This window comes from Lissotriton vulgaris, unplaced genomic scaffold (assembly GCF_964263255.1).
Source record: "Lissotriton vulgaris unplaced genomic scaffold, aLisVul1.2 SCAFFOLD_221, whole genome shotgun sequence".
Lineage (NCBI taxonomy): Eukaryota > Metazoa > Chordata > Amphibia > Caudata > Salamandridae > Lissotriton > Lissotriton vulgaris.
Genome location: NW_028243022.1, coordinates 922,337 through 1,066,515, shown reverse-complemented (window position 1 = coordinate 1,066,515; position 144,179 = coordinate 922,337).

Sequence of the window (144,179 nt, the reverse complement as noted above, 5' to 3'; positions counted from 1 at the left end):
TATTAAAACATGTATTTAAAAATTAGAAAAAAGAAGGGAAAAGGTTCAAGAAGAAACAGTTTTTAAACAACTTTGACACTTACAGAAGCCTCAGCTTCTCTACGCCCCGTACACAATCCTAAAGATATTTATTTTAAACAAACAGTATCTTCATGCTGATGAAATGAGGCCTATTTTGGAACATGGTGCTTCTTTTGCATTGCTGATGTCTCACAATAGTGATGCAATAGCAGCGCAAAAGAGATGTAAAGCCATCATAAAATTGTGTCTAACATTTTAAATGATTGTTTCAGGATGCAAATAAGATTTGTGCTTTCAAGAGCTTTCTTTGAGGTGAGGCCTATTTCTTTTTTTAAAAAAAAACAGTACCCAGAAGTACAGCACTGTAAGCATTAAAATTGACACTTACAGAAGACTCAGTTTCGCCATATCTACCTCACATTTCTAAATGTATATCATAAGTACAAAAAGCAGAACATTAATTATACATGTTAAATGGTTTATTTTTGCTGTTCTCAGAATGTATCAAATTTCACTTAAATCAGTGACTTGAAGGTATTCATCATGTAACAGCGGGGAAAAAAAACACAATCAAAATGATTGTGTTTAAAAAACCCATTCAACCTAAGAAATCTGAATTCAAAACTCCTTAAAATTAACTTACTTTCAATGACGTCGAAGGATCTCCTATGAACAGCTTCCACTCTGTTGTGCTTTAAATATTTTCAGCCCGCCACTTTCTGAAAGAAAACCTCCATCGATTCGAAAAATATGTTACATACAAGAAAAGACTTCTCACATTCTACCACATGTTTCCACTAGGCCAAATCATGTTGCAGCGATTCGCAAGTCTTGTAATTCTTCCAATCAAATTCCGACATTTTCTATTTTCGCAACTTTCAAAAAGAATACATTTAAGATTATTTTCACATTCCTGGACTACTAATATCTTACCCTTCTTTGTCACTCATGTTCTCCTTTTCCTATGACACTGATACTGCTTACTATGAAGCAGACTTACTTGCATCAGGTTTATATAGTTGGATTTTTAAATTGACATTATGATTAAAAGTTTTGGACCAATAATCTAGACAGCATTGCAGACTTACATTCCCTCTACTTGATGAACCTTTTGCAATTCTTCACAGGAAATCCCGAGATTCTTTCTTTAAAATTTTGGTTTTAAAAACACCAGGTAAGAATTTTTAAGGTCAAACGGCAATTTTTTTTTGAAAGTTACAACGGAATCATTGCAGAATGACCAGCCGTTTCGAGACTTTAAATAAGCTGTATAATGTCCTGATGTTGTTGAAGGACCATCGTGATAGATAATTGCTACAGTTACAAAAGTCCTTCCTGATATTGACAGCTGAGAAGCCACAAATTTTTTTATTAAAGTTGACAATTTTGATCCATCAGGCCTACATCGTTGGATCATTAAAATGACATACTGTCCATATCTACGTATAAGTAATGTTGACATCATTTCAGATTTATATTGGCTACACTCCATGTTGTGATCCGCTGCATTTACTAGCTTATTAAAGGAGACTGATTTACTGTCTGGCAAAGTTAAATATATAAATCTTTCTGAGTCTACACTAGTAGTACTTGATACCCTACAATTCTCGCAGTCATGCTGCCATTGATAAGAAAGCCCAAACAGGTGATCTACATCTACACCCTCATCTTGCAATACATCAAGCATATACATTAAAAACTCCTGACAATCTTGCTGATTATTTTCAGAGAAGTCTGTTTGACCTGAACATTCATCTAACAGATAACGAACTTCAGACACACTTTCTACTTTTGTTCGATCAGTGCTACATTTCTCGAAAACAGAATTCAACAAACAGCATAAACTTTGTTCCGAATTCAACAGAATCTGTTCTTTTAAACTCTCTAGTGAAAAGAGAACATTAACCACTACATTTGCATAGCAGTTGACACCAGAACTGTTTTCAAATTGAAAACCGACAACATCTTCAACAGAATCCACTTTCTTTCTGCTAACAATTTTCGGTTCATTGACTTTTGGTCTTTTTGCTACCACCTCCCTACTATTACTGATATTTCTACGTTTCCGGCCTACCACACGTTTCTCAAACAAAGGATATTGAGGCAAATGTGGCGCATACTCTCTTCTTAACCTATTGTATTCCTTAACACAATCTAGATCCGCACAAATGTTTGTGACATCACAGTCAATCAAGTACAATCCCGATAAAGTTCTAACTCGTGACAATGCCACATATGCCATACCCTCCTTGAACACAGAACTGCCAATATTCACCAATGCACTGTCTACACTTAAACCTTGCGATTTATGGATTGTCACCGCATATGCCAAGCAAACAGGAAACTGTTTACGGCGAACATATAAGTCTTTAACAAGCAAAAATCTAGCAGAACAACGACCAATTAGCTGTACTTCCTCAATGCCATCAAATTTAATTTTTAAAAATTCTATTCCATCTCTATTTCTGTATTTCTCAAAATCAACAACATTACCCATTGATCCATTTACCAGACCTCTTTCAACATGTAAATTCCTTCTCAAAATGATTCGGCAATTTAAGCACACATTCAGAGTCTTTTCAAAACCCGCAGTTTTAGATATAGTCTTCTCTAATGAATCCAATTTTGTTTTCAAATTCTCTGACAAAATAATTGTTGATCCCATATGCTCTATTTTGTCAATAGCTTCAAGTTTCACAATCTCTTGCTTTTCTAAATTCAACATTTTGTTGTTGAAGATGGCACATTCTGCAAGAGTTGGCATCAAACATATTCCGGATTTCTTCTCAGTAATTTTCTGAAAAATATTCTCAGGCGCAATCTCTTGTTCGGGATATAAATTTGACAGTAATCGTGCATTTAAAGCTTCTTTCCCATGCTCGGTCACTTTTCCAATTCTAATATCTTGTAGAATATTCTTGTAATCTTCATCCTTTGCCTGACGCATATTTTCATGCAGTTCAGCATAATGGAGAAGTGTGGCTCACTGGTTAGAGCAGGCAGACCCGGAAGCAGAGGTCAGACCCGGGACCAGGGTTCAATTCCCGACGCGGCAGGGTCTTGAGCTCAAATGTCCATGGACTCGATAATTCTCGCTTCGGTGCCTGACCTAATCATGGGTTCACACTCTGCAACTCTGGGCATTAAGCTTGCTTAATCTCCACAATGGCCCCCCTGCGGCGGGATGCCTGGCTTGCACCCTGGGGATGCCCTGTAGGGGCTATCTCACAGGGAAAAGCCAGGACGGGTTCCCAAGGCAAGCGCGGAGATACCCCTTCGGGGGTCGATTCAGGCGCTATATAAGAAACATAATAATAATAATAATAATAATTGAAGTTTAACCATATATTGACGTTGCCAATGCTCCCTAGGCACTTCCTGGTATCTTCATGCGTGAGTATTTTGAACACAGGTTGACCTTTTACTGGTGTCAGCTGCAGAAGATCTCCGAAAACAATGATGTGTTTCCCACCAAATAACACATCATATTCAGTTTTAAGTACTTCTTGCATTCTCAAATGCACAAAGGCAAGCATGACATTGGAAACCATGCTTACTTCGTCAATGATAAGTAGTTTCATTTTCCTCAAGACTCTTGAAACTTCACAGCAAGCATCCCCAGATAACTTGTGGTATTGTAATTTGTTGTCATGCTCCACTGGCAGCATCAGTAGACGATGCAAAGTAATACCTTTAATGTTATGTGCTGCCAGTCCAGTAGGAGCGGTGACAACACAAGACAGCGATGACTCAGTCCTTTCCTGCAAATAACAAGAAATTGCTTTAATGAGGAAACTTTTTCCAGTTCCCGCTTCTCCACTCACGTACAGTCGGACAGGCTTCAACGATGTACATGAGCACTCTTTCTTCTCATGACTTAATCCGTGCTCAATTTGCTTGGTAACTTCATCATATATTTTCCTCTGCTCAACGTTGAGTTGTTTTTCCAAGTCTTCTAAGTTAACTGAATCCTCCTGAGCATGTGCCATGGCTCTTTCCACTTCATTCATAGCAGTGGCAGCTTCATTTTCGATAATAGGTCCTCCAAGTGGATCTTGACTCAATGAAACAGAACTCTGACTGTCCTGAGAACTGTCTCTGGCAATCTCGGCTGCAATCGTTGCTTCCTGCTCAATTTCCAAAGTTAGCATTTCTTGATATTTGGGAAAAGCAGGACATTTTATGGTCTCCTTAGCAGCAGTGAAAGAGTCTTCGTAACAGAAGAAATCTCCAAGCAGTTCCTCTTCTGCACGCCAAGGCTTGAAAAGTTGCAAAAGTGCTAAATACAAAAACTCCTTTTTTTCTGGAGATTCGCCACTCAATTTTCGATGGTTTACTAATTGGCATTTTCTTTGCTTGACCAGGCATCCCTCACTTCCAATTACAGCATACACTCCTTTCTCAATATCTTCTTTGATGTTCCTCTTGAATATATAATTTTGTAGAACCTCATAGAGACAAACATTCTCAAGGTGACTGCTTCGATTTGGATAATATGTATCCAACATGTTGGTCTTCAAAATGTCGGTACTGTTTGGTTCCTTTTCTGCCAAATACTCAATTTCCCGGACAGGTTTTAGAACTCGATTTCGCGTTGCAGCAAGACCAAGACTCGCCCAAACGATACTCCTGGATTTGGCATAGAGACTTGCTGAAGACAATCGATCAGAACATTCGTAAGCTCCGATTTCTCGATGCGACAACATCTTCAGACTGAAACTGTACAACTTCTTGCTGAGGCTCTTTTCATGGGAAATGTCCTCCCACATTTCCTTCAGTTCTGTCTTTTCTTTTTTGGTGATGTAAGATGTCACATACCGAGCCACAGCCATATAGTTGTTAGCCACAAACTGTATATCCATGTTAGCATTCCACATGGACAAAATCACTGGGTTGTAGTCATTGATGTACTTGGACTCTTCGTTCCTTTTCAAATTGTATGTATTTTTGGGTGATTTCCTCGTCACATTATGTCGCAGTGAAGACATCAAACTGTTCACTCTTCCTTTAGAAATCACCGGTCGTGGAAAGTTGAAACGACATTTGGTGTAGAACTTGTCCTTGTTTCTGAATTTACGACGACAGTACTTTCCACAACGATGGCTTTGGAAACGTAAAACTTGTTCTCTTAGGCTTTTCTTCTCCGTTGCGTTTGGAACAGCACACGTAGAATACTGTTCTATGAAATTCATCACTAAGTCATCCGGATCTGTTCCAAATTTAGGTGCATCCTTGATCCACAACAACATATGTATATGAGGAGCACCTCTTGCTTGGTACTCCTTTCTCCAGAAGAAATCCAACACCTCTCCAAGAGGTGGATTCTTCTTATTTGTGATGAAAGACATCATAGCTTCAAATCTATGATTGAAGTACCTGCATACATTCACTGGATCCAAAGAACACAGTTCTCCAGGTGTCTTGAAATCAATGTTTTCAATATTTCCATTTGCCTCTCGTAGAAATTCAATAAGTCTTCCCAGCCATACTCGGCACAGCTCAGAGTAAGGAACCATGTTGGAGTTCCTAAGTTCCTCAACATACATTTTAAATCACCATGACGACGGTACCAGTACTCATTAGTACCACGCTGACACGCCATGAGATTAATTAAGTGAGAATCCAAAATACTGTCTTGGACATTGACTTTATGCATAAAATCACTTGCCGAGATGTTTCGCATCTGTATACCACTTTTTAAGATGTGGTTCACTGCATATGACAGTCCAGACAGATCGCTTTCAAACAGGAGATGAAACAAATACGGAATGCATTGACGAAACCTAGGATCTTCTGCATACAATCGTAAAGTCGGTATTCAGACGCAGGAATTTGATGAGGTCGCTCATCATATCTTCCTCCTCGACCTGTGGGAAATAGCTGTGGGAAACACCGAGCTTCCAAACTTTCCTCCCAAACACTAATGGGACTCCCTTTGGCTTGTTTCATTTGAAACAACTCAATAGCATTCCCCATGACTTCCTTGGAATGCAAAGGATGAACACTATAATGTTCATATATTTCTTCACTATTAGACGCCTCTACTTTCTCAATTTGGCCTGCACACAAAACGCTATCCTCTTCATCACTTACTTCCTCTTCTGCAACATATACATTCTTATAGTACTTATTATTTTTCTTCAAATACAAAGTTGCATTTTTGACTTTCCTAACATCCACTAAATCTTGCCATCTTTTCTTATTCTTTGTCGGAACCCCATTAACCAAGATAACCAGAGGTTCCTCTTCCACTTTTTCTACTCCAATTGTGTTAATGCTTTTGTTCAAATCTAGAGGCAAATAAACAACTCTTCCCTTTAATCCTCTCTGTAAATCTGTGGGAGGCAACTTCCCTGTCTTTGGTTCCATTCTTACAATAGCCTGGAAGGGATGGACACTTTGAATCAAAATAGATTCATAAGTATTTAAATCCTTCAATTCTGAAGGAATCTCAACCAATTCAAGATTATTATGAACTGCCCTAGCAGGCATCTGGTTTTGCTTTAATTTATTATAACAATAAGTACACACACACATTGGTCCACTCCCAAATCAAAACAATTTTCTACCATCAAGTATGTGGCTAAATCCTTCCATTCACTATTATTTTCCCTTTCAGTTTTTGCATATAAATCCACTAACTTAGTCTGATTCTTATAATAAGTGCGTCGACAACATACACAAGTGAAATTAGGCCTCTCACTTGATTTCATCTGAAACATGGCAATTTCCTTCTGAAAATTATCTGTACTAGAAACCTGTATATTATCTTCAACATAACCCTCTACTTCTGGGTCAATTTGAACATTCTCATCTCTACTACCAAAGTAACAAAACTCAATTTCTTCACAAATATTCTTCACATCTATTTCAGAACCATGCAAAAGAGCAGCACATAATTTTTTAAGCATAATTGCTGGACTCTTAGCATAATACAACATTCTCACTAATTTTCTCACTTTATTATGATGCACTGCTAGCATCCTGAAATGATGAAAAACACTCTGGCATACTCTCCTGGAAAGACAAGCCAGTGAATGACCACGCAAACCTGTCATTTGTCTCACTCTGCAAGGATCTAAATCTTGCAACAACTTCATTTTCTGCTTCAAACTTTTCTTATTAAATGTCCGTATAAAATCACAAAGCAAATTGATGGAAACCTGTTGCACACTGCAAATAGAACTACACTTCCAAATGTACACAGGACCCTTAGGACGTCTTCCTAAAACCTCATCACTTAGCGCCTCTTCTGTCTCTGTTGTCACAAGTTGTTCTTTTTCAACTGGACAACCATCCTTCACTTCATAAGCTCGACCACTGGTGTCAACTGCAAACAGCAAATCATTATCCTGAAAATAACTCTCCTCATTAAAAAATGCCTCACAACTTGAACTATGCATCCATTCTCCGGAAAAAACTTCACAAAAGTTAGTACGATTTACTACTCTCTTCCATCTACTTTTTGTTTTGAAATCAGAAATTACCTTGCTTAGTTTCCTAATTCTATTGATTACCAAAATAAACAACTTTCGCTTAATTTCAAAAGCATGATCAATAATTTTCTCTACATTTTTCTTCTTCTTATAAAATGCCGCTTTCTGTTGGCATTTCTTAATATTTTTTAATAAATTAACTATTATCCTGTTACGGAACATTCGATTTCGAATGTCCCTAAACTGTTGTTTCCTTCTACTATCATGCACAGAGTTATCTCTTCCTCTACCAGTAACATTTTTGATGGGTCTTTCCTTTCCATTTAAATTACTTTTCTTTTTCTGAACTGAAACATTTTTAGGATAAATACTTTTTTTTCTAAAAATATTTCTTAAGAATGATTTTGTGCTCTTACCCGGAGCTTTCTTGGTGTTTTGAAAAGTATTTGGGGAAGAGGACTGCTGCAATAAAACATCATCCTGCTGTCTTTGACGTTTTCTAGCCTTTCTAATACGATTTTTCGTTGGCATTTTTCGAATTAAAAAAAGATCTGCAGTTGAATCTGTGGAAAAATATAATAAAAAATGTTATTAACCACTATTACCAAACAATAAATGAATAACAGTCATCTAAAACTTAATGCCCTACTTATTATTTAACATAGCAACTGCATCACAATAATGACACACAAAGGTACAAAACAGGCATACAACAATCATAAATCACTCCCTAATATTTTAAATGATTAATTCAGAATGACGATAAGGTGTGGCCTATCTAAAGGTTTGTTTAGGCCCAGATCTTTGGACTGGGGTGAATGTGTGTCATTGATCCACATTCGGTCTATCACCTGTTTTGTTAATTTGAGGTGAGGCCAACACATGGTTGCAGATAAGATTTTCACTGAAGAAAACAAAGGAGAAAATACATGTCAAGGCCTACCAATGAAGTAAGTCATTATTTGAAATAAATTACATTTCTGGATATGTACTGGTAGAGCTTCATAGGTTGTTTTGGGTCATATTTATAAGGCATTTGAGTGTCTATTATGCTATTTTACCCTTTTTAAATGGAAAGCGTTCTTTATGGTGCAAATTTCTTGTAAATACGCTCCCACCTGCGGTTGGCAAATTTAAATTTTGATTATGCCCTTACACCATTTTTGGGAAATTATTAACATGGCTATGTAACTCCCATAATCAAAATCTAAATTTGCCAAGCGCAAGTGGGAGCGTATTTACAAGACACTTGCCCCATGAGGAACGCTTTCCATTTAAAAAGGAAAACATAACATCAAAGACACTCAAATGCCTTATAAATATGACCCAAAACAACCTATGAAGCACTAGCAGTACATATCCAAAAATGTAATTGATTTCAAAAATCGTTTTTAAACACAGCATATAAATCAATTGTATACCTGTAATCAAGAGGAAATGACTGAAAATGTCCTTGAGACACATGAAAGCGTTTTCTTGAATGCCCTAGCACCATTGTTTGGACATTATTAACATGGATATGTAACTCCCATAATCAAAATCTAAATTTGCCAAGCGCAAGTGGGAGCGTATTTACAAGACACTTGCAAACACAACAAGTGATGGACAGAATGTGGATCAATGTCACACACTCACCCCAGTCCAAGGATCTGGGCCTAAATCCATCGTTATTTTGCACTCCACACCACCCTGGGTCACATTCGGTCCATCACCTGGTTTGTTTACAAGACACTTGCCCCATGAGGAACACTTTCCATTTAAAAAGGAAAAAATAACATCAAAGACACTCAAATGCCTTATAAATATGACCCCTAACAACCTATGAAGCTCTAGTAGTACATATTCAGAAATGTAATTGATTTCAAAATTCGTTTTTAAACACAGCATATAAATCAATTGTATACCTGCATTCAAGAGGAAATGACTGAAAATGTCCTAGAGACACATGAAAGCGTTTTCTTGAATGCCCTACCACCATTGTTTGGACATTATTAACATGGCTATGTAACTCCCATAATCAAAATCTAAATTTGCAAAACACAAGTGGGAGCGTATTTACAAGACACTTGCCCCATGAGGAACACTTTCCATTTAAAAAGGAAAAAATAACATCAAAGACACTCAAATGCCTTATAAATATAACCCAAAACAACCTATGAAGCTCTAGCAGTACATATCCAGAAATGTAATTGATTTCTAAAATCGTTTTTAAAAACAACATATCTGTTTCTGCTTACATAAGAGACCATGGAATGGGCTTCATATACAACAATAACTTGTGTTACTGCATGCCAGAATGCTACACCGAATATGCAATTACAATTTCTCAAAGAAACAAATTCTATTTGTATATCACTAGAGACAAAACCACATTTTAAAAACACAGCTTTCTTCATCATTTTCTCCTTAAATCATACTATTCTCTATCTAAATTAAATAAATCTTTTCTCACCTTAGCAAATATTTTTTGAGTTTTGAAAACAGTCTCAGAAATACACCAAATTGTCTTCAGCAGAAGAAAAACGATGCACTCCAGAGGCTGCAGCTATTGAAAGCACAGAAATACAGATATTCATTTCACATATCTCTCATATTAGCCAATCATAACTCTTCCCTCACTTTTTTCAAATCAAAACCCTTCCCCCCTCTGCCCTCTCTGCCTTTTTTCCATAGCAACCACCTCCTGGAAGACCTCTCATGTTTGCAAATTCACACAACAATGTTTCAATTGAACTCTGAACTCTCAGTGCACCTGCGTATCCAGTGCAATCTTTCATTAAATGTTTCTTCCTTGACCGTTCAAATTACATCTTTCAAAGAACACATCCATGCACCCTAACTTTCTGTTTTCAGAAATGGAAATGCACCAATCACTGCTAATGATTCATTAGCATTGGAAATCCACAGTTTTTTTTCTTTACAAACTCCTACTGTTTCAACTGCCCTTTCATTACCACACTTCATCTAACTACAGAACAACCTTCTCCCACCATGTTTAAGGTCTGGATTGTTGGACATAGTTACATCCACTGGGCTCAAAGGTATGCTGAGAACAGAAATTTACCTAACCTCAATTTACAAGATGTGGAAATTAAGTGGTTGGGCCAAAGAGGATTAAAATGTCACCAATTGATACCATTGGTGAAAACCTTTATGCATTTGCCAAAACCTGACCTGTTAATAGTGCACCGTGGAGGTAATGATTTGGGCACTTTGACAGGGGTAGGTCTGGAAATGCTTTTAAAGGACACCTTTGAGCAATTAATGGCACTTTTTCCACAAACTGCCTTGGTATATTCCAATATATGCCAAAGACAGAAATGGAGGTGGTCCAACCAATTTTCTCCACAAATTGAGAAAGCGAGGAAGCATGTAAACAAATCTGTTTCAGCTTTCATGAGAGACCATGGAATGGGCTTCCTCTACAACAATAACTTGCGTTACTACATGCAAGATATCTACAGAGGAGATGGAGTTCACTTCTCAGATGAGGGCAACAGAATTTTCATTCTGAATTTAAGACTGTGCATTGGTACCTACTTATAAGTACCTAAATGTACCATAAACCCAAAAGCTCTTCTCAGAGCTACCCTTCATCTGATCACACACTTTTATTATTTTTTTTCTAACTTTTTCTGTAATTTTCAACAAACTACGCTCAAAGAGCGCTATCCGGTACGCGAACTGGAAGCTAACCGCGCAAAATTTCAAAAAAAAGTTTTTTCTTCGCACATATGGTCCTCCTCAGCCACCCTCAGAAAACCTAGGGGGTCAAAATACTTGTACCATGCCCCCTTCTACCCATTCAGAACATTATTTACCCTCCATTTTATACCTTGATTCAACCGAAACACAAAATGGTGGACTCCCGTTACGCTCCTAGTTCGCGGACCGGACCGCTTCCCGGGAAGCGGTCCCAAAAAAAGGTGGGAAAGTAATTTACAGAAAAACGACTAGAGACACTCTCACCAAATATAGAATAGCTCATACTACATAACAATCCCTTTCATTCTCACAAATTTGATTGAAATTTCATTTAGCCATTTAGCCTGTAGACCTCTCTAAGTACCGTGAGGTAAATTACTTCACAAAACACATCTGAAGTGTTGGAATTGACAACCAATGAAAATGTTACTTTCATTTTCTACTTTTATTACCTGACATTTGATTGGTTATATACCTGAATATATATAAAGGAAGAGAAGAAAACACCGCCATTTTGACTGCTACTTCTTGTTGTACATCACATTTGAATAGCTACCAAATACCTCAACTTGTTTCTAAAGGTAAGTTGTTATTTTTAAAACTGAAGTATATTGTGCACTATAACTTAATATGGTAGACTTTTTCTGATAGATATATACTATCCCTCTGTAGTAGTAATGTATTTAGATAGACTTCTCTGTTATAGTTATGAATGGACTTAGGCTTGTCTTGGTTAAATTACATACACTTTTTTATAGTCCTATTTCCACTCTGATACTATACACTGGCAAAATAAAAATTCACTGATAAAAACTGCCTATCTAAAATTAATCCCAACAGTACCCTATCTCTACTAATATATATTTTTTTAATCATAATTTCAGGCAAAATGGATGGCGAGCAACAAGTTACATTTTCAATTGAACTGAAGGAGAGCAGCCAAGACAAACTTGATGATTTTATGGATCAAAGTAGAGACCACGAACTTCTACAATGTGTTGAAGCAGTGGATAACCTGCTTCAAAATGAGAAAATGTTACACCCTATATTCAATTTTGACATTTCTGACACTGAAATGTTACAAAGTATAATGAAGTATGAAACACAATCAAAATAAAAAAAAAATTTAAAAACAAAGAAAACAAAAAAAAAACAACAAAAACAACAAATAATTAACATACAGTATTAGAAAAGTCTATCATTGTTTTATCCTTATAGTACGCTGCCCAGAACGCTTTCCGGTTCGCGTACTAGGCGCTCACCACGCAAAAATAAATTTTTTTTTTTTTTGACCCTGCTGGGCCCTTTTAAAACCTCCACATAAAACCTAGGGGGTCAACGAGGATCTACTATGCCCCCTTATGGTAATTTCCCCCTTTGTTTTGGCCTCCTCTTGTCTCTCGATCCTACCGAGAGACAAGATGGCGGCCGCTCCGGACTGTTTAGAATGTTGACAGACACAGGAGAGCCAATCAGCTTTCTGCGCGCAAAGTTCCGTTACGCGAAAAGTACGCGAACCGGATCGCTGCCCGGAGCGCTGTTACAGATATATATCTTACTTTGAACGTTAATTTCTCAAAATCCACTGAAGCACATATATTGAGACCTAGCAAAGGCACATCGGGCTAACAGTCCCTACAATTTTGCCAAGTTTCGTGCAAATCCATTCAGCCGTTCGAGCTAAAAGTGAGTCCAACCGCCCTATGGAAATTAACATGGGAAAAACGCGTTTTGGGACCCCCCTTTTATCTCAGCCGCCCCTTGCCGAACCCCCCCCAAATTTCCAGAAGCTGCTCAGAAACAAAATGTGCCATTTTCCAGAAAATTGCAGCCAATTCCGTCCACAAACACCAAAGTTATTAGACATAGAATTTTCAGAAATCCCATAGGGAAAAAATCCTAACTATATATACCTACTGGCGACCGCCAGTAGGTAATATATATATATATATATATATATATATATATATGTATATATATATTCACTGAAAAAACCATAGGTTATAGACCATATATAGTTAGGAATTTGCATTTACAAAACCTTGAAAATTCACTGAAAAACCATAGGTTAGAGACCATATATAGTTAGCTGGACATTTTATTGACATAAAACCAATGAAATTCCATATATAGTTAGTTGCACTAACTATATATCGCGCACCCGCAATCCACTGCTGATGATGTCACATATTACATCATTCATGACATGGTCAGTGACATCACTGATGACATCACTGATGACATCTCAAATGACATCACTGATGACATCACTGATGACATCACTGATGACATCTCAAATGACATCATCTAGTGTCTGTGTGTTTTTGTAAAGTTTAAATATGTTTTACATATTGAAGAATGAGTGGATGTATGGAAGACTGAGTGTGTGTGTGGCTGGCTGGGAGGTGTGTGACTCTGTGCATATCAATGTGTACTTGTATCAGTGATTGTATAAGAGAGTAAGTATGTGTTAGTATATGTGTGAAAAGTATGGTGTTCTGTGTTTAACTGTATAGATGAGGAAATCGAAGTGTGATTGATTCTTCACAGGACTGACTAGGTGTATGAGTGCATATGATAGTGTTGTAATAATGAGTGACTGTATGTATGAGTGATTGTATGGGTGAATGAGTGAATGTGTGTGTAGACGTAGGAATCAGTGAGTGCGTATGTAGTAACTGGTATTGGTGTGTCATGATGTCATCAGTGATGTCATTTGAGATGTCATCAGTGATGTCATTTGAGATGTCATCAGTGATGTCATCAGTGATGTCATCAGTGATGTCACTGAAGTATGGTGTTCTGTGTTTAACTGTATAGATGAGGAAATGGAAGTGTGATTGATTCTTTACAGGACTGACTAGGTGTGTGAGTAACTCCATGGATGAGTGGCAGTGTGTGAGTGTCTGCATAGGTGTATGAGTGCATATGATAGTGTTGTAATAATGAGTGACTGTATGTATGAGTGATTGTATGGGTGAATGAGTGAATGTGTGTGTAGACGTAGGAATCAGTGAGTGCGTATGTAGTAACTGGTATTGGTGTGTCATGATGTCATCAGTGATGTCATTTGAGATGTCATCAGTGATGTCATCAGTGATGTCATCAGTGATGTCATTTGAGATGTCATCAGTGATGTCATCAGTGATGTCACTGACCATGTCATGAATGATGTAATATGTGACATCATCAGCAGTGGATTGCGGGTGCGCGATATATAGTTAGTGCAACTAACTATATATGGAATTTCATTGGTTTTATGTCAATAAAATGTCCAGCTAACTATATATGGTCTCTAACCTATGGTTTTTCAGTGAATTTTCAAGGTTTTGTAAATGCAAATTCCTAACTATATATGGTCTATAACCTATGGTTTTTTCAGTGAATTTCATTGGTTTTTTAAAAGCTAATATCTATAGCTGTAAAATATATTCTTTATTACGTGACGTATCACGTAGCCACGTGAGACGCCTCATGGCGCGTCGCATAACCATGACGTATCGGCTCTGCAGCGCAAATAAAACCCGTAACGTAAGCGTGCCGGAGCACGCTTACAGATATATATATATTTTTTAACCTTAATTAGACAAAATCCACACGTGCACATATCTTGAGGCCTTGCAAAGGCACATCAAACAAACAGTCCCTACAATTTTGCCAAGTTTGCTGGAAATCTATTCCCTTAATTTTTTTTTTACTGTTTCTCTTGGTTTTCCCCTTGTTACGCTTACCGGGACGCTACCCGGTACGCGAACCGGACGCTCCAAAAACACAAGATGGCGGACTCCCGTTACGCTGCCGGTTAGCTGCCCGGTTCGCGTACCGGGAAGCGCCTCTACCGCGAAAAATCGCGGGGGACTTTAATATCCCCCTCATCAATCCTAGGGGGTCAGGAGTGGTCTACCTTGCCCCCTTTCCTTCATTTCCCCCTTCGTTTTTCACCACATCTTGTCTCTCGATCGTACCGAGAGACAAGATGGCGGCCGCTCCGGACTGTTTAGAATGTTGACAGACACCGGAGAGCCAATCAGCTTCGCTTCGCGAAGTTCCGTTACGCGTCAGGTACGCGAACCGGGGCGCTAACCGGACCGCTGTCACAGATATATTTTTTTAAACGTTCATTTCTCAAAATCCACTGGAGCACATATATTGAGACATAGCAAAGGCACGTCGGGCAAACCATATCTACAATTTTGCCAAGTTTCATGTAAATCTATTCAGCCGTTCGAGCTAAAAGTGAGTCCAACCGCCCTATGGAAAAATGAATGGGAAAAACGCGTTTTGGGACCCCCCTTTTTTCTCGGCCCCCCTTGACGAACCCCCCCCCCAAATTTTCAGGGGCTGCTCAGAAACAGAATGTGCCATTTTCCTGAAAATTTCAGCCAATTCCGTCCACAAACGCCAAAGTTATTAGACATAGAATTTTCAGAAATCCCATAGAGAAAAAATCCTAACTATATATACCCACTGGCTATCTCCAGTAGGTAATATACATATATAAACATATATAATCTGCATATCTATATAAATATAAATGCATGCATACATATACATATATGCATACATATGCATGTTATTTACATGAAAGTTTTAAAAACACTAATAAAAGCAAAGCTAAAAAGCCACCTCATTACAAACAGAATGGCTTTAACTTAAACGAGGGCGAGATCTATTGCATTTTCAATGCTTGTTTACTTTGGTTCTACCAAGAAGGCATTCAGATGTGTCACACATTTGCCATAAATTCTGAATGTTAGCACTCTAGTTGCTCATTAGATCACTGTAGTAAAGCTAGTGCTCACCAGGGAAGTCTGCTGCTAATCATGGTTTGCAGCCATTTTCCCGCATTTTTTATCCCGCAGACTTTCAGTCCGCATACCATTATCCCGCAAGGTCATTGACCTCGCATACCATTATCCCGCATTGTTTCAAAACGCATGTGCATTTATCGCGCATGCCTTTACAAAGAATTACGTTTTAAAGGCATGTATGGTAAATGCATTTGCGTTGTGAAAACCACGATGACGAGAGAGGTAAGTGGGTTTGTGTTAATTTTTTCGTGGGTTAGTGATTGTGTAGTGTAGTGTAGTGTTGTGTAGTGTAGTGTTGTGTTAGTGTAGTGTAGAGTTGTGGTGGTTGTTTAGTGTAGGGTCATGCTGGGGGTAGTGTTTTAGGGTTTAGGGTTGTGTTGTAGTGTTTGCGTAGTGTAGGGTCATGCTGGGGGTAGTGTTTTAGGGTTTAGGGTAGTGTTGTAGTGTTTGCATAGTGTAGGGTCATGCTGGGGGTAGTGTTTTAGGGTTTAGGGTTGTGTTGTAGTGTTTGCGTAGTGTAGGGTCATGCTGGGGCTAGTGTTTTAGGGTTTAGGGTAGTGTTGTAGTGTTTGCGTAGTGTAGGGTCATGCTGGGCGTAGTGTTTTAGGGTTTAGGATAGTGTTGTAGTGTTTGCGTAGTGTAGGGTCATGCTGGGGGTAGTGTTTTAGGGTTTTGGGTAGTGTTGTAGTGTTTGCGTAGTGTAGGGTCATGCTGGGGTGTAGTATTTTAGGGTTTAGGGTAGTGTTGTAGTGTTTGCGTAGTGTAGGGTCATGCTGGGGGTAGTATTTTAGGGTTTTGGGTAGTGTTGTAGTGTTTGCGTAGTGTAGGGTCATGCTGGGGGTAGTGTTTTAGGGTTTTGGGTAGTGTTGTAGTGTTTGCGTAGTGTAGGGTCATGCTGGGGTGTAGTGTTTTAGGGTTTTGGGTAGTGTTGTAGTGTTTGCGTAGTGTAGGGTCATGCTGGGGTGTAGTGTTTTGGGGTTTTGGGTAGTGTTGTAGTGTTTGCGTAGTGTAGGGTCATGCTGGGGGTAGTGTTTTAGGGTTTTGGGTAGTGTTGTAGTGTTTGCGTAGTGTAGTATCATGCTGGGGCTAGTGTTTTAGGGTTTAGGGTAGTGTTGTAGTGTTTGCATAGTGTAGGGTCATGCTGGGGGTAGTGTTTTAGGGTTTAGGGTTGTGTTGTAGTGTTTGCGTAGTGTAGGGTCATGCTGGGGCTAGTGTTTTAGGGTTTAGGGTAGTGTTGTAGTGTTTGCGTAGTGTAGGGTCATGCTGGGCGTAGTGTTTTAGGGTTTAGGATAGTGTTGTAGTGTTTGCGTAGTGTAGGGTCATGCTGGGGGTAGTGTTTTAGGGTTTTGGGTAGTGTTGTAGTGTTTGCGTAGTGTAGGGTCATGCTGGGGTGTAGTATTTTAGGGTTTAGGGTAGTGTTGTAGTGTTTGCGTAGTGTAGGGTCATGCTGGGGGTAGTATTTTAGGGTTTTGGGTAGTGTTGTAGTGTTTGCGTAGTGTAGGGTCATGCTGGGGGTAGTGTTTTAGGGTTTTGGGTAGTGTTGTAGTGTTTGCGTAGTGTAGGGTCATGCTGGGGTGTAGTGTTTTAGGGTTTTGGGTAGTGTTGTAGTGTTTGCGTAGTGTAGGGTCATGCTGGGGTGTAGTGTTTTGGGGTTTTGGGTAGTGTTGTAGTGTTTGCGTAGTGTAGGGTCATGCTGGGGGTAGTGTTTTAGGGTTTTGGGTAGTGTTGTAGTGTTTGCGTAGTGTAGTATCATGCTGGGGCTAGTGTTTTAGGGTTTTGGGTTGTGTTGTAGTGTTTGCGTAGTGTAGGGTCATGCTGGGGGGTAGTGTTTTAGGGTTTTGGGTAGTGTTGTAGTGTTTGCGTAGTGTAGGGTCATGCTGGGGGTAGTGTTTTAGGGTTTTGGGTAGTGTTGTAGTGTTTGCGTAGTGTAGGGTCATGCCGGGGGTAGTGTTTTAGGGTTTACAGTAGTGTTGTAGTGTTTGCGTAGTGTAGGGTCATGCTGGGGGTAGTGTTTTAGGGTTTAGGGTAGTGTTGTAGTGTTTGCGTAGTGTAGGGTCATGCTGGGGTGTAGTGTTTTAGGGTTTTGGGTAGTGTTGTAGTGTTTGCGTAGCGTAGGGTCATGCTGGGGGTAGTGTTTTAGGGTTTACGGTAGTGTTGTAGTGTTTGCGTAGTGTAGGGTCATGCTGGGGGTAGTGTTTTAGGGTTTAGGGTTGTGTTGTAGTGTTTGCGTAGCGTAGGTTCATGCTGGGGGTAGTGTTTTAGGGTTTAGGGTTGTGTTGTAGTGTTTGTGTAGTGTAGGGTCATGCTGGGGGTAGGGTTTTAGGGTTTAGGGTAGTGTTGTAGTGTTTGCGTAGTGTAGGGTCATGCTGGGGTGTAGTGTTTTAGGGTTTTGGGTAGTGTTGTAGTGTTTGCGTAGTGTAGGGTCATGCTGGGGTAGTGTTTTAGGGTTTAGGGTAGTGTTGTAGTGTTTGTGTAGTGTAGGGTCATGCTGGGGGTAGTGTTTTAGGGTTTAAGGGTAGTGTTGTACTGTTTGTGTAGTGTAGGGTCATGCTGGGGGTAGTGTTTTAGGGTTTAGGGTAGTGTTGTAGTGTTTGCGTAGTGTAGGGTCATGCTGGGGTGTAGTGTTTTAGGGTTTTGGGTAGTGTTGTAGTGTTTGCGTAGCGTAGGGTCATGCTGGGGGTAGTGTTTTAGGGTTTACGGTAGTGTTGTAGTGTTTGCGTAGTGTAGGGTCATGCTGGGGGTAGTGTTTTAGGGTTTAGGGTTGTGTTGTAGTGTTTGCGTAGTGTAGGGTCATGCTGGGGGTAGTGTTTTAGGGTTTAGGGTTGTGTTGTAGTGTTTGTGTAGTGTAGGGTCATGCTGGGGGTAGGGTTTTAGGGTTTAGGGTAGTGTTGTAGTGTTTGCGTAGTGTAGGGTCATGCTGGGGTGTAGTGTTTTAGGGTTTTGGGTAGTGTTGTAGTGTTTGCGTAGTGTAGGGTCATGCTGGGGGTAGTGTTTTAGGGTTTAGGGTTGTGTTGTAGTGTTTGCGTAGTGTATGGTCATGCTGGGGGTAGTGTTTTAGGGTTTAGGGTAGTGTTGTAGTGTTTGCGTAGTGTAGGGTCATGCTAGGGGTAGTGTTTTAGGGTTTAGGGTTGTGTTGTAGTGTTTGCGTAGTGTAGGGTCATGCTGGGGCTAGTGTTTTAGGGTTTAGGGTAGTGTTGTAGTGTTTGCGTAGTGTAGGGTCATGCTGGGCGTAGTGTTTTAGGGTTTAGGATAGTGTTGTAGTGTTTGCGTAGTGTAGGGTCATGCTGGGGGTAGTGTTTTAGGGTTTTGGGTAGTGTTGTAGTGTTTGCGTAGTGTAGGGTCATGCTGGGGTGTAGTATTTTAGGGTTTAGGGTAGTGTTGTAGTGTTTGCGTAGTGTAGGGTCATGCTGGGGGTAGTGTTTTAGGGTTTTGGGTAGTGTTGTAGTGTTTGCGTAGTGTAGGGTCATGCTGGGGTGTAGTGTTTTGGGGTTTTGGGTAGTGTTGTAGTGTTTGCGTAGTGTAGGGTCATGCTGGGGTAGTGTTTTAGGGTTTTGGGTAGTGTTGTAGTGTTTGCGTAGTGTAGTATCATGCTGGGGCTAGTGTTTTAGGGTTTTGGGTAGTGTTGTAGTGTTTGCGTAGTGTAGGGTCATGCTGGGGGGTAGTGTTTTAGGGTTTTGGGTAGTGTTGTAGTGTTTGCGTAGTGTAGGGTCATGCTGGGGGTGGTGTTTTAGGGTTTTGGGTAGTGTTGTAGTGTTTGCGTAGTGTAGGGTCATGCTGGGGGTAGTGTTTTAGGGTTTACGGTAGTGTTGTAGTGTTTGCGTAGTGTAGGGTCATGCTGGGGGTAGTGTTTTAGGGTTTAGGGTAGTGTTGTAGTGTTTGCGTAGTGTAGGGTCATGCTGGGGTGTAGTGTTTTAGGGTTTTGGGTAGTGTTGTAGTGTTTGCGTAGCGTAGGGTCATGCTGGGGGTAGTGTTTTAGGGTTTACGGTAGTGTTGTAGTGTTTGCGTAGTGTAGGGTCATGATGGGGGTAGTGTTTTAGGGTTTAGGGTTGTGTTGTAGTGTTTGCGTAGTGTAGGGTCATGCTGGGGGTAGTGTTTTAGGGTTTAGGGTTGTGTTGTAGTGTTTGTGTAGTGTAGGGTCATGCTGGGGGTAGGGTTTTAGGGTTTAGGGTAGTGTTGTAGTGTTTGCGTAGTGTAGGGTCATGCTGGGGGTAGTGTTTTAGGGTTTAGGGTAGTGTTGTAGTGTAGGGTCATTCTGGGGGTAGTGTTTTAGGGTTTAGGGTAGTGTTGTACTGTTTGTGTAGTGTAGGGTCATGCTGGGGGTAGTGTTTTAGGGTTTAGGGTAGTTTAGTTGTTTAGTGTATGCTAAAGGCATATTCGTTCTAAAAGTTTTCGTTATTTTAATTTGCGGCCTAATAGTACATGCAGGATTTCATCATATATTCGCTAATCATACTTTCTATGGCAAAATGAACCCCCTCATTTTGTTCCTTTTTAAATTAAATGTTTTAAGAGTTACCACTTTATTCCAATCAAGATGGCTTCAGGTGTGCCATACCTTTGTAATAAGTAGGACTGTTAGCACTCTAGTTGTTCTTTAGAACACTCTGGGACATTCTGTCATTGGGCTATAGTTGGGCTACATCTGGCTGATATTTGGGCTACATTTGTTTTTTTGTCTCTGGTGGCCATCTTTGGGCTACATTGGGCTACATTGGGCTACATTGGGCTACATTTGGGCTCCAACATATATATAGCCCAATGTAGCCCAATATATATTTTTCAAAGTTAATTTTTGTGAAAACCACTGGAGCCTATATCTTGAGACATAGCAAAGGCACATCGGGCTACCAGTCCCTACAATTTTGCCAAGTTTGGTGTAAATCCATTCAGCCGTTCAGGCTAAAAGTGAGGCCAACCGCCCCTATGGAAAATTGCATGGGAAAAACACGTTTTGGGACCCCCCTTTTTTCTCGGCCCCCCCTTGACGAAACCCCCCCAAATTTTCAGGGGCTGCTCAGAAACAAAATGTTCCATTTTCATGAAAATTTCAGCCAATTCTGTCCTTAAACGCCAAAATTATTCGACATAGAATTTTCAAAAATCCCATAGGAAAAAAATCCTAACTATATATACCTACTGGCTATCGCCAGTAGGTAATATATATATATATATATATATTCACTGAAAAAACCATAGGTTTTAGGGGTGTTATAGTTAGCTGGACATTTCACTCGTGCAAAACCATTGAAATTCCTCTGTTATAGTTAGTTCTGCTAACTATAATTATCGCGCCCGCAATGCACTGCTGATGATGTCACATATTACATCATTCATGACATGGTCAGTGACATCACTGATGACATTGCTGATGACATCTCAAATGACATCACTGATGACATCACTGATGACATCATCCAGTGAATGCGGTTTGGTTCGTTATTTAAATATGTATTATATATATAGCAATCTGCATTGAAGAATGAGTGGATATATAAATATAAATATCTGGATGGAGGATTTAGTAGCAGTGTGATTGACTGTTTACTTGACTAATTCATAGTGTCTCACTAAATATATTGGATAGGGACTAAACTGTGCAAATATCTGCATCACTTTGTCAGTTGTTGTGTATACTGCTGCACAAGTGGGTTACGAGCTATGTGAAAGTCTATATTAGTTCTTGATTAGTGAACAGAGTATTTGTATGGGAGAGTGAATGTGTGTGTGGCTCGGTGGGGGGGGTGGCTGCCCAAAGATGTGTGAATAGTTGATTCAGTAGGTATATGAGGTTAAGACTACATGTTATAACAGTTGTTTGGGTGAGTGAATATCTTTATGGGTGTGGTGATGAGCAAATATATCTCTCAATGGTACAGGTTCAACAAACTAGAAAAATAAAAGGTAGTGTATGTGACAGTTGTTGTATATAAATAAGTATACATAAGACTCAGTGATTGTATGAGTGACTGTATGGATAACTGTATACTTGTAATAGTGATTTAATAACACACTAAGTATGAGTTACTATCTATATGAATAAATAAAGTGGTGTTTGTATAAGTGTGTAGCTGAGTAAATGTAAGTATGATCCATTGTTTGCATAAGTGAGTAGTATGACTTCATAAGTGAATAGGATGTGTGCTGGTGTGTAATGTCGATATAGGTGTGTAAGTATATTTGATAGTGTTCTATTGATCATTGACAGCATGCATGAGTGAATCTATAGGTAAGTGATTAGATGTGTAAGTACATCTAGGATTTACTGAGTGGGTTTTTAGAAACGTGTATTGTATGTCAATGGATTCAAATATGGTACTCTGTATTTTACAATGAGTTATGAAAGGTTATATTGGGCGTATGATGAGGTGTATCTGATTGTCACGTGGATGATGTCATCAGTGATGTCATCAGTGATGTCACTGACCATGTCATGAATGATGTAATATGTGACATCATCAGCAGTGGATTGCGGGCGTGCAAGTTATAGTTAGCAGAATTAACTATAACAGAAGAATTTCAATGTTTTTGTACAAGTGAAATGTCCAGCTAACTATAACACCCCTAAAACCTATGTTTTTTTCGGTGAATTTCTAAGGTTTTTTAAATGCTAATTCCTAACTATAACATGTCTGAAACCTATGTTTTTTTCAGTGAATTTTTAAAAGGTTTTTTAAATGCTATTTCCTAACTATAACATGTCTGAAACCTATGTTTTTTTCATTGAATTTCAAAGGTTTTGTAAATGACAATTTTTAAATGTATTCATTGTTATAATTATTTTTTGATACTGATTTACTACATTTTTTTAAACTATTTATTTTTAGATATTTTATTTTTTAAATTACATTATAATTACATTATACATTACATTATAAAATATACTTTCTCAGAATGAATTACTTTAGTTTAAATACTTTGCAAATAGGCAATAAACTTTTAAGTACAGTAGTTACAGTTGTTGCAATGGGCAACACAATTTCAAACACAATGCAACATTGAGCTCAATGGGGATTTCTAGTTAAATGCAATTAGTTACTTTATGGATTACTTTTCTTATCCCAGGACTGAATCATAGATTCAGTCCTGTGACATCTCCTGTAAACAGTTGAGTAAAAGCGTTTTGGTTACAGTAGTGATTTTTAAGGAATATTATTGTATTTTAAAAGTTGACACAAAAACTTTTTCACATAGAATCACCAATGTTATCCTATGGGAAGAAATTCACTTAGCAGGTAAGTAGTGTTATCGTTACTTTTTCTTACTCAGTGGTGGATCCTGGATCCAGCACTGGTGCATCTCCTGTAAACAGTTGAAAGAATGCATTTAAGTCATGCAGGCGATTTTTAAGGAATATTTGTAGTTTGTGAAAATCGACACTAGAAACTTTTCTGGTGAAACCCACACAATAGATTCCTATGGATGGAAATACAGGTTACTGGTAAGTACGGTTAGAATTACTTTTCAGGGTCAGTGCTAGGCTAAAAGATGCAGCACTAGATTCTCTCCTGATAACAGGTGAGTAAATCGGAATTAGTTGTTCAGATGATTTTAGGTGAATATTTTAAAGTTCCAAAACTCCACACTTTGAAGAATTTCCAAGTGAAACCATTCAATGTTAGCCTATGGAAGGAAATTCAAGTTACTGGTAAGTACGGTTAGAATTACTTTTCAGGATCAGTACTGGCTCAAAGATGCAGCACTGAGGTCTCTCCTGATAACAGGTGAGTAAATCGGAATTCGTAGGTCGGCTGATTTTACTTTAGTCCACTATATATAGAGCCACTTTCCTACACTATTCCCTCCCCTGTGTAAACGTGCCCTGTGTCTGTTTTAAGTTGGGAGATGATGTCCCCTTGAATCCTGAGGGTCCCTAGGGCCTAACTAGCCCACTAGGTACCTCCAGTAAGCGCCACAGAGCTGCATTGCAGAGAGGTGTAAAATGGGGCTTGGCCTCTGAACACCTCTCTGCAACGCAGCTCCCTGGTGCATACTGGAGGTACCTGGAGGGCTATTTGGCCCCCAGGGACCCTCAATATTGAAGAGAAATTAATTCCTCAACTTAAAACGCACCACAGGGCACGTTTGCACAATGGTGAAGGAAGGGGGCAGGGCCTGAGGGGACATGTATGCAAACACGCCCTGTGGCGCGTTTTAGGTTGGGGAATTAATTCCTCTTCAATCCTGAGGTCCCAGGGGGGCAAACTATATATATCAGTAGACAAAAGGGGATGGCCAGTTATTGAGTACATCAATGGGGCCTATTCACAAAGGTAATTTACTGGTGTAAATGTAATCATGTGAAAGTCTACTCCTGCCCTAAGGTGTAAATCTCTGACACTAAGGAGTTAGGTCCTTAACCATGAAGTCAGCTGGACCATCAATTGTATAAATGTGTACAAAAAAAATGCCATCTTCACCTTACTTGACACCTCCCAATTGAGGAAAACAAACCAGTATTACTATATGGTCTGTTTGGTATATTTACTTAATACCTTTCTGCTTTTTATTTCATTATATTCAAAAAAGTTTAGGTACAAAAAAGACACTTAAATACATTCAACAATTCCAACATAAATTTTCAAAACAAATTGCATTCCACATTGCATATATAAACACCACATAAATTACCTTACATATATAGACACCATATTCATATTCATTTTGATCAACAATTAGACTCACATAAATGATATCTAACTAAACAAAGGAAAAAGTGAACATTTAGATACTATTATTCAACAAGTAGCAAATTAGTGCATATTAACTTTGTCAAAGTCATTAAATGTACTGCAAATTAATGCATTCCTGATTCAAAAGCCGACAGGTTTCGAACCCATTCCTGTCACTTTATGGGTTCTCATCAGGGATCTGTCTCTTTTATTTATCTACAGGATATATGTAAAAAAAGAAAAAATGAGATTCTATTTTAGTATTTGGATAGAATTCTTGTCAATCACCTCTCTACCATTCGCGGAATGACGAAACCAGTACCTGAATCGTTGCTGGTCGTATGCTCTAGTATTCACTTTCTAGATCGTGTGTTTCTTTATCTATAATGTAAAGTACCTTTTGTCTGCATAAAGAACTTGTCATCAAATTTAAAATAGTTTCTTTTCAGGTGTATGCCTTTAAAATCGCCTTTATGGGAGAACTAGTAGACAAACAAATCCAATGGAAAAACTTATATTAAATTAAATGTTTCCATTTCTTCACAGTAATCGTAAACATTACGAAATAAAAAAATCGATAAGGGTGCAAACACGAAGACAAAGATCGTAAAAGGTAGGCTGTGATCACATTTCCTTCACGTGTGATCAAGGCAATAGTTATTGCCGAAACGCTTAGCGTGTAAATCTGGACAAATAAATCCTCATTGCTGCAGTACTCCTGAGTGCGTCTTTTTTGCTTTGCAAGCAACCTGCTGTTTATTGACTTTTTCGGCCGGAGCGGTCCGCCGAATGTGAGACGCCACCTGACTGGGGAGGAAGCATCCCGGAAGGACCCCGTTGTTGTTTTTGATATAGATATATATATATATATGAAACCAAAACGGCGTGCCAGGCGCGCACTCAGGTACAGAAATCCACACCAGACAGCAGGTTAGTCAACTTGAGTAGGGTTTATTCACGCCATAAGCCCTACAAGCACTCATGGAGTGCGAAACGCGTCACGTAGGGCTTATGGCGTGAATAAACCCTACTCAAGTTGACGTGTGAACAAGCACTCATGGAGTGCGAAACGCGTCACGTAGGGCTTATGGCGTGAATAAACCCTACTCAAGTTGACTAACCTGCTGTCTGGTGTGGATTTCTGTACCTGAGTGCGCGCCTGGCACGCCGTTTTGGTTTCATATTGTTACCGGTTACCTCACCGGCAGCGCGCCACCCCCACGAGACGAGGGATACCCCACAGAGGTGCTCTTTGGATTATATATATATATATATATATATATATATATATATATATATATATATATATATCTTACTAATGGGAAGTACTGTCATACTGTCAATAAAGTTAGATTAAGAATTCAGCAACATCTTCTGGCCATCAAGAATTGACATTACTCTTACCCAATTGCAAAACATTTTTGGGAGGCACATCAAGGAGAGACCAGGAACCTTCAGTATTTTGGTATTAAGTATATAAAGACAAATGGGGGAGGAGGGGATAGAGAACATTATTGAAAAAAATTGAATCAAGATTGATAATTTTAATGGTAACTGAAAATCAGATGATACATAACTTGGTTACAGAATTACATGTACATCTGTAAGATAGCTCCCATCTACAGTAGCTAAAACATTGAATTTATCTGGATTTCTGGGAGTGCTCAGGGACCCCATGTTTTAAGAATTGTTAAACATTTGTTGTTGATGAATTTACACTTCTAAATACGTTTATTTCATTATAATGAGCTTGAGGGAAATGCTAGCTAGAATATGCACTTTATGAACTGAAGCTGCTAATAGTTATTGAAGCATTAGCACTTTATAAACAGATTAACTCCTCTGATTATAATGATACTGAAGCACATCTCAAGAGAAATGTGAAACAGTATGTTTGTGCACTTAATAAAATGATGCTGGTAACAGCCAGTTAAGCACTGACGCTTTAAATCAGGATTCATCGCTGCTAATCTTGAATCAAATGGAGTACTACTTAAGTATCTCGGAATATATGATATCATTATATAATTTATAATTTGCATAAATGATCTGCTACCACATATGCACCATACAAAGATTGCTCAATTTGCCCTTTAATCACATTATATTTGCACTTTATAGGAACTTACTTGAACTGTAACTTGATTCTTAACGTCAACAATGTCCCCCTCCTCTATCTTCTTCAAAACTAAACATTCTCTTCTTCCTTTTCTTCCTTCCAGTCCCACTTCATCTTTTTGTATTTATATGGATAGGAGGAGCTCCCCTATTTTTGACCTGCTAGTCAACAAATAACAAAGTAACTGCACTGTATAAAAACAAAACAAAAATTATTCAATTGTATTACTTTATCGTGATAACGAATTGAGAAAAATTAGAAGAGTTAATCAAGATGTGAAAAATGAAAAAACATATGCATTTGTAGACCTTTCTGCAGGAAAAAAGGATAAACACCCAGAGGACTGTGGTTCATATAGGAATATATATTGCTGCTCAATCTGGAAGTCAAGGTGCTGGCAAAGGCCTTAGCAACTAAATTGAAGTCAGTCATTGCCAAATTGATTCTCCCCGATCAGGCCAGCTTTATGCCATCCAGGAGCACTCATTTAAACTTGAGATGGTTGCATGGCTTGTTACATATAACCAGGGACCCACACTCCAAAACGGCCATGCGCCTATCTCTGGATGCCTGCATGACCTTTGACAGCGTTGAGTGGAATTAAATATTCGCAACCCTCTAGAGATTTGGCCCAGGGTATTGCAGATGAGTGAGACTCCTATATCAGGACCCTTTGGCATAGGTGAGGATCAACGCCAAGTTCTCCAGATCGTTTCACTGTAGGCGGGGCACGCAATATGGCTGCCCTTTGACCCCCATGATGTTTGTGCTGGCTCTTGAGCTGTTTGCAAAGTGAGTCTGACAGGACCCTTTTATTTGGGGCATCAATGTTTATGGGGCATGGGATGAATATAATTCCGTTTATGCCAACAACATATTGGTATATGTCACCAGACCCCTCTGGTTTATTACCAGGATTCTCCAGAACTTCAGAATCTTCAGAGATCATTCTGGGTATCAAATTAACTGGGGCAAGTTTTTAGTCTTCCCCTTGGCTGAGGGGGAGGCAACATTTCTCTCGGGCTCTGCTACTCAGATTGCCCAGGAGGGCTCTGTGTATCTGGGCATCTATGTCACCCAGGGACCAGAACAATTCCTGAAAATGAATTTGAATCCACTGGTCAACAGACTCCACTAAGATGTGGAAAAATGGGGAACCCGCCCCCTATCCCTGCTGGGTAGGGCTGCCCTTTTAATAATGATGGCCTTGCCACACCTGCTGATACCCCTCACAAGGTACCTCCAGAGGTTTTAAAAAAATGGATTCAGAAGTCTGTTGTGGAATAGAGGGATCTCCGCACAGCATTGAGTTTACTCGGAGGTGTGTATGCGAGGGGGTATTGGTGGTACCAGATGTCCTCAAGTATTACTGGGCTGAGCAGATCATGACAGTCAATGACTGGGTCTTCGAGGGAAGGCAGGAACCAGCATTTAGCATTGGACAGAGAGGCCATGGAGAAGGTAGGGTTTGGAATTAGTCTATACAACAGGTGACTTGTGAACACACTCCCAGGCAGTTGTCCGGTTATGGAGGGAGGCGTCAAGGTATTTAGGCTGGGAGGCCACATTGACGGCCTTGTGCTGGCTGTGATGTAGTGACAACCTGAGTGAGGTGGGGACCCTCAGGGGCTTTACAAAATGAGATCTAATAGGTATTTCTCACTTGGGTGATAATTGGAGATGACAAACAATAGTGTCCTTCACCACCTTTTGACAGGAATACGACATGGCAGAGACCGAAATCTATAAAGACATGCCCTTCGCAGGCCCATAGTGGAGGGGTATCAAGTACCGGAGGCAGCCCCACTGGAGGATCTTGTTATTTTATCACAGTTGGAGACTAAGGCAGTTTCCATGTCCTATAGGAAGATAATAACTCTCCCGAATTCTTGGCAACTCTGAGGGTGTCCTGGGAGAAAGATGTGTGGTCCTTAGATGATGAGGACTGGACGGAAGCCATTTAAAACCCCAGAGATGTAGCCATATGGGCATAATTTAGATTAATCAAACTCAGGATACTCCATGGGGGATACTATTCTAGAGATCTCCTACAAAGAATGCACTGGGGAGACACACATTTCTGTCTGTGAGGTTGTGGCCAGGAGGGCACCTTCTTCCATATACTGTGGGAGTACCCATTGATTTAACTCTTCTGGAAAGCGGTCCTGCAAGTCATGACTGAGGTACTGGGACAGGAGGTCCCCGCAGATGCCAAACTCCTCCTGTTGAATGCCTCTGGGGAAGAGGTGTGACCCAGGTACCAGAAGATCTGCTTGGCGACTGCGGCAATAAAGGCCAAGTGCAACATAGCTTGCTCCTGGGGGTCAGGGGTCCCTCCTCGACTGGTGGAATGGAAGCTGATCTGGTGTTAGAGGGTGGAATGTATAGTCTGTCAAAGTAGAGGCCGCCCCAAAAAATGGGACAAAGTTTGCGGTAAATGGTGTGCCTATCTGGGCGAAAGACTGTGGGAGGGCAGGTGAGGGAGGTGAAGTGGTTTGGGAAGGTATCCATTGACAGATACTGAGGAGCTATAGCACTCAGATGTCCATGACTTTTGTTGCCTTGATTTTGTATATCTTACCGCCGATTCGGTCGCTGTTTGTATCTTACCTGTGAATAAAGAAAGTTGCATTAACACCTGTATCCACTGTATTTTGCATTATTGTATGCTTGTTTTCAAAATAAAAATATATTTAGTAAATTGCCTAGAATTTTTACATTTACATCATGTTATATTCATAATATTCATTGTGAATGTAACAATTAGAAGATTAACATGAAAGCACAATATACAAAACATTTAGCTGAACCAAATATTTTTCAGTACTCATGCTCCCTGTAATAATTTCAAAGGGGTCGCATTAATGCTAGTAATTGAGCCCAAGTGGGCATTACTGAGAATATATTAGCTCTTTTCCTTTTTCTTCCTTTATGTTTTCAACAAGGTGTCAGAGTTCATTTAGTATAGCTCTAACAATACCATGTTTAATGTGGAATGTAGTAATGAATCACACATCCCATAGGGTTATTTGTTGATGTTCCAAAATAATGCATCTTTCCTTTTGACCATTGGAACTCTACCTTTGGAAGTCTCAAGTGTTTTGCTACTTTATTTCGTCACCTCCAATCTCTTGATTATAACTTCTTGAGTTTTCTCAAATTCATCTGCAGTACTGCAAATCTTTTTGCCTTTCCACTTAGGGTATACTCTCTTTGGATTTGGGTGAAAGCTATTAACATTCAAAGTGCTATTACCTACACTCGGTTTTCCGAAAAGTGTGGAAGTCAACTTATTTTGATAGACAATTAATTTCTCGTCGAAAATTCCACTTCGGTGTCACTAACTGTACTAGTAAATTTCAGGTTTAAATCACCCTCATTCATTTCAAACACAACATAGTTAGCTCACATTCTGTCCCCTTTAAAAAAAAATAATCTATAAAGCAGACACATAGTATGAGGTTATCCATCCACTTTTCAATTGACGGTCATTGGGAACCTGCTCCACCCATCAGCCCAAATGCAAATTTGATGAGCTGGGGGCGAAATATGTTCCCATAGCTGCCTCACGCTGTTGCTCAAATATTTCATTGTTGAAGAAAAAAATATTATTTTTTAAACACCATTCAATCATATTTCAAATCATCATAGAGATAGGTGCACTCCTGAGAAATCATAGGAAGGCGATGATAACATCATTGCTGAACATGGAAACGAAATATTGGTGAAGGCTCCAGTAAACCGGCTGACTCAGGTGGCAGACTACATGGTGGCTCTGGACCAATTGGGTTTCATTCCCTACAGGGCAACAAGGAACACTCTGAGTTGGTTGGCAGGATGTCTGGCGTGCAGGAATTGTTTAGGCAAACCAGCTATCCTGCTAGCTCAAGATAATGAAATGCATTTGATTCCCTGAAATGACCTTACATGCTTGCCATCATACAAAAGATGGGTTTTGGCCTGAGTTTTCTGTTCTGGGTGATACTACTGTACAGTGACCCCACAGTCAGGGTCCACAGGGTGCTGTCGAGGCGTGGTGCGCAAAGAATCTATGGATTTAACCCAGATCTGTGACTGGGGGTGAATGTTTGATTTGTTCAACATTCTCTCCATCATCTGTTGTTTTTAAATTTATTGCGCTAATTGGGAAGGGTATGCCCAGACATGGGTTCCGTGCTCACTACACCACCAGATTCAAGCTAGCCTGGCTGATGAGGGGTTAAACTCTGATGCTGGTTACAGGATGCTTGTTTCTGGTCCAGGGAGGACCTGGCCTAGCAGTTCGGGAAGGACTCTTCCCATGGGGCACAGGGTCAAGACTGATTTGCATATAGCTGGGTCTAAAGTGGAATGGTGTGCAAAAAAAGAATGGATTTAACCCAGATCTGTGAAGGGGGTGAATGTTTGATTGGTTCAGCATTCCGTCCATCATCTGTTGTTTTTGCATTTGTCGCCCTAAGTGGGAAGGGTATGGCCAGATGTGGGTACCGTGCTCGCAACGCCACCAGATTACAGCTATCCCAGGCTGATGAGGAGTAAAACCATTAAACCAGTCCCAGGATGCTTGTTTCTAGTCCAGGAGGGACCTGTCTTGGCAGTGCGGGCTGGCTTGTTCCCATTGGGCACGAGGTCAACACTGATTTGCAGATGGCTGGGCTAAACTGGAATGGAGGCCTGTTGTGCAAAAAAAACCTGTGGATTTAATCAAGATCTGTGACCTGGAGTGAATGTTTGATTGGTTCAGTATTCTGTCCATCATCTGTTCTTTTTTAATTTGTCAAGAAAGTGGGAAGCGTATGCCCAGATGTGGGTCCTGTGCTTGCTACACCACCCGATTCAAGCTAACCTGGTTGATAAAGGGTGAAACCCCTAAATCGGTACCAGGATGCTTGTTTTTGATCCAGGCAGGACCTGACCTGGCTGTTTGGGCTGAACTGTTCCCATGGAGCACAGGGTCAAGACTGATTTGCATATGGCTTGGTCCAAATTGGAATGGCATTGTGAGCAAAAAAACTATGGATTTAGGCCCAGATCTCTGTACTGGGGAGAATGTATGACATTGTTCTGCATTCTGTCCATACATTGTTCTTTTTGGATTTGTCACCCCGAGTGGGACGGGTATGCTCAGACGTGAGGCCCGTACTCTCCATGGCACTGGAGTCAAGCTATCCTGGCTGATGAGGTCTGAAAGCCCGAAACCAGTCCTAGGATGCGTGTTTCCAGTCCAGGGAGGACCCGACCTGGCAGTTAGTGCTGGACTGTTCCTACTGGGCAAGGGTCAAAACTGATTTGCATATGGCTGGGTCCAAACTGGAATGGCATGATGATCAAAAAAATGATGGATTTAGGCCCAGATCTCTGTACTGGGGTGAATGTATGACATTGTTCTGCATTCTGTCCATCAATTGTTCTTTTTGCATTTGTCACCCCGAGTGGGACGGGTATGCTCAGACGTGAGTCCCGTGCTCTCCATGCCACTGGAGTCAAGTTATCCGGGCTGATCAGGGCTGAAAGCCCGAAACCGGTCCTAGGATGCTTGTTTCCAGTCCAGGGAGGACCTGGCCCTGGCAGTTCGAGCTGGATGTTCCCATTGGGCACAGGTTCAAGACTGATTTGCATATGGCTGGGTCCAAACTGGAATGCCATGGTGAGCAGAGAAACAATGGATTTAGGCCTAGATGTCTATACTGGGGTGAATGTATGACATTGTTCTGCATTCTGTCCATCAATTGTTCTTTTTGCATTTGTCATTTCACTTTAGTTAAACCCATACAAAACCGAGCTGGTTCGGGCCCGGTGTTGCTCCAGTCCCTGGACCCCTCTCTTCTGCCCCCCCTCCATAGGTCCCCCCTTCTCCTTCTTCCTCTGTGAAAACCTTGGGGATCAAACTGAATGACCAACTCACTCTGCACTCCCAGGTCAGTTCTGTGCTGTCCTCCTCTTTTCTTTCACTCCGCACCATCCGTAAAGTCTCCCGTTTCTTTTCTTTCTCCGCCCTAAAACTCATTGTCCTGGCGATGGTAATTTCCCGCCTAGACTATGGCAACGCTCTATACTGCGGCATGCCTGCCTACAGCATGCGGCGATTACAGCTTGTCCAAAACCAGGCTGCCCGCCTGGTTTACAACCTGGCCAAATTCCACCATGTCACCCCGCTCCTGAAGTCCTTGCACTGGCTCCCTATCCGAGAACAAGCTCAGTTCAAGATGGGATGTATCACCTTTCAGGCCTGGGCCGGCGCAGCCCCTGCCTTCATCTCCTCGGAAATCAAAGCCTACGCACCCGTCAGGGAACTACGTTCATCCTCCCAACAACTGCTGACAGTTCCCCGCTTCCGGCGTAAAAAGTGGGAGGGCACAACATTTTCCACACTTGCCCCTGCCTTCTGGAACTCTCTCCCCGCCCACCTTAGATCTTCCACTCAATATTCGCACTTCCGTAAGGCGTTCAAAACCTTCCTCTTCTCACAAGCCTTCCCAGTATAATTGTCCTATTTCTCCCCCCCTCCCCGATCCTCCTGCCCTCCTGGGTTTAGTACTACATAGTGCCATGAAACCGCCAGGTGTACGTGCGCTCTATAAATGTTTTAAACTCAAACTCAAACTTTAGGCAAATGATTTCTTACTGTATCTAGCCGACCCAAAGTGCTCCATTCCAAGGGTGTTACATATTTTTGAAATTTTTGGATCCTTTGCTCTGATCTATATCAAATGGCCTGCATCATTTGCGCTCTATGGGGATGAGCTAGGTTGGGATTGGAACTACCCTCCCTTCAAGGTGGGATGCCCAGGGTTTTATGTATCTGGGGCTCTTTGTAACTGAAGACCAATACTTATTTCTCCAGAAAACTACTCTGATTAAGGTCTATATGATTAAAGGAATGATGCAGGATGGTGGAGAAAACTACCACTATGTTTATTAGAACTGGCAGCTTTTTAAACTATGATTTACTTCCCCATGTTCTTGTACGTACTGCAAAACACTCCCTGTGAGGTCCCGAATTCATTTGTTCATTCAGTGGATGAGGTAAAACAAGTATTGCTCTAATATAGGGACACCCATAATTGCCTCGTCAACTTTGACTAGACTTCCCACAGAGAATTTTTGTCTATATTAATGGGCCAGGCAACTGTTGGTGATTAGCAACTGGGTTTTCTCGATCCATCAAGAGCCCTCATTGATGGCAGATAGGAGAGCAATGGAACCAGGTGCTATGCTCGTTAGTTATATAGGCGGAAGGTATTGGCACCCCTGCCCCTGTCGATGGTCACAGTGGTGAAGATAAGGAAACAAGCAACTTGAGCCATACGGTGACAAGGCAAGCTGATGTTAGAAACCCCACTATGGGAGTCAGAAGACTTAAGCAACCTACAGGTGGTTCCCAAAACAAAAGAGCCATGATATATTTCAGATGTATCCACCCTCCTCCAGAATAGTTTCATACTGTTTGATACACTGAGAGAGAAGTGGAAGGGGGACCTGGGCTGCTGGGCATACTTGAAGATGACGACTGGGAAATGTCATGTCGATATCCGGAAAAAGTAACAATCAGGGCAGGTTTCCGATTAATTCAGCTAAAGCTACTTCACAGGGCATACTACACTAGAACCCAGCTATTCTGAATGGGAAGGTTTGAAAGCAGTCCGCGGTCCCATGGCGACACGACAGACAAGGTCGTAGTAATGTGGTGGTTGGAAGACCCCCACCGCCACTCCACCACGAGTCTGATGGTCCGAAGACGACCAGACTCGTAATTAGGCTCTTAGAGTGTGATGCAATATCAACTTCCAGTCTGGTTCTTTCAAGTCCTATCCTATTTTCTGGGACCCTTTTTCCCATGAGTCCAGTAAATCATTCTTAACATTGGGCATGAGCATCTTGTAGAATAGTGTCACTGTCTTCCTCCCAGACCCAAAGGTGAGTAGTATTAACTGAACATTATATATGGATGATTCTGTTGACACATTCCCTTCCCAGAAGGAATACATGATATTAACCAGACCTCCATATGTCAGAAATTGCCACACAGGAATTACATTGTGATGTGTAAAAGCTCAAAAACATTAAAAAATTGCAAAGTCTTCAAGGTCCTTCACCATTGGTATCCCATAGACTTCCCATTTCACCATCCCAATCTCTTGCCGACTAAAAAGCACTTGAAGTGCAATAATTGGGATCTATACTGTCTTGGTAGACAATCTCCTTAAAGTGTGTGATCAGCAATACCTTTTTAGCAGTTGCCTTCCTAGGCTGCAGGAACATGTTAGGTATTTCCACTAAGAGATTAGCAGCTATGACATATTTCACCTTGACCAGGTGTACATATGGAAACAATCTGGCTTCTCATAGCAACAAGGCCACCAACTATCAAACCCACAATCCACTCTCTGCAGTGAGAAGCCGAGACTTGAGTGCTAACCTACTTCTGCTGTCATGCCAGAATAGAACAAATAATTCAGCATCAAGCTCTATAAAAAGTCTGGTAGGCAGTATTACCAATAGGGTGGAAAAATAATGCAGGTGTCTTGATAGGAACTTTCAGCCCGATTCATGAACCTAAATTGCGCTCGCAAGGGGCCGGATTCTGAGAATCCGGCCCTTTGCGAGAGCGATTTTTGCATTTGGGATTCAGCATCCCAAATGCAAAAATCGCTAATTGCGATGTCGCAAATGTGCGAGGAATTACATTTAAGGAATCTCTATTAGAGATTCCTTAAATGCAATTCAACATCCAATTTAAATTTGCGAATTCGCAATTTCTTGCTGCAATTTACCGCGAGGTCAGACCTCGCGGTAAATTGCGAAAACTCAGAAAAATGCATTTAAATGCATATTTCTGAGTTGCATGTTACACACACACATGTCCTTTGGACATGTGTGTGTGCAACACCTGTGTGAAATTTCATTTGAGGGGTGCTACAGGGTGTCCTGTGGACACCCCTGGCACCCTTCAAATCGCAATCTTATTTGCGATTAGCTAATTGCTAATCGCAAATAAGGATACTCCCCATTCATTCCTATGGGCCTTTTGGCCCATAGGAATGAATGGCGAGTCATTCCTTATTTGCGATTAGCAATTTGCTAATCGCAAATAAGGAATCAGTAGGAATCGCATTTTATTATGCGATTCCTACATGATTACCGTTTTGCGAGTCCTTAATAGCGAATCGCTATGATTCGCTATTAGGGGCTCGCAAAACGGCCCGTTGATGAATCAGGCTGATAATCTTTGTCCAGGCGACCATGCACATTATAGTGATCGTCAAAGTCCTTCAAAAAGTGGTATTAGCCCTGGGCTAGCCAGTGTCTTGCCAAAATTACTTTCAGTCATGTAGTCCAGTCCACTGGGACACCTAAGTAACAAAACATTTGTTGTTCCCACCTGAGAAAATAATTTAACATGTGGTGCCCCATCTCAACCTGCAACTTCCTGATTAGAAATACACACACTTAGTTCAGGTATCTTAAACCTTTACACAGCACCAAACCCCCATAATTCCAACCACTTCCCCATCTCACAGGTACAAAAGTATGTTGTCTGCTTATAGTAAAATTCTGTGTTGCCAATCAGCTGTGGGAATGCCACTAGCCATTTCTCAGGCCTACATCACAATCGCCAGATGCCGGTGAGCTAGAGTAAGTATCAGGGGTAACAGGGGAAACCTCTTCCTTGTTCCTTTACCTATACGGAACAAGTCAGACATCATCTTAGCGGCCCACACACCGGCTGCCAGATTAGTATAAATCAAGCTCATATTTTTCAAGATGGTCTAACCCATACCTCTTCAAGTACTGTGAAAAGATACCTCCAACTAATTGTGCCAACCTCTTTTTGTAAGTTTGCTGCAAATAATGCAGGGCTGGAGCTATTGTGGGGGTCCACTCCAATACATGGAACTGTAGTCTTACAAAAGGTGCTACAACCAAGTCTTGATGAACCATCGAAGGCAATATTCTTAGCACGCAGTTCATTGTCACTTTACTGTCAGTCCGTCAAAATCTTTATTCGGCAGTGTACCAGCCATAAAAGAACACATAAATGAACAATGTTTTGGAGCAATTAACACAATACGATTGACGCTTAGCTGACATGATTAATACACAGAAAAAAAATGAAAACAAAAATCATTTTCCGACAATATTACGAAGCCGTACTGCAGCGGAGATGTACTTATAAATCATGGTAAATTCAGGTAAATTCATCATTTAAAAGAAGCAAATAGTTTAATGCGGGCCAACACTTTCTAATATTTAAAAATCTTAACAATGGTTTTAAAAAAGCGAGTCTTGGTTTAAGATAAAGTTTGCAGAAAAACATAAAGTGCAAAGTGCTCTGTGTAGACGCCGAATCACATGGACACAGTTCTAGTTTGGCATTGCAGTATGTATCACATAGATATGAGACTAAGAGATGAGAAATACCCATCCTAAACCTAATCAGATAAAACATTTTGGCGTGGTTGAAATAAAAAGAGAGGTAGGATTCGATTCCTGGTGAGTTACTAACAATGAGTGCTCTATGACCCTTTTTGACCATCTCTTGTGTATCTCTGGTGAGCTTTAAATGGAAATAAAAATCTCTTTTCAGCTTGGCTCTTGTGATTGTGGATATATTTCCGGGGCTGTCAAAACAATCCTTCAGTCCCAGCTTCTCCAATCGGCCTTGTGTATAAGACAACCAGGGTATTCTTTTTACATTATCCAGATTCAAAAACTCCGTAATTATATCTCGATTTAAAACTGGTTCCTCTTTTACCCAGATGTAATGCCATAACAGCAAGGGTGCTAGTTGAGTACGAAAAGATAATGGTAATAGACCCAGTTCATTGTGATAGATGATAGCAGGAATGCTTTTGGGTACTGTCAGCTGCGTTTTAAAATGATGTTTTCTGCTTTCTGAAGACCTAAAGAGTTGCAACAACCCCAGATCCTGGCACCATACAAGGTGACAGCGCATGTACGTGCTTTGTAAATATCTATAATGGCTTTTATAGGGCGAGAGTCCGCCTCCCCGTTTTTATTAAAACCTCCAATCCTTGCGTCAACTAGGCGAGACCAGGTATTATTTTCATTAAAAAGAATATCTAGATAAGAAAAGGTTGGCACCTGAAGCAATTTTTCATTCTTTACATCAAAGGTTTTTGTTTTGATGGAAGTTTGCCCACCTCCATTACATGTGATTTTGCAACATTTATTTTAAGCCAACTTAGGGCGAACAAAGCGATACCAAAGGGGATGATGGACGGAGCGTATGAGCAAATCAAACACTCACCCCTAGTCAACTGATCTGGGTTTAATCCATCATCATTCTTTAGCACTCCACCACCCCAGTTCAGACATGGCCATATGCAAAACAGTCTGACCCTCTGCCTCATGGGAACAGTCCAGCCCGAACTGCCAACCCATTTCTTCCCTGGACTGGAAACAAGCATCCTGGCACCGGTTTTGAGTCATAACGCTCATCAGCCAGGCTATCTTGAATCCAGTGGCAAAGTGAGCAAGAGACCCACGTCTGGGCATACCCTGCCAACTTAGGGCAAACAAAGCGATACCAAAGGGGATGATGGACGGAGAGTTTGAGCAAATCAAACACTCACCCCCAGTCAAAATATTATTAAAACGGATTAAAAGCCTTTGCAGTCCCACCCCTGTTCTCGACACTAAAACACAATCATCAGCGTATAATAATGCTGGAAGGGACCTATGGCCTGCCAAAGGTGCATCTGTGTTTTCAGTTCTGATGTGGCTATCTAAATCATTTATATGTAAACAAAATAAAAAAGGTGCTAGTACATATCCCTGGCAAACTCCACAGTCCATCTTTATTGGAGACGTGAATTCGCCATCAGCTCTATATCGCACTCTCCCTGTGACTCCCTGGTGCATTGCTGCTAAAAAGTGAACTATTGGAGGTTCAATACCCATAAACAGCATTTTCTACCAGCGTCTCCCCCTCTGCACCCAGTGAAAGGCAGAGGTCAAGTTCATAAACCCAAGGTATAAGGACCCTGACTTAGCCATGGTATATTTTCCAATGACCAGGTGCAGGTTAAGACACTGTTCTACAGTGTCCAAGCCTTTCCTAAAGTCATATTGAACATTGGAGAACTTCCAATTTTCTGCTGTGCAGGTCTCCAACCTCTCTAATATTACTCGTCCCATAATCTTGCAAGAGCAGTTGATTAAAGTTATCGGTCGGTAACATTTAGGGTCTGACCTGTCTCCCTATTTAAATATAGGGACTATTATAACCGATCTCCATGAGTCTGGGGGACCCTGTGCCGCATAGCATCTCAAGATATTAGTGAGCAACGGAAGTAACAGGGTGATGTTGGCTAAACACTGATCCGAGGGTATCCCATCTGGCCCGGCACTTTGTTGTAATACAGTCTAGTATAGCACCTTATGTACCTCATCTAGAGCCGGAGTTTCCAAAGTAGATGCCACATATTGGAGGTCGGCACTGCCATGATAGTACAAATGGCATAGAGACCAGCATAATGTGTCACCCAGATCTCAGGCATAATTGTTACATCAATGCTACCATTTTCTGTATCTCTAAATTACTTATGGTTTACAGTCTGCCAAAAGAGTCTGGAGTATTTACTCTGGTATGCCGCATGTAGTTGACCCCATGCTTCTTGCCTAATTTCCATTTTACGAGCCTCCAACGCACGCTTATAATCCATGCGTGTCTGTCTCACTTCCACCTTATTACGAGGTTTAATTTTTAAAGTCTTAAGTAATTTATTGTGTAGGTGGGAACATTCACTATTGAACCTCCTTTTACTACTATACGGTCTATCATTATTGTTCTTGGTTAAACGCACCTTGATTGTCTCAGTTATTACCATGAATGATTTGATCATGACTTGTACATTTATATTATCTTTCAGACAATCCAGAACTTGCCTGATGTTATTTTTTATAATCTCCTCCAGAACAAAATCGGGGTTAAGAGTGGACCATTTCAGTGTCAACCTCTTCATTTTGGCATTGGTTAAAAGAGGTATTCTGAGTTGTTTGGATAAATCCTTGGATGGTACCACCAGTTCTAAAGTTAGTGGATAGTGATCACTGAAATGAATTTTTAGGAATGTTAAAAATCACAGAATGTGAGTTAAAATAATCAGACAGAGCAATAAAATCGATCAAAGTTCCTTGGCCTCTAGCAACATATGTTACCACATCAGAATTGAACAGTTATATAAAATCTAAAGTTAAAAATAAAGAAAGCTATGGTACACGGCAAGAGTATACCTTTCTTTCCGCAGTCCGTAAATCCTTCTCTAGACTGGATTATTTATTTGTCCCTACGGCAGCTCAGGGCAGGATTGAGACAGCGGTTATACTGCCACGTGGGCTGACGGGCCATTCCCCCACGACCGTTACTATTTGTCTAGATAGGCGGTGACAGCCATTTCGCTGGCGCCTTTCCGTATGGCATCTGCAACTAGTAGACTACCAAATACACATGAGGGAGGCCATCGCCCATTATATGGCTGAAAACGTGGGTACGGTGGTGGACGAGACGACTTTATGGGAGGCCATGAAGCCCACATTGAGGGGCATTGATATTGCTTGGTGTGCGGCGGCTAAGAAGAGGCGTAGGGAGGATCTGGACCGGGCCGAGACAGAGATCTGAGACCTGGAGCGGCGCAGCAGCCTGGAGGGTGAGGGCCAGACAGTGGAGCAGTTATTGTTTGCTCAATAATCTTACGCCTCGTTATTACTGGATGAGGCACGGCAGATTTGGATGGCGACCCGCAGTCGCATATACCAATGGGGCGATAAATATGGAAAAATGCTCCATAGACTGTGTCAGGGCCTGACTCAGGCTCAGACCCTACCGAGGGTTGTGGATGGCTCTGGATCCCTGATTACAGAACCTAGGGCGCTAGCAGGAAAGCTTTGCGACATACTATGCCGATCTGTATGTCCCGCATGAATGCATCTCCGCGGATCAGATTGACAAATTTATAGCTGGTCTGCCACCGAGAGCGGTTACAGATGAGGCTCGTGACTGCCTCGATCTACCACTGACGGAGGATGAGTTGGGTGTTGCTTTGAAGGAGTTGAACACGGGTAAGGCCCCAGGCCCTAGTGGCTTCACCAGCGAATTTAAAAACTTGGGGCCTACTATAGAGCAGTGGTGGAGGAGGCTAGGGAACGTGGCTACCTGCCCCCAGATTGGAGACATGCTGAGGTGGTGGTTTTTCACAAACCGGGTCGGCCCCCGGAGAAGCATGCTTTGTACCGCCCAATTTTTCTTTTAAATGTGGAGGCCAAGGTCTTGGCCAAGGCGTTGGCCAATCGGCTGCTGCCATACATTGCTGATCTCATAAACCCTGACCAGGCTGGCTTCATACCCCAACGGGCGACGCAGCATAATATTAGGCGGGCTCATGTTGCGGTGGCAGCGGTTCGCTCCACTGGGGTGCAGGCGGCGCTCTTCCTGGCCGACATGGACAGGGTGTTTGATTCACTTAGCTGGATATATTTGTTCTCGCACCTGCCCCGACTGAATCTAGGGCCCATTTTCGTGTCCTATGTGCGATTGCTTTACACGGATTTGACTGCCTCCGTTCGTGTGGCGGGGGTGTGGTCCCCGAGCTTTGCCATAGAGAGCGGAAAAAGGCAGGGCTGCACCCTCTCACCCTACTTATTCGCCCTTGCCATGGAGCTGCTGACTGCGTGGGTCCGGGTGGATGTGCAGATGCTGGGGTTTGAGTGGGAGCACAGTTTGTCAGACAGAATCGCGCTCTATGCGGACGATGTCCTGTTCTTTTTAATGGACCTTAATAGGTCGGCCCTGTCTTATGCGCATCTTACAAATTTTTGGCGAGAGGTCGGGCCTCTATATTAATCCACGCAAATCTACCCTTTGGGTGCTGGGGGATGGCCCTGCAATCGGGGACTGGGCGTCAGCCCTTCAGACTGCAGTGGAGACATTAAATATCTTGGGGTGTTCCTGTCCGAGATCTTTGCTGTGTCCTGGGAGCGCAATGTGGTGCCGGTTTGGGAGCGGACCTGGGCGGATATTAAAGTATGGTCCTGCATGCCACTGACGATTTACGGTAGGTCGGCCATCTTTAAAATGGTAGCTCTGCCTAGACTACTTTATCAGTTGCAAAATCATCCTTATCCTATTTCACCGTCCTGGTTTAGGCAAGTGGACTCGATCCTTGGACAATTTCTATGGGTGGGTGGTGCGGTCCAGGTGGCGCTACGCATGTGCTTTCGATCGACGTACGGTGGGGTTTTGGTGACTTCCGATGTTACCAAGCCTCGCATCTCCTCGTATTAAATGAATGGTGGTACGGGGACAGGGGAGACCCGGCCTATGCGCTGGAGCGGTTCCTTATGGAGCCCCATACACTCCACACGTTGCTGTACGCGACGCAAAGGTGCAGGGCACTGCCGTCAGTGACACAGGTGGTATTTTGATGTTTGGATGCAAGCCCTGCGGAGAAAGGGGGGGGTGGCAGACCCTGACTGAAGAAACTCCTCTCTGGCGAAATGGCCGTTTCCCTCACCTGGTGGCCCTTCGGGGCTTTGCGGGGTGGGACGATATCGGAATTTCTAAACTGGGAGATGTCATGGCGGGGACGTTGCTCAAGTCGTTCAAGGACTTGAGGGCAGAATACCATATGCCTCGCACCCAGTTCTTCCGTTATTTACAGTTCCGACATGCCATTGCCCCATATCTGGAGGGATTAACTTCTCTTCCGTAATTTAGTCCGCTGGAGGCCCGGGTCTTTATGGGAGACATTGAGACCAAGAAAATATCATGCATATATCAATCCCTGATTATACATTGCTCTTCCGACTTGCAGAAATTGAAGGGGACCTGGGAGGACGATGTAGGGGCATTAGAAGCGGAAGACTGGAATGAGACTCTGGCAGGCCCCAGAGGAGCGGCCATTTCTGTCCGTCTTAGGTTGATCCAATTCAAATACCTGCACATGGTATATTTCACTAGGCAGAAGCTGTGGCAGGCGGGCCTTATTGCATCCCCAAACTGTACTAGGTGTGGATGTGAGGAGGGCACCTTCTTTCATACGGTGTGGAGTTGTGGCCACTTAGACAGGTTCTGGAATGGAGTTTGGAATGGCTTGGATGAGGTCCTTGGATGGGTGCTCCCCCGCACGCCTCGCCTGGGACTGTTGCATGTGTTGGATGGAGTGGGGGGAAACCTCAACAAGAGGCCCTTATTGTTACTGGGACTTACAGTTGCCAAACGAGATACAGCGCAGGCGTGGAAGGACCCGAGGGCTCCGACATTGGTAGCGTGGAAGAGGGGGCTCGATTTTTGTATGGGGATGGAGAAGCCCATATTTCTTGCCCGGGCCTGCCCTCGGAAACATTATAAGATCTGGAAACGTTGGGCTGATTTCAGGAGCATCTGGCTCGAGCCATTGCCAGAACAGGACCCAATATTGGATGTCTGAGTGTGCATTGCCGATGGATTTGTGTACACAAATTGCTGACATTGGTTGGAACCGTGCGAGGGGAAGGGACCTGGGAGGGCTGGGGTTTGGGGGGTGTTTGGGGGGGCCGGAGGGAGGGTTGTTAATTGCATTCATTTTATGGTCTTTAATGTAAAAGACATGATGGATTGCAATGCGTTATGTGTATCTACTTGATTGGTAGTTGCCTCTGGGGAACAGAGCTCTGTGATTTCTATGTGATCTATCAATAAAATCTGTTTAAAAAAAATAAAATAAAGAAAGCTTCAATATTAAAGAATTAAAAATGTTCCCACATAAACTATGTTCAAAATAATAACCACCCATCATGTCTCAGGTTAATTGATGGCATGCAGCACGTTTGGAGAGGGGACATAATTTACAATTACAATCACCCCCCAGAGCACCATAAAATCCGTTTTTATCTCTTCAATGTGTTTCATTATTGCGATTCACAATTCTTGAGCAATGATGAGGTTTGTAATATTAAAATTATTGTGATAAAAATTAACGGCCACTAAAATCAGATTTTTCCTAAATGAGATATTGATAATCTGGAAATGCGGTGACTCTAAATACATCTTCCTTACTCTGCCATTTAATGTAGTCGAGACCAGAGTTAGTAGTCCTCCTTTGTCATGGCCACCTTCAGAAGCTCTGGCTGGTGTGTGAATAGAATAAAAATCATTTATGTGAGCTATGTACGAATCCAGGTTTCCTGCAAGCAGACTGACTATACCATTCTTATCAATAAAAGCCACCGAGTCTTCCATTTCTAATTTATTTGACAGTCATGCAATATTCCAAAAGAGACTGCCATATGCTGTTTACTGGTCTGGCTAATGTGGACACTCTCTAAGCAGCAAGTATCTGCAACACCACCTTCTTCTATCACCGTATCTATTAATACATTGGGATCTAGCATCCACAGAGAAGGTTCACCCAGCAGTCCCGGCAAAGGCTCTGATATCACATCACAGATAGAACTATCTAAGTTGGACACTGTAGGATTCATTAGATTCAGCAAATCACCCGAATTGGCTGGGGTGATTTCTCTTAACAATTTAGTATTGAAAGATGAAGAAAGGGTCATTATTGGTGCGTGACAATTAATGCTATCTGTTTCAAAAAGAAAGTATGTTAAAGTTGAGTTTTCAACACTAAGCGCCCTCGAGGCTGATAACTCAGTCATTCCATCTGATATAAAGGTAAGCAATAATTAAAAGTTGGTATTGTAAACTGAGAGAGCAGGGGCTGGACCAATACCTTTGTTTATCAGGGGCTTGTAGAAGTATCCTAGTGGTACAGCTTCAATAAGGCCCACCCGCTCTTACTCCAGGGGAGTCTATCCATAAGCCAGTGCACTAAAGTTCTGTCCCTAAAGTTTACAACAATACAGTCACCTGTTTCAGTTTTTGCCTATGGGCCCACCCATGACACCCGTTCAACATTATTTATATTATCTTGCAAAGCATCGCTTAACAAGCAATCCATAGTCTTTGCCAACCAGTGCACTGTTTTATTTGTAGGCTTTATGAAGTCTTCTTCTTTGTTTGTTGGCAGAGAGGGGACATTTTGAAGGACAATGACATAAGGAGTGGCTTCTGGGGGAAGGTGGAGTGTTCTATGGTTGTTTTTACCCATACCAACTAAGTGTTTGCTAATTTGTCTACCAGTGTGATTAAGCCCACTATTTACCCCGGGTACAGGTGTAAAACCCACCCTCCTTGCCCTGGCGGGTTCACTGATTGTTTTACAATCTGATTGTTATTAATGATGCAGTCCACAGCTGGTATAATCGGGGAAGGGGGTGGCACCTGGGGAAAATCCAAATTTGTATTGTGGCTAGAGTTAGTCGTGGTTTCTGTACTGGAGGATAACTTTGAAACACTGGAGCCAATTAGTATCTTTAGTGACACAGCAATGCTGTTTAACACCCCAAAAAGGGGATCAATGATTGTCTTGAGGATAATATCCATCGAACTTGTGAGATGTTTAATTAATGCACTGTCCCCCAAAGGCTAAATACTCATAGTGTCCGTAGCAACGTCCAAAGTTCTGGTCTTCATTGGTGGTTTTCGAGGGGGAGCCATGATTTTTTTGTGTGTTAATATTGGCAAAGTATCTTTCTGAGCTTTCCCACAAGACTTTTTAGGTGGTGGTGGGCAAAGAGCGTCAATAAATCCCCCTCCCGATTGGTGCCAATATTAGTACAATATGTTGAAGTGCTTTCTCCTGCTCATGTACGGTCTCCACTGAGGTGCCATTTTGTAGTGCCCTTTGGGTTTCCCCCAGTCTCTCTTCCATAGACTCTATTTCTCTTGTAATGGCCCTTTTTGCTGTTGTTAGAAAGTTGGTGATCGATGAGGTTAATAGCCGGCCCTTCGCAGAAGTCATGACTGTTTTTCTTTTTCTCATCTCCTTACCTTTAGATTGCCTTTAGATGTAACAGCAGCCGGCGCTGTGACTTTGCCAATGAGCTATTCCAGGCTTTCCTTTTCACTGTTGTCCAGCCAAAGGACCTGACCCAGCCCAGCTTTGTCCGGACGTGGATGGGCGCAGACAGGCCCACCCTTGACCTGGGCTTTGCCCGGGCACGCCCGTGCGCGTCCTAAGCCGCGACAGCCCTGGGCCTGCTTTATGCGCCTCCAGGCACAGAGGTGTGATGCTGGTGCTTCCTGGCGCTAGGCTTTGTGGGTGTAGAAGTCCGCCCCAAAGGCTGCAACAGCGGCGTGTTGATTTTGCAGCAAAAGTTTGGCCCCTGCGAGGGAAGGTGCGGCGTGCCTTGGGCCTCTCCAACGGGGCTAATGTGCGGTGTGCCTCTGTCTCAAAAGAAAGTGCTCTGTGTTATGAGGGCGTCACTTTACTGAAGTTTCTGTAATAAAGGTTTTAACACAGGTAGTGGTCTAAAAGCTGCTACATTTTCCAGAATGCAACAAAGTTAAGGTAATCGTAACTATCAACACATCTTTCATAAATAGTGTTAAAACACTGTGGAAGCACGCAGCTTCATTAATAGTGTGTAGTATAGGTGCCAGGATATTTACATACATAGCATAAAACTCTATGGGAAAACCATCTATGTTTGGTGTTTTCCCCTTATCTAGATCAGTGATAGTTTTCCTAATCTCTGACCCAGTCATTAGTTCTTCCAGACCATTGATTTGATTCAGTGTAATTTTTGAAAAACAACACTTCATTAAAGTTTGTTGAATGGCCGCCAAAACCGGTAGCTGCTGTCCACCAAACATGCGGTACAGCGACAGAAACCACTGTGACAGTGGTTCCTCTCAAGGTACAGAGATCACCTCTGGGCCAGCAGTAGTCAATTAAGGTTGTGGACCTAGGCCCACATGCATCAATCTCGGCTTTTGCGATTTCTAAATTGCAATAAATAGCGATTCGCAATTTAGAAATCGCAAAAGCCTATGCATGATTATTTTTTCCATTTTTATGCAATTCGGTAGAAATTGCTATTTTTACCGAATCGCATAAAAAATGCGATTTTCAAATTGCGAATTCGCAATTCCCATTCATTCCTATGGGCCAAAAGGCCCATAGGAATGAATGGGAATTGCGAATTTGCAATTTGAAAATCGCAATTCCTCAATCCATTTCAAGGGTGGAGAGGGGGGTCTAAATGACCCCCCCTTGCACCCCTGGAATGTATTTTTCGCATCATGTTGCACACACACATGTCCTAAGGACATGTGTGTCCGTAACATGAATGTTTTAAAAATGCATTTTCTGCATTATTTACAGTTTTTGCAAATTTACCGAGTAGTTCAACTACTCGGTAAATTTGTCCCTCTAATTGCGAATTCGCAATTTAAAAAGTATTCATGCATGGCTTTTAAGAAATCGCAAATTTGCGATTTCTTAAAAGCAATCGCATTTTTAGATATCGCAAAAATGTTGCGATTTCTAAAAATGCTGATGCATTCTAAAAAGCATTTTTGGAATCGCAAACGGCCGATTTTAAGGAATCGCACCGTTTGCGACTCCAAAAATGCTTGATGCATGTGGGCCCTAATGTCTTGCACCCTGATGGATTGTAGGCTGTACATCTAAATTAAAAATCTGACCTTAAATATTTCATTACTATGTGCCATATTGTTGAACTCACAGCAATTTTGTCTACCTATCTACCTACGATACACCTGCCTCTGTCTCAAAAGAAAGTGCTCTGTGTTATGAGGGCGTCACTTTACTGAAGTTTCTGTAATAAAGGTTTTAACACAGGTAGTGGTCTAAAAGCTGCTACATTTTCCAGAATGCAACAAAGTTAAGGTAAGCGTAACTATCAACACATCTTTCATAAATAGTGTTAAAACACTGTGGAAGCACGCAGCTTCATTAATAGTGTGTAGTATAGGTGCCAGGATATTTACATACATAGCATAAAACTCTATGGGAAAACCATCTATGTTTGGTGTTTTCCCCTTATCTAGATCAGTGATAGTTTTCCTAATCTCTGACCCAGTCATTAGTTCTTCCAGACCATTGATTTGATTCAGTGTAATTTTTGAAAAACAACACTTCGTTAAAGTTTGGTGAATGGCCGCCAAAACCGGTAGCTGCTGTCCACCAAACATGTGGTACAGCGACAGAAACCACTGTGACAGTGGTTCCTCTCAAGGTACAGAGATCACCTCTGGGCCAGCAGTAGTCAATTAAGGTTGTGGACCTAGGCCCACATGCATCAATCTCGGCTTTTGCGATTTCTAAATTGCAATAAATAGCGATTCGCAATTTAGAAATCGCAAAAGCCTATGCATGATTATTTTTTCCATTTTTATGCAATTCGGTAGAAATTGCTATTTTTACCGAATCGCATAAAAAATGCGATTTTCAAATTGCGAATTCGCAATTCCCATTCATTCCTATGGGCCAAAAGGCCCATAGGAATGAATGGGAATTGCGAATTTGCAATTTGAAAATCGCAATTCCTCAATCCATTTCAAGGGTGGAGAGGGGGGTCTAAATGACCCCCCCTTGCACCCCTGGAATGTATTTTTCGCATCATGTTGCACACACACATGTCCTAAGGACATGTGTGTCCGTAACATGAATGTTTTAAAAATGCATTTTCTGCATTATTTACAGTTTTTGCAAATTTACCGAGTAGTTCAACTACTCGGTAAATTTGTCCCTCTAATTGCTAATTCGCAATTTAAAAAGTATTCATGCATGGCTTTTAAGAAATCGCAAATTTGCGATTTCTTAAAAGCAATCGCATTTTTAGAAATCGCAAAAATGTTGCGATTTCTAAAAATGCTGATGCATTCCAAAAAGCATTTTTGGAATCGCAAACGGCCTATTTTAAGGAATCGCACCGTTTGCGACTTCAAAAATGCTTGATGCATGTGGGCCCTAATGTCTTGCACCCTGATGGATTGTAGGCTGTACATCAAAATTAAAAATCTGACCTTAAATATTTCATTACTACGTGCCATATTGTTGAACTCACAGCCATTTTGTCTACCTATCTACCTACGATACACCTAGTTATTCTGGCCCTCGCGCTTTGGATGTCCACAGCCTTGCTTTCATACTTGGTGCTCTAAAACGAGAATTCAAAGTACAGTTGGATCAGAGAATGAGGCTCCCTTTATGTATCCTAGTTTCAATGTATTTTGCACACTGCTCATGAGAAAGCTAAGCACCAGCTTACTCCAACTGTTTAACTTTTGGTTTCTATCATGTGAGCTTTCCTTCTCTTGCCTAAGTGAAGAAATATATAAATGTAAGGATATTGGGGATGAGTTGACATTATATACTCACTAGCTTAAAGGAGGCAATGCTTCATCTCTGTGCTGCAATATTGCTATTATGCTTAGTTTTGCAAAATAACCTTGTTTTGTTTTTAAATTAGGCTCAGCACTTTTATTTTACACACCATGGTGCCTTGGGCCAGTAACTACCTACGCGGGGCTTGAGATGAGAAGAAATATGGACTGGACCAAAGGTAAGCAAGTGATTTCTTCTGGAAAACTGGAGTGGAACGCAGCCCAGCCCTTTACCCACTGATCAGATCATACTGAGTTAGTGCAGCTAAATTAAAAGGTGGACTGTAAATATGCTTATTTTCAATTGGTTTATTCACTCTTTTGGGTATTTTAAGAGTGCACATTCAATGTCTGGGTAGGAGACAACTAGTTTAAACTGGGTGAGTAGATAGATGTTGAAGGATTCCCTGGGGTAACTAACAGTGTGTATATTCCATGGTATAGAGTGAGCTCGCTCTAAAGTAGCACTGAAAGGAACAATACACAGCCTGCTAGGACTCTATCACATACCGCCATAAGGATGAATGCATGTGCCATAGAGGCTAACTGATCTAGCTGCCCAACTCCCACTAGCCTAAAGGCATTACCTGGATGTTGGCTGAAAGCAAGGAGGTCAGTATGAATGAGTGAATTATATTTTCCTTCCTTCCTCCACCAGATGCATTAGAATAAACTATCTGAAAGCCCTCCTTCCCATGTTTCCGTTTCCCTTCCTCACTCCATGAATGGGCTGCAGCACACGGCTGATACCTTTGCATGTTACTGTTTGCGAGTGAAGTAAAGAAATGAGGGCTAAGAAATCTAAACAAGAAGAGCCCCTGTGAATTCTGGTCATGCTATCTTCTACCAGTATGGGAAAAACATGCGCAGATATCTGATTCACTGGATGGGACTCTCTAATGATGACAGATAGAAATCCTTTCCTGAGGAAGGTACCTTTGCTTTAGGGCACTTAAGCAATTTGGAATAAGGATTTACAAAACCCAATGGCCTCGACCACAGATCATCTTTATCAACCAAGAAAAGACTACAACGGTTTGATAACTCTGCTGCCAGACTACTCCTACATGTAAAGCCACAAGCCGATATCCTCCCAGCCTCGTGGGCCCTACATTGGTTGCTGGTTGTCAGAAGATCCACATTCAAGCTGCTTCCTATCACCCAAACAGCAATACATGGAACAGGACCACTTGTCCTCAGGAATAAAATCACCAAATACATTCAACAAAAGAACCTCCAGCCCAGATTGGCACCTCACCTCAAAATCCCACCAAACAACAAAAAAACCATAGGTGGCACATCCTTCAAGCAGCCCAACTATGGAACTCATTACCTCCAAACCACAGATAACTGTCTTATCTCCAGAAGACTACTCAAAATGTGGCTCCTTCCTACATAACCACCATACCCAAACACAAATATACAGTATAGACCTGTGTATATAAACATTTAGTTTGATTATATGTATGCATCTAGATATGTGTATTTCCTTGGTCAGTCCCCCCATGCATTTCCTTGTATAAATATGTATAATAATGATGTTTTGAATATAGATATATTCTTTAGAAGGCCTCGAAAAATCTACTCACCCACACGGAATGGTGAATAAGATTTTATCAGGTTGAGCTATTGTTAACACTTACTAGTCTGGTCTGGAGAGTGACCTTAGGCTGGGAAGACATTGGGGTTTTGTTCACTCAGAAACTGAATGAGCAATGAAGATGCCATTAAATCTTGTTTTTATCTCAACACATTTGTTGTCTGTTCAAGGAAAGAGGTCAAATATCAGTTTGTCTATTTACTAATTGCTGCTTGAAAAATTTAGTTTCATTCTCTTACTACTAATAGCGTTTTTTTCAAGTCAGCTGTCCAACACATAACATCTAAATAGCTTATAGCTACAAATATTTCAAACGTTACCAGGAATTAGGAAAGCAATTTTTTCTGTACTTAAGAAGTGTAATGCAAACAAAGATTCACATAGTTACAAAACGAATCAGAACACTATTTGGTGGTGTGCAAATGACATGTTTGGAGAGACTAGATTTCTGAATATTATTGATTGTGCACTTTATTGTTTTATCAGTAAAACCGCAGGTCAGTGGAAAATTCTGTGCCCATTTCAACGTAAAATCTGCAGATTGAAAATGACAGTATGCTACTACTTCATGCTTTAGTTATGTATTTATTAAAAGTGATAGTTTTTAAACATGATTTGAGAAACATTCCTGTCTGCCCTGAGGACAATACTGTTAATGAATTGAGAGGCAAGTCAGGGGTCATGTATATTTTATATGTGGCTAGATTTGTAATATAAATGGAGCACAAATGTAGTCTATTAATAAAGAAACAAAATACAGACATGCTGAACTCTGATATTTGAAGGTGCTTTCATGTGTGATAATGAAGAAAATGGCCACTCAGTGAATTTAAATATATGTCCATGATCACATCATTTGAAACCAGTTTATGGGTCAAGATCATTATGTTATATTTATCTATGTCTCCTTTCGCTGTGCCTCACATGGTGTCACTGCCAGAATCCTCAGTGAAATCATGGAATGTTGGGGGCTCAGCCTGTGTGTCAACTGGCAGTTGGCGCAGGCAGGCTGAGTGGCCAGGAGGTCACTCCTGGTGGGGTTTTACCTTTCCATCTTGGTAACTTGATCAGCAACTTAACTTCAATAAAGAAGACCTAATTATATTCCCGTCTCATGGACTTCTGTTTATAACATTTTGGCGACGTTTGGAGAACTTACAACTACAAGAAAGAGCCTACATACAAGAGAACCTACACCGTGCAGAAAAGAAAACCTACAGAGACAAGAGTAACTGGAACTACGGAAAAGAACCCACAGCATTGAAAAGAGACTGTGATTAAAAACATACCACTGAAATTAAGCTTATTACACGGACAAAAACGCCTTGCCTAACCCCACCAGTGTCATTTGCCATATTGACAGCCTGCAAGCAAAAGGCGTATAACCATCTAAGAAGTAAGTGTCAGCTTACAGTGAAGATCGTTGTTTTATGATTGCCCTGTTGTGAGTCGTCCTGCTAACTAAAATTTGACCGTGCTGACATGTGCAAAGGAAGTGGCTATGCATGTTTACTGTTTGCTCAAGTGAATAGAATTAACAGTAACTACGCGTACCGGCAAGACTAGAAGACACCGATCTAGTGTATATTATATTGTGCTACACAGAGAGAGAGTGCAGCACATGGTGTGAGCAGGTGATGGCGCGTTACAACTGGAGTGTGGCAATACAGCGCATGGAGTTTGGCAATACAGCGCTTTTACAGTAAAAGTACTTTATTGACGATGCAGTACCGTTTGGTGTCACGGAGATTCAGATGTGCACAGCAAACGAGTGACAGTTCGGCGCAATAGAGTAACGTTTAATTTGGGACACTCGGGTTGTGACAACGGAGGAGCTGTTGAATGGCAATCCTGAACGGCTGTATTGACATTTTGAAATTCAAAGTGAACACGCGCTGCTCACCGTTTCACGGGCTTCAGCCGGACAGCAGGTCAGCCTTCTGTGACGTTTCGTCCTCTACGTGGATGGCTGCTTATACACGTTTGGAGGCACTGGCGTGCCGAGAGCCACACGGTGCAGCGTGTCTTGCGTGCCGCCATTTTGTCTGCTTCCGTGGAGTGCGCATTGACTGCCACACGCATCGTCTGCCAAATGTAAAAGGATACTCACCGAGCGTCCAAATTCTCCTCAGATTTCATGACTGTGTCGAAATAGTGATGTGTTTGTTATCTACTATCAGCCTCCCCAGCGGTAAATTCATCGGCTGTGAACTTCATCGGCAGTGAACTTGTCAGAGCACTCGGTGCGGTGAGGACCTCGGGTGAAAAATCGTTCACCGGAGCTTGTGATTTTGTTTTTTTTGTACAATTTTACTGTGACTAAGTTGTTATGTAAGGGTGATGATGGAAGTTGCGACTTGCTTTTAGGGAGAGTTTTGTATTTTATGTCGTCAATTTGCCCTAGTTCTGTTTCTAAGGCTTGCGAGCCTTGCCAGGGTTCCTTAGAATTGTGAGGCTTTTAGTGTATATTTAGTTTCTGTGTGGTAGTGCATGCCTCAGTTTTGATCTACCCATATGGCTGTAAGGTTGTGGGAGCTCTGTGTCCCAAATGTCTTTCACAGGGCATTAAGTTATGGAAGCTATGTGTACCAGCACTAGGGTGGTGAGTGCCCTTTTGTAGTTGGTGTGGAAGCTAAATGCTCCAATTTCAGTTCACAGGGTGTTGTGTTTATTTTCAAAAGTATGGTGTACCCTGTTAAATGTTTGGTTATGGGTCATGGTGGTCCCAGTGACAGTTCACGGGGTCATGTGTACCCTGTTACGGAGCGAAGAGTGCTCCAATTTTATTTATTTTTTTTGGTTCACAGGGTGATGGGTACCCTGTTACACGTTTGGTTGTGGGCGATGTTTGTCCCGGGTGTGGTTCACGGGGTCAGGTGTACCCTGTTACGGAGTGAAGAGTGCTCCAATTTAAGGGTGTTGTACTGTTACGCCATGAGTTTGGACCTTTATGCCACTTACTGACCTGGCCAGTTGGTTTGTTTGGTTTCTGGTTTTAGTTTGTGATGCGTGGGCGTAATAGTGTGTGGGTTATTTTGTTGTGTGCGTGATGTCTGTGTTAGGTGTGTACTCTGTTATGTTTTGTTGGCGGAGCAGTATGTACTCCGGTTTCAGTTCACAGGGTGGTTCATACCCTGTTACAGGTATGGTGACGGGGAAGAAACCAAATTAGTCTTCATGGTGGTTGTGTTGTGTTGTTTTTCCCAAGGGAAGGGGATGGGACTAATTATCTGTGAATCTTGTGTTAATATCTCCTTTTCAATATAAGTGCTTTATTTTCAAAGTATGGTGTGCACTGATGTTGTTGTGTACACTAATGTTGATGTTGCTTATCCTAATTGCTCTTTTATAATTTCCCTAAAGAAAGGAGATGTGTTATATTTATCTATGTCTCCTTTCGCTGTGCCTCACATGGTGTCACTGCCAGAATCCTCAGTGACATCATGGAATGTTGGGGGCTCAGCCTGTGTGTCAACTGGCAGTTGGCGCAGGCAGGCTGAGTGGCCAGGAGGTCACTCCTGGTGGGGTTTTACCTTTCCATCTTGGTAACTTGATCAGCAACTTAACTTCAATAAAGAAGACCTAATTATATTCCCGTCTCATGGACTTCTGTTTATAACACATTACAATTAGGTCGAGTAGATTATTTGACTCACAAGACCTGCAGGTCTAGTAAACTTTGTATGATTTCCGAGGCCTGTTTTAGATCTGTTTAACAAAAGTACATATTACTTATGGTTAAATATATATAGATTATTCTAGGCTTAACATGAAAATAGTCACTGCATGGTTTTCTTATAAGTTACTTGCTTAGATACTTATGGTTCGCCATTTATTTATCTATCACAATATGTAAATATTGTCATAACTATTTTATCTACAATTGCTTCACTATTTAAATATTGAAAAAAATGATTACAAATATAAATTAGCTCAAAGTACAGCAACACTTGGAAATCAGAATTTATTAAATACAACTTAAATCTTGATATATTGCCTTTTTTGCATATGTATACCATCTATGATCTTATATTATTTTACTCCTACTGTATAGAAAAGGAACTTTGAGTCTCTCCATTGAACTAGGCCACATCCCATACCTCATTCTACCACTATGATCTCTAAAATAAGTCTTTCTAAACTTTTCCCTCCTTGGATCACCCTAAATCTCATTTTACTACTGTGATCTCCCAAACAACCCTTTTAAGATTTTTTCCTCATGTATCCCTCCTTGTACTCATCCCAAAAACTCATTTTTTCTACTACTACTACCATTCCATATCCCCTCTTAATGAAGTGATTTCCCAAGTAACCCTATCTAGACTCTTCCTAATTATATCCCTCCATTATCCATTTCAATCCAACTAAGAAACTCACATGTCCACTGAAATCCTATTTCCCTATACTAATTTACTACTAATCCTTTTTGGGTTTCGGAGTAGCGTGCTGCTCTTCTAAAAGTGCTTCGACATGTTGTCAGGGTTAGTATGCGCTATATAATTACAGTTACAATTACAATTGAAAGTAAGATAGAAACGATAGAGTGGCCAGTATTTTTTAATTGGTGTGAGGAAGCGAGCAAACCAAAACATGAGCCTCAGGTCAGCAGAATGAAATAGACCCATGAGAGTCTCCAATGCAAAATCAGTCCCTTGAGGGACTGTATTAGAGCGTGTGCCAAACTGCCACTCTGTAAAGAAAGCTGCCACACAGGATTGCAACTTTAATAATCAGAAAACATCCACCATCAACTTCCAGCTCAACTGCTCAGAATCCTAGGTCAGTACAAATCATTACAGTGAAGAGTGTAAAGGAGAAAGCACCATCCTGAATAAGTAACCCAGGTGCCCCACTTGCAAAACCAGGTAGTTTTGTTTAATAGATAATTTTGATGTTTCCACAATATGTTTTGAAGGCAGTTGGCCCACTCACACAAGTGAGGTAGCATTTTATCGAGAGACCTTGGGGAATGCTGGGTGGTAGGAAATTTGTGCCGGCCCGATGAGCCCTCAACTTTCCCACACAGAAATGTCAGATAAATATCACTTTTTAGATCAATTTGAGGTTTTCAGGGTATTTGGGGTAGGGATATGCTGAGGGATCTATGTATGCCGCACCTCCCTGGACCCCCCAGGTGTCTAGTTTTCATAAATGTCTTGGTTTCCTAGGGTTGCCCTAGATGGCTGCTGTACAAAAGGGGGTGGTGATGGACGGAGCATATGAATCAATCAAACACTCACACCCAGTCAAAAGATCTGGGTTTAATCCATCACCGTTCTTTAGCCCACTCTGCCACCCCAGTTCAGACATGGCTATATGCAACTCAGCCTGACCCTGTGCCTCATGGGAACAGTCCAGCCCGAACTGCCAAGCCATGTCTTCCCTGGACCGAAAACAAGCTTCCGAGGACCGGTTTCTGGCATTCCAGCCGTCTTCAGCCCGGCTTGCTTGAATCCAGTGGCAAAGTGAGCAAGGGACTCACGTCTGAGCATACCCTGCCACACTTATGGCGGCCAAAAGCGGTACAAAAGGGGGTGGTGATGGACGGAGCATATGAATCAATCAAACACTCACACCCAGTCAAAAGATCTGGGTTTAATCCATCACCGTTCTTTAGCCCACTCTGCCACCCCAGTTCAGACATGGCGTCTAGTTTTCATAAATGTCTTGGTTTCCTAGGGTTGCCCTAGATGGCTGCTGAGCCCGGGACCAAAAACGCTGGTGCCCGCCTTGCAAAACCATAGTTACTTTTGATAGCTCCACAATTCGTTTTGGGCCCTTCCCTGTCGCAGGCACTGTTTTTCTCTAGAGACTTGGAGGAATATCGGATGGTAGGAATTTTGTGTTTTCCTTCTGATTCTAGAAGAATATTGCACAGAAATGCAAAGAATATGTGTGATGTTTGTCTTATTATGAGGTTTTCAGGGCAATGTCGGTAGGAAAACCTGATGGGAGCCACAAGCGGCATATCACTCTGTACTCTCCTGCGTGTCTAGGTTACAAAAATATGTAGAGTTGGTGGATTTTCCCTACAGAAAATATACAACCTGCCAGAGACAGACAGAAAAAACAACTGCACAACCATCTATCCCTCATTGTACACATATACTGGTTGAATAGGCACGAGGGTGAGTGGAAGGTTCAAAATGTACATTTTATTACCAAGCGATTTTACAAAAATAAAATACACTGTTGATAATTGAAAGTTTAAGAAACTGAACCAATGACATAGCTGTAAAGCTGCGACAAGGCACACAACTATTCACACAACTTTCATGCGTGACACACCATAAACCAGTCACATAGCCAGCTGTGGGCCCAGCACATTTCAAAACTCACATCAATTGATAGCGCTAGTTAAAGGCCCTTAACACTCATACTCCCCGATAACTGACATAGCAATCACACCGGGTGCAAGCTGACAGAGTGTGAGGACTGGCATTCTGCTGGCAATGTGTGTGTAGTAACCAGCAGCAAGTCACTACACACACACTGCCAGCCAAATACCAGCTCACACACACCATCAGCCAAGTGTCAGTCCACGCACACCACCAGCCAAGCAACAGTTCACGCCCACTGCCAAACAAGCACCATCCACGCACACTGCTAGCCAAGCACCATCCATGCACACTGCCAGCTTTAAGGCCAGTCCACGTACACCACCAGCCAAGCATCAGTTCATGAACACCCTTTAGCCAAGAGCCATCCACACACACCCAGCCAAGCGCCAGTCCATGCCAAGCGCCAGCCAAGTGCCAGTCTACACCCATCTACAGCCAAGCACCAGTCAATGCACACTGCTAGCCAAGCCCCATCAACGCACATCGCCACCAAGCGCCATCCATGCACACTGCCAGCCTAGCGCCAGTCAATGCACATTGCAACCAAGTGCGAGTCCACAAACACCGCCAGCCAAGCACCAGTCCACTCACACTGCCAGCCAGGTGCCAGTCCACCACACACCGCCAACACATTTTGTTTAACAAAAAAAAACACAAATTTGAAGGAGGAGGTGAAAAAACAACTATGACCTCAAATACAAAAGGTCTAACTAAACACATCAAACTACTGCCAGCTGTGAAACCGAATTTTTTTTATAAAACAATACAGACCAGTCAGTTCACCTTTATGCTTATGGTTGCTCCCAATAGTTCAGTTACATATAATACATAGCCCAGGCTTAGAAGGACACTTGGGACAGTACATACAACTCTTCTTCTACATGCCTCATTGGACACAGATTCTACATCTCCTACAGGGAAAGATTGTTTGGGGTGTGGGAGAATTGTCATCAGGAAAGTGGTGATTTTTCAATCTAGCCACATTCCCCATCACTCTAACTCTAGGAACACTTGCCTGCTCCACTTCAATAAGGTTGCCTACCACAGCCTGCTGAAACTGAACAAAAGTAATCTTTGAATCTGGAGAACAATCTTTGAATGCAACAAAAGTATTGAAGGTTGCCAAATAAAACAGATGAACAACCTACTTCTTATACCAAATGTATGACTTAAAAACAGCACTGTAATGCTTCAACCTCTGCTCCACTCTATCTACACCACCCATGTGCTTAATGTAGTCTAACATGCACACAGGTTTGCACACTTCATCAACCTGAACCCAAATAGTCCCAGGTGAAGTATTTAAATCATTAATGGTAGTCAGCATGCATACATCTCTCCTGTCTGCAAACTTTACAACTAGAAATTCATCACTATGCAAAGCACTTCACTGTCCCATCTGAGGTTTTTCTTTACAAACAAGCATTTTAGGGTAACCTTTCAGTTAGACCAGACTGTGCCAAATGCACATGCAACAGCAGTGTCCACTTTAAACAATTTCTTGAACAATTAGGCACCAGTGTAGAAGTTATCCATTTATAAATGTTTATAAATGGTGCTCTTTGGTAAAAAATTCCCTACCAATTTCCAAAACAATTTTCTCACTGACTCAGAAAGTGGACAGACAACCGGGGGGGCGGGGGGGACTCAATAGTGGAATCTCTACCAGTGTATAACCTAAAATTATAGACGTATCCATGACCACTCTCAGACAGCACATACATCTTAATTCCATAGCGTGCCCTCTTGCTAGGAATATACTGCCTAGAAACTAAATGGCCCTTGAACAGGACCAATGATTAATTCACAGCTGTTTCTTTCCCCAATACATAGATCTCTGAAAAGCGATCTACAATATGATCAAGTACAGGCCAAATCTTGAAGAGATGGTCACAATCAGGGCAATACAGTGGCAATGGTGCTGCCTTCTCAATAAAATGCAGCATCCAAAGCAGAAGCAAATACCAACCACAACTCATGGTTGTAGGAAATATAGCAATTGCTATCAAGGGGGTGGTATATCAATATGAAGCACATACAGCTTCCTTATCAATCCCATCAAAAAGTTAAACCCCAGAACTTGTTAAGCCCAATCATTTTGAATTAAAATCAACTTCAAGTGGTGTGGAGGAAGGCAAGATGGCAGCTGTGTGACTGCTGTGGATGCCGCTCCTACCTCAAAGGATAAAGATGTAAGAATTATGCCATGAATCTTACCTCAGGAATCGAGCAGCTCACGCAGGGACTGGTGTCCTGGCTGATGGATTCTTTTGGCAGATTTATCGCCGGTGCGGGTGTCCACTCGTGGCTCATCAGGATGCCTCCTAAAAACTCCAAAGCCCTCAAAGATCGTATGACGAGCAGCGCGTGTGGCATGGCAACTTCTCAACAGGGGCTGCCTCTACCCAGGAAAACGCCGGCCGGCTGCAAGGGTGAAGACGCTAATCCCTCGGCACAGGTTGAAAAAGAGAAGGAGGAGTAGATTCGTTCTACACGCCGGCTTCGTGAGCAGCGTCCTCTGGAAACAGCAGGGAAACCCCGACAACCGATAGTCCCAGGGATGTTGTCTGGACGCGGGCCACTCAGCGGCAAAAGGACATTTGGCAAAAATGGGGCAAGCAGTAAGGAGCAGCCAGGAGCAAGCGAAGCGCCTGGAAATGTGAGTAACGCGACCCCGGCTCATATTGAAACAGACCTGATAGGTTTGATAAATGCTTCTAGTACTCCTAGCACGTTACTGAGGGAGTCTGTAGCCGGGGAGGATTTGTGATAGAGGTGCAAATGGGTACTGTTGAGAGACACTGAGGGGAGTCTGATTCAGGGGGGTCCAGCCTAACTATGAAATCGGACACTGTTAGGACAATACTGAAGGACGCGAGAACCCCTGATGGAGATAAATTCTTCTCCCTTACAGATGACTCTGAACTATCTAATGATAGCGAGCTGGAAGCTTCTGATCTCGACAATTCTAGAGAGGAGTCAGATAGCACAGAGGCTGAACCTGTCACTCATAAATGGGTCATTGCGAGGAAAAGATGGAAATGGTTGGGTGGAAAAATCCCTCAGGGTGCGGGATTCGAATCGGAACCTCTTGGACTCCGAGGCCAAAAAGCTAATAAATGACAGTACTGAGTTGGAGGCGGATAAGCTTCCCCCCGGATCAAATGATATTTCTGATTCCTCTCCTTCAATAGGACTGATTTATTCCACACTTAAACAAATGCAAGTTGAAGCCCGACAGGAGCACAAGAGAGCACATTTGGAGACTAAAATACTACAAGGGGCTATAAGGAAGGTAAATAAAACCTGCTCAGAGATTACGGAATGAACTGGGGCACTAGAAGAACGAGTACTGGTGCTAGAGGCAGGGTCCGAGGCCAGAGTACAACAAACAATGGCAAAAGAGGCGAGAATGACGGACGTCATGTGGAAGCTCGAAGACTTTGAGAATCGCCAAAGGGAAATAATCTGAGGCTTCTCGGTATAGCAGAAAATGCAGAAGGAAAGGATATTCATGGATTTAATCTGTGGCTACTGAAGGGAGCCTTCCCAGAATTAAAATACTGGAACTGAGATTCAGAGGTGCAGAGAGTGCATAGATTCCCTCTGAGGCTCAAGAAAAAAAAGGGTCAGGGCAACCACTATTTTGATTTTTTGGGGGAATTTTTTGTTGAGACAGGCGGTTTTTGAAAAAGCCCGACCAGAAGCTAGGCGATCTGCAGAGGGACACACTTTTTTTGTCAGGCCAGACTTTTGCCACACAACAGTGGAGAGAAGATGGAGGCTTAGGCAGTTAATTGCCCCTTTTCAGAAGGTTGGCTGTGAAGTCTATCTAATGAGTCCTACACAATTGAAGTTTATAATTAAAGGGATGATTAGAGTGTTTAGTTCAGAAATTCAAGCGCAGGAGTATTTGCATGAAGTTTCAGGAGGAAAGAACTAGAGAACGCCTGTCCGATTTCTATGGGTTCCTAAGGGTCCGGATCGTATATGGCATACTATTTTTTTTCTTTTTTTCTTTAGAGGGGGCTGCAGCTGGGGGCAACAGCAGGATGCAGGAGGCATCACCAGGGTCTACGGACCTATTTTGCCGGGCTTTGGGTGGAGAGAGGGGGCTGGTTCAGCGGGCTGGGGGCAAGCAGGAATTTCTGCAATGGAAAGGAAGAGGAATTTTATCTATTTTTGGTTTGGCTATGGCAGCAGGAAAGCTAATAAAGTTAATGAATGACAAAGGGTAAGCTAAGGATTGCATCTGTCAATGTATGTGGTTTGAATTGCTCGATTAAGAAGCGCAGGGTCAACGAAGATATCCAACATCTTAATGTGGACATAATCTGTGTACAGGAAACTCTCATTGAAGCTGGGAGACAAAAAGTGGCAGAATTAGCTGGCAATCAGTTAGTTTAATTCACAACCCAAGGCACTCGTTCAAAAGGGGTAGTCATAATGGCTCCCAAAAAGTTTTTTGTATCCCAGAGTCTAAAGCAGATCATCTGGGCAGATGGGCAGTCACGCTATGTAAGGTCGATAACTTTTCCTTTACGCTCTGCTAGGTTTATGGATCAGTGCTGGACGATCCTGCCCTTTTTTTTGTTGGCTGGCGCCTGCCTTTGATCATTTGTGGTGACTTTAAGTTAAATCTGGGGGTCAATAATTTGAAGCTTGGGCCTTGTCTTTACAGTGGCCGTAAACCTAAAGTTTTTAAATCTTTGCAGAACTTAAGTACGATTCATGGTCTCATGGATGTCTGGACTTTGCAAAAACTCCATGACCCTGGCTTTACCTTTTTTCAGCCCCACATCAGACACATGTTGGGCTCGACTACTTCTTTGTGTCCCAGGGTTTCTCCATTAACTGCAGAATCTTTAAATTTCCATGGGTTATGTCTGACCATAACCCGTTAGTCCTAGAGATCCCATTTCAAGCCACCAAAAAAGAGATACCACGGTGGACTTTTGACAGGGCACTCCTTTATGATCAGGAAAATATTGCACATATGAAAATATGGATTCCTAGATTTCTATATGAGAATAAGGGTAGTGCACGGGCTGATATATTATGGGATGCTCTGAAATCTTGGATAAGAGGTGAAACCTCAAGGTATGGTTGGTGGTCTCAGAAAGCGGGCAAACGCTATATGCAGGAACTTTATGACAAGCTAGCTGAGGCGGAGGCACAACTAATACAAACTATTACGGATGGGGGAGATGTGTGCCAGGTACAAATCCAGGTACCACTAGCTAAATCTCGAATTTTAGAAGTCTCAACAGGCAAAGCAGCGGGGAAATATGCAGCGTGGTGATCTAAAATGTACGAATGTAGCGAGCGAGTGGGACATTTACTAGCGGTCTGCACTAGAGAAAGGGCGACATAGGGAAAAATTATTGAAATTGACGATCCTCAAGATGGGCTAGTCTCAGAGGCCTCAGATATTCGGGCTGCCTTTCCGCGATTTTATCAACAGCTTTATACAGAAGAAAATACTGGAAAGGAGAAAGAAATTCAGGATTATTTAACAGAGCTTCCTGGGGGGGGGAACTAACTAGGAAAGAAAGAGAAGCATTGGAAATACCTATTATGACTGAAGACGTTATGGACGTTATCAGCTCTTTGGCTAAGGGAAAGGCGGCTGGTACAGATTCCATTCCAGTGGAATTCTATAAAAAATTGTCTCCCTGCTAAGTGGAAATTATGGTCGATGTCTTTCTTAAAGCACAGTCTGGACAAGAGGGCACCCGAATCATGGTGATCAGCTAACATTGTGGTCTTTCCTAAAAAAGGGAAATCGGCTAAAGAGCTGGGGTCCTACTGGCCTATAACGCTAATTAATAGCGATATAAAGGTTTATACCAAGATTTTGGCAAACCGCCTAGCCACCGTGATTAAGAAGCTGGTGTCACCCACCCAACATGGGTTTGTTCCTGGTAGGAGCTCAATAGATCATATACAGAGGGTGATAGCTCTCTTTGATGCGGCAGGGATCACGGGACACTTTATCGGGCTGATCCTGTTGGATGCGGAGAAAGCCTTTGAGATGGTCTTCTGGCCGTTTCTGTGGGCAACACTAGAGAATAGAGGATTTGGCACAGGCTTCATCAAGGCTATTTCAATAATGTATAATAACCCAGTGGCTAGAATTGATATTATGGGGGAATTGTCAGGTCCTGTGTTAATTAGTAGGGGGGCACGTCAGGGGTGCCCTTGCGCCCCCCTTTTTATTGCTTTGTATAGCCATAATTAGGCCATTGCATAAAAAAGGGGAAAGGAAGGACCCGAAGAATTATAGATTAATTATTCTATTGGATATCGGAGTGAAAGTGTTCTCCAAAATAATTTTGGGACAATTGATGTAATGGGTTGAATTAAATATGATTGTCCCGGTAGAACAAGGAGGGTTCAAAGAGGGGCTTTGCATTGTGGGCTTTGGCTCGGAAGTCGACGGAACAGCAGGGAAGTTTATACTGCTGCTTTGTTGACTTCCGGGCAGCATTTGATCTAGTTGATAGAGTGTGTTTATGTGAGATACTAAAATTATATAATATCCCTGAGAACCTCTTAGAAGTTATTAAAGGGCTGCATAGTGGAAATTGGGCACAGGTTATTAAAGACACCGTAGGAGGTTTAACCCAAAAGATAGAAACTAATAATGGGTTAAGACAGGGCTGCGTATTGGCCCCACTCCTATTTTCTATTTTTCTAGCTGATTTACCAAATTTATTAAATACTGTAAGAGTAGCAAGTCCAAAGGTAAATGGAAACCATCTGTCTTGCCTATTATATGCAGATGACCTAGTTATGTTTGATCAAACGAAACTAGGACTGCAAAGAAAGCTAAATGCATTTGAGACATACTGTATATCCAAACACTTAAAAGTAAATATGGAAAAAACATAAATATTGTGCTTCGGAAAGAAAAAACATAAATATAGCTGGTTCCTGAGTCAGGCAAAATTGGAAGTCGTTAATAAATACAAATATCTGGGAATATGGTTTGACAGAGCGTTGAACTGGGGCATGCACTTACAGGCCAAGAAAACCAAAGGCCTATCATTTATTTGCGGTTTGAAAAAATGTAATAGTTTTTATGCAGAAATGTCACACAGACCAGTGTTGAAAGCATTCAAGGCTATGACCCCCCCCCCCCGCAGATGCATTATGGGGCCAAAATTTTGTGTTTGTGGGGAAATGTTCATGGGATAAGGAGGAAGGGAAATGTTTAAAAACCCTTCTCTCTTTACCCAACTCATCAATGATAATGGCCATTAGGGTAGAACTAGATTGGCCAGCATGGAACATACAAGTTCAGGTAAATCTATATAGATTTTGGAAACGCTTAGGATCAGGAGAGGTGAAAGTGTCCTGCTGGTGCAGGAGGTAGATCCAACAGAGTGAACTAACTTGGGCAAAAGCTTCCAGAAAGACTATCCTCTCTATTTGTGAATCCCTAAAAGTAAAAATTGACCCAGAGTCACTATGTATTGAAGAATGGAAGAGTGTTCTAAAAAGCTTGGGAAATGAAAAATCTAAACTAATCGACATGAATTACCTGAAACAAAAAGAGTCTGTGCATTTTATGTTAAATAGCTGGAGTAATGATAACCGGTATCTGTATTTAGATACCGCACCGAACCACTGGTTGAGATTGGAATTACTAAAGGTGAGAAAAGACATCGATCCTGCAAAGTCAAATGAGAAAATAAAAAATATATTAATGGATAATACTGGTAAATGCACATGCAGGATTGGTGCAAAATGTACGTGTGTTCATATTTTAATGGATTGCCAAAAATTGTTATCTGTGCGACGATTGATTTTAAGGCCAATTTTTTTAAAGTATGGAATAAGGTCAAGGATTTAAGCAAATGAGCTTCTTACGGACATGCAGTTCTTGGACATTGCAATTGCCTTGGCGAAGTTTGTCCAAGAACCCAAAAGACTTCTTATGAATTAAGGAAATTGTAAGAATGGCCCATGGAGGGACAATCAGAGTTAAATTGAATGATTGGAATTATAATATGCCTTTTTTTTCTATATTGAATTTTTAGGCACATTGGTTGGAGTCCAACATGATATTACAAAAATAAGTTTTATGAGAATTAATGAATTTTGGTTTTAGGTTGTTTTAAAACATTTTAATAATTGTATTTTTATCTGTGTAATGTTGGTATGTGCAGTTAAACGCCTTAACTGCAGCCGTTATTTCAGCGCAGTGCGGGCGTTCCATTAGGTGGGCAGGGCTCCGTTGGCCATTGGCCGACGGCAGCACTAGGGAGGTAGTGCTCCCATCGGCCAATGGCCGACGGGAGCACGGAACGGGTAAAGACCAATTGGTCATTATAAACTTATTTTTTAACTAAACTGAACTGACCTCTTGTTAGGAAATTATTAGATATAACCAGATTTTAGCTATACACAGCAAGGGGGGGAGCACCAAGATGTTGGCATATGCTGATGATCTAGCTATTATGACCCCATACCCATTTTTTTATGACAATGCCATTGGCTATCAACAATGTTTGGTTTAAAAATATATATTTTTTTAAATATGAATCAGTTGTTCACTAAATTTCTTTGGGCTAATTGTCACCCTCGGAGGGCCCTTAAATTCTTGACATTACCTATGGACAGAGGCGGGTGGGCGGTCCCTAATTTACAGCTATATCATTGGACTGCTATACTATTTAAAATGGGAAGGTTGAATCCGATCAGGTACAGGAGGCGGCACCCGCATCAATTTATGATGTATTATCGGGGGCAGGGGCTAGGGGTTGTCTCGTTCAATATACTGATTTTAAGTATTACAAGAGGGTGAAGTTTAAGACATTGATGTGAGCTTTTAAAATCTGGACTGCAGTCCGAAAAAAACATGGTCTGAGTTGCATACATATTTATACCCCTCTGTATGGCAACAATTTACTTCCTTGTATTTTTAATGATGGGTATATGAAAATGTAAAAACAATTGATCGACAGAATGTTACACAATGGCAAAACATTCACCCCCAGTCACAGATCTGGGTTTAATCCATCGTTATTTTGATCACCACACCACCCCAGTTCAGATATGACCATATGCAAATCAGTCTCGACCCTGTGCCTCATGGGAACAGTCCAGCCCGAACTGCCAAGCCATGTCTTCCATGGACCTGAATCAAGCATCCTAGGACCGGTTTCTGGCTATCAGCCATCATCAGCCAGGATAGCTTGATTTCAGTGGCATGGAGAGCACGGGACTCACGTCTGAGCATACCCGCCCCACTCGGGGTGACAAATGCAAAAACAACAATTGATGGATGGAATGTTGCACAATGGCAAAATATTTACCCCCAGTCACAGATCTGGGTTTAATCCATCATTATTTTGCTCAACACACCACCCCAGTTCAGATATGGCCATATGCAAATCAGTCTTGACCCTGTGCCTCATGGGAACAGTCCAGCCCGAACTGCCAAGCCATGTCTTCCCTGGACCGAAATCAAGCATACTAGGACCGGTTTCTGGCTATCAGCCACCATCAGCCAGGATAGCTTGATTCCAGTGGCATGGAGAGCACAGGACTCACGTCTGAACATACCCGTCCCACTCGGGGTGACAAATGCAAAAACAACAATTGATGGACGGAATGTTGCACAATGGCAATACATTCACCCCCAGTCACAGATCTGGGTTTAATCCATTGTTATTTTGAATTATATGAAAATGTGGCACGACAAAGGTGTCAGGATGGTTGGCGATATTATGGCAGCTACTGGGGTGTGTTCTTTTGACAAGGACGAAGAAACTTTTGGGATCAATAACAGGCAGTTTTTTAAATATCTCCAGATTAGGGATTTCCTAGTGAGGAAGCTGGGAGACAGCATTGGCTTCACCAGGGTGCCACTGGTGGAGATGTTACTTAAGGGGGTAGGGACATTGGGCGGGATTTATAAAAATCTAAGTGAGACGACGACTGATGATCTACCCAAACTTTGTGATCGATGGCAGGAGCGATTACAGGTTGAATTAGGGGAAGTAGAGGACTCACTGACTATGGCCCAAACCTCATGTATAGCAGCAAACCTCCAATTGCAATGCTTTAAGACTTGGTTTAATCTGTGTATAACACTGGAGAAGATCTTGAAGTGGGGAGGAGGGGCGGGAACATTATTTCCACGCTGTAGCTATACAGCAGCAGACATCGTACTAATGTTTGCTTCCTGCCCCGATCTGGGTACAATTAAAAGGGAAGTTGGTAAGATTCTTGAATCTCATCTGGGTCAGCAAAGTGAGTGACACCTCAGTTGATTTTACTAGGAGTGAGCAGCTCTCATTTACCAGCCTAGGTCCAGACCTTTCTGTTTGTGGCTATGACAGTATTCAGACTTTGTCCAGCTACTCACTGGCTCGATCCCACTCCACCTACGGGTCAACAATGGCTGGCAAGGTTTCTGGCAGTGTTTAGGCTTGATACTGCAATATATGCTAGGAGGTGGTGGAGAGCAAGCGCCAAGGGAATAGGAATCTGGGCCCCCCTAATTAGATGGTCCGAGGACAGCCTGAATATTGGCGATAGGCACTAAAAAAATAGCCCATTTAAGGGATTCAATGTTTATGGCCCAAATGGCCTTATTGTTTTATGTTTGTAATGTTCTCAAGATTTTGTAGCTTTATGTAAAGACAGTGCTTCTTTTGTCTGTCTTTTCGGGGTCTCTCATACAGGTAGGAACGTTTCTTGTTTTCTTTTTCTTTTCCTTTGATATCTTTTCCTCAAGGACCAGCCAGGGTGGGGTGGGTGGGTTAACCTCCGGGGGAGGGGGGGGGAGCGGGTGGGTCCTCTGCCGGTATGCCTGTTTATGTCCTTTCATGCTGTATGTGCTGGATGTTTAAAACTAAATTAAGAACTCTCCGGTAGACTGAGGTCCGAAGACGCGTGTGGGAGTTCCACTGTGAACTTTAGATACCTTACTTTAGGTTTCCACCACTTGAAGTCGCCCGATAGAACTGCGCCCAATTGGTGCCGAACGGGCCGAACGGCTTCCAGCAAGAGACCTTCACATTCTCCTTAACTGGTCATTGTTCTCTTATCCCTCGTGTACCGCCATTGCCGCGCCCTTGGAAATAATTTTACCACCACGTAATACGCACTAAGGGGATGGAATTCTAACCCCGAGGTTGCGGGTTGCCCCCTCTCCTACCTTCGACTCATCCTACCCAACAATCTACTTTCGTCTTCCTGATTGGAATTACAATTCATTACAAGGCTTTTAATTCAGGCAAAACACTGAATGTCCTGATGATGATCGATAATTATAACTGGATCGAAACGCTGTCGACAAATTGTGTAGTATAAACACCAGTTCACAATTTTGTGCTAAATTATGTTTTGTTTACATATTGTGAAGCAAAGTGACTCTATCCTTTTTGCTCCTTTACTTTAAAATTGCCTGAAAACCCTTTGTTATTTGTATTGTGAATTGTTTGTCTAGCCTTGTGGATACAGGACTGTGTCCCACTGCTGTATTGTTGTTTGGCTATCTTTACTCATTCCAGTATCTAATTAAATACGAAGTCCGGCTGGACTTTATGGTCATTATAGTGCAGATTGTGGCCTATAATTATTTTTATTGTTTATTTTTTCTTGTCGAGGACCGTTGTTGTTCAAATTGAGTAATACCCCAGGTCCTTTGCTTACCTAGAGGGTTCCCTTGTTTGTTGAAACAGTGTATACTAACAAGGCCTACAGAGTGGTGCTTCACTTTACGTATGAAAATATATCCATCAGTTACTCGAACTGTGCCGCCCATTTCATCACTAGGACCACTTCACAGAGTGGGAAGTCCATGCTGTTGCCACTTCCTCTAAGGAAAATAGTGAAAGTGGTTAAACTCGATGTTTATGTGTGTACTAGGGTGGTATAACAGTCAGTGATCATCAGTAACTGAGAGCAGTGCGTGAAAAGAATATATCAGTGAATGAAAGAAAAAATGTGATGTTTAAAATTGGAGAGTGAACGTCAACGACATTTTATTCAATAACCGTACACTTCCAAGTTTTAAAAGAACAACATGAGTGCAAAGAATCAGTAGGTTCAACAAATAGCTACTGACTAGATGTTACTGGTCGACATGTTTCTGCAGTCTACCTGACCCTTGGAGGTGTCTACTGCTTCATCAGGACCATCATTACTTCGCTACTGCTTGTGAATATCAAAACCCAGGACTAAAGGTAAAAAAGGAAAATGTCACCTGTAAAGTCGTTTCCTCCTCTGTAGAGGATATGTTTCCAAAGGTTTGAAGACACCAAGGTATCAAGTCGAGACACACAACACAAATAAACAGAGAAAACACAATAAAAATATTCTGTTAATTGAGTTATCTCACAAGAGATGGTGACACTCCTACCATCACATAACCGGTTGTAGAACCTCTCGCTCACCTTCAATGTAAGAGGAACATGCCTCTCCTCACCTGGCTACAGCTCAGGATCCAGGGGCACCGCTCTGTATTCAGAGAAAAAACGTATACAGACAATATGATAATCTAGGCGAAAACTGCACTTCAACTACAGCAAGTGAACTAGGGTTTTTCCTTCCCTACCTTTAGTTCTCAAAAGGAATTGCTCAGTACAAGAGTCCACGAAAAATTACTTGAAGACTCATATCTGATCTTCATAGTCAATTATAGGATGAAAGTGTCATGATGCTCTGTTTACAGAAAGAGACTATCTTTAAGTGAAGATACAAACGGAGTATATGTTCGATCTTTCCATGGTGTCTCCTATTAATTGTGAGACTGGTAGTTTGGCTATATTTTAGAGTGCAAGAGTAACCAAGTTTACCACGAGAATAGTGCAATTGCCTTCGTGAGCACTGTGATTTATCTGCAATCACACGTTTAAAGATGTTTAGACAGACGTGTGTCTCATATTCCTTAATCACAGTGAGATGGAGATACTGGCTATTTAGACGTCAAACACCCCTATAGCGCTTCAAATAGGGAGGGGCATTCTTAGACATGGTCCCCGTGTCGAGGGGGTAGTTATAGTGCAACCCCAGCTAACAAGTAAGTCTCTAAGTGTTAAATATTGTTAGTAGTACTGCAAACATTAGTATCCACTCAGAGTCAAGTGAAAAAACATTGCAAACATAGAAGTATTTTAAGAGTAGAGCAACGCGCTGGCTGTGGCATATGCAGCTGGCTGATCAGTGCTAAATAACGTTATCGGTGCTAGAAACACTCGCATCCACTCGAAGTCGAGTGAGAGAACAATACAGCACTTGAAGCATCAGAGGATCGCGCACTAGCTACAGCATTCCTTCGTGGCACTCACCTGTCTGTCGGTACACCGTACAGCCGACCGGGCTGTTTGGGGAGGTGCCGGGAGTGAGTCGGGCGCCATATTTGTCATTACGTGTGGTGTACGAACGCCATAGTACGTCTTAATTGGCTAGATCCGAAAGCGTCACTACTTGCTAGGCAACCACGCGATACACGTGACAGAAAAGGCCCGTATACCTCTGGGTCATGTAGTTTGTAGGCCAACTAAACCTCGGTGACAGTACTTCGAATTAGATAGAGGAGGGTTTGAATGAACAGGACACAGTGCGTTTATTCTACTAACAAGAGAAGATAATGTACTGCATTTGAATCAGTGTATATGTGCTAAGGTTTATATCCCTATAACAAGAGGATAATAGAAACTAGGTTTCACAAGGTTGAGCACTAAGCGAGTTTTTAACACCACTCATAACTCCGGGTGCAGTCCGCCTATGATTCTTGGTGGGAGGCGCAAATGATCTCCTATAATTGAATAATCCACTCTGATGAAAGCGGAGTATATTATATATTATGTAATATATATATTCTGGCCGGTGGTCACTGTTCATAAGCACCATGTGGGGTCCAATGGTGGGAATCCTAGAAACGCAATGGATTTGTACGTTCTTGCGGCGTTATTCCCAGCAAGGAACCATGAATCCTAATTGGAGAGAGCCAGATGGAATGAGCTAGATAGGTAGAATTAATTTAACGGAGAGATGGAATTATTTTACCCAGAAGTAGGTAGTGGTACATAGGCTGATGTCAAAAAGTAACAGTCATTTTAAAGATGGTACTAGAGTGACATCCACGGGATGTCCTCATTCAGACCTGACTTGTCAGAATTCAATTTATATACCCACTTTTGTTCAAGTTTGAACAGATATTTTGAAGTATTTGTCACATGTGCTGGGATGTGTGGTTGTTCCAGTACTGTCCACTCAAAGTCGGTGGGTTTGTGTCCTACTTCCAAGAAGTGATTCGTGAGACAGGTTGCCTGTTTTTTGCACCTAATGGTGCTCTTATGTTCTGAGATTCTGACGCGGATCTTTCTTGTCGTCATCCCGACGTATTTCAAAAGGCACAGCCATGTAATCATGTAGACTAGGTTATTGCTACCACAGTTGTAAAACGCCTTTGTTCCCATGGGCGGCTTGTCCCAATATCAACACTCATGGAGCGTTTAGTTTGTGGGCAGGCTGCACAATTGCCACATGGATGATGCCCTACCACAGGTGGCATGTTCCATAGCCTGCCTACTTTGTGATGCACCCTGGTGAGCGGTCTAGTATGTACCAGTTGATCTTTAATACTAGTCCCTCTCCTGAAGGCGAACAATGGCTATTCCAAATGATCAGTGCCTGTATTGAGAATCCTCCAGTGTTTTTTTACAATGCGTTGGATTGCATTGGATTTAGTACTGAAGGTATTTACGCAGGTGATGCGTTGATTCGCTTCTTTGGGGCAAGCTGGTTCAAGTAATGCCTCCCAGTTATTATTAGCTGCTCTTTTCATGGACCTCCATATTAACTTTTTGGGGTAGTGCCTCTGGCTTAACTGGTTTTCAAGAGTCTTGGCATGTTTGAGGAAGGTCTCTTTGGTGGAACAATTATGCTGGATGCGTAAAAATTGTCCGAATGAAAATTGTCCTGTAACGCTTTCGGATGGCAGCTGTCGTACTGTAATAGCGAATTGCGGGACATTGGGTTTTTATAGAGTTCCGATCTTAAACCCTCAGATGATGCCGTAATCAAAAGATCAAGGAAAGCTAGCGACTGTTGATCATAGTCTACCGTAAAGCGTAAGAAGGTGTTTCGTTCATTGAGCCACTTATGGAAAGATGTCAATTCCACCTCCGTCCCCTGCCACACCACTAGAATATCGTCGATGTAGCGCTTACATGACCGCACCGAAGCAAGGTATGGATTAGTGGTGTGGAGTATTTTATTTATTTATTTAAACTTATATTGCGCGCAGCTACCAGTACGCAGTCTTGCTCAAATTTGTGCATGTATACATTCGCCAGACTAGGGGCAAAAATACTGCCCATACTAGTCCCTGATATTTGCAGTTAGACCTTGTCTTCAAATTGAAAAAAAAAATCTTTCATAGCCAGCGTGGCCAAGTTCATTATAAAGGAGACAGGTGTTATAGAATCCAGATCTTGTGCTAGTAGTAATTCTTCAATCACCTCCAAGATCTCATTTTGGGGGATCGAGGTATACAATGACTCGGCGTCAAAGGAAATTCAATGCCAGAATCTTGGACTTCCTACTCTGCTTCTGAGGCAGAGTCAATCTCAGAACCATGGTCAGAGGAAGAATAAAAAATCAAGCTAACAATCTGCTGAGTTGTAATCCTGCAGCTAATAAAAGTAACACAGCAAATAAATCACTAATAACCAACACTGTGTTTAGTAAGTAAGATACAAACTGTGACTTTATCAAACAGAAAGTAATACTATAGGCATACAGTAATCTGGAAGGAAAGTCAATCAATACAAAGCACACAAAGACCTATATAATCAAAAAACTATACCACCCACTTGCCAGAGACAGCTAGACTGAGGAGCACCAGAACCTACTCTGCACAGACACAGCAAGCATCAACGATATCCCACTTGAAAGAAAAAACAAAAGAAAGTTGCAATCAAGACAACACAATACACGTCTTGCACAAATCCAAGGAGAATTTGAAACACAATAAATAGGAGGTAAATATGCTGCTATTATTACACCATTTGCAAAAAAAGTATTCATGCAGGGCAATGACACTCATTTTGAGTAAACAGTACAAAATTATTTTTCTTATCAAACACATTTAACTACACAAACTGCAGATCTGCCAGTGCCTTAGCCGGAAGCAGGAGTCACAGCAAAGGAAATCAAAAGCTTGGCACTAGAATAAAATGGAGAAATAAAATATTACGATCACAAATGGAAATGATGAAATGTAATAAAACGTTTAACATTATAAAACACTAGGAAGTCTGCCCATCACCATCCAAATGCCTGCCATACACATCTTCAGACAGAAGTAAGTCAACACACACAGCCAGCAAAATCCCCAATTCAAATACAGCATCATCTAAACGCTAGTCCACACACATACCCAGGCAAGCGCCAGTGTGCACACACCGTCACGCAAACACCTGTTTACACACATCGCCAATCAAGTGCTAGTCCACACACACCACCAGCCAAGCGCAAGTCCACACACACTGCCAGCCAAATGCCAGTAGACACTGTTAGCCAAACGCCAGTGCATGCAGACCATCAGCGGAGCTCCAATTCACGCACACACAGAAACCATCCCTGGTGTCTAATGGTTTCCTGCCCCACTTGGGGGCAGGTGGGGCTACTAATATGGCTGATCTGCCCTCAAGGTGTCCGAATCAGCCAAAACATGTACCCAAAATAAAGGGGAGCTGCCTGAATTACGCTATCATCCCTGGTGTCTATTGGGTTTCTGCCTCTCTTGGGGGGAAGTTGGGCCTAAAAATATGGTCGGTCTGCCCCCAAGAAGGGCATAAATATGTGCCCAAAATAAAGGGGCCACGCGCCAAATTGCGCTAATTGGGAAAAATCCCTGGTGTCTAGTGGCTCCCCCCCCCTTCCCCCCAAGGGCAGATCTGCCTAACAATGGCTGATCTGCCCTCTTGAGAGAGACGGAATACAGAAATATGTTGTGCAAGGAGAAAGACCCTTGCCCAAGGGGTCGACTCGATCCCCCAACAACAAAACATGCCATGGTGGTCTAGAGGGTTTCCGCCTCCCTAGAGAGCAGATTGGCCTAAAAATGGTTGAGCTGCCCTTGGGGGAGCCGGGGTATGCAATACAAACAACATGCCCGCAAGGGGAGCAACACTTGCCCAAGGGGTCACTCGCCCACCAACAAAATAAGCTCTGATTTTCTAGTGGTCTTCGCCCCCTTTACCCCCCAAGAGGACAGTTAGGCCTAAAAACGTTCGATCTTCCCTCTGTGGGAGTGTAATTCTCCAAAACATTCTCTCCTAAGGGAAGCCTCCCTAGCCCAAGTGGTAACTCCCCATAAGAAATGCCCAAAAAGACAATCCCTTGTGATCTAGTGAGTTTTGGCCCACCCCGGGGGCAGATTGGCTGGAAAAAAGGCAGATCTACCCCATGGGAGGCAGAAACCTGGATAAATATCTTGCCCCCATGGGGAGCAACTCTTGCCCAAGGGATAGCTCCCCAAACACAAAAGAAATCCCTGGGGCTGTATTACAGATGGTGCCCCGGGAGCGTAACAGGCATTTGTGCTCGCTTTGCGCGCCGCTGGGACACTTTGGTATTATAGAAGGGGATGCGTTTGCTTGTGCATCTTCTTCTAGAATCCAAATAGCACTGGGGCACTTAAAGCGCCAGCGCTATCAACAGAGGGTGACTCTGTGCCCGTGCCATATTACAGATGCGGGCGCAGTGTCAAGGAAGCCCTTAGGAGGTGCACTGACAGTGTGCCACTTAAAAGGTGGTGCACTATCAGTGGGCCTCGTGACACCAGCCCTCTGCAGGGGGAAAAGAGGATCCAATGGACCCCTCAGACATCCCCTTCCTCATAAAGGAAACATTGGAGAATGTGGATTGGACACATTTAACTCCTCTGAACTTTGTATCGAAATGTCTTTGAATTTGAGGGAACCCTCTTACTCCGAAACCATGGCACATATATGGGTAGTACTTTTGCCCAAAGTGTGGCTGGGTTGTACATTTACTACCAACACAAGAAAAACATCCTACATGATGATAACCAATGCAGGCAACACATTTCCACATGGAAGCTTTATATCAATGATATCCTTGAGTATGAAAGGGAGAAACCCCTATGTCCTTAAATTCCATTGCATGGCTTAAATTTTCACAGCCAAGACAGAAATCTGAGATTCACTCATACCTACAGCAACAAGTCACTGACCTTTCTCGATGTCAAAATATTTCTCGAAAGGGGTACACTACAAGCTGACACCTACCACAAATCGAATGCCAAAAATGTCTACTCAGCTTTGACAGCTGCCCCCGTCCATTGTGGGAGAGCCTACCTTATAGGCAGTTACTCCGTCTACGACGGAACTGCAGTCGTACTAAAGACAAGCTGAAAATCTAGCAGGCAAACTGAGGACACACAAATATTCTGAATGGAAAATCCAATAAACGAGGAAAAGGACCAGAAACCAAAACTGTGATGCACTCGTTGGGACAACAGTGAGAGAGAACACTGAATCCCCCAATAGTATGTGTTACCACATACAACATTGTCTCAGACTTTATAAAGAAAATCATTGAATGCAAATGGTGCATCCTTAATACAGGCTCCGAACAATGGGATTACCCACTGTTTTCACATAAAAGAGCCCGAAGCCTTAAACACACACAGTTATACACGAGACCCAGGCAGAAAATATGACCAATACCATACACAATGCTTAGGCCTTCTGGAAGTAGTGGGACACTACCCATGTTTCCGAGGTAGTGTATGTCATCTGCCGGCACTTTTGAAAGAATCTGACTTAGGTCTAAGTTTCCAGTGGTGGCTGGCAAGCAACAGGGTGGTGAGGCGGGGGGGACAAAAATGTTTTTAAAAAAACGTACCTTCTCTCTTCAGCCTTGGTCCCTTCTCACAGCCGCCTTCTCAGCTTTGGTCCCGGAAGCGCACAGCCTCCCTTAAGCCAATCACAATGCTACAGATCGCCGTGGTTTGATGTTCAGACGGGGACCGGGAGGCTGTGCATGTTCCCCACCATGCAACATGCAAAGTGCGCATGACGGTTTTGCGTGCCAAGGACGGCCGGCCAACCTGTCATGTGCACTGAGTGTGCCCACCACTTCTCTCCCTGTGACTTCAGTCCCGCCCTGCCCTAACCTAGCCCATAGTGAAAAATAAAATGATAATAACAAGCTATCATTTTATTTTTCCTGCTCTGAGAGCAGTGGGGCGCCTCCTCCACCTTAGCGGAGGAGTGATCTCTGTACTCTACCCCTGGCAACTGAGAAAACACTAGAATTGCAACATGAAACAGGAAATGTGCATCTGATTTGGGTAAGGATCAGTGTGGCCCTGCGCAAGCACGCCTAATGTACTGGTGCCCACCCAACTTGATACTCAGAATTTACATAGAATTATCATAAAGAGCTATCCATACCAAATAATTTGCCACTAAAAATATGCACAACTATTATTTCACCAACCATTTCTTCGAGACAAAATCTAATATCACATAAATTATTCTTGAAAATAAAGTATTTTCAACCACAACAAAGTGATTACAGCCTAAATTGTTCTTGACTATAAAAGTATTTTTAACCACCACAAAGTAACTCCAACCGACACGTGTTTTGCCACGCATGCCTACCGCTTTTTCAGGCTGAAATTGCTAAAAAACAAAACAAAACCATTTTGAATTATGATCCTCGTGTTGAAAACAACCATTGCCATGCAAGTAAGTACAATGTTCAACTTGGTTTCCCAGAGTACATGCCCATAAGTAAGTTCACATTCGCATAACTTAAATCAGTTCTTGTACATTCTCAGCTTATTTATTCATATCACATCTTATTAGACATAGAGATGGACCTACATACACTTCATAGCTTTCGCATACTACTCATTTGTGAAAAAGCCACTATTGCCACAAAGGTAAGTACGATATTCAACTGGGTTTTTCAAATTGCATTCCCATAAGCGGGGTAACATTTGTATTGCGTAAATCAGTTCTTCGGTGTTTTGAAACCATATTCACTCAAATCTGGTCTATTCACATACTATCCATAATATTGTCAATCTATATTTCTTTAGCTAAACATGTCCTAAAATTGCTACATATGTCATGGTTAAAACACAATTCCCATTGGACAACGTTTCCACTCACCTAATAGTAAGGCGAAACAGGTCCTACATTTCTTGGATTCCGGTTTAGGGAGGACCTGGCTTGGCAGCTCAGGCTGGACTGTTCCTGTTGGAGCACAGTCAGGACTTATTTCCATATGGCTGAGTCCAAACTGAGGAGGCATAGTGGGTGAAAAATAATGGATTGGGTTGTGTCTTCGAGCAAATGTCAGTGGCTGAGATCAGTTCAAGCATTCATTCTATCACCGTGTTGTTGTTGCTCTGGAAATATGCGGTAGGAGAGGGCCAAATTATGCAGGCAGGTCTACTAAATTATGAAGCAAGAAAAGGCAAATTATGCTGCATAATGTGGCCTATTTTGAGATAGTATTACTTTATTATTTTTGAATATTTCCACTTATGAACACTAATGGGCCATAGGTTGAAACTCATTAGTACCAGTTTAACACTCGACTATAGAAATAAACAACAGAAAGGTGATCAGTCAACCTTTGTGAAAGTGTCACAGCATTTTTAGTAAATTTTCATCCATTTGAGCTAGAAACAATTTTCTTGTTAAAATCCGCAGATTATGCAGCATATGATGGATTATGTGGAAAATGTGGCAAATCCAATAAATGCAGCAGCCGTAAAATCGCATAATTCCAGTAGCCCTGGTTATATGCTAGATAGCAACCGCCACCTATAAGTGGTGGTAAATGTACAGAATCGTTTTGCATATTAATGTGCGACCCGCTTAAATATTAGATTTAATATGCGTTGATCCTGCCGTGGGACATAACTAAACAAACTGCCACCCTGAAAACTGTTTACAAGGTCAGGGTCATCCCTAACATGTATTCCAATATCCATTGTACCAACATATAGATGTCCACATTTTGGATCCACGGTCTCTGTTATGCAGAGCAAAGAAACATATTTGATGCCTCCGAGTACTGTTATATACATTGAGATACAGGTCTGCTTTCAATAAAGTGAATTTCTCCAAATATCTGTCTAAACGGAAAATATTCCTGTTCTATTCACTCGCACAGATGGAACAATTTTTCATGAGAACCATCTAGTCAACACATATTACTAGTTGTACTGGTCTTGTGTACATGATCCAACATACCACCGTCTTAAACTGAACATATATTCCTGATACGCAATGAATTCATATCTATTCCATCACAGACACTGAAAAGCTAGAGAAACTGTGTTAAAGGTTTGGATTGTGAATATTCAATCAGTCCTTAAGGGCTTTTCCCCTACACTAGTTCACAGAGCAAACTTTTGTCTGGTCTAGTGGCCTATGTATGAGTGTGTCGGTAGTCCTTAGTCCTCCTAAATCTGAACAGTTGATTATGCTCATTGAGTCCAAAGGTAGCTGTCTGATATTTTTCTGTCATTCGTGCCTCCAACTGGGATAGCCTTCACTCTAGAGACCCAACATTCATGTCTGTTTCTACAGTGGCACATACTGTCCACTTTATATCGCGTGGGATGTGAAAAAGTGGGGCACCCTGTGCGTGGAAACAGGTTCTGGACCTGTGTTTTGAAATACGTTTTTAACCTCCTGTGTAGTTTGTCCCACGTTGTGCCTTTCTCAGGGGTAGGTGATACAATAGACCAATTGTTTTTGTGTTTCAGTTGCAGAAGAAACTTTAAATAATTTTCAAGAATTTTCCAGTTTCTTTGAATTATACGTTTGATTTTTTGGGCTGTGGTACTATATGTGAAAGCACATGTAAGGACTACTGAGTCTTTCTTGGTCTTAGGTTCGAGGAGTGCCTCTCTGGAGGTAAACCAGGCCTCTTCATTGGGCTTCTAACCAATTTTCTTAGGGCAACCCCTATTAAAGAGTTTACTGTATAGTCTTTCTGCATTTAGGATTTATTCTTCCTTTGTGTGCAGTTCCTGTATATACGCTGGAATTGGCCATAGGGAAGGTTTTTTTTAAGGAACCCCAGATTTTAACTCAAATAGTGGAGTAAAGTGTTCAATGGGTGGGCTTAGTAAATAAACTCATCCTGGGACTGCCATAGTCATTTAATATCCATAGGTCTAGGAAGTTCAATTTGATTTTGTTGGCTTGCATGGTAAAATTAAGATTGATATAGCGTAAATGTTAGCATGCATCCATCTTCACCAATTCCCAACTGTGACAAACCTATTTACTACACCTTTTTAAATGGACTAGACAAACTAAGGGGCAGATGTATCAATATTGTGTTTTGCGATTCTGTAATTCCGATTTTTTGCGAATCGCAATTACAGAATCGCAAAATGATATGTATGTAGTTTTTTGCGATTTATTAGCGATTTCTTAAAAATCGCTAATAATTTGAGAATATTTTGTGATTCCTTAAATTGTGAAATTCGCAAATTAAGAAATGGCAAAAAACGGGAATCTGCAATGCAGGTACAGGCTGATGACATCACACCCAGGAAGTGGAGTGATTGCCTGCACCTGCTTGCCTGAGCCACACCCAGTGGCAGTTGGAAGAGTGTTTGGAGGCAGAGCAGACCTGTTTGGAGTATAACAGAGTCCCAGAACACACAGGAGGGAATGGCTGGAGACAATCGAAAAGATGACACAAGTTTTCAGAAAAGGAACAAGAAATTCTGATTGAAGAAATGGTGTGCAGCCATGAGTTGCTTTTTGGGAAAAAGGCATTAAAAGTTCCTGAATCAAGGAAAAAAAAATTTGGCTGGAGATTCAGCAAAATGTTAATGCTGTTGGAGTAACAAGCCGTACCATAGAAGAACTGAAAAAAAGATGGTAAGACATGCGTCAAAGATCTAAAGAGAGGGTTGCTGAAAGAATCAAGGAAGCAAACAAAACTGGTGGTGGAACTTCAACAGCAGATCAACCGACACCACACGAGGAACTTGTTGAATACACCCTGCTTCCAGAGAGTGTGAGTGGAGTGGCTGATATAGACAGCTCTGACCCTACACCAACTGCACAAGGTAAGATGCATGCAAAGAAGTCCAGAAGAAGGTGTAATGCATGTGTGCTTGTGTAGTGCATGTACTCAGTGTGAGGAATGTAGTAGTCCTGGGAGACAGTTAAACATATAGCAAACAATGCATCATGGGAGTTGTAGTGCACTCATTAGTTTTTCAAATTTCCATCACAGAAACACATGAAAAGTTTGTAATTATATTTAGAATGCAGAAATATAGTATAGTGAAAGGTAGTTGTAAAAAAAAAAACTTTTTATGTCACTAAGTGCACATTCAAACACAAACTCATTTGGCTCACTCTACATCCACAGAACTATCAAGGGAATCCAGGGATCAAAGTGAGGGCGATGAATCACCTCCACATGTTGTATCTGATGCTGAAGGAGGATGCACTGAGGACACTGCCCCTACTCCAATTGTGCGCAGAAAGCGCAGGCAGGTAGCTCCTCTGCCACCATTGGAAGAAGATGACAATAATGATGGGGATACAGTAGACAGTGGCCATGACACAGTGTGCTCTCCTGACTCCCAAGAGCAACCCCAAAGTCAAAGAAGGCCACGTACATACAGGTTGGATACATGTAGGAGCAGCAGTGGTCAACTAGAAACACCTACAGTTTTTGCCGGTCTGGAGCAGGATATGCTTCACGTGCAGCGCCTGCAACATAAGGCCCTTCGATCAATAAATAGACAGCTATTAAAATTAAACAAAAATCAAGAAAACATGGCAGAATCAATTGACAGACTGTGTCTGACCCTCGAACGTACTGAGACTTCTCGCAACAGGGCTGCACACCATGCAAATGTGAGAATGCAAGATTACACAAAAGCCATTAACCGGCAATGTACTGTGACATCCAACTTCACCTGGCGCAGTATCAACATGCAGCGTGAAATGAGTGAATGCACACATAACATGGCAAACAGCTTGGATAAAGTGACCTCTGCAGTTGAAATGTTGCAAAATACAAACTCTGGCGCAAGCGCTCTCATTGCTTCAGCTGACAGCGAGGAGACCTGCAGCAGGAGTATTAGGAACCCCACACCAACTTCTCACTTGACCCAGCGCAGAAGTGTAAGGCGCGCTGGCACTGAACCTGATCATGACAGCATGCAATCAGAAGAACGCCCTGCGCCAAGCCGCCAGCGCAGGAAGTGACAGTTTACAGTGTAATACTTTTTATATTACTGCATTGTCTAACATGGCTTTGTTTTACATTTGTGCTACTTTTCATTTATTGTGAACTAACAATTTCTATTTGAAAACTGCACTATGGTTTGTGTGTTGTGAATAAAAACAGCACTTGCCAAAATGAGAAATTCTGTAGACTTGCTTGTCTTACCTAAAAGTAATTCTGAGTAATCTCAGACCGTCTTTGACGGCCAGCCGCAGCTCCTACTCCTGCTGCAGCCCTTCTAGGTGGAGGTATGTCATCATCATCATCAGATGTGTCTGACTCACTCACTTCAATGTCTGTGCCTTTGCGCATAGCCATGTTATGGAGCATTGCACAGCTAGTTACAATTTTGCAACAGGTTTCAGGACTGTATTGCAAAGCTCCTCCACTTTTGTGTATGCATCGGAAACGGCTTTTTAAAATGCCAAATGTGCGTTCAATGACCCCACGTGTTGACCGGTGTGCCCTGTTGTATCTTCTCCCACTTGCATTTGCAGGGTTCAAGTATGGCGTTAGGATGAAGTCACGCACTGCATTGGCACTATCACCTGCATGGAAGAAACAAAATAGTAACTGTATGTTCCATTGTCAAATGAATGATGTATGGATGAATGGATGAATGTATGCATGAGTGTGATTTACCTAGCAGGTATCCCTCTTCAAATTGTCCAGCACTCAGACGTCTATGAATTCCACTATGTCGGAAAATGAAGGAGTCATGTGTGCTGCCTGGGTACTTTGAAACCATATCATTGATGCTATCCTTTGCTTTGCACACAATCTGGATGTTGAGGAAGTGGTAGCTTTTCCTATTTCGAAAAACATATTCTGTGGCTGCTGGTGGAGTGATGGCAATATGGGTTCCGTCAATGCATCCAATCACATGTGGGAAACGTGCAATTTGATAGAAATCAAACTTGGTTTCTTGTATGGCTTGTCGGGTATTTGAAAAGTAGATGTGATGTTGAAGCCTGTTCAGCATTGCATCCAGGAAGACATGGAAAAAGCGTGAAAGGGCACTTTGTGACACCCCGCCAACCTCTGCAATGACGCTTTGAAAAGACCCTGACGTCAAAAGGTGCAGTGAGCACAATACCTGCACATGGGTTGGAATTGATTGTGTCCTGTCTGTTGGATGCTCCAAAAAAGGTTTCAATTCTTCAATGAGATCCAGAATGGTGTTTGGATGAAGTCTGTATTTGTCATATATGTCCTCTTCAGTCTGCTGGAACAGCGTGATGCGTAATCGGAAAATTCTCTCCTGTCTCTGTCTCCTCTGTGCAATAGCTTGAATCCGCAGCCTCCTGGCTATCAGGTATAGTCCAGCCATTTTGAAGAAAAATCAGTGCATTGTGGGTGCCTTTTTATATATTTTTTTAGTTACCACCTGCATGTAGTTGGTGTTAACTGCGATTTCTTAATTTGCGATTTTTACAAATTTGCTAATTGCAAATTTTTCATACATCTTCTTGCGATTTCTTATGCTGCGATTTCTTGTTTGCGAATTTCGCAAAACTTGAAACACACAAAATAAGGAATCGCTAAATAATTCTCAGAATACCAATTCTCGCAAATTAAGAAATCGCAAATATTGCGATTTCTTATTTTGCGATGCGATTTCTTTAATACATCGCATTTCCCATTTTTTTATCGCAAACGCTGCTATTTAGTGATTCACAGCGTTAGCGATAAAAAAATGCTTGATACATCTGCCCCTAAATGAAATGTTTACCTGCTGAGAGAAATTTCATCTGCACACTCATGTTTTAGATACTGCCTCATAAAAGCATGCAGAATGTTAGAATATATGATATATGTAGCAATGATAAACAAGTCTAAGAAACGATAAAGTTATGCTGAAGTATTTACGTTATATAGAAGAAAAGATGAAAAATCCAACTGTAACCTTTTGAGAAAATGTACATTGACAAATAAATAATGTGAATAGAATAGGTTTATACCTTTACCTGCAGTAGACATTTGTGTATTGAAACTAATTTAGTGTAAAGGATGCATTTAACCAAGGAACTGACAGAGAGTGTTACAGGGCTTCTGTAACATAACATATTTATTTGAACACATCGAAGATTGAAAGCGTTGAAAATCAAACGTGCATGGTAACGTACGATTAATGACTGAAGGGATGAGATTTTTTTTCCTTCATAGTAGTGCCTAATACTGACATGTATTTCATAAGCAAAATGTATTTGCATTATTAAGAAAAAGCTAAATGCATTAGGAAATGTGTGCTCGTTAATATTGTTATTATTTCGTGATTTCGCTGTTTTCTGCTTAGGCCTCTAAGGATTTCTTTCCTTAGCTAATGTTAAGTCATGTGAAAACTGTCGCCCAAGCTCTATGGGACCTTTCTGTAATGTTTCCATCTGAATTTTCATTTACCATGAACTCGTTTCTCACAAGTAGCACGTTCTATTGACATTGTAACAACTCTGTTGCATCCCAGTCGAAAGGTGCCTGGGGATGGACTGATGACGAATGACAAAATGCACTGCCTACTTCAGAGGATGTTACTAGACGCTAACTAAATTGAATATAATGATCCTAAAGAAAATGTAGGAAAGGATTACTTAACTCTTTCGAATTTGTATATTTTACTGATCACCACATTACAGCCCATCGTGAGCGACCATTGAAACACAATGGACAGATAAAATTGATACTTTAAGGGGTATAAACTTGGATGTATTGGAGTATAATTGCCCAAATTAAGGATGAGTCAAGGGCTGGCTGGCTGACAGACTGGCTGGCTGACCATTTCCTGCTCGACATGCTGTTGGTTTTTCCCTTGATCCACACATGTTGCTTGTTGTGAACTTTCCTGTTTTCTTGCTCTAATAATCACTCGTTCTGAGTGGCATAGACTATAAAGAACAACTTCCAGTGAACTGTGACCTTACCCTGTGCTATTTCTGGCTGTCAATTAGGTGCACAGAGATAACTTTTCTCGGCTGTGGGGTTAATCTGACTCCTGATGTGGCAATCAAAGTTGCATAACCTACACAAACTGAATTCTTCTGGACAGAACCTGAGATAACATTGATTTTGTTTGTATGACCATCACGGAACCTGAAATTTCATGTACTGTTTGGTTTACTTTGCAATCACACTTGGTATTAAATCTGATCTATAAATGTATTTCTGATTTTACTGTATTCTTGAGTCATTAGATAGATGTTTTTACTAAACTACCTTTATTGTTTCTGTCTCATTCTTTTGGTGATATTCTTTGTCTCTAGAAATCTAATTTCAAGGCTGATAAAGGTGCTAAGTTATGTGGAGAAATAGTTTGAGATAACAATGATCTTTTCCAGGTCCTCAGAGGATAATTATTTATTTCCCGAACATTCTGGTCACTTATACCTCAACGCAAGATCCATTGGAGGACCTACGTGATGTTGGTAGCAGTAGGTAGCAGGTTCTAACTGTCAAAAGTTGAATGAGGAAAATGGGCCTGATGAATTGACTTTAAGCTATATCACAAAGATAAGTAGCAAGAAAGGTTTTTGCCTGATCCGCTTCCGCTGGATCAGGATCACCTGATCAATAATTAAGCCAAAATGAAAGATCTTCCAAACTTACCTTTGACCCGCCCCAAATTACAAATGTATCATCAAAGTATTGATACTAACATCAGTTTTGAGTTTGAGAAGGATTGCTGGTGTTAAAGATCCATTTGTTCTCAAACGTGGCCATGTATAGATGAGATATTTTCAGTGCAAATCTGCATCCCATCTCTTCTCCTTCAGTTTGAAGGTATCAGTCATTTTTTAACAAAACAAAGTTATTTTTCAGGCAAAGGCTGGCTAACTGGACTAATAAAGAAGTGGGAAGATGGTCACAGTTATCTGTTTCATTCAAAACATTTCCAGTGACTTCTAGGGCCACCACGCGGGGTATGGTGGTATATAGTGATTCAGTGTCAAAGTTGACAAATCACTATCTGTGTTGAAAGGAGTGCACTTCAGTCTGAAAAGGCTTTCGGAAAAAATGTATGTACTGTGACAGGGGTCCAAACAGGGAACCGTAGCAAGATGTTATTGACCTACCCATTGGATTAGTAGTTTTGTTGTAAATTTTTGGAAGAATGTAGATCACCGGAGTGAATGGATCCATTGTTGTTTTAAAAAATCATATTCTTTATGACAGAATTATTTCCTATGTAGGCCCTCTTCAATGATCATAGTTACCTGATTTTTTTATTTCAAAGCTGAGGTTTTGTGTGATCCAGCGATAATTTTTTGTTGTTGTTATTCTTATTTCTTTAGCGCGCAAATCACCCGGGGGCATCTCGGCACTGGACTAGAAATTTTGACCTGAGACTAGAAGTCGGGAGTATAATTAATATAGGAACGCTTTTAGATGTTTCCGGAAAGTGGTGTAAATAGAAATTTTTCAGAGAGGAACACGTAGTTCATTCCAATATCTTGGAGCCAGATACGAGAATGATTTTCCTCCAGTGCGGCTTAGCCATATACACGGCACTCGTAGAAGGCCAAGAGCCCCGGACCTGAGGTTTCTGTTCGGTACTTGTTTGACAAGTCTCTTTTGGAGGTATTGAGGGCCTCTTCCATTAAGCGCATTGTAGGTGAGACCGCAGATCTAGAAAAACGATCTCTTTCTCACCGAAAGCCAATGAAGCTCTCGCAATAGGGAAACCGAGGGAGAGCCCGCTAGGCGATTCAGTACCATCCTGGCCGCAGTATTCTGAATCATTTGCAGTTTGCTTAGCAGGGTTTCTCCCACTTCTGCCAGCAAAGCATTGTTGTAGTCCAAGCGGCTGATGACCATAGCTTTGACCAGGGTTCTGCGATGGTTCGTGGGCATATAGGGAAGGATTTTGCGAAGCAAACGCAGACTATGGGCCAGATGCATCAAGCATCCATTTTGCTATTCCTTATTAGCGAAAAATAAGGAATCGCTAATAAGGAATAGCAAAATGGAATGCATCAAGCAATCACTATAAAAATAGCGATTCCTTAGAATTCCTTAATTGCGACTCGCAAATTGCGAGTCGCAATTAATGAATACCTCCCCATTAGTTCCTATGGGCCTAGAGGCCCATAGGAATGAATGGGAAGACAATCTCAATTTGCGAATCGCAATTAGCGATTCGCAAATTGAGATTGCGAGTTCAAGGGTGCAGGGGTGACCAAAGGACACCCTGTTACACCCCTGAATGTGATCTGTGCACATATGTTGCGCACACACATGCCCTTAGGGCATGTGTGTGCACAACATGAAACTTTGAAAAATGCACAAAAGTGCATTTTTCAAAGTTTTTGCAAATTACCATGAAGTTGTACTTCGTGGTAATTTGCGTGCCCTATTAGCAAATTCGCTATTTTTGATACTTTCATGCATTGCATGTAAGGAATCTCAATTTGAGATTCCTTAAATGCAAACAATCGCAATTTAGCGAATTCTCTATTTGCGATTTTTGCATTTGGGATGATGCATCCCAAATGCAAAAATTGCACTCGCAAAGGGCCAGATTCTGAGAATCTGGCCCTTTTGCGAGCGCATTTCGCTTGATGCATCTGGCCCTATATTAGCAAGAGCTGGTAGTGGCGGCAATGTGATCTTTCATAGTTAGAGACTGGTCTAGTTTTAAACCTCGATTTTTAACACACTGTGTTGGAACAGGAGCTACTCTCAGTTGGGAGGGCCACCTGTCATCAGACTAGCTAGCTGTGGCTTTCCCCATTAGCATTACCTCAGTTTTTCCGGGATTCAACAGGAGATAGTTCTGCGTCATCCAGCTTGGAAATCTCAAGCATTCCTCTGGCAAACCATACTTTCTCTGCTTCTATATCCGGGCCAACAGAGAACATAAGCTGAGTATCATCAGCATACAAGATGATCTCAAAACCTAGCTGTTCTACTATTCCTGTCAACGGAGCCTGATAAATGTTAAATAAAGTCAGGCTTAGGCAGGAGCCCTGGGGTACGCCTCTGTCTAGGCTGATTGATTCTGACAGATAAGTTCCTAGCATGATTGTTTGTGTTCTGCCTGACAAAAAGTTCCGCAGACATTTCAGGGCTGTTCCTTGAATGCCACATGAGTCTAGTCTCTCTGCGAGCACTTCGTGTGCGATGGTATCAAATGCTGCGGAGAGATCTAATAGTATCAGTGTAACCGATCCCCCTTTATCTATCTCTTGCCTAAGCAAATCCGTAACTGCTAAAATAGCAGTCTCGGTACTGTAACCCAGCCGAAAACCGGATTGTGATGGATCAAGAATTTCGTTTAGCTGACTTAGTTGCCGATTAATTATAATTGCCCAACAGGGGTAGTAGAGAAATTGGGCAATAGTTGCCGAGTTCTCATGGATCTGCCGTTGGTTTCTTCAGTATTGGACGCACAAATGCTTCCTTCCATGTTCTTGGAATAATACCAGACTGTATTTATGAATTATACATTTTAGGAATAGCTGGCTCACAACTGGTGGCTAAGAGAGCCATCGTCTTAGGAGGACAAAGATCAGTAGGTGAGCCAGATTTTGCTCAGAAAAGTGCCTTAAAAACATCCTCAAGCAAAATTAGTTCAAAGCAGTCTAAGGTACTTCCTACCATTTTTCCAAGATCCTCTGGTCTGATAGTGGCATCAGGGTCTTGAAAACTTTTCGATGGAAAGTTAGCATAGATTTTAATGATCTATTCTTGAAAGTAACTCACTAGCTGATTGCAAAAATCTTGTGTTTCTATGGGAGATTATCTGCAGGTTTGAGGATATACAAAATCTTTTACTATATTAAAAAGGGCCCTTTGGGGCATTCGTGGCACGTTCAATTTGGTTGATAATAAATTTACGTCTTGCTGATTTTAAGTGCAAATGATAGATGGCCAAAGATTGTTTGTACTACAGTCTGTCTTGTGACTGTTTACTGATGCGCCAGACTCTCTCCAATCTCTTACATTTGGATGTTTCAATCCTTAGATCCTTGGTATATCAAGGGGCTGATGGTCAGCGTTGGATATAGGCATGGTTTTTATTGGGGATCACCGCATCCAAAGCAGTAACAAACGCATTGTTAAAGACCTCCAGCGTCATATCATTTTCCATATCCTTTTTTTCCATTTCCGATTTAAAAGCCTCATCAAAGGCTTCAACAGAAAAATTACGCCAAGATCTGTGCACTACTCTTTCTTTCCTAGACTTAAATCCAAACTCTTAGGGCAGGGCAGTTTGATGGCGAAACCTGATCATTGAGTGGTCTGACCATGTGAGAGGCTCTGGGAGGTTGCATGTTAGATGGTCAATGTTAGAAAAAATTAGGTCCAACACATGACCAGCAAGATGAGTTGGACCAATCACTCTTTGGGTGAGTCCAATCATGTCAAGAGTGGACATAAGTTTATTAACCTCATGGTTCATAAGATTTTCCCCATGAAATTTAAAATCCCCCAGTAGGAGAAATTTATTTGAGGAAAGTATGTGCATGGCAATTAATTCTGTCAATTAGTTTGAAAAATTAGACTTTGTTCCTGTGGGGCGATATAGTAATGCTCCATTCCAACTGTCTGTGGGTGACATAATAATCTTAAAAATTCCCAGTTCAATGCTTTCAGTGATTAAAGTGGTAATCCAATTTACTGAAAGATGATTTTTAAAGGCTATGGCTATCCCGCCTCCTCTCTTTCCTTCCCTATCCAGATGTAAAAAGTATACTTCTCAGGAATGGCCAGCTCAATCAGATGATAATTAGTAGAATTTAACCACGTTTCTGTGAGAAAACATATATCCGGGGTATGTGATGAAATCATATCCCAGATTTCGAAAGGATGTTTTGCTAATGATCTCACATTACATAGTATGCAATTTAGTCCACTTGTATCTAGCTCCTTTATTTTATTCTTAATCTCAGGGCCTACTATCGTCAGACCACTTTGGAATTGATAATATCTACAAGCTACTGGGCACTCAAGACACTAGGAAATTTCCACTGGCAACATAGCTAATCCCGGTGATTGTCAACTTCCCTCTTTCTAATCCTCTGTAGAGAGTTAACTGAGTAAGAGATACAAGAGGATTGGGAAATATTTACCTCAGTTGGGGCAGGGTTCATAGCCTCTGGGCTCGGTTGGGCGCCGAACGGGCGCAGACGGACGTGCTTGACTTTGGTGTGCCACCGGCACGCCCGCTGCGCGTGTCTGCGGCACGTGCACACTGACGCGATCATTTATGGCGTCAGATGTTCCCAGAACTAGCCTGTCACCCTTCTATACCCTCAAGATGGCTGCTCTCTCCACCGGCCGCCTCCGGGGTCATACTGCCTTCTCACTGCCCAGCGCCTCAATCGGCTGAGTATGGTGAGTGGGGGGGGGTTACCAGACTACAGTTTTAAAATTTCAGATTGACGATTTTAAAAAGGGTACAAAAAGTACAAACGAAGCATTGCAATATAAAACACAACTCCCGACTTTCCCCCTCAGGAGATTCAAGGACAGGATTACTCAATTGCCTCATCACTTCAGCATCATGTGTGTGATCTATCCATGATAACAATGCCGAGACATTTATCTGCTGGCTTGAGTGTGACATTGTCCATAATGCAATATGATTCAAGACCCACCTTCCCACTAGAATCCTATAGTAATGCAGTCAGCCCAACAAAGAATATAGAACACACTTTATCTGTGGTAACCAAACATATGTCTGTTAGTTAGAGACTGGTCTGGTACTTGCTTCTCTGCCTATGTGGTTCCTTCCATTCATAATACTCCTGAATAGTTTCCCCCACCCTCAAAGCCCAAATCATTTGCTCCTTCATGCTGATTTAATATTTTATGAATATTTTGAGCCATTTTTTGTAACTAAGTTATACCCAGTTATTTAGGCCTTCTCGTTTTTGATAAACACAGCCTTACTTTCATTCTTGGCACACTAAGCAAGGATTAAGAATCTAGCTAGCTCAGCTGATGATACTACCTTCATGTATTTAGTTTTAAGGTATTTTGCATAACTTTCATTAGAAATCAGACCATCTGCTCACTCCCACTATCCAAGTTTCAGTTTCCGTCACATGAACTCTCCTTCTGTTTCCTATAAGAAAATAATGTATAAAAGTGGGGAAAGTGTGGGAGAAGTTAGCATTATAATGAGAGACCATTTTTATCTTCTTGTATTAACACCGATGATATTGTTGCCTGCCTAAAGAACTACTGAACCCCTTGCATTATAACACATTTACAAACATTTTTAATGTGCAGCATTTTTTTCAATTCAATCCACGTTTAGTCTGTCTGTTTAAGTAAGCATAACCTCATTTTGAAGTTGACGTAGCCAAGCAAGTACTGCAGATTTAGTGGTGAACTTTATACAGTAACTCCCTATAAGGTGGTGTGGAGTGTACTGGGGTGAATGTATGACATTGTTCTGCATTCTGTCCATCAACTGTGGTTTTTGCATTTGTCACCCCGAGTGGGATGGGTATGCTCAGACGTGAGTCCCATGCTCTCCACACCACTGGATTCAAGCAAGCCAGGCTGAAGACGGCTGAAATGCCAGAAACCGGTCCTCTGAAGCTTGGTTCCGGTCCAGGGAAGGCATGGCTTGGCAGTTCGGGCTGGACTGTTCCCATGAGGCACAGGGTCAGACTGATTTGCATATAGCCATGTCTGAACTGGGGTGGTGTAGAGTGCAAAAAAACGATGGATTTAGGCCCAGATCTCTGTACTGGGGTGAATGTATGACATTGTTCTGCATTCTGTCCATCAACTGTGGTTTTTGCATTTTTCACATGTGACAAATGCAAAACGTTGGCTTGGCAGTTCGGGCTGGACTGTTCCCATGAGGCACAGGGTCAGACTGATTTGCATATAGCCATGTCTGAACTGGGGTGGTGTGGAGTGCAAAAAAACTATGGATTTAGGCCCAGATCTCTGTACCGGGGTGAATGTATGACTGCATTCTGTCCATCAACTGTGGTTTTTGCATTTGTCACTCCGAGTGGGATGGGTATGCTCAGACGTGAGTCCCATGCTCTCCAAACCACTGGATTCAAGCAAGCCGGGCTGAAGACGGCTGAAATGCCAGAAACCAGTCCTCGGAATCTTGTTTCCGGTCCAGGGAAGGCATGGCTTGGCAGTTCTGGCTGGGCTGTTCCCATGAGGCACAGGGTCAGACTGATTTGCATATGACCATGTCTGAACTGGGGTGGTGTGGAGTGCAAAAAAATGATGGATTTAGGCCCAGATCTCTGTACTGGGGTGAATGTATGACATTGTTCTGCATTCTGTCCATCAACTGTGGTTTTTGCGTAACTCCCTATATCTTCCTCACAATTTTTTCTCACATTCTTCCCACAAGAAGAGTTAGACCCCTGCAGCCCTATTATGTATAGGGTGCACTTTCCCTGTTTGCGCCCTGGCCCACATTAATACAGGTGCGCCAGGCGCAAACAAAGAAAGTGCGCCCTATTACACAGAATGAGCTGCCCCCAGGCAAGCCGCAAACTTGTGCTGCCCTGGGGGCAGCTCATTCAAATGACATACGGAGCGTCTTTAAAGCAGCCGCTCCGTGTTTCTCTGTGCAGGCGGCAACCCGCCTACACTTTTAATGGCATTAGAGATCCCTTTATAGGTGGGTGTAGTCAGTTACAGCACCCGCCTGCAAGGGGATGTCTGGGAGGTCCATGGGACTCCCTTTCCCCCCTCCAGATGGCTGCTCTCAGTGGGCGCAAAAGGTGGCGTAATGTCAGTGTGCCCCTTGACAACTTCTTTGCCTCTGCACCTCTGTATTTAATACGGGGCAGTTGCAGAGGAAAAGGGATTCCCCCTTTCGCATGGGGCATGCCTCCATGAAAGTAAGAAAATGCCCTCTTGAGAAAACAATGTAGCTGTATGTGCACCAGAGCTTTCAGTATTACAGAAGTGAACGCACAAGAGTAAGCGGCCCCTTCTATAATGCCAAAGTGCCCCAGGGGCACAAAAAGCAGGCTCAAATACCTGTTGCGCCCCGGGGGCACTTTGTGTAATACGACACCCGCTCATCATCATCTATGCTGATTTCTGATTTGATCACTCTTTTTCTCTGCTTGCTGCTTTGAAGCAAAATGTAAGAGTGGAGCAAGAATGTGCTCTAATGGTTCAGACTGAGTAGCGCTGGTTCATTGTCGTTGCGACTCGCACTTGGAAAATTATTGTTTTTGCTAGAATATTTCTGCATTAAGCGTGTTTGACTTCTATGAGCTTCTTGAGTGCCTAATTCCTTTCACAATATGCTCACTAGCTTTGGGAAGGTGAAGCTCTATCTCTCTTTGGTGCAATATTGCTATTTTTCTTCTTTTTGCATTGTAAATATGTTTTAAGCTTCAAGTAGACCTCGGAGCTGCTGTTTTCTTTCATAGAAGTCCCATTTAATTCTGATGGGGCCATTAAAGGCAGGTAGGTCTCATAGGAATGATGAGATTTGTGGGAAGAGCTCAGGTTTATTTTGTTTACCCTGGGGCAAAATGAAGACTAACTCAGTGAATTGGACCCAAAATCATGAATTCCCCAGGTAATTTCCTATTTCTAAGGGGTCATTCAGGGTTCCACTTGTAATGCCCCATCAAACCCACCTCCATAGTTAGCAGTAACCCCGAACTGATAAGGACGGAGCTAACTTGCAGGATACCACGCCACTCATTATGTGGGCCAAACTTGTCATTATGTGGCCCCTTTAAACCTACCTCCATAGTTAGCAGTAACCCCGAACTGATAAGGGGCGGAGCTAACATGCAGGATACCACACCACTCATTATGTGGGCCAAACTTGGGAATTTGTTATTGTACATACATTTTTCTTGTTAGACCCATTGATGAATGAAAGAGTCACACACCCTCCCTAATCAAGGATTTGCTTAATGTCAAGGCATTCCTATTGATTAAAATCCCACCATTCCTAATTTCGTAAATCGCAAATGCAACTCTTTTATATTATTTTCCAAGATGAATTTCGATGTACACGTATCTTTGCAAATTTGTGACCCAGGTGAATCAAATTGCTGAACAAAGAAGGGATAAGTGCTGAAAAATAGCGAGGAGAAAGGAACGAAATACTGATACATAATATATATTACCTACTGGTGGTCGCCAGTAGGTAGTTATGGTTTGGACCTAGTTACCATAGGAAAATCGCAACATTCTATTCCCAATAACTTTAGCGCCGATTGCCGAATCTTCGAGAAATTTTCAAAACTTGTGGGGCGCTCTGGCCCGCTCCTATCCTGAAAGTTTTGGGGTGATTCAGCAAGCGGGCCAAGAAAAAAGGGGGGTCCCAAAACGTGTTTTCCCCATGCAATTTTCCAGAGGAAACTTTAGGCACGCCTACAGCCCAAACTGCTGAACTGAATTACACCAAATTTGGCAAAAAGTTAGCCCTTGGTTCAGAAAGAGACCTTTTTATTAAATGGTGTAAATCTGTTCGTTAGAATTGAGGCACAAGAACTCAGGAAAGCAAACACCAAAAAAAAGAAGAAGGGGCAGGGTAGAAACACCCCTGACCCCCTAGGCCTGCTTAGGGGGGGTCCCACAAGGACCCCCAGGGCCCCAAAAATATATATTTTTAAAAGAACGGCGAAATGCCCAACGTATCAGCGGATCCGGCCGCGGATAAAAAAAAATGAAGTGTGGGCTCCTGCGCTTCGTTATTAATTAACCCCAGGGTGAGCCAGGTCCCGGGGGCAATGATTATATATTAATGGAGGTCCAAAGCCACGGGGAAAGCCCCCCCCGGGGCGTTGAAATTAAATGGGGGGTAGACTCAAAGCCCCCTCCCAAGTCCCAGGGGTTGCCACCCCTGGGGCTTTTCGAAAATATTGGCGGGGCTCACGGCCCACGCAGCCCCGGGGACTGCCACCCCGGGGCTTGTGTTTGATAACAAAGCAACTACCTGTGTGGGGGGGCTCGAACCCCCCCACACGCCTCAGGACAGCAACCTCCCCGGGGCTCTAAATATTTAAATTGGGGGTCTGTGATGGACCCCCAAGCCCCAGGGACCACCACCCCCTGGGGCTTTGCAAATGTTGGGAGGGGGGCCGTGCAGCCCCCTCCTGGACCCAAGGACGGCTCCTGCAGTGTCCCGGGGTGCCCACCCGCGGGACACTGCTGTTTGCCACGGCAGGGTGGGAGCCTCGTGGCTCCTGCCCTGCTATAGCAAACTGCTTTAGTTTTTGGAAGAGAGAGCAGGAAACCTCATCTCTTCCAACAACCAAAGCCGATTGCTTTTCCACACGAGAAGCTGCATCTTAGCAGCTCTCCGTGTGGAAAATCAATGCCGGCTTCCGCAGGAGGCAGGGAGTCTACGGGACTGTGGGGGGATTGGGGACCACCCCAGGGTCCCCAACGGAGAGGGCCAACCCCGGGAAATGGGGTCCTCTGGGTTATCAGTGTCCCGGGAGGGGGTCTACACGGCCCCCCTCCTCAAAAATTAAAAAAAATATATACAAAAAAACAACAAAGACCAGCCCCAAGTGATGGGGTCCCCGGGACCATAAATGGCATGAGGAGAGGGGCCAAGGTAGCCCCCCTCCAAATAAATAAATGAGATAAAAATGGCCACCTCTCTGCAAGGCAGCTCTGAGGAGCTTACTGGAGGTACCTAGTGGGCTAGTTGGACTAGGGACACTCATGATTCAAGGGGACTTAATCTCCCAACTTGAAACGACCACAGGGCGTGTTTACACTGTGGTGAAGGGAGGGGACCGGGCCTGAGGTGACGTGTGCAAACACGCCCTGTGGTGCGTTTTAAGTTGGGGAAATAATTCCCCTTCAATCCTGAGGGCCCTTGGTAGCCAACTAGCCCACCAGGTGCTTTCAGTAAGCGCCACTGCGCTGCATTGCAGAGAGGTGGTCCAGGTCGTGCCCCTTTTAACAACTCTCTGCAACGCAGCTGTGTGGCGCTTACTGGAGGTACCTAGTGGGCTATTTGGACACTAGGGACCCTCAGGATTCAAGGGGACTTAATCTCCCAACTTAAAATGGCCACAGAGCGTGTTTACACAGTGGTGAGGGGAGGAGACGGGGCCTGAGGTGAAGTGTGCAAACACGCCCTGTGGCCCATTTTAAGTTGGGGAAATAATTCCCCTTCAATCCTGGGAGTCCTTGGGGGCCAACTAGCCGACCAGGTGCTTTCAGTAGGCGCCACTGCGCTGCGTTGCAGAGAGGTGGTCTAGGCCGTGCCCCTTTATACACCTCTCTGCGAACGCAGCTCTGTGGCGCTTGCTGGACATACCTGGTGGGTTAGTTGGCCCCCAGGGACCCTCAGGATTCAAGGGGACTTTATGCCCCAACTTAAAACGCCAACAGGGCGTGTTTGCGCACATGTCATCTCAGGCCCCCCTTTGCCTTCACCAGGTGCAAATGCACCCCATGGTGCATTTTAAGAGGTAGTTTTAATCCCCCTGGCTCATTATTACTAGGTGCTTACAGAGGAGGTCATGCTAATCACAAGAGTAACCCAACACATAGTGTTCTCTAGTGTATGTAAGTCTTTTTACTGTATTCTAAGTGTCTTTTAGCATACCACTGGCTCTAGGCCTGGTTAGTCAGAGTCAGTTACCACTAATACCCGTCTGAAAAAGTTGTGGGCACAGTATGATTTTGTAGCAAGGCCTCCTTCTGCACCTCTGTTGGTTCTTTCTGCTCATGTCTTGCTTCTTCCTGCACCTTTCTTAATCTTTTAGGACTTCTGTTGCTTCTTTTGCTTCTTTCTGTGTGTTTTTTCTTCTCTCTTCACATGTCCTACCTCTGTAGGCATAGTTAGAAACTAGCATTTAAAAAACCTTAGAAATTCTCCTAAAAAAACATAGGTTTCAGACACGTTATAGTTAGAAATTAGCATTCAAAAAACCTTTGAAATTCACTGAAAAAAACATAGGTTTCAGGCACGTTATAGTTAGAAATTAGCAATTAAAAAACCTTAAAAATTCACTGAAAAACCATAGGTTTCTGGGGCGTTATAGTTAGTTGCACATTTCACTCCAAAACCATAGAAATTCCCCCATTATAGTTAGTTCAGCTAACTATAACTTGCGCGCCAGCAATGCACTGCTGATGACGTCACATATTACATCACTCATGACATGGTCAGTGACATCAATCATGACATTACTGATGACATCTCAAATGACATTACTGATGACATCACGGATGACATCATCCGTGTGATAATGTGGCGGATTTCCTCTCACCCTAATGTAACATTTGATACACACACTCAAATAGAAACGAACATTTTCAAAACAATGGAGATACCAATACCAGTTACAAAACACCTAATCAATAATTCCAAGATCTACACACACATCCACTCATTCACCAACAGTCCTATACAGTCACTCATTCTTGAACTCACTGATCATATGTACTCATACACCTATACATCCTGTTACACACCGCCACATATCCATAGAGTTACTCACACACATAGTTACACATGCAAACAAAGTATCAAACATCCATTTAGTTGCATATACAGTTATACGCACACTACCACACTTACTCTCTTAAACAATCACTTATAGAAACACCTACTTATTTGTACAGGAACTCTTCCAATCCCTCACTCTCATATATACTCACTTATATACACCAATACTTACATTTACTTGTTTAAAACACATGTAGTTACTTATAAAGACACTATTGAGACACTCATTCACTCACTATGACACCCATACACACACTCATCCACGTATACAGTCCTGCACACATGCAATGTTCAACACATACAAACAGTGTGTCACTCATTCATGCATCTATGAACTAAGTAATTCCCCCCACTGAACCATACAGACACTCATACTGATACTCTAAGAACCAACTAATAACCCATAGACACTCATGTAGCTACTTATCAACCCATGCAGTCACTTATACAAAAAGTAAGAGATTTATACAGATATTTACATATTTAAACATTACTCACTAATCCATGTATTCACTTAGATACACTTAATCAGTCCGTTATACAATCAATTTTACAAGAAAAAAAAATCTATTTAGACACTTACATACCCATTTATTCTTCTATCAACCTTGAGATATACATATATAAAACATATTTAATTTTCAGAAAAACACACATTCACTGGATGATGTCATCAGTGATGTCATTCGAGATGTCACCAGTGATGTCATGACTGATGTCACTGACCATGTCATGAGTGATGTAATATGTGACGTCATCAGCAATGCATTGCGGACACGCGAGTTATAGTTAGCTGAACTACCTATAATGGGGGAATTTCTATGGTTTTGTACGAGTGAAATGTGCAACCAACTGTAACGCCCCTAAAACCTGTTTTTTTCAGTGAATTTCTAAGGTTTTTTAAATGCTAATTTCTAACTATAACGTCCCTGAAACCTATGTTTTTTTCAGTGACTATATATATATATATATATATATATATATATATATATATATATATATATATATATATATATATATATATATATATTACCTACTGGCGGTCGCCAGTAGGTAGTTATAGTTAGGATTTTTTTTCAATGTTAAATCTCAAAATTCTATTTGGAATAACTTTGGCGCCGGTCGACGAATGTGCCTGAAATTTCCTCAAAATGGCCTCGCGGCGCCCCGGTCCTTCCCTGGAAGTTTGGGGGGGATTCGTCAAGCGGGGGCCGAGATAATAGGGGTCCCAAAACGCGTTTTCCCCATGTTAATTTCCATAGGGCGGTCGACCTCACTTATAGCACGAATGGCTGAATGAATTTTCACCAAACGTGGCAAAATTGTAGGGACTGGTAGCCCGATGTGCCTTTGCTATGTCTCAAGATATGTGCTCCAGTGGATTTTGAGTAATTTAGGTTAAAAAAAATATATATCTGTAAGCGCGCCCCGGTACGCGCACCGGGGAGCGCTCCGGGCGCGCCACGCGACTTGCGCACGGAAAGCTGATTGGCTCTCGGGTGTCTGTAAACATTCTAAACAGTCCGGAGCGGCCGCCAACTTGTGTCTCGGTAGGATCAAGACACAAGAGGTGGCCAAAACAAAGATGGAATTGACCATAAGGGGGCAGAGTAGACCCTCCCTGACCCCCTAGGTTTGATATGGGGGCTTTAAAAGGGCCCCGCGGGGCAAAAAAAAAGTAATTTTTTTTTCAATTTTTGCGGGGGGAGCGCCCGGTACGCGCACCGGGGAGCGTACTATGGGGAAAAAGAATGACAGACTTTAAAAATTTAAGTCATTTTATATAAATGGGAGGTAGTTCTGAAAATAACTTTTTTTTAAATTGTTTTTGTTGTTTTATATATATTTTTTTTGTGAACATTTTTCACTTTTTTTGGTTTTTCAAAACAATTTTATATATATATTTTTTAGTACTTCGAAAAAAACAAAAGGATTTGAAAATGGCTCAACAGGAGCAAAAAAAACCAATAAAGAATCATTGCTTTCGTTTGTGAGAGCACTTGTGGTTTTCTTCTGCTCTGTTAATTAAGGTGATACTTTTTTCACCATAAGTAATAGTAGCCCCACAATAAATACAAACTATTTTAAAGTTTGAGAATTTGCTTTGGATGTTGGGCACCATTCTCGCCCTTCAGGTGCTGCAAAAGATGATTCTGCACTTGAGGTGCTAGGCTGAGGGGTCTGTGGGTTTTCAGCCATAGCTCTCACCTGTGCTTGGGCCAAAATATTTGGGTGCCACCTCTCCATGTGGCGAATCATGGTGTGGTTGCCAAAACTATATTTATTAGCAGGATTGCCACGTGAAAGGATGTTCTTGCAAATTAGACATGTTACTTTAGGGGCATTAACTTTCTTCAGTCCTGCAGGAAACTTAAATAATTGCCAAATGTAGTGCTCCTTTACACGAGATGGGTGGGGTTCCTCTGGTAGGAACTGTCTCTCCTGCTCCTCCTGCTCCTCTTCCTCCTCTTCGTCCTGCTCACCACTAAAAAGCAGAGGTGGTGGTGGTCCTTTTTGGTGGTGGTGGTGGTGGTGGTGTTGGAGCACCAGCAGCAGCAAGTAGAGTAGCCATTATTGGTCTCTCACAAAGAAATAGCTCTTGCTCTCTCAAAGAAGAAAGTAAGAATGAGGAAAAAAGGTGGGGGCTTTCCTCATTTGGAAAAAAAAATATTAGGAACCAATGAAAAGTGTTATTTTCAAATCACATGACCCGATGCGCTTACGTTACGCGCTCCGGCGCGCTTACGTTACGCGATCCGGGCCGCGCCGCGGAGCGCTTCCGGGTGCGTTTACGCAGCGTGTCATAAGACACATCGCGCGGCTACGCGATACGTCACGATGTTGTTTTCGATCGCGACATTGGTGCTAACGGGACGCTTCCCGGTTCGTGCACCGGGGCGCTTCAAAATACTACGCTTTCCGGGGCGCTCACCGGGGCGCGCACCGGGAGCGCTCCAAGACAAAAAAAAAATATAGAAAAAAAAAACAATAGAAAAATTGTAAGGACTGGTAGCCCGATGTGGGTTTGCTATGTCTCAAAATATATGCTCCAGTTGTTTTTAAGAAAGTTAACTTTCAAAAAATATATATTGGGCTACTTTGGGCTTTATATATGTTAGAGCCCAAATGTAGCCCAAATGTAGCCCAATGTAGCTCAATGTAGCCCAATGTAGCCCAAAGATGGCCACCAGAGACAAAAAAATACAAATGTAGCCCAAATATCAGCCAGATGTAGCGCAACTATAGCCCAATGATAGTATGTACCAGAGTGTTCTAAAGAACAACTAGAGCTAACAGTCTTACTTATAAAGTGAGACTTTTAGTTAGGAATTAGCATTAAAAAATCCTTTGAAATTCACTGAAAGAACCATAGATTTCACACCAGTTATAGTTAGGAATTAGCATTTTAAAAAACTATTAACTTCACTGAAAAAAACATAGGTTTCACACCAGTTATAGTTACCTGGAAATTTTACTGACATAAAACCATTGAAATTCCCACGTTATAGTTAGTTGGACTCACTATAACTTGCGCGTGTAATGCACTGCTGATGACATCACATATTATATCACTCATGACATGGTCAGTGACATCACTCATGACATCACTGATGACACCATCCTTGTGACAGAGAGACTGACCTCCTTTCACTGTAAAGTAACCCTTGAAACACATATTCAAAAATAGAAACTAACATTTTCAAAAAAGTGGCGATACCTATACCAGTTACAACAACCAACTCAGTAATTCCACCATTTACATACACATCCACTCATTCACCAACAGTTCTATATAGTCAGTCATACATATACTCACTCATCATATGTAGTGAGACACCTATAAATCCGTTAACACACCGACAGTCTTCCAAAAGTTGCTCACACACATATTCACACATGCAAATAAAATATTGAACATCCATTTTTTTGCATATACAGCTATACACACACTACCACCTTACTTCTAAGGAAACTTACGCATACTTACTCTTTTTTTTTTTTTTTTAAACAATCACTTATATAAACACATACTTATTTAAACAAGAACTCTTTCAATCTCTGACTCTCACATATACTCACTTATATACACCAATACTCACATATACTAGATTAAAACATATGTAGTTACTGATAAAGACACTAGTAAGACAGTCATTCACTTACTAACACATACATATACACACTCATTCACCCATACAGTCCGGCACATGTGCTGTCTTCAAAACACATACAAACAGTGAGTCAGTCATTGATGCATCTGTGTGCTAAGTAACACCCCCACCAAATCATACAGACACTTATACTGATACTAAAAAAACATCTAATAACACATATACACACACGTAGCTACTCACCAACCCATGCAGCCACTTATACACAAAGTGAAACACTGATACAAACATTTAAATATTTAAACAATACTCGCTAATATATGTATTCACTATGATACACTTAATAATCCAGTTAACCAATCATTTTTTTTTTTAAACATCCATTAAGACACTTATTTAAACATTTATTCTTCCATTGACCTTTACATATACAAATATAAAACATGTTTATTTTTCAAAAAGGCACACATTCATTGGATGGTGTCATCAGTGATGTCATGAGTGATGTCACTGACCATGTCATGAGTGATGTAATATGTGATGTCATCAGCAGTCCAACTAACTATAACGTGGGAATTTCAAAGGTTTTATGTCAGTAAAATTTCCAGGTAACTATAACTGGTGTGAAACCTGGTGTGAAACCTATGGTTTTTTCAGTGAATATATATCTATATATATATATATATATATATTTAATCCACAGTGTGCTTGGAAGCATAACGCGCACTCAGTAGTATCGATGCTCCGGTTGTTTTATTTCTCAGAAAACGTTACGCGTTTCGACACTAGATGTGTCTTGTTCACACGTTAACCAACACGACATTTGGCTTCTTTAAATAAACAGAAACAATGGAAAAGTGTAACAAACAGTGAAAAAGTACACATATTCTGGCTTGTTGTTATTCAAAGTTAAAGGATCGGCCATTTTGGAGTGGTATGCAGATCTATGTGTACAGCATACATTTCCAGTTGTAAATGTTAACAGTTCAATGTTGCCATACATAAACTGAAAGGAAACACATTATGTCATATTTAAGAAAAAGAAGGGCTAGCAAAGCACGAAGAAACAACAGTAAGACAAGTTTTTTTAGCATTTGTTATACTGAATTAATGGTCTAGTGCCTGCCATCCTAGTTGTTTCTAACTTTGCATGAAAATAACATGATTAGAAGGTCTAGTGCCTGTGATCATGACAATGCTTTATTAATATAAGCCATAAATGATATCCAGTAGCATCCACGTTTTCTGCGGTCTAGTGCCTATGAAGCCCATTTTTCCATTCAAAATTAGCGGATACATATCTTACTGCTTAACCACAATGATCCATAAGGTACAGATCTATCCCTAGCAAGTCCAACATTACGTGTCACTAATATACAAGCCGTATGACCCTTAGAGAAATAACCAAAACGGGTCTTAATTAATGTCCAACAAAAACAGTGAAAAGTGAATTCCTTATCTTAAAGAGTGAAGCGACTTCATCATTCGCCGAAGAAAAGGGTAGGGAAGATGTGCAGTGAATTTACAAAAGTTGGGGGGCAAACAAATGGGTCAAAATGGTGCAAAGTGCCAACTCGGGGAAAATTAAACCTTGACATGCAATAAACACTAACTAAATTGCTGACATGCATTACATTAACATTTAAGAGTTTAACCGTCTCAAAGTGTTTTGGGTGTCCAAATTTTAAGAGAAAACACCCGCTTGCTGAGAGAACTCTGCTATGAAGGCCTTGTATAGTAGAAAACACAATTCGCTTTCAAGTAATAATTGTCAAAAAAATTTAGGTGGAAGGCACAGAAGTATAAAAATAGGTCAGGGGTTGCTATGCCACCATAAGCGTTTTTCTTTCTACTTTAGTGCGATTCTAGGATTTTTGTTTCCCAAATAAAACTTGAAAATAACCCCTGCACCTTTTTAAACCACACTTTTGGAAAATCTAGTGGAATTGAATTAAATAAAAAGGTGCACTTTGGCAAAATTGACATTTTCAGTAGGTTTGATTTACCTAATAATGAAAACGAGAGCCCCCCCCCATGATTGCAACTGTGATCTAACTTTTTTAGTAACTTTTTCAAAATTAACCAAGGCAATTTTGTCGATATTTTGGACTATTTGGATGCCTAAATATCTAATTTCCTTCTTTGTATAAGTGCTCCTAACATTAGTGTTCCATTTAATTAATTCAGTTTTTTGTTGGTTGATACTATACCCGGAGACCTTTCCAAAGCTCTCTAGTGTGAACCATATCTCTGGAAGCGATTTTTCTCGTTTGGTAGTATAAATTTTAAGCTTGTCAGCATATAATCCAATTTTTTTACCCAACCATTACAACTAAAAGGGATGATCTTCTGGCAGGCTCTCACTGTGCACGCTAAAGGTTCAATATAGATGTTAAAAAGTAACGGAGACAGGGGACACCCCTGTCTAGTCCCCCTGCTTATTTGTATTGACCTAGATAATTTCCCATTATTAAGGATTCTAGCAGTGGGATTCTTATAGATGGCTTTAATTGCTGACAAAAGATTTTCACCTAGGTCAAGATGTTGAATTACTTTAAACAAGAAAGCCCAATTGACCCGGTCGAAAGCATTGGCGGCGTTGAATGTCATTGCAGCCAAAGGAAGTTTATAGGTCTGTGCCATGTCTATCGCTGCAATGAAGTCATGAGTTAGTTCACTAAGTTGCCTCCCTTTTGTAAACCCTTTTTGGTCTGGGTGTATTAAATTACCCATTACTTTAATCAAACGTTTGGTGATTATCTGAGGGTAAATCTTGCGATCCCAATTCAAGAGTGAAATGGGTCTATAGGAGTGACAGCGTCTAGGTTTTTTTTCTGGTTTCAATAAAATTGTTATTGTAGCTTCTTCCCATGAAACCGGGGGACTTGGACCTTCAATAAAGCAGGAGTTAAAAAGTTGGAGGCAAAATGGAACAAGTTCATCCCTTAAACTAATGTAAAATTTGTTGGGGATAGAATCTAGGCCAGCCACTTTCCCTATTGTTAAAGAACTAATCGATTGAATAAGATCTGGTCTCAGCTATAAAGCTTTGGTCCCATATTAGACGTCTTCTAAAGATACCATACTACAATGAGGTAGCACCCGTCTGGGATTCCCCAGGGACACCAGTGTGTTTGGAAGATGTCCTCGCAACTCCGCTTCGTACCTGCGGTATCACTACTTGGGGGCAACTGATTTTTGAAGCAAAACTGATTTCTTGGCCCCATCTATCGTCGATATGTGAGAACTCAGTCTCAAAGTTTAAATATTATCAGTTGAGTAGCTGGGTAAGATCTGCAGGCAAAGAGTTACAAGGGAATTTGGGACTGGCATTGAAGATTTGCTCCTACAAAACAAAACCTAAAGAAGTATCAGAGTGGTACTTGTTATTAGCCCAAAATGGAGAAGACATGCAGGTCCCATTCAATGAGACCTGGAAGAATGACCTGCCAGAATGACCTGCCGGATGTAGATCTCGAAACAATTGGGAAAGTATCTATGTCTTTTTTATGGTCTTATGTAAATGTTGCACCTTTAAAGAAAAAACACCTCTTTACAGTTCATAACACTTACTGGACACCCCAGAAACTATCGAAAATGGGAAGTCAAGAAATTAAGAAGTGTCCAAAATGTGGAGAAGAAAAAGCAAATGAGGTGCACATGTTTGGAGTTGCCCAGTAATACATCAGTTTGGGCAGAAAGTAGGTAAGACTATCTCAAATATTATGGGGTTTGAAATAAAATTAACGACGGTGGTCATAATATTTGGGATACTCCTGAGGGATTTAACCAGGGTTTTTTAACAAAAAAACATAGAACATAATTCTTCACTTTAGTACTGCTGGCTCGAAGAGAGCTGTGCATTAAATGGATTTCAGCTGGGTCTTCAACAGAAGAAGAGTGGAAACATTCCATTCAGAGGGTATCAAAGTTGGATCAAGCTGGTACAAATTGGAGAAAAAAAAAATTCTGGGAAATCTGGGATAGTTGGGCGGAGAGAAGTTCTTCGGTTTAGACTTAAAAACGTTTGTCTGGGGTTTAACATAATTTAATGAAATGCACAAAAATCTGTTGATATTTAGATTTTGGTTTCCCCTTCACACATATGTTGGTTATGTTGTAGGGTACGGATGTAGGTTATCTCTTTTTTTGTGCTGCCTGGTCCAATGGTTATAAAATATGCTATAAATAGACCCCTGTGGTTGGGGACGTTATCAGAGTATTTCCATCTAAGAATCAAGATTGGGGTTGGTCCCATCAAATGAAGCCGAAGGAGTGGCTTTCCGGAGTCCTAGGGCATTCCATCTCTCCGTAAGGAGTGACCGGGAACCCCCCCGAAATATCTGGCTATCTGTGATGGGCGGTAAACTTCCATCCTTGAATTCAAATCATATTTAAAGATAAATGAGGACTAATGAAAAAAAACATTTAAGAGTAAAATGTTTAACTTTAAAACGTTAATGTAATGAATGCTGGTGATTTAGTTTACCTTGAAAAAATTAAAATGAAATATTCACTTACTTGACTGCACGTCTTTCGATCCCGGTGTACTTCTCCAGTCGTCCAACGCGGGCCTCAGACAACTCCCCCAAACAGTCCAGATGCTGCTGTCATGCTGTTAACCAGCATGAGAGAAGCGCCAGCATTGGTTGGAACGGGCTGTCTCAGCGCTCCCAAATGCACTGGAAGCCTGTGCTTGCTCTCCACCCAGCTGACTAAGAAAGCTTGGGTTATAGACGTTTAAAGTGCGCATATCAGGCTGCCCGTCGCAAGACAGTCGGCCAAAGTGAGATGCGCACTTTATACTTGTGCACCACTCCCCCTCCCTTGCTGCAGGTCAGCAACAATGGCCCCCACCCTCATAATGAGATTGGGCTGGCAGAGGAAAAAGAAAATCGAAATAAAGTCAGTGGAGCTAGTGGGGGATGGGGGATGGCCCCTCCACCTAAATGGGGGAGCCACCGCTGGCTAATAGAGAGCAAAATAACCAAGTGTGATAATACTGTTATTCTATTGGTGACAGATGCAAACATCCTTGCATGTAAACTTTACTGCTAAAATGTGTGGAAAGGCATGCGGGTTAACAGGTGGTAATGTCATAGCTATGTTACATGGTTTTGAATGTCTTAAAACTATCTAAGTGGTAATCTCTTCTGAGCACACAACTACGGCAGGACAGAATATCAGTACTGCAAGTGGTAAGAGGTTAGAAAGTGGCTAATGGCTGTATATAAAGAGGTATTTTTAAAGGCTATTTATAACTATTGGATGTTCTATGTAAAGCTAGTACAATTACTACTTCCCCTATAACCTCAAGAGGGCGTACTCCGCATATGAAGTAGTATAATTTAGGTCACAAAACCCAGGTGCAGCAGCTTACGAGGGGATTTACTGTTCTGCTGGTTTTTGTGGCTACTTTCGTACTCGAACTGAAATGTTATGTAGTTTTCCCCCTGAATGTTACAACTGGACGATAAAAGTGTGCTGGTGGTTCGGTGTAGTAGATTCACTGATGCCCACGAGGATGGTTGTTGCTTTGGCCAAATGTTCTGAAAGTTCTGTTCAACTATAAACACAAACACGTGGCTAAAACAACCCAGTAGGTTATCAGACTCCGAGATATGTTAATTTAGAAAAAAAGGTAAAGGGTATGCCAAAGTCTGCTGACTTGCAGATTTACACATTTTTCTAAACAACGTTGTAACTTGGCAAAGATTTGTTTAAAACAAAGGGGAAGCCGAGGACCATTCCTGCGGCCATTCGGAGCGGTAAGAGGTAGAGGATGGACCACCATCACCAGGCAGCGATTTTCTTCCCTCTAAGCAGGATTCAGTGCTGAAGTGATTTGCTGTTCCATGACTACCAATCGGTGACAGTTTATTTGAAGCTGGTTTGCAGAAGCAGACCCACTGTCACTGCTGCATTGGGATTTAGTGGTCTTAAAAGAGGTGTGTCTTCGCCTCATTTCGAATTTGCAGGAAGGTTAAGGCAGTACTAATGGATATAGGAAGGTTTTTTCAGATTCTGGGTGCATAGACACAAAAGGTCTGTGGCTGTGTTTTTTGTGCTTACTTTCCTCCAGTCTGATGGAGTCCTGGTTGTAAGTGTGCCAATAGCAAGCTTGTCAGCCAGATAGACGGAGGTGCTGGTTCGGATGGCTTACTATATGACAGAGCTAGTTTTGAAGATGGTGGGAGCAACAATAAGAACTTGTGGAGTTCCACCTGGATAGGCATTTAGGATGCCCTAACGGAGGACCAGTGTGAAATCTAGCCGTCCATGGAACAGGACGTTTTCAATATCCAGATGCAAGAGTGTGAGGGCTTCAACAGTTGTTCTGAAGTTGTTTACTGGGTAGAATGGATTCCCTGCCTTTAGCCCAAACACCTGGTACCAGACAGTCTTTGTTTTCTTGGCAGTGTGTTCATTGAGAACCAGGCTGATGCCCAGGAAGAATCCAGGTATCTTGCCATTCAGTGAAAGAAGGTGTTTGAAGCCATTAAGGTTTATGTCATTGAGCCAGATTAGGACTATTTCTTGCTTATATTCTTGAAAAATAGCTGGAATTCTGCCTTGGCTGTGCTTCTGGTAGACTCTGGACATCCAGGTTTGGATGTGATGCAGACAGTGCTTGGGGCTTTGAACGTCTAGAAGTCTTGCATAATTTCATGTAATTTCCTGAAATTTTCTCAGAATTTCACATAAAAATCATGATTTTACAAATTTATATGAAATAATGACCTGGATCAAAGACTTTTCCTAGGCACTCCAAGGATAAGTGCGTTGATGTTCAGGTCACTACCCCTTGGAGATCAATGTGAGAATTATTAGTTGAAGTAAATGGTAGTCCTCTTCAACTAATAATGGTACTATTCCTTACTTGGTCCAGTTAGGTTTCAAATATTTAAACCTTAGCTCGAGCCTTGATAGCTATAGCACAGAGCAGAGCTATAGCACACAGCAGACCGGCTTAAGGTATGATTAATGTGTAAAACATATATGAGTACCAAAACCGTTAAAAAGTAGCAAACACAACACAATAATAAAAATGCTACTGCAGTTTTTGAAATAGAGAAAATGTAATGAGCACATAGACACCAAAACAACAAAAATCAGATGTACTTATCTGGAGATATGATTTGTCAAAGTTTGAGATGTTTCTGGTGCCAAAAAAGTACAAACCACCAACCACGGGTACCTGGACAAGCTAGACCCAGGGAAAAAACTAAACTTAATACTGACCGCAATAATGCACAGGTTGGATACAGGGACCAGGTTCGACCTTGTGGAAAGTTTTACATTTGACTTTTTTTGGAAGAGAAGTCAAAAATCCTCAGAGGAGCAAGGCAGCAGACTGAGGCTGCAATTGTTCCTTGAGGCTAGATAGCCACCAGACAAAGTCCAGGTGAAGCAATTGACTTTTGACGGGTAAGCATGGGAGAAATGCAAAATTAGCTCATAGGGAAGGCCCCTCATCAGCCGGATACTTTTAGTGTCTTCCCAAACTGACATTGTGTATTATAAGGTGTTATTGTACAACCTAGTGTTTTTCTATGGGAAAGCCAGCCTTGCTACAGAGATAAACAACTGGAGATTTTTCACTGCCAGGACATGTAAAATTTAAGAACACGTATCCTACTTTTTAAATACCCTATGAGCATTTATTCCCTACCTTAGGGGTGACATACAAGTGTTTGATAGCAAGATTTAGGTCTGTTTAAAGGGTGCTTTGTGCAGGTCAAAATGATCGTTTTAAAAATGGCATGCTAGGTTGCAGTGTCAGGCCTAGTGTCATGTTTTCACTAGTCACTTTAGTGGTGGCATAATATGTGGTGCAAACCTCTACTGACATTTAAATTACTGGCTCTGGGTACACAAAGAACCATTTACAAGGGACTTACAAGTAACTTAAATAATGCGACCAGGGAGTAGCCAATTTTACATGTTTTTAGGGGGTCAGAACACATTTACTGAGCGCTGCGTGTCAGTGCCCCAGTGTTCAGAGCACATACACCAGCAAAATAATCTATCAAAAAGTGCGGGGCGATGTCAACGCAAGAAGGGCATTTTCTTACAGTTACTAATTCTACATGTCTCCTAAAACTCTCTTTCTGAAAATCTGAAAGCCCTCCTCTTCTAAGATTCATATAGCCTTGGCTTCCTCTGATTTTTTCGCCTGCCTCCCTGCCATCACAGCATTAGTCTGTAATCATGACTATGAAAGTGCTGGAGGGGATATGAAATTTCACCAGAGGTTGAGCTGCTCTTTTGCAAAGCCCCCACACACAAGTAACATTATCCTAGGTGAAGGACACCACAAACTCCTAGACCCTTACAACTCTAATCATTCACAGTTCTTTACCTGTGCAATCTCTGTCACCCAATGACAGTTTCCAACCCTTGGGAACAATCAGCCTGATTCATCAACCTGAATTGCGCTCGCAAAGGGCCAGATTCTGAGAATCTGGCCCTTTGCGAGTGCGATTTTTGCTTTTGGGTTTCATCATTCCAAATGCAAAAATCGGTAATAGCGATTTCGCTATTTTGCGAGGAATTAAATTTAAGGAATCTCTATTTAAGATTCCTTAAATGCAATTCATCATCCATTTTTAATTAGCGAATTCGCAATTTCGGCCCGCTATTTACTGCAAGGTCAAACCTCGTGGTAAATAGTGAAAACTTAGAAAAATGCTTTAAAAAGCATTTTTCTAAGTTGCATGCTGCACACACACATGAACTTTGGACATGTGTGTGCGCAACACCTGTTTAAATTTGCATTTAAGGGGTGCTACAGGGTGTCCTTTGGACACCCCTGGCACCCTTTAAATCGCTATCTTATTTGCGATTAGCAAATTGCTAATCGCAAATAAGGAACACTCCCCATTAATTCCTATGGGACTTTTGGCCCATAGGAATGAATGGGGAGTTATTCCTTATTTGCGATTAGCAATTTGCTAATCGCAAATAAGGAATATGTAGGAATCGCATTTTTTTTTGCGATTCCTACATGAATCCCGTTTTGCGAGCCTGTAAGAGCGATTCCTTATGAATCGCTATTATAGACTCGCAAAACGGGCAGTTGATGAATCAGGCTGAATGTCCACATTTTTTTGAAGGATGGGACATCTGCAATGAATACGTGGCAAATGTGCTAGGTAAAATAGAATATAATGTGCAAATCGTGAAGTATAATCTCTGCAGGCAATAGTAGAATGAGAGAAGAGGCTATGGTTTGTCACTGATCCATCTTACATGATTACATTTGAGGGAAAAATTCGCAATAATCCCCGTTGGACCAGAGAAGTGAAGGGATGGGGGCAAATGCATCAGTGGCACTGGAACAGACAGCAGGGGGATAGGGAAAGGATCTTTACTTGAAAGGTTTTCAGTTTGAGAATCTGTATTCTCATGCACCAACATTCGGGTCCTTCAGATACAGGCAATTAAGTACTTGGTATTGAGAAGGTTGGAATGCATGAGGTGGCTAGAGGTAACAGGTGACATCACAAAGGTAATGAAGAGCCTCAGCTTGACTCACAGCAGGCAGTTAGGGAGGAAGAACTGCAACTCATCTAAAAGCTGTGTGAAGGCCTTTACTTCTCTGAGATGGATCAGGAAAACATTGGCCTATAACAGAGATAGCATTCACTGCCCTGGTCTGTGCCACGTAACACCTTTATCTAGGTGCACCATACGCAGACTCGATCAGTTCACGCTGTCGTACTGAATGTCCTGGCCACAGAGCAGCCACAAACGTGTGCCTGCCTTTTGAGCAGCGATGTAGTGTAAGGTGGACTGGCTGTTATAGGCCACCATTCCACCTTTCGCTGAGCAGACAGTGGCCTGGCCTGCATTTGAAAGGGACGCAAAGATTCCCCTGCACTCAGGTGCAGTGAGTCTCTGAACCCCTCCAGCGGGGATATCTGTTGGTCCTTAGGACTCCTTTCCACCCTTCCAAGTGCCTTCCTCTTTGGCATGATAACGCTTTTTTGAGCACAGACAGTGCCCCTCCTCATGGCCTTTTTGCATTTAAACCTGTGCCTATAATATGGCGCGGAAACCAAGGCAAACTTTCCCATCATTTGCAGTGAACCACACTCCCAGGTAAATGAGGAAATATCTCGTTGCGATTGCGCAGGCACTACAGGGCTTATTTCTAAGCCCCTTGTGCCGCCTGTAAGCCACTTTTTTGGGTTTAATGCTGCCTTGTAAATATTGTTCCCTTTAAAGCAGTTTTCTGCGTTAAAGGGGCATGCAACGGGTGTTGTGTGGGGCATCCCAAGCAACATCTATGGCTTTTTAACGCTGCCCCAGATTTACCAGAAATCGTAACTCTGTGGCAGTGCCAAAAATGTACGCCTTTTAGGGAACGGCTAAGGGAGGCACAATGAGGAGAAATATTTTTATTTCTCCCCGTTTTTCCTTTTTCTATGTGTGTTGCATTCTGCAGTACACATAGAAAAAGGAAAAAGCCTCTTGTGATTGTTTTTGTGCAGTAAGGTTTCCCTTCCTGCACAAAAAGAATCATCCCTGCAATGCAGGTCCCTTTGAACATAGTGCAAAGGTGCCTGCATTGCCGCACGACAGCCCATTGTGCGCCAGTGCAGGGGAGAAAGACAGGAATGCTCAGTATCTGATAGATATGGCGCATTCCTGCCTTTTTTAGCCATAGGGCAGTGTAGCAGGAAGGCCCTACGGCAAAATCGCATAAATGGGGCACTTCATTTTTGGGGGCACGATCTGTATTGATTGCATTGATCTAAGGTGGTTACCCAGCCCGACTCTCTGGCATTAGCTGTATGGAGAGGTGTCATGCATGTGTCCAAGATGAGGTCATCTGTGACTAAAAACTGATAAGAAGTTACTTCAGGATTTTGTACAACCAGTGGGGCCAAGCTGTGCAGTGGTGGCCTTCCTCTGTAAAAGTCAAAAGAAGACTTCATCTGGTTGGATAGCTTCTGGCAGCATTTGGAATACTTCGGGCCTCATTTATGAAAAGTGACGCATCGCTGCGTGAAAACAGCGATGAGTCACTTTTCCTTGTGCCCTCCTTGCGACACCAATGATGCATCATATTTACAGTATGACGCATCATGGCGCAAGGAGTTACAGATACGTCAGTATTTCTGACGTATCTGAATGGCGCAAAAGTGACGCATTGCTGGAGTGTGTCACAAAAGTGACGCAACTCCAGCAATGTGTCCTTTCGCATGGGGCAAGCCCCATGTGAAAGGGCCTGCATCAGTCTTACACCTGCTGTGAAGCAGGCGTAAGAAATTGACGCATTTGTGTCCGAGAAGTGGCGCAGTGCAATCTTATAGATTTCACTGCGTCACTTCCATGACCCTTTCTTGCGCTGATACGACCCCCTTGCATACATTATATCTGGCGCAGGTATAATGTGGCACGGGGGTTTACAAAGTGATGCATCTACCTAGATGCGTCACTTTGTAAATATGGCGCAACAAGGCGCATTTTTTACGTGGTGGCGTAAAAGTGACGCACAGCCTCATAAATGAGGCCCTTTCAGTGTAGAGAAAGGAACTTGTGTCTGTTACAAAATACAGGACCACCAAGTGGGCAATGAAAGGTTTGGCAGTCAGATCACCCATCTGCCATGGTGGTGGAGATCAATACATAAGCCATCATGGTAGAAAACAGCCTAATACTTTAGAGATCACTGCTATCCAACTAGTGATCTCCCTGTCTTCAGAGCAAGTGCCATCACAGCAGTAACTCTGAAGGCACTGCAAGTTTGGTGTCTGGCTGCCGTCCTTCAGGCTAGCACACACCAAAGTTTTGGGATTTTTTTTATTGAAAACCAAAAATCTAATGACCCACATACTCTGGGAGTTTTTTCCCATGGTGTTTCTTTGTTCTTTTTTTTCTGTCCTGAACCATGTACATAGATGGCCTGATGTCCTCACTGTGATGGCCTTTAAACTTTTGTGCTTTCTGAAGTCAGAGCCACCTGGGGCTCTGCTTTCAGAAAGATGAAGGCCCTCCCCACTGCCACCTTACTGTTTGAGAGAGCTCTTGGAACGAAGATACCTCAATGGACCACCAGCCTGTCAATAGACCCTGATGACATTTTTGACACTCACACTTCTTGCAAGTGCAAAATGAAGGCCTACACTGACAAGCACTGACACGCTCGAGATCCGGTTTTCCAGAAAGGAGACTGAGTTCTTGTTAAGCAAAAGTGGACAATCAAGACGGACACTCCATTTAATGCTGAACCACTGAGAGTTATGGCGAGCAAAGGACTTATGGTAACTGGCCTATGCCATGGAAAAGTCCATAACCAGGGACTCCTCATACTTAAGCTTTTGCCTCAATATATGTCATCTCCAGACCTCGCGAGTGGGACAAGCCCACCTGAGTGCCCAAGTCAAGCATCTGACACTTCTCCGGAGATTAAATAAACAAAAAGAGAGATGACCCGACTTGTTCCAGGGAACAGGGTTCTTAAGACAACTAAGCAAAGTAGAAAATCCCTGGAGGAAAATCTTATACACCTTCACTATTCACACAATCATTCTAAGGGTTCTCTGGAACCCCCACACCAAGAAAGCTGTTCAGCATCACCTCACTAGACATGCGGATCCAAACCCAAGTTACAATCTCAGACTGAAATGTAATGCTTACACTGTTTTTATTAAAAATAATTTTCTTTTATCTGAATAAACACAGTTCAATCCTTCATTTGTTTTGGTTTCCCCACTGTCCCACTACAGGCATAGAGCAACGGCATTCTGATCAAAATTCGGCCCGTTTCAATGGAAAGAGTCTGTCCATCTCCACGTGCCAAGCCACACCCCTTACAGACACCCCTATCTGGCAAACCTATCTGGCACCCCTCTCTGAAGGAGAACAGAAACAACTCCAGACCACTTTGTGGCTTGTACTGCATCACTGCGGTCCATCTTGAGTTCCACAAAATCTGGTCTAAAGGGCTGCAGATTGTGTTAAGAATTGTGAAGTCTGAAGTCCATAAATAAAGTGGATCTACATCACCATCACTAAAGAACTCTGGTGTCTGACTTGAAAAGGACTTGCAATGGACTTGTAACTATTATTACTGATGGATCAACTTTGACATAAGGATATTATCTTTATTGAGTGCTCAGCGAGAAATTTTGAATTTGAATACCTAGAGCTTTTTGTTCAAGGAAATTTGGGGGAGTGAGGTGACCTTCCCTGTCTTGCTTTTGAGCACCTGCTGTGATTTGTGAATTCTTTACTTGAGCCAAATTCCTGCAGAGCGCCCGCTTTCTAGACCTGTTACCTCAACTTTAATTTAAAGGTCTAAAGGAGAGCACTGTCTTTCCTGCACGGCTAAACTGTTCACATGAGGAGTACCTTTTACATGTCAGAGTACTAATCCAACTTACTCACTCATTCGTTGATACAGTCATTTAATCACTCATTTACTGATTCACTCCTTGCCTTGTTCATATAGCCGAGATACCCGCCACCCCCTCTCAACACAATCCCCAAGGAGTGAAACCGGAAACAGTTCTTGAAGTTTTTGGAAGTGGGATGGAGTGACCATCCCGGCCGTATTTATTAAAACAAAATTAAAACATTAAACGTTTCATGTTATGTACAATTTCATTACCATATTGCGATGTTTGGCTAACCTTAACAGATTCTCTAATACAGAGGTTCTCCTAGCCGAACTAGCAACCTACAAAACATTTCTTGACATATTGAAATTGTACAACCTAACGTTTAAGGGCCAACGGCAAGGTCATAACCGGTGTCAAGATCCCTAACCGGACTTACCCCTCCCACTTGGGATGGGCGACAGCACGGAGGCGTACCTCAAGTGCAACTACTACCAATTTCCCTTGACTTGACGGGGGCACCTAAAACTCGACGCCAGTTAAAGGTCGTTCGAATACTCGTGTGAGGTATCTAGAAGGTATCGTGGCCCTTATCCCAACCCCACACAACTTACCGCATCTGCCGTCGCAGATGTCACTGGCCCCGGGAAATTCCCCAGGAGGGGGCTGTAACCCCTCCTACAAAGGAAGGGGCCTTGACCGCCTTTCCTTTACTTCCGGCGACCCATCCTTAGAAGGGACCGCCTCCCCATTGAGGGGCCAATGGCCACCTCTCCCGAGCGCTCCCATCCGTGTTGGGTGACGCCCACTCATAGGGATCTACTAATTAGTGCTCACCGATCATGACCTTACCGCCTACCAAAATAAATACGACAGTGCAAATTAACCTAAGAATACATTGGCCACTATGACCGAAAGAGCATAGATCAAAATTCGACACTAACTGAATATCTTTAATGGCAAACATACTCAAAACGAACATTCTTTATTAACTCAAAATCAACATGGCACTACAACCTGGAAACGAAAACAAAACAAAATTAATCAACTTTATTATACACAACTGGCTGTCTTCAGGGGCTGGTGGGTGGGTCAAAATTGGCTCTTCGTTCTGTCCCGAGCTCACGTGCAGCGAGGAGGTGCAGCTTCAGAGCACAAGAACAAGAGGATGTCTTCTGGTCTTGCGTCCCTTTTTATCCGTCTTCAGGGCGGGCGTATACCCGCCCCTGCCTGCCCCTGAGGGCGTGGCTGGCTGCGTCGGTGTCTAGGCCAGCCCACTCTAGGGCGGGAACGAGCGCGCCCCAGCTACGCCGCTTCGGGCATACCAGCTGAGACGCGCCTCCCGCCCAAAATGGCTTCCCGGGGGGATCGAGGCACTCGGCCATAAGTTCGGGGGGACCGATTCGGTCGCCCCTTTCCATATAGCCGAGATACCCGCCACCCCCTCTCAACACAATCCCCAAGGAGTGAAACCGGAAACAGTTCTTGAAGTTTTTGGAAGTGGGATGGAGTGACCATCCCGGCCGTATTTATTAAAACAAAATTAAAACATTAAACGTTTCATGTTATGTACAATTTCATTACCATATTGCGATGTTTGGCTAACCTTAACAGATTCTCTAATACAGAGGTTCTCCTAGCCGAACTAGCAACCTACAAAACATTTCTTGACATATTGAAATTGTACAACCTAACGTTTAAGGGCCAACGGCAAGGTCATAACCGGTGTCAAGATCCCTAACCGGACTTACCCCTCCCACTTGGGATGGGCGACAGCACGGAGGCGTACCTCAAGTGCAACTACTACCAATTTCCCTTGACTTGACGGGGGCACCTAAAACTCGACGCCAGTTAAAGGTCGTTCGAATACTCGTGTGAGGTATCTAGAAGGTATCGTGGCCCTTATCCCAACCCCACACAACTTACCGCATCTGCCGTCGCAGATGTCACTGGCCCCGGGAAATTCCCCAGGAGGGGGCTGTAACCCCTCCTACAAAGGAAGGGGCCTTGACCGCCTTTCCTTTACTTCCGGCGACCCATCCTTAGAAGGGACCGCCTCCCCATTGAGGGGCCAATGGCCACCTCTCCCGAGCGCTCCCATCCGTGTTGGGTGACGCCCACTCATAGGGATCTACTAATTAGTGCTCACCGATCATGACCTTACCGCCACAGGCCCGGATAGTTGACCGGCTATCCGGGCCCCCCACCAAAACTCCTAGCTAAAGGTCATGTTCCAACGTTTTTAACCATGCTAAGAAGTCTCCTATGAGTAACTCATTTCCCACCCGAGACAAATGCACACCATCCCCCATATACATACTGTCATCATTAATACAACCGTGCGAGATAGAATGCAATGTCCTGGAACGGAACAACCTACTCATTTTGTTATTAAGTTTCCTAACCGAATGGTTCAAAGCAGGGATCGAAATAGCCCCCCGCCACACTTTTCGTGGGATCATATGAGACCACGCAATTATACACCCCGGAACTTTCCTCGCCAACCAACTTACGGTGGAAAGCATTGCCTCCAGGAGAAGTCGTCTACCGGTGGTGACCAAATCATTGCCCCCTAAATGTACTATGACTATAGACGGCGGTGACCTCATCCGCCCTAACAAACCCTCAAAGTAAGCTTGAAACTGGTCAATACAGAGACCGCCCCTTCCGTAGAAGGACATCCTGTACCCGTATTCCCCAGCTACGTGAATCATGTCACCTGCTTTGAATACGTCTGCGGCACGCCTCACGTATGAGTGGCCCACGACCCACACCTCCTTTCTCACAGCCGGTGATGTCTGACCGCTGGCCCGGTGTTGGGTCGGCTGCATAGTCCGCCCCGCCTCGAAGGCTTGCGTAACTGAAAACCAAACAAAAGACAAGAAGCGTGAGTACATTGTTACAGCTTCACAACATGTGCAACCGCACATACCTCTTATAACAATTGGAGGACCAACGCCCCACTCGTTTTACTTGTTCCACATTAAGACCCCTGGCTGCAGCTTCAGTGGCAGCCCCTATCCGAAAGGAATGGGTCCCAAACTCACCCGGGTCCAAGCCTGCTGCGGTAATTGACATCGCGAGCACCCGCTGAAACTGAAACTTTGTCAGTGGGGTGGCGTCCGCGTGTCTCAACATTGTCCCCCCCCATGATGCCACCCTTTGTGCCAGGTAATCCTCTAAACACCTCACCGGACACATGGAGGACCCTGGAATCCTGCGAATAACTATGCAGTCTCCCACCCCACTTTGATCGGTTTTTGACTTGACAAAGGATACCGTCATAGTCTCACCCCTGATCTGAACGTGTTCCCGGCACAAACCCCCCGCCACATCCCGCTTGCTCCTTGCCACCAGCTCACTTATCCTCATAGCCCCGTGAAATGCAAGCGTAAAAGCGGCTCGGAACAAACAGGCCTCGAACTGAGACGAGCATATGTCGGGGAGTGTGGCCAGCAACTGGGACAACCTATCCAGACCTATCGGGCGCCTCTCATCTACTCTGCGACCCTCAAGGCGTTGCCACCCACGCAGCGCTTTCTGTACAGCAAAAGACGCTGTCGGGTCCTGGATATTATGAGCCCTGGCAACAAAGGAGATGGCAGCACGATGCCTCTGGGCTGTAGCCACCGACTTCCCAGCCTTACGCAAGGACATCAGAAAATGTACTACCCAATCCTCATGCCCCCAAAGTCCCCCTCTCTCAGTCCCCAAAAAGGCCAAATAAGCCCGAAACGCCCCTTCGTATGCCTTCCTCGTCCTTGGTGCTAGACTCTCTCCCACGAGGTAACGAAGTTCGGGGCACCGAGAGACCAGAGAGCTTCGGGAAAGGGTGCTGGCTCGGGGTCCGCTGAGGGAAGGAAACCCGAGAAAGCCTGCATTTGAAAACGAGACAGTGCATCAGCAGCCTGATTCATCACCCCCGGAACATGTTTTGCTCTGAATACCACGTTCAGTTGCATACACAGTAAGACAATTTCTTTAAGCAGCCTCAAAATCATTTTACAACGTGCTGCCTGACTATTAATGCATTCTACAACGGTCATATTGTCAGACCAAAATATGACAGAATGATTTTTGAAACCATCGGGCCAGGATCTGAGGGCCACCAAAATAGGAAACAGCTCAAGGAAAGCAATATTATTCGTCAGCCCCTCATCGTGCCACCATGTTGGCCACTTTTGTGCCGACCATTTTGTGCCGAAGATGGCGCCGAAACCCATGCTTCCCGCTGAATCCGTCCATAGACCCAGCTCTTCAGAGGACAAGGCCGGTTTGTTCCAGACGACTCGACCATTGAAATCCGCCAAAAATGCTAACCAAATACGCATGTCTTGGCGGACCTCGGCCGATAACCTCGTGCGATGGTGACCCTCCTTTAGGCCGACCATCGCCTGTGCAATCGAACGGGAGAAGGGGCGGGCCATCGGGATCACCCTTAAGGCAAAATTCAACTTCCCCACCAATTGCTGCAATTGATGCAGCGTAACTTTAGATGCAGTGATACACATTTGCAGGGCTGTCTTGAATTTCGATACTTTGGAAGCTGGTAAACGAAAACAACCCTCACTAGAGTCCAACTCGATCCCGAGGAACTCGAGGCAAGTCGTGGGACCCACAGTTTTACCTGGTGCCAACGGCACGCCAAATTGATTCATTAAAACACAAAATTCAGTCAAGGCCCGGGCACATTCATCATCCCCAGCGGCCCCAAGGAACAGAAAGTCATCGAGGTAATGCATCACATTCCGAAAACCTGTTTTCTTCGTGTAAACCCATTGCAGAAAACTACTGAATTTCTCGAAATAAGCACAAGATATCGAGCACCCCATTGGCATACACCTGTCCATGTAATACAAACCTTGAAACATGAATCCCAACAAACGTTGGTCATCCGGGTATACCGGGAGCAAACGGAACGCTGACTCGATATCTGATTTTGCCATCAGCGTCCCGGGCCCCAGGCGATTCAAAATGGCTACGGCCTCATCGAATGATGCGTACCGCACCGAACACATTTCTGGATTAATTGCATCGTTTACAGAAAGGCCATGAGGGGCTGATAAATTGTGAATCAATCGAAACTCACCCGGGTCCTTCTTGGGGACCACCCCTAAAGGAGAACAAACAAAGTTCGGTACCGGGGGGACAGGAAACGGGCCGGCAACCCGACCTCGGGTAACCTCTTTCCGGATCTTATCTCGTACTACAGTAGTATGCTGCAAGACGGAAAGTTGATTTTTGCACGTCCCGACACCCTGAAAGCTACCCACCGGGATGCGGAAACCATATGAAAAACCGTTTCGTAGCACCCCAGCAGAAGTACGATCTGGGTATTCGCTGAGCCAGGGAATCATCGCCAGGGTATCAATCGGGGTTGGTAAAGGCGCCCCTCGGACTATATTAGACCTGTTTAGCGCCTCCTCTACCCCCATTTTCACCCGATTTGGCTCTGCACGAGGACTCAGGATGGGGTGCCCCACAACCACTACATTCGTGTTTGAACTTACAAGATCCCGGGGGCCTAGTACATTTGCTTCTGTTGAAATTGAAACAGAACCCCCTCTTCCCTGTATTGCCGGCGGGTCTCGGGTAATCGTCTGTACCCGTACCCGACCGAAAGGGCGTCCCCCCATTTTGGCGGGAGGACTCACTAACAGCACTCCCCACCAATGGCACTTTCAACATTCCCGACTCTTTCATCTTATTCCATGTTAAAGAATCGTAACAGTCCCAGGTTAAACTTTTGTTATGCTCCATCGCTTTCCTGAAAAGGTTGTCATAACAGAACCATTGGTTACCTTGGTGTGATGTCGAGTACCCCATAATTCGTGACTGATATACTGGAAATTCAGGGAGCAAATCAGGCCTACGTTCCCCCAAAATTGCCGTGAAAATTCCCCAAGCATTACCCCAGTTACCAATATTTTCATTCACTTTAAAGGCGGCCATTTTTGCGCGCCAAACACTCGGATGCATCAGATCCTTTTGACCTTTAACAGTTTCGACCTCATAGTGATCAACGAGCAGGGAGAAAATGTTAACGTATTCCCCCGCCCAAATCTTTTCCTTTATTGGCAAAGGAACATGTTGCCCCAATCTTTCTCTACGAGAGGGTGTTGACTCATCCCTTGCAATCGGCAATGGCCGCTTACCTGCACCGGACGCTGCTTCCGTCCCTCGTGGCTTGTCTATCGCCGCATCCGGCGCGGGCACCTTGGCTGTATCTCGTTTCTCGCGCAACTGCTTTATGAGAGCTTGCGCTTCGGTAGCCATGGCGCCCCCATTACTGTCCCCCAACCATGCTGCTAACTGTGCCGCCAACTCGGGAGGCATATCTCCGGCAGACGTCGGGGTGACTATCACGGGAATCGGATTCCCCTCATCCGGTACCGGGGCCGGTACCGGGGCTGGCGCCTCGAGCGGAGAACAGGGAACCGGGACGTCTCCCCCGACCGGCCCCCTTCTTGGCCTCTTTGGCTTCCCTCCGGCCGGTGGACGCCCCGATCCCTCCTCGCCGTCTCGCTCCGCCAACCGCTTCTTAATTTCGGACATGTCCTTCATGAGTGCCCGAACCAACTGGTCAGTCGACATTCTCTTTGCTCCTTTCTTGGGCATCCTTTCGACGAAGTATCTAAAAGACAAAGAGAGAGATTAAAACGCTCAAAATTGGCTCTTCGTTCTGTCCCGAGCTCACGTGCAGCGAGGAGGTGCAGCTTCAGAGCACAAGAACAAGAGGATGTCTTCTGGTCTTGCGTCCCTTTTTATCCGTCTTCAGGGCGGGCGTATACCCGCCCCTGCCTGCCCCTGAGGGCGTGGCTGGCTGCGTCGGTGTCTAGGCCAGCCCACTCTAGGGCGGGAACGAGCGCGCCCCAGCTACGCCGCTTCGGGCATACCAGCTGAGACGCGCCTCCCGCCCAAAATGGCTTCCCGGGGGGATCGAGGCACTCGGCCATAAGTTCGGGGGGACCGATTCGGTCGCCCCTTTCCATTCAATCATTCACCGTACTGTGAAAGCCTAAAGGAATCCCCTTTCCTAATATTATCAATATTGTTACCTTCTATGTAATGTATTACTAGTGTGTGTGTTATTGTGTGTCTGAAGACTTTGTACGTGAGGATTGCAAGCTGTTCTCAGAATGATCTATATTTGCTTAAAGATGATTAGTATAATCACCATGTATAATTAATTTGATTGTAGTTATTTTTTCTCTCCCGCAGTAAATTAATTTCACATAGTGTAACACCAGGCTCGTTTTATATTTTATTTTACCCTCTGTGTATTTTGCTACAGAATCTTAATAAAAATGTAATGGCTTCTCATTTAATCTGTATTCATGTATAATAAGCATGGTTTGTTATTTTTGGAAAATGTATTTTCGAAAATAAATTGTTACCGATCGACTACTTGATAAGGGAATGACAAGATGACGCTAATGCATCAGACTTGTTATTATGCAGTGTATCCGGTTATCAAGTTTGATGGGAACACGGATTTCTGAGAGAAGCACCCAGCCATGAGTGCATTCTTTCTACTATGGAGAGACTGAGTAAATATATGCGTGGTAAGAATATTTTGTAATTGCCAGAGAACGATGCAGAAGGGTCCAACATGTTACTGACATGTTAACCATTTGTTTTAGGAAACCATGTGTATTCTCCTGTTTCTGGTATTTTAGGATTCTACTACAATATTGAAGTTTTAATGTGAGCCTGTTCCAAAATAGCGACTTCCAATATCTCGTCAATTAAGGAGATGTTTATTTAAGAATGATAGACTTATATTTCCGCTACATGCTTACCTGGATGATATACTGACAACCAATATTGTGGAGACGATATATGTTCAGGGCAATATTATTGAACTTGGTATTGTGACATAGAACAGTTCTAACCAGACAAATACCTTATGTACCAGGGGCCTCATTTATGAGGCTGTGCGCCACTTTTACACCGCCGGTGCGTCACTTTTTGTGACGCACCAGTGGCGTAAAAATGTGCCTTGTTGCGCCATATTTACAAAGAGACGCATCTAGGTAGATGCGTCACTTTGTAAACCCCTGTGCCACATTATACCTGCACCAGGTATAATGTATGCAAGGGGGGGTATTGACGTAAGGAAGGGTCGTAGAAGTGACGCAGTGAAATCTATGAGATTTCACTGCATCACTTTTAGGACGCCGTTGTGTCAAAATCTTGCGCCTGCCTCACAGCAGGCATAAGACTGACGCAGGCCCTTTCAAATGGGGCTTGCCCCATGTGAAAGGATGCATTGCTGGAGTTGCGTCACTTTTGTGACACACTCCAGCAATGCGTCACTTTTGCGCTTACAGATACGTCAGAAATACTGACAAATCTGTAACTCCTTGTGACATGATGCGTCATATATTAAATATGACGCATCAGGAATGTCGCAAGGGGTGCGCACTGAGAAGTGACGCATCGCTGCTTTCACACAGCAATGTGTCATTTCTCATAAATGAGGCCCCTGGTGATTAGTCCCTCAGATGTAGAGTTTGCAGTTGACCAGGAGACATTGCACACGAAAATTGGTTCTTACTGCCCACAATGACACAAGTATTGGAGTTTTCATCAGGTACGAGCTGCCAAAAATTGTCAAGGGAATATTGGGGATTGTGGGGGAAGGTTGCAGTAGTTTCTATGAAAAACGTTTAAATGTGATCCCCAAGAAAATCCTTGTTTCTGGAATGAGGGCCTTGGTGTGTAAGATTAGGACGAAAACGTAAACGAATAACAGCAAAACATGCTTGCTAATGGCAAATGCATGTTTATCATTTTTTGTGTCTTTGAGATCCAGTGTGATAGTGTTCGGCTTCAAATAAGCTGTTCAAGTGTTTGAGATGTGCGGGGCTAAACTGTTGTATATTGAAATGGATGAGTTAAGGCATAGCAGCTGTTTATGAATGCATTTATCAGTGGTCAAAGGACGCGTTGAAGCTTTGCTGCAATAGTTAGTTCTTAAATGAAAACCTGGATTGACCAGACACAGGTTTAGCAATAATGTGAATAGTAACTCTTTTTTTTTTATATTGTGCAAATTGGATCTCGGCTGAGTGCAGGTTGGAAACCCTGAGCATTGGAAATCAGCACCCGAGGGAGCAAGAACTATTAGCATTGGTGAGCCATGCCAGACACCCATCTTTAGTGCCTCCTTCCTATGGGACTTCCACTATATTCTCTGGGGAAGGCTTTAATTCAAGGGAGGTCTCGAATAAAGGATGCTATGAAGAACAGCTGCCGGCTAGAAGGGCAGGATGCCATCCCTTACCCAGTCCTCTACTCAGAGCAGCTATCCAATGCGGCTTTGGAGGATGGACGCAAAGGGTTTTCTCAACCAGCAACACTTCCTAAAGGGTTAGATCATAGCCTGGGTCAAAATAACCGAGTTATGATTGCACCATGGAAACCATAGATCTTCCTCCAGCTGATTGCCCTCTTGTTTTAGTTCATGCGGTGTTCCCTCCTCGCAGAGGGCTTATGACCTTCGAAATAAAGCACTGCATTGGCTATGTAAGCATAGGGGCTTCCAGATGTCTAACTGTGCTAACATCTTAATGGTGAGGACACGGGTCTGTCTCGGCCGTTCACAAGAAGATATCCAGGGCGACTGCATCATTATATATTTTGGAAGTGCAAATTATCTCAGGAATTTGTAGACATACCCCAGAAGCTGGCCCCACTCAGCTAGCCAGATGGTTACCTTGCATTTGGGTTATTTTTTACAAGCCTTACGACTTTTCTGCACTTTCATGAATTCGGGAACCCCATGTTATTTTATTTTAACATGCCACAACCTTCCTCAAATTTGCGCTTTAGTTCTAAAGCCTTGCTTGCCACCTCAAACCAGTTGACGTTGAACCTTCCTCAAATTTGCACTTTAGTTCTAATGCCTTGCGTGCCACCTCAAACCAGTTGATGTTGAACATTCCTCACATTTGCACTTTCGTTCTAATGCCTTGCGTGCCACCTCAAACCAGTTGATGTTGAACCTTCCTCAAATTTGCACTTTAGTTCTAATGCCTTGCGTGCCACCTCAAACCAGTTGATGTTGAACCTTCCTCAAATTTGCACTTTAGTTCTAATGCCTTGCGTGCCACCTCAAACCAGTTGATGTTGAACCTTCCTCAAATTTGCACTTTAGTTCTAATGCCTTGCGTGCCACCTCAAACCAGTTGATGTTGAACCTTCCTCAAATTTGCACTTTCGTTCTAATGCCTTGCATGCCACCTCAAACCAGTTGATGTTGAACCTTCCTCAAATTTGCACTTTCGTTCTAATGCCTTGCGTGCCACCTCAAACCAGTTGATGTTGAACCTTCCTCAAATTTGCACTTTCGTTCTAATGCCTTGCGTGCCACCTCAAACCAGTTGATGTTGAACCTTCCTCAAATTTGCACTTTCGTTCTAATGCCTTGCGTGCCACCTCAAACCAGTTGATGTTGAACATTCCTCACATTTGCACTTTCGTTCTAATGCCTTGCATGCCACCTCAAACCAGTTGATGTTGAACCTTCCTCAAATTTGCACTTTAGTTCTAATGCCTTGCGTGCCACCTCAAACCAGTTGATGTTGAATCTTCCTCAAATTTGCACTTTCGTTCTAATGCCTTGCGTGCCACCTCAAACCAGTTTGATGTTGACAGACCTAAATGCCATTGACTGACTCCCGCCTGATTCTGGCCCGTTTGAGGTCAAGGGTTCCACCCTGCTCTCCACCACCCTTTCTGTGATTGCAGCTGTGATTCGTGCTTTCCATTCCTCCTTGTCATAAACTAGTTGGAATGCTGCAGGGTTGGTCCCATATTACAGAAGGTATATTAATATTCGTTCATTGGAATGTACATTAGCCTTTTCCAGCAAACATGGTTTCCCGGGTTTTGTGGTTCAAGAAGGGGTTGTCTCTCACTCTGCTCCAACTATCCAATCCCACTTTGGGCGCGTAAGAGGCAGCCTCTCTATTTAGGTTAAAGCCTCTTTATGTTTAAGGCTGGAGGAGATTCCTACGGCACATCCTGCCTTTCAGTGCATTTTCATTTAGGGGAAGGCCACTTGAATTTGTATCTGATTAATTTTTACAACAATGATTTTACCAGTCAAGACAACTGTCATTGTATGTACTTATTTAATTTTGTAATGAGTTTAAAAGCTGATTGCCACTCTTTATTAGATTGTATGGTTTGCCGCAACAATAATGTAAAGTGTGCCCTTACCCTCTTGAGGTGTGAAATGATGCCCTGCTAGCTCTGGCACCAAGGTCAGATCGAAGCGGGAAGATTTGGGGAGGAATCTTGCCACGCGACTGGGTAAATTTACTGGAATGCAAAGATAAGTGTGATGGCTACATGCCTTCGTTTCCAGGAAGAGGGCATACAACCACAATTGACTATATATTTCTCACTAGGGGCCAGATGTAAGAAATTGCGTTTGTGATTTATTTATAGCATATTTTAGTGATTCGCTATTAGGAAATCACACACTGCGTTGTACAACGGTGTGTTTGACACTGCTAGAGATTCACAGAGGGTCACGAATGGACCTGCCTCATCAAAATTCAAGAGGCATGCCACAATTTGCAACCTATTGTGAATGGCTACAATCACAGGGATGGTGGCCTGCCGGGATCAGCAGACCACCATGTCTGTGATTGCTTTTTAGATAAAGCAATATTTTTTTTGTAATGCAGCCTGTTTTCTTTAAAAGAAAATGGATGCATTTCAAAAATAAAAATGAAAAGCTACCTTTTCCTTTTTAGGGCTCGCTTCCGTTAGCAGCGCGAAGCGCTGCCGCAGCGAGTATTATAGTCACCGTGCTCACAGCCAAGGGAGTACAGAGCTGTGCACGAGCGGCTATTGGCCTGTGCCCGAGCCGATTGTGCTCTGTGAACGCGCACGTCTCCGGAAGACGTGCTGCGCCCGAGCTGCCTCCAGCTTGGTTTTTTTGGATCCATTTCACGGCCGACGCAACTAAACGATGACGTCTTGTTTCTCTAGCTCCCGAGTACTGGTTCTCCATTGCTTACTTCGAAATGGACGTGCAAGTTGGGGAGACATTTAAGGTTCCTTCTAACTGCCCCATTGTGACTGTGGATGGTTATGTCGATCCTTCAGGTGGTGACCGATTGTGTCTCAGACAGCTTTCTAATGTTCACAGAACAGAAGCTATAGAAAGAGCAAGGTATATAGTAGTGCGGTTTCCTTTAATCCATTTTGTTAGCAATTGTAGTGCTGATGTTTTCTTTGAAATCTTGCACACAGTAGACTGTTTTCTCTATCTTTTTCCCTTTCTTAATTTTAATTCCAGCTATTAAATTTTCTCCATTAACTGAATGCAGTAAACACGATTTGCCTAGTGCCATACTATTATTCCTGTCCATCTACACCTTGGCTGCCTTATCTCGGTGTGGACACCAGAAATGTTCTGTTGGTTATGTATTTCCCTCTCATCCTCCTCACCCCACCCACAAACAGAATATTAGTTAATTCTGTACCGGCAACGATCGTGATTAACTTTGGTAATTTCGTGGTTGTTTTATGCTTGTAACCTGTTTTTTTATTAATTACTTTACCACCTGTTTTTTTGTTTCATAACTTCTTTATCTCCTGTCGTCTTATTAATTCTTCAGTTTAATCTCCCGATTAACATTCTTGATTCTTTTTAACTTTCATACTGTATGTTGTATGTAATATTTAAAAGCATGTCTCGTTTTTCTTGAGGTCCCCATATATCGTAACATGAAAGTGGCTCATTATTAAGGTTTTTTTGGCTGCATAATCTGCTAAGAGCAAACCGAAGGTGAATTGGACCAATAAGTCACATTCCTTTGTTCTGTGGAAACTGTAGGGTGATATCTCTGTATTTAAGTGAAATGTTTCAATCAAAACGCAACGAACAGCCCAGTGGTTTTTAAAAAAAAGCATACTCATTCTTCTTCCTTGTACCTATTCCTCCTTTTTAGGTCTCGCTGTCCAGCGAAAGACCTATTGTTGTCGGCGTGCCGGGAATGTGGGACAGGGGATGTGCACGCACAAGCCCTCGGCGATTTCACCTCGTGGGCGCGCATGTCCAGCCCGGCGCCGTGCACATCTCCTGTCCACATTCCCAGCAAGTCAGCCTATCGCGCGTGCATGCACACAGACACACACATACGCACACACGCACGCACGCACGCACGCACACACACCCACGCGCGCACACACACACACACACACACACACACACCTCCTGCAACTTTCACACATGTTTCTTAATTTCCCCCAAAGTCTCCGCTTTTGTTCCCTCTCTCTGCTCTACCTCCATTCTTGTTTTTGTTTGTTTCGCTCACCACGTGTACTCACCTCCCTCTCGGTGATCCAGGGGCCAGGCTTGCATGTATCTGTGTCTACGGATGAATGTGCATCATCTATAGGAATCCCTCTCTAGGTCCTCACAGGCACTCACCTCGCTCTTGGTGATGCGGTGCCTTGCTAGCTTCACAACGGCGAAGTTGCCCTTCTCCCAGCGTGCGCTCGATGTCGTAAAAGCCCACCCGCACTGGGCCGTGCTGGGGGTGCCCCGGGGGCTCGGCCATGACCATGCTGGGGCCGAGGAGCAGCGGAGGCGGCACCAGCGTGCGGGTGCCCTGGGAAGCAGTGCGAGCAGCTCACTCCGGTCCGGTGGCAGAGCTCAGCCTCGGCCAGGGGGGAGGGGGGCCTGCACCCGGCACCGCCCCTCGGTGATCCAATTGACATCAGGGCACCGGGAAGAGCAGACTTTCACAGTTCACTGCCAAGCCATGGCGACCACAGTCAGCGTTGGCGTCACCGCTGAGATGTCAATCAGGGAGTGTGTCCTCTGCCAGCTCCTTGGCTGTCAATCTCTGGAGGTGGGCAAGGAGGGGGAGGCAGGCGCCAGCTGTGCAGAGTGCTTGCCCTTGCCTACTCTGTCTCTGCGCACCCATGCAGCTGGATACCGCTTGCACCCGGGGCGTGGGTATATCCTTTATGTGCCAGCTCCGTTAGCTCAGGGTACGTGGTAGCCCCGGAAGACAATTGCATGCGGCACCATCTCTGCAGTTTACATAACCTCTACACTGATCTGTGCGTGGTACTTCAGGTATATCACTCCATAAAAATGGCGCTATTAAATCTTCAACCGAGCACTCTTTACTAGGAACAGCCACGCTACTCCGTCTAGAATGATCCACGCAGCTCTTATTATGTGCAATGTAGAGGTACTCACCACATACTATTCGCAGGTATATTTGGGGTATCTCAGTGGATGCAATTATATTTATATTAGGTTACACACCTGTAAACGGTCGATATAGTAGCACTAGTTAAGATGCAAACACCAAGCAGCGGCGTGACGCACGCGTGAGCCCGTGCAGAAGGTGAGGGGAAACCCCCTAGTCTACTGCATCTCACAGGCAGATGTTCATTGGCCTCGGGGTGAATAGGGCCCCTCTGACGGTTGGGCCCCCCTGAAAGCTTGGGGTCTCTCCTGCGATGTAGGGGCTGCAGGGTTTTGCGTTACACCCCTGCACGGCACCCAACACTGCACGGCACCCAACACTATCTGTGAACAGTAAACGCCTTCAAGGGTACATGCAGTACATCCACTCCATCCAGCCATCCATCCCCCCCACTCCACCCCCCCACTCCATCCATCCATCCATCCATCCCCCCACTCCATCCATCCCACTCCATCCATCCATCCATCCATCCATTCCCCCCACTCCATCCATCCCCCCACTCCATCCAACCATCCCCCCACTCCATCCAACCATCCCCCTTGTTAGAACTGGGGGTCTCTAGTTGGCAGAGGTAGGTACCAATGTCCAAATAGGGACCCTTGCTTCTAGTCAGGACGAGGAGATAACCCTCTTAGATAACCCCTGCTCGCCCTCAAGGTAGCTTGGCCGGAGCAGTCTAGGCTAACCAGAGGCAATGCGTTAAGTATTTGTACCAACACTCACAGTAACACAGTGAAAACACCACAAACTGATTCCACAACAGTTTAGGAAAATAAAGATATTTATTCTAAACTACACAAGACCAAAACGGCAGAAATCCAACATACACAATGCAAGGTTACGGTTTCAAATGAGTTTTTTAGGTTGTAATCAAAGTTCTTTAAGTTACGATCAAATAATCCACAGATGCGTGAAATGTTCACAGTTGCGTCACGTTGACTCACAGTACCTTTTAGATGCAACAAAGTTCCACAAGCAGGAAGCTGGTGCGGTGGAAACAAGCGATGCGTTACTCCTGAGACCCTGGGGAGGCGATGCGACAGCCCCGCTGCAGCAGCGGGCGTGCGGCGACGAATCCGGTCTGTAAGGGGAGGAAGGCAGCTTGCGTAGATTCCGGTGCGTAGGTTCCGTGGGAAGTCGGTTCTCGCAAAGGCACGATGCGATGATCTCGTAGGGGCTGCGACGATCTCCGGGGCGACGATGCGCAGTCCAGCGGTGACCCTCTCTCTCGCAGCTCCTCGATGTGATGTTTTCTGCGACGATGTTCGCAGCGACGGGATGCGGTCCGCAAGCAAGCGGTGCGGTGATCTCACCCAGCGACAGGCTCTGCGACGACACTCGCAGCGATGTTCGATTCCCCTGCACCGGCCTGGTGCGTCTCGCAAGCGAAGGGTGCGACGGCCTCGGCAGCGATGTTCGGTGCTGCGCCGATCTCGGCCCTCGTAGCGGCGGGAAACTTCTCGCACTGTCGGGGTTGCGCTCCGCAAGCGAGCGATGCAACACTTTTCAGCTTCACAAGTTTCACAGCTTAGTCTCAAGCTTCCCAGCTCAGGTTCGACTTCTAGAGGCCCCACAACTGGATCAAGCACTCTACGAAGGACAGAACTCTCTCAGCAGAGTTCAGGGAGACTGGGGGTGAAGTCCTTTTGTTCCTGGGACTTCGGAAACAGGGAGCCAGCTCTTCTCGGGCCCTTGGAGATTCCTTACAAGACAGGGGACACAGCTCACAGCAAAGTCCTTCCCCTCTCCTTGGCAGCAAAGCAACAGCAGGTCAGTCCAGCAGAGCAACTGCAGGACAGTCTTCCTTCTTCAGAGTCAGCTTTCTCCTTGGCAGAGGTTCCTTCTTGATTTCCAGGATGATCTAATTTTCTGTTGTCAGGGGTCCTGTACTTATACCCCTAAAGTCTTTGTTCTCTCTGTGCATGTGGGCCCTGAGCCCGGTCTGATCCAGTTCTGGGTGGATCCTGAGTACCTTGATGTGCTGGTTGCATCTTTCCTTTCAGAGTGAGGGGCAGAGTCCTCAGCCGCCCAGCAGGAGGTGGAGCCAGCCTTGTGGCAGGCAGGCACAGCCCTATTCAGCCCAGGTGCTAACTCCTCCCATCACTCAGGTAGCAATTGCTCCACTCAGCCTAGCGCTGACTCATCCAGCCTCTGGGGCATTCCCCCGCTCCTGTCACTCACAAACCAGACAGTCAATACACAAACAGTCTCAGGCACACAGAAGGGTCAGACAAGAGAACAGCAACTTTCTAAAAGTGCGGTTCTCAAACACAGGATCTAAAAACCACCTTTCCTAAAAGATGCGTTATTAAATTCTGAGTTCAGGGATACTAGATACTTATGTCCTATCTTGTTCCTATGGGAAGAAGTGCCGTTAACCACTGTAGCCAGCATCCCCCATGTTAAACTATGGAGCAAGATAGTCTTACAATAGTGAAAAACGAATATGGCTGTAATTCACTACCAGAGCATGGCACCTGCACCAGTACATGCTCTACCTTTCACATACACGGCACCCTGCCCAGGGGGGTACCTTGGGCCTTCCATAGGGGTGACTGATGTGCACGAAAAGGGAAGGGTTCGGCCTGGTCAGCGGGGACGCGGACCAGGAGGACATGGCAGTTCTAAACTGCCCGTAGGCGCTGCAGTGGCAGGCCCGAGACACCATTTTAGGGCTACTCCTGTGGGTGGCACAATCAGTGCTGCAGGCCCACTAGTAGCATTTGTCATCACCAGCCCTGGCACACCCAGTGCACTTTACGAGGGACTTCATGGTGATACAAATATGCCAAACATGTATATCCAATCAGAATAACACTTTATATAGGGAGCACTTACACTCTGGCACTGATCAGCAGTGGCAGAGTGTCCAAAGCATCTAAACCAGCAAAAACGAATCCAGCACAGCATCGAAAAATACAGGAGGCAGAGGCAAAAAGATAGGGGTAATCACGCCAAAAGATGTCAGGTCTAACACGTGTCCCCTCCAGCTGAAAGTGGGGAGAACTACCCACCCTCTTGGGAGTTCTCTTCACTAAGGCGGAAAAACCTGGACAGACCATCAGCGTTGGCGTGTTCTGTGCCAGGGCGGTGTTCCACCGTAAAGTCCATTCCCTGTAGGGAGATGGACCACCTCAACAGTTTTGGATTTTCACCCCTCATGTGCATTAACCACCTGAGGGGCCTGTGGTCGGTCTGAACACGAAAGTGAGTCCCAAACAGGTAGGGCCTCAGCTTTTTTAGAGCCCAGACCACAGCAAAAGCCTCCCTTTCAATCGCACTCCACTTCTGTTCCCTGGGGAGTAGCCTCCGACTAATGAAAGCTACTGGCTGGTCTCCATTCTCCTCAGTGGCTTGTGAGAGTACTGCTCCCACACCATGCTCTGAAGCGTCCGTCTGAACTATGAACTCACTGGAAAAGTCAGGTGCCTTGAGCACCGGTGCTGTGCACATCGCAGTCTTCAGGGCCTCAAAAGCAGTTTGGCAGGCGTCAGTCCAGTCAACTCTTTTGGGCAACTTCTTGGAAGTGAGTTCTGTCAAGGGGGCGACAATGGTGCCATATCCCTTGACAAACCGTCTGTAATACCCGGTGAGTCCTAAAAAGGCTCTCACCTCTGTCTGGGTCTTGGGGGGCTCCCAAGCCAGAATGGTATCAATCTTTGCCTGTAGGGGCGCCACCTGGCCGCTCCCCACCTGGTGTCCCAAATACACCACGGATCCCTGCCCTATCTGGCACTTACTGGCCTTGATAGTGAGGCCTGCCTTCTGCAGAGCCTTCAACACTTCGCAGAGGTGTTGCAAGTGGTCTTCCCACGTGGAGCTGAACACCGCAATGTCATCCAGGTATGCAGCGCTGAATTCCTCCAGCCCGGACAGTACCTGGTTAACCAGTCTCTGGAACGTGGCAGGGGCATTCTTCAACCCAAAGGGCATGACACGGAACTGGAAGTGCCCCTCTGGCGTTGAAAATGCTGACCTCTCTTTGGCTCCGTCAGTTAAGGCAATCTGCCAGTACCCCGAAGTCAAATCAAACGTACTGAGATACTTGGCAGCTCCCAACCGATCCACGAGCTCATCAGCTCTGGGGATAGGGTGTGCGTCAGTCTTCGTGACCGCATTGAGGCCACGGTAGTCCACGCAAAACCGGAGTTCTGGCGGGCCACCGGGGGTAGCAGCTTTCTTGGGGACCAAGACCACTGGGCTAGCCCAGGGGCTGCTGGAGGGCTCAATCACCCCTAGCGCCAGCATCTTGGAAACCTCTTCCTTGATGCTGGCCCTGACCTTGTCAGCTACCCTGTAAAATTTTTGCTTCACAGGCAGACTGTCTCCAGTGTCCACGTCATGGACGCACCAGTTGGTGACTCCTGGGGTCAGGGAGAACAGAGAGGAGAACTGACCCAACACTTGGCGACAGTCATTCTGCTGTTCTGGGGTCAGGGTGGGCGAGAGGACAACCCCATCCACTGACCCATCGTGTTCCTTAACTGACAGGAGGTCAGGGAGAGGATCGCTATCCTCTTCCATCCCTGCATCTGTAGCCAGGAGCATGGTTACTTCAGACCTCTCAAAGTGGGGTTTGAGGCGGTTCACGTGCAAAACTCTCAGGGGCTGCCTGGGAGTCTTCAGGTTAACCAGGTAGGTTACCTCACTCTTCCTTTCCACCACCTCGTATGGCCCAGACCACCTGTCTTGGAGCGCGCAAGGCTCCACTGGTGCCATCACCCACACTTTCTGCCCAGGTTGAAACTCGACCAGAGTGGTATTCTGGTCGTACCATCTTTTCATTTCTTCCTGGCTTGCTTCCAGGTTCGCCTGAGCGAGTTTCCTGAAGCGTTGTGTCTGGTTGCGGATGGCCAGCACATAGCTGAACACATCCTGGGGGGTTTTCCCACGGGACTTTTCCCAACCCTCCTTCACCAGCGAGAGAGGTCCTCTGACAGGGTGGCCATACAGGAGTTCGAAGGGACTGAACCCTAAGGACTTCTGACGCACCTCCCTGTAGGCAAACAAAAGGCATGGTAACAAGACGTCCCACTTACGTCTCATGGGCTCCACTAGGCCCATAATCATACCTTTCAGGGTCCGGTTGAACCTTTCGACCAGCCCATTTCCTTGAGGGTGGTAAGGAGTGGTGAACTTATAAGTCACCCCACACTCCTCCCACAGAGACTTCATGTACCTAGAGATGAAGTTGGTACCCCGGTCGGAGACCACCTCTCTGGGGAACCCCACACGGGAAAAGATCCCCATCAATGCACGGCCCACCACGGGTGCTGTGATTGTCCTGAGAGGGACTGCTTCCGGGTACCGGGTGGCATGGTCCACCAAGACCAGGATGAACCGGTTGCCTAAGGCTGTCTTGGGGTCCAGGGGCCCTACGATATCGATGCCAACCCGCTCGAAAGGGGTGCTCACCACTGGGAAGGGTTGAAGGGGGGCCTTCAACTTCATTCCAGTCTTGCCACTAGCTTGACAGGTTTGGCAAGATCGGCAAAAGGAACCGGCGTGCTTCCTCATCTGGGGCCAGTGGAAGTGGGTGACAAGCCTGTTTAGGGTCTTGTCTTGCCCCAGATGTCCTGCGAGAGGCACGTCATGAGCCAGGCCCATTAGGAAGTTTCTGAAGCGCTCGGGTACCACCAGCACACGGGCTGCACCGGGCTCAGCAAACTTAGGCTCGCTATAGAGTAGGTCACCTTCCCAGTAGACATAGTGATCTTTGACTGCTCCACCTGCTGCCTGATCTACAGCCTGTTGCCGTAGACCAATGAGGGAAGGGCATTCCTTCTGCGCCTGGCAGAACTCCTCCCTGGAGGGACCACCCTCTTGCTGCCAATGGGTCAGCTCAGGTAGGTCTCCCAGTCCGGCTACCTGTTCCCCTGTAGGTTCCAGGGCATCCCCCTCAGGTTCTGCTTCCTCCTGGACCGTGGGAACAGCTGGGGCTGGTTTCCCGCGCCCTCTGCCTCTTCCTCTCCTGGCAGGTCTCTGGGCCACTGTTTCAGGCTCCAGTTCTGCTGATTCACCCTTACTGGCTGCCGTAGCACGCGTGGTCACGCAGATCCACGCAGGCAGACCCAACATCTCCAAGTGAGTTCGGTGTTCTATGTCCTTCCATGGAGAACTCTCCAGGTCATTACCTAACAGACAGTCCACAGGCAAGGCATCACTGACAACTACCTCCAAAAGACCAGAGACTCCTCCCCATTCAAAGGAAACCTTCGCTAACTTGCAGAGGCGCACTGAGCTGTCAGCGGCCACTACAGGGCGGAGCACGCCAGGGATGATTTGCTCGTCAGACACCCACTGACACCTCACGGATGTCACACTGGCTCCGGTGTCTCTCAGTGCTTCAACCTCCCTCCCATTGATGGTCACCTTCTGCCCATATTTCTTAGTGTTTGAGGGCAGTAAGGTTTCCGGGACCATCTCTCGGTCTCCTAGCGAGACAAGGGTCATGACCGCTAGCTCTCCCCAATCACTAGAAACCAAATCCCCACCCAAAGCTACACTAGCTAACGCTGGCGCTGGAGCACCAGTGGGTGCGGGCTTCTTCTTGGGACATTTTGGAGCGATATGGCCCACCTCGTTGCAGTGATAGCAGGTAGGGGGACCCTGGTTATTTCTCTTGTCCCGCCTACCCTTAGAGGGCCATGGCTGTTTAGGCTTGGGGGTTTGGGAATCCTTTTCTGGGGAACTACTTTGGGGCCCTTGCGAGAACTCCTTTTGGTTACCCTTGTCCCCCCCACTCTTCTGCTGGGGACCCTGCCCACCTTTGGCTGTGGTACCCACAATTCCTCTGTGGACCCTGGTACTAGACCAGCGGTCCGCCTCCTTAGCAAGCTCAATGGGGTCGGTCAGCTTGCTGTCTAAAAGATGCTGGCGCAGCTCTGGAACACAAAGACTACTCAAGTGCTCCCAACTGATTAAATGCAACAACCCCTTCAAATCAGTTACTCTACTGCCCTTCATCCAACCGTCCAGTGCACGCGAGTACCCATTCACACACTCCATCCAAGTCTCAGACTCTTTCTTCTTGGAGTTTCTAAACTGCAGTCTGTACTGCTCTGGGGTAAGGCCATACCTGAGACATAAGGCCTCCTTCATATTGGGGTAGGTCATGGCACCTGTCAACTCTAAGGGCTCTAGAGCACTCCTCCCAGACGCCTCAAAATGTTTCCACAGGCCCGCCCCCCAATATTTGTCAGGCACATCATTCATCTTCAATGCAATCTCATACGAAGTGAACCAGGCATAAATATCCTCACTCCTATGGTAATTCTGTACCAGGTCTTTGGGAATATATACTTTACCCCCATGCACTGGCTGTGCGCTGCCACCATTTGAACCGGCATCCGCCTCCTTGTTTTGCAGATCCAGCTCTCTCATTCTCAACTCGTGAGCCAAAAGCAATTTCTTTTCCTCTAAGGCGTGGGCATTCTTGCTCTCCTCCGCCGCCTTCTCGACTTCCAATTGCTTCATTTTCATTTTCATGACCTCCAGGTCATATTCTCTTATTCTTTGATTTTCCTGTAACTCTTCCGGGGTGAGGCCCCTACTGGAGTGGTTGCTGCCAGCTCCTGAGCCTACTCTGCCCACTGGCAGGTCTTTGCCTTGAAAAGCACTGTCTACATCCTCAACCTCATTTCCTTCCTGTGCTTCCCAATAGGTTTTCAAGATTTTCTGCAGCTCCTCCTTCCTGTAGGCGCTCTTTATGGGGCACTCAAACTGCTGGCAGAAGTACCTAAGATGCTTTACCGGGTAGGAGTACAGATCTTCAATCGAGAATTCCAAATCTAGCTCTGCCTCCTCACTGGGCGCTTTCCCATTCAGAGACATGATGCTTTCCGCAGAGTTACTCAACAACAGAATGCAAAAACTCAAAAACCAGTAGTATGCGGTGGCGTAATGGTCTGCACTCACTAGTGATGTACACCAATTACTGTGGGTCAAGTACAAATACAAGCTCAAATCCCACCGCCTCACCACCAATGTTAGAACTGGGGGTCTCTAGTTGGCAGAGGTAGGTACCAATGTCCAAATAGGGACCCTTGCTTCTAGTCAGGACGAGGAGATAACCCTCTTAGATAACCCCTGCTCGCCCTCAAGGTAGCTTGGCCGGAGCAGTCTAGGCTAACCAGAGGCAATGCGTTAAGTATTTGTACCAACACTCACAGTAACACAGTGAAAACACCACAAACTGATTCCACAACAGTTTAGGAAAATAAAGATATTTATTCTAAACTACACAAGACCAAAACGGCAGAAATCCAACATACACAATGCAGGGTTACGGTTTCAAATGAGTTCTTGAGGTTGTAATCAAAGTTCTTTAAGTTACGATCAAATAATCCACAGATGCGTGAAAAGTTCACAGTTGCGTCACGTTGACTCACAGTACCTTTTAGATGCAACAAAGTTCCACAAGCAGGAACCTGGTGCGGTGGAAACAAGCGATGCGTTACTCCTGAGACCCTGGGGAGGCGATGCGACAGCCCCGCTGCAGCAGCGGGCGTGCGGCGACGAATCCGGTCTGTAAGGGGAGGAAGGCAGCTTGCGTAGATTCCGGTGCGTAGGTTCCGTGGGAAGTCTGTTCTCGCAAAGGCACGATGCGATGATCTCGTAGGGGCTGCGACGATCTCCGGGGTGACGATGCGCAGTCCAGCGGTGACCCTCTCTCTCGCAGCTCCTCGATGTGATGTTTTCTGCAACGATGTTCGCAGCGACGGGATGCGGTCCACAAGCAAGCGGTGCGGTGATCTCACCCAGCGACAGGCTCTGCGACGACACTCGCAGCGATGTTCGATTCCCCTGCACCGGCCTGGTGCGTCTCGCAAGCGAAGGGTGCGACGGCCTCGGCAGCGATGTTCGGTGCTGCGCCGATCTCGGCCCTTGTAGCGGCGGGAAACTTCTCGCACTGTCGGGGTTGCGCTCCGCAAGCGAGCGATGCGACACTTTTCAGCTTCACAAGTTTCTCAACTTAGTCTCAAGCTTCCCAGCTCAGGTTCGACTTCTAGAGGCCCCACAACTGGATCAAGCACTCTACGAAGGACAGAACTCTCTGAGCAGAGTTCAGGGAGACTGGGGGTGAAGTCCTTTTGTTCCTGGGACTTCGGAAACAGGGAGCCAGCTCTTCTCGGGCCCTTGGAGATTCCTTACAAGACAGGGGACACAGCTCACAGCAAAGTCCTTCCCCTCTCCTTGGCAGCAAAGCAACAGCAGGTCAGTCCAGCAGAGCAACAGCAGGACAGTCTTCCTTCTTCAGAGTCAGCTTTCTCCTTGGCAGAGGTTCCTTCTTGATTTCCAGGATGATCTAATTTTCTGTTGTCAGGGGTCCTGTACTTATACCCCTAAAGTCTTTGTTCTCTCTGTGCATGTGGGCCCTGAGCCCGGTCTGAACCAGTTCTGGGTGGATCCTGAGTACCTTGATGTGCTGGTTGCATCTTTCCTTTCAGAGTGAGGGGCAGAGTCCTCAGCCGCCTAGCAGGAGGTGGAGCCAGCCTTGTGGCAGGCAGGCACAGCCCTATTCAGCCCAGGTGCTAACTCCTCCCACCACTCAGGTAGCAATTGCTCCACTCAGCCTAGCGCTGACTCATCCAGCCTCTGGGGCATTCCCCCGCTCCTGTCACTCACAAACCAGACAGTCAATACACAAACAGTCTCAGGCACACAGAAGGGTCAGACAAGAGAACAGCAACTTTCTAAAAGTGCGGTTCTCAAACACAGGATCTAAAAACCACCTTTCCTAAAAGATGCGTTATTAAATTCTGAGTTCAGGGATACTAGATACTTATGTCCTGTCTTGTTCCTATTGGAAGAAGTGCCGTTAACCACTGTAGCCAGCATCCCCCATGTTAACCTATGGAGCAAGATAGCCTTACAATAGTGAAAAACGAATATATCTGTAATTCACTACCAGAGCATGGCACCTGCACCAGTACATGCTCTACCTTTCACATACACGGCACCCTGCCCAGGGGGGTACCTTGGGCCTTCCATAGGGGTGACTGATGTGCACGAAAAGGGAAGGGTTCGGCCTGGTCAGCGGGGACGCGGACCAGGAGGACATGGCAGTTCTAAACTGCCCATAGGCGCTGCAGTGGCAGGCCCGAGACACCATTTTAGGGCTACTCCTGTGGGTGGCACAATCAGTGCTGCAGGCCCACTAGTAGCATTTGTCATCACCAGCCCTGGCATACCCAGTGCACTTTACGAGGGACTTCATGGTGATACAAATATGCCAAACATGTATATCCAATCAGAATAACACTTTATATAGGGAGCACTTACACTCTGGCACTGATCAGCAGTGGCAGAGTGTCCAAAGCATCTAAACCAGCAAAAACGAATCCAGCACAGCATCGAAAAATACAGGAGGCAGAGGCAAAAAGATAGGGGTAATCACGCCCAAAGATGTCAGGTCTAACACCCCTACTCCATCTTACCACCCCCCCACTCCATCCATCCATCCCCCCACTCATCCATCCATTCCCCCCACTCCATTCCCCCCACTCCATTCCCACACTCCATCCCCCCACTCCATCCCCCCACTCCATCCATCCCACTTCATCCACCCCCCCACTCCATCCATCCATTTATGCCCCCCACTCCATCCATCCCACTCCATTCAGCTACCACTCCATCCAGCTACCACTCCATCCATCCATCCCCCCACTCCATCCATCCATCCCCCAATACATCCATCCAGCCCCCCACTCCATCCATCCATCCATCCATCCATCCCCCACTCCTTCCATCCATCCATCCCCCACTCCTTCCATCCATCCCCCCACTCCATTCATCATTCCCCCACTCCATCCATCATTCCCCCACTCATCCATCCATCCATCCCCCACTCAATCCATCCATCCATCCCCCCACTCATCCATCCATCCCCCCCACGCCATCCATCCATCCCCCAACTCCATCCATCCATCCATCCATCCATCCATCCATCCATCCATTCCCCTGACTCCATCCATCCATCCCTCCCCCGCCCCACACTCCATCCCTCCCCTGCCCCACACTCCATCCCTCCTCCGCCCCACACTCCATCCCTCCCCCGCCCCACACTCCATCCCTCCCCCCCACACTACATCCCTCCCCCGCCCTGCCCCACACTACATCCCTCCCACACCCCACACTCCATCCCTCCCCGCCCCACACTCCATCCCTCCCACGCTCCACACTCCATCCCTCCCCCGCCCCACACTCCATCCCTCCCCCGCCCCACACTCCATCCCTCCCCCGCCCAACACTCCATTCCTCCCCTGCCCCACACTCCATCCCTCCCCCGCCCCACACTCCATCCCTCCCCCGCCCCACACTCCATCCCTCGCCCTCCCTCTATCCCTCGCCCTCCCTCTATCCCTCGCCCTCCCTCTATCCCTCGCCCTCCCTCTATCTCTCTCTCCCCCTCTATCTATGTCTCGCCCTACCTCTATCTTTCGCCCTCCCTCTATCTATCTTTCGCCCTCCCTCTATCTATCTTTCGCCCTCCCTCTATCTATCTATCGCCCTCACTATCTATTGCATCACCACAGCATCACTCGGCACCACCACATCATCACTCAGGGGTACCACAACATCACTATGCGCTACCACAGGATCACTGAACGCCACAGCATCACTCGTCGCCGCCACAACATCATTCAGAGCCACCACATTATCAATCTGTGCAACCATTCAAAAACAACTGATTCAAATATGTTCTCTCAATGTTTCAAGCTTTATTACAAATGTCACAAAAAGATGTTGATATTTCACTTCTGTTCTTGGATTTTGTCACAATAAAATACACTGAACATAATCTTCACAAAAGTTATTTACAAAAGTTTAAGCTATTAAGCTATTGCCATTATAAATTACAATACCTTTTATTTAAGTATTAATTATTTAAAAAATTAAAAGCCATTGTTATTTGTAATATCAATACATCGAAGTCAAGTAAATACAACACATATTGCAGTACAAATGCTATAGGTGTCACATTTGCGAAAGTTAAAACTATTGGCATTGTAAATGACAAAGCTATTAATTTCGCTATGTTCAAAACCAACACATAAGTAAAAAATGTCATTTACAATACCAATAGCTTAGACTTTCCTGATGCGAGACCTATTGCATTGCAAATGCTTGTTTAAGAGTAGGCAGTGGACCGTGGGCCACTGCCTGCTCTTAAAATATCTTGGATGCCCACATTCACAGAGGGGAAGGGCCTGCTTGCGAATGGGTTACCACCAACTTGAATTTGGTGGTAACTACGAATGTTTTGCAACTACATTCCTGGTCGCAAAACATTCATACATACTAGTGCTATTAGTTTTTCGGAAGGGATGCCCTAAACATGCCCCTTCCTAACACCGAATCACAAAAGCAAAATGCAATTAAGTAACAAGTTACCAAGTTGCATTTTACCTTCTGTACATGGCAAAATGCATTTTACCGGTCGCCGACCGTTATAATACTTCATACATCGGGACCTAGGGGCCTTTTGCCCTATGCTATTAGGGGCATATATGGGAAACCTCTGATAGCGATCATAACGCCCTATTTGCGAATTTCTGCCTACTTTTACTGAGCAATGTCGCCCCACAGAAGGCACTGGAAGAACCCTTGGATCGAATTGAGGGCCTCAGGTTGCATTCGCCTATGCAAAAACCTTGTGAGTGTCTGATGAAATTGCTTCAACAGCACTCTATTTCTTTCCTTTATTGTCTTTCAGAAGCGCTCCATGACCCTAATTTCCCGTAGTGTCATTTTGAGGAGCTTTGTTATTTTACTAGAAGGTCTCTTTTAAAGACAGTGTAGGGTAATCAAGGGGGAACCAGGTGGTTCAGCTCCACCGGGTCATTAGGCAGCTCAGAAATGCTCTTTTAGCCAGGCCCACAATCCCGCATAAGGTGGCTAGTGCCAAGAGACAGCACAAATAGCAAATTAATGGAAGGATAGATGAACTTAATGTTGGGGACTGCGATAGCCACACCTCTGCTGCTGACCAAAAAGATCCCAAGACCTTCTGAGCTTTGCTTAGGCAATGCAAGGCAAGGGGAGCATCACATAATAAAATATGCTGTCATATCAGTGCTAACTATTGGGTGAAGCATTTTTCCAGCATATACCATTCTCCAATTGATGTTGACAATTTTGCACCTAGCTCCCTAACAGTGCACTGGCAGGGACTCCAAGATATGTAAGCATTTTCAGTTGAAGAGACGACAGCTGCTATTTCTGAATGCCCTAACTTTAAATCTCCCAGGCCAGACAGGGTACCAATTGACCTCATGAAGTGTGACTTGGAGCTGTGGGCTCCTCTCCTTACCAATGTTTTTAACAACCTGACCACTATCCATTTACCAAGGTCTTGGTTCCTCTTATCAATTGTGCCACACTTTAAGCAGGAGAACAGGTTGGAACCCAGGTACTACCATCCCATTCCCTGATTGAATCAGTAGTGAAAATCATTGACAGGGTCATCTTTAATCAGATGCGAGAATGGACCTTTGAGCAAAATATACTACACTTAACTCAATATGGTTTCAGAGGATGGTTGGGTAAAGTGGAAAAGGGCCTGAATCTGCACCTCATTGTGGGAAAATATACCATCACTAGGTGCTGCCCACTGTACCTAGAGTTCATGGACCTTTCCACGTCTTTTGATTGTGTGAACCATACCAAATTGTGGAGGATGTGGCTGGATTTGGGCTGCAATGTTGCCTTAGTACACTTTTTGTACACGCTTCAAGAGAATTTGGGGACTTGGGTACAGCTCAGTGAAAATGTTAGCCTTGAACGTGGTGTCCACCAAGGTTGTGTGATGGCACCACTGTTGTTTGTCCTATACATTGAGATCTGACCCCCTCTCTACTGGATACCTCCATGAATGTACCTTATTGTATGCGGTCGATGCGGTCCTTATGGCTTGCACCCTATCGCTCTCCATAGTTTGGTGGATTACTTTGTTTTATATATGGCAGACCTGGATTTGTTCACTAACTTTAGTAAGTCACATATTATGGCCTGCGGCCCTAGCAAATACAGAGCGACCTATATAGCATGTGGGGGTCAGCGATCAGACTTTGTGTATCTTTTGCCTTACTTGTTTGATAGCTCAGAGACACGGGGCACCCACATTCCAACCAGTACTCTAAATGTATCCAAGGTGGTAGGCATGCTCCTGAGTCTTCCCCGGCCAGTAGGGTGCAGAGCTTTCCCCCCCTCACATCCATCCACAGCTCCAAGTTTTTCCAATGCCTGCTATAGAGCAGGTGTTTAGGGTTACACTAATGCCAACCACTTACAACTAGAGGAGAACCGTATTTGTGTAGGCGCTCACTGAACCAACCCCTCTCTAGCTTGCATTTTATTTGCCAGCCCTATTTAGAGGACCGCATTTAAATTAAAACAAGCCTCAGGGGGATTTCAGCTGCTTGGGGGCATATCCGGATCCTCACCTGCCGCTTTCCTTGACCGCCGCAGCCATCTCCTGGCTCCCTCCCGCTGCCGCAGCCCACATCCATTAGCGGCCGCAGAGAGGAGGAGGGCTCAGGGGCTCAGGGGCACCAGAACTACATCACCCAGACACCCCAGCAGTGGAAGCCGCCGCTGCCTGCATTTCTCGCGCCAGGGGTGCGGGGGACTTCAGCTGCTTGGGTGCATATCCGGAGCCTCACCTGCCGCTTTCCTTGACCGCCACAGCCATCTCCTGGCTCCCTCCCGCCGCCGCAGCCCACATCCATTAGCGGCCGCAGAGAGGAGGAGGGCTCAGGGGCACCAGAACTACATCAACCAGACGCCCCAGCCAGGGAAGCTGCCGCCGCCCGCATTTCACGCGCCAGGAGGCGCACTAAAAGGAGCACAGCCCCGTGGGTGCGGGGGACTTCAGCTGCTTGGGGGCATATCCGGAGCCTCACCTGCCACTTTCCTTGACCGTCGCAGCCATCTCCTGGCTCCCTCCCGCCGCCGCAGCCCACATCCATTAGCGGCCGCAGAGAGGAGGAGGGCTCAGGGGCACCAGAACTACATCAACCAGACGCCCCAGCCAGGGAAGCCGCCGCAGCCCGCATTTCACGCGCCAGGAGGCGCACTAAAAGGAGCACAGCCCCGCGTCGCGGGATTGTGAGCGGGGCTGCGCCGGGCTAAGCCTGGGCAAAGGGCGGGCCGTCTGTGGCCTTCCGGGGCCGAGAGGGCCGGGCTGGGCCACATCCATTGGCTTTGCTACTGAAGGTCAGTTGTGCTGCAACCAGTTTTTTATCTCAGTCATCTGCTGTTAAAGAATTGTACTGTGTGCCTGTTGGTTATATTTCCAATATGGGTAAAAACACTCCCCTGCCCACACGTTCTACATCAAGGATTAAAGCCCAAACCACTACCCTACTCCTAGTTTGACTGCAATAGATCGGATGCTACAGAAGACAGTAGGGGTAGTGGTTACGGCAATTGAGAGCACGGAGGGGCGTCTCTCCCTCCCCCCAGGTATGTGCTTATCTACGCAATCTACGCAACAGATAACCACACATGCGAATACATCGATAACCACGGCGTTCTCTCAGGATTCCATTCTTATGGACTCATATGCGGATTTCCCAGGGAAAGACACTGATTGTGCCATTATGTCACAGCAAACTCCGTCTACTGATTTTACATGTTGGGAAAGCAGACTTTCTGTAACACCAAATATGAGGCCTACCGAGGATGCACACCCTTTAATAAATGTTTCAGATGACGTAGAGGGGTTGGATGTTTGCCCTACTATTGATGCTGGTACAACAGATACAGTAAATAATGTGATCCCTACA